Genomic DNA, 144,179 nt, shown 5'->3' with positions numbered 1-144,179 from the left:
AGGCCTAAATTGGCAGTTGGACATCCCCCGAGGAGTCCTGGATTGGAGAGTGTGCAGGCAGGGCTGAGGGAACCCCTCCCCATGCATGAATTTCATGCACTGGGCCTCTAGTTAAATAATATAATTTCATTGATGAATTCTTTTTCCATGTGAGCTGGTAAACTCAGGGGATGCACCTGTTCTTGATAGTGACTGTTAACATATATTTGCTTCTAGAATCACCAACCTCACCTGGCAACTGAGGTAAAAAAAAAGTTGCATTGACTTTTAGGAAGGTGCTTATTTGATTAGTTTCTGGGAATTAAAGCCATAAACCAAAATCCCAAGTATTTAGTTTTTAGTTATGAAAAATTGGGAGGCCTGAATTACTCACCAAAATAATGGCACAGGAATTATTTTCTTGACATTGTTAAGAATGATGGTTTAACACATTTGGTTATATGATGATCCCAGAATCTAGGGACTTAAAAAAAAATCACATGTCAATATCGCTGGAAAGGTTCTGTCTCAGGGGGTGTCCATGGTCCAGGGAATAAGATCCAAACACCTCCCTGTGGCCTGTGAGTCCTGGTGGACTGAGGTTCCTGTCGTCCCATCCCGCTGGTCTCAGCTCTCTCTTCCTCGCTCTCTGGCTATGCTCTGCTAGTGCTCATCTCCTCTTACTATTTCTCTTTTATTCTATTTTTTAAAAATACTCACCTGAGGATATTTTTTCCATTGATTTTTTTTTTTCTTTTAGAGAGAATGAAAGGGAAGGAGGAGAAGGAGAGAGAGAGAGAGAAACATCAGAAACATCTATGTGAGGGACACATCTATTGGGTACTTTCGCACGTGCCCCGACCATGACCGGGAATCAAATCCACAACCTTTTAAAATATATATCTACACTAATAAAAGAGAAAAATGGTAATTGGTGTACAACGATACCCTTTTCATTGGCTAATCAGGGCTATATGCAAATTAACTGCCAACTATGGTTGGCAGTTAACTGCCAACAAGATGGCGGCTAGTTTGCATATGTAGGCACAATGCAGGGAGGCGAAAGGGAAAGCAGGAAGAAGCCCCCTGCCACTGACAGTGATCGGAAACCCAGGGGGGAGCTAAGAGCTGGGGGCAGGGCAAAGGCGGCCCCAGCCCCCCAGCCATGATCGGAGAATCAGGTGCCTTTGCCGCCCTGGCCAGTGATAGCAGGAAGTAGGGGTGGAGCCAGTGATAGGAGCTGAGCACGGTCGAGGCTGGCAGTCCCGGGAGCTAGGGGTCCCTTGCCTGGGCCTAAAGTGAAGCCCACGATCGCGGGGCCGCTGCAGCTGTGGGTCCCCGCTGCCCAGGCCGGACGCCTAGACCAGAGGCATTAGGCCTGGGCAGGGGCGGAGCCTGCAACCGCGGGGAGCTGGGGGTCCCCTGCCCAGGCCTGACACCTCTGCCGGAGTCCTCAGGCCTGGTCAAGGGGCCGATCCGGTGATTGGTGATCGGAGGGTGATGAGGGTCAACTCCTCTGGCCAAGGCATCAGGCCTGGGTGGGGGGCGGAGCCGGGGATTGGGGGGATATGATGGTCCCGTTGCCCAGGCCTGAAGCCTGGGTCAGAGGCGTCAGGCTTGGGAGGGGGGTGGAGCAAGCGATCAGAGGGAGATGGGGGTCCCCTGCCCAGGCATGATTCCTGGGCCAGAGGCCTCAGGCCTGGGTGGGGACCAGAGCCAGTGATCGGGGAGAGATAGGGGTCCCCTGTCCAAGCCTGACACCTCTGGCGGAGGCGTCAGGCCTGGGCAAGGGGCCGATCAGGTGATCAGAGGGTGATGGGGGTCTACGCCTCTGGCCGAGGCGTCAGGCCTGGGCAAGGGGCCGATCCTGCGATTGGAGGGTGATGGGGGTCAATGCCTGAGGGCTCCCAGTATGTGAGAGGGGGCAGGCTGGGCTGAGGGACACTCCCCCCCACACACACACCCAGTGCACGAATTTCGTGCACCGGGCCCCTAGTATGTATATATATATATATATGTTGTTAGTTTCAGAGAGGTAGGGTGAGGAAGAGAGAGATAGAAACATCAATGATGAGAGAGAATCACTGATTGACTGCGTCCTGCACACCCCTCACTGGGGATTGAGCCCGCAACCCAGGCAAGTGCCCTGACTAGGAATCAAATGCATGACCTCCTGGTTCATGGGCTGATGCTCAACCATTGAGCCACACTGGCCTGGCCAAATCCACAACCACTGATCAAACCAGCCAGGGCTCCTCTTACTGTTTCTAATATTCTCAGTGTCTCTTTTGCCTTGGGTACCTCACATAAACCATTCCTTCTAGTGGAGAAGCTTCATCTGTTGTTTTCCCCATGGCTAGGTCATTCTTATTTTTCAAATTTCATTTCACATACTGCCTCTGGGAGACCTTTCCTCTTGGCCTTTCTTAATTAACTTATCTATGAAGGAAGGTTATCTCCTCCTTCTCACTCTCAGTATTCTCCATCATAGCATATAATCCTTTAATCACTTTTTAAAAAATTTTAATTACATATTTAGCACCTGGAACATGGCTAAATAAATAGGGAACAAATCTTTATTGAATGAATAAAATAGCCTCAAATCCTGGGAAAGCACAAAGGCAATGAAATAAAAAGTTGAATGAATGAATGGATATAAGACCAAAGGACTTCTTGATATAAAATATTGTCGATATCTATTTCACGTTATGAGTTATTTCAGAAATATCTTTTGGAGAGAAGGTCTCTATTAAAGGATTCACATCCCCAAAGAATAGTTGCCAGTTTATTGAAAGTTTTCATGGTTTATTATATTAATCTTATAACTGTGTATAGCCAATTTTTCCTGAATCTAATGAAGAAATAATGCTCTGTTGAAATACTGTCATTTTTCAACTTTTAATTAACTTTCTAAAAAATAAAATATGGGCTTAGAGGTCTATTTTTGTTTTCATTCTCAAAACAATGTTTTCAACCAATTGTAGTGTACAGATTTTTGATAGCAAAGATTATAATACTACAAATATGTAAATTTTTTTAAAAAAAATTATTAAGTGGAAATTGAGAAGTGTGAGCCAGTGCACTGGGTTCCTAGCAATAGATTTAAACTTGAGCTTCTGTATTGAGAGAGAATTTTGATTAATATTTTTTCCAAAATTACATTGACACATATTTTCTGCGATTAGAGAACAGTATAGCTGATAGATGGGGTTTTACTTACAGTCCAGATCAACACTATAAAATTTTCATTGCCTATTTAAGCCTTATTATAAGCATATGTAGTATGGGCCTATGATAGTGTGACCTATGAGATATTATGTATAAAGTTTTGACATTTAAAATATGCTTTAAATTGTTACTTTTCAGAAATATATTAATTCAAGCTCATTACTTAAGAAAAACTTAATTGTCAATTATATTCATTAGGTTTCTTTAATATCCCTTCAATATAGAAAGTATTGTGTGTTATAGCATTTGATTATAAAACCTGAGCCTCCATGAACCAATTTTAATGTAAAAAAGCCACATGTCAATCCTATTTGTTTGTCAAATGATGAAGAAAAATGAATAAATTAAGGAAATCGAGCTGGTGATTCTGGCCTTCCTTTATGGAAACCTACATCCTAGACACACTTGGACAGAGTGTGAAGGATGAGCCCTTTTCTGAATTTTTAGAATATTTATCTCTTATTTACAAGAACAGATGATGGAGTTGAATACAAAACTTAAAGAACATGTTAAATACCACATCAGGGATGCAAGTGGAAAAGCCATAGTTTTTAGGAACCCCCCGTGTGGCTTCAGAAACATTTAAGAACCATATGACAGTTAAAATAAAAATTAGTAAACATATAGACATCGATACCTAAGGGTTTTTTAGTTTGCTTACCTTTGTTTAAATGTTAAAGTGATGCTCCATCTTCCTTTTAAGGTTTGCCCCATGTACTTGAAATATCTTTCTGCTGTTCAAGTGATTGTATTGTAAGTGGTCCCAGCTAATCTCTACTCTTAAGTGGTTCTGTCTGTCCTAGTCCATCCGGTGTCATCTGAGTTGCTGTCAGAGGCTTGGTCTACCTATCTCTGACCTCCGCATTCCAAGTTCACTCTAAGTTCATTGGGGCTCTGAGTATGATTTATGCAAGTCATCTGCAAAGGGGTGCCTTCTCAGTTTAAAAAAATTTAGCCTGGACTGGCTGACTGGCTCGGTGGTTGAACATCAACCTATGCACCAGGAGGTCATGGTTCAATTCTTGGTCAGAGCACATGCCCTGGTTGTGGGCTTGATCCCCAGTTGGGGGGCATACAGGAGGCAGCTGATCAATGATTCTCTCTCATCATTGATGTTTCTATCTCTCTCTTTTTCCCTTCCTAGCTGAAATCAATAAAAATATATTTAAAAAAATAAAAATTAAACTAAAAATGCACCCAGCCAGGTAGATAAGAGAGAAGGAAAATAGAGTTCCATGCTCTCAGTGGTGGAGACCATTGAAAACAAGGAACCACAACTGAACAGGAGTAACATCAAGGCCATTCAAGGCCATTCAAGGCCATCAGAAATTGAGTTTTGGCGATGAAGGAGAATGTCTTCCAGACAGTAACGGTCTGTCTGCAGAGTTTGACGTGGGCTTCATTGTCTTGTACTTATATGTGCTGGAGACATGGTACCAAAGATGGCCCTTTTGGGTGAGAAACGTTGAGTCCCTTAGAACATATGGGAGTACATGGGCTGCATTTGAAGAAAGCTTATTCCTAGGAACTACTTCTTGTCACTAAAAAGGGAAGTTCAGTAACAATAGTTACAATAAAAGCATTACTGGATGGTGACAAGACCCATGTCCTCAGTTTTTCAGAAAGAATGAAATATTGAAACTAAATTTGGAATTATATTTTTCTAATACAGAAAACTTTCCCAAACTCCAAAAATAAAGATTATGACATATAGTATTTTGGATAATTTGCTAATTCTATGGCACTGGGACAAAGGGTGAATGAAAATGTTGCACAATAGATTTTTAAATAATATATATTTATATGAATGGTAATGTTTATTTTAGAAAATGAAAAATGAAGTTTAATGATAGATATATTATTCATAATCCCTGTTTTGAATATAAGCTATGCATGTTTTGATATATAACCTTTCATATATTTTTCTATGCATTCGAATAACAAATATATTTTTTAAACTATATCTGAGAGAATTGTAAATTGTTCTCTTTTTGAGAGATTCATTTACTATGTGTTTGTGGAAGTCAAGAGACTGTAAATTAAAATGCTTAAAACTGATGTGAATTTTTTTCATTTATAAAATAATTTATTTAACTACCATTCATATTGGTTTACAATGGTTTAGCTTGTGCTTTCAAATAATTCACAAATATAAAGATTATTTTAGATTTGATATTTAAAAAGAATTGAAATGATGCTTCTGTTATGTGTGAATAGACTACACAATGGACACACTTCCTTTGTTTACTGAACTGTTTTCTGCAAGAAAACCTAGAGGCAAAAACCTTAGTAATGTTGCAACAAGATAAGATTGATCAGAATAAAGTCATTTGTTGAGCAGTGAGAGGAAGGTGCCATTTGAAATAAGGATTTTATATGCTCATTTCAAGGTAGAATTTTTGGAGAGTGTAAAGTTTTCTTGAAATAGCAACATGGCTATATAATAATGTCTTGTTCACATTTGTGTCAACATAGAGAGAATCCTTCCTTGTAAGGTTTCATTGTTTAAAAAAAGAACAATCTGTTTTAAATGCCACTTTGACAGTACTCTTAATTTTTGGTTAGGCCCTCATTGCAAAAGCAGTTTAGGCCTGTTTGCTTTAAATGACCCATGTACACTAATTAGAAAGAAAACAATTCACCAGGAGCTATAGCAGACACAGCCCTGCAAATGGTATGAGCTTTTCCCAAGGATCCATATTGTCCTTGGACTTGGCTGTTGTATTATACTTTAAATGGAATTGATTGTATGGTTGTAATGAAAGTAACATATTGATTTTTATCCAGTGTTACAAAGAGTAAATAGAAAAATGTTCCTGTCTTGACCTGCATTCATAACCGATGGGATTTGCTGGCTTTAGACCCAATCCTTAATAAGAGATAAGATGCAAATGTAATATAGCTGGCTTGAAAGTTTAAGGATCTTTTCAATGCTCATCAAAGATGTTTCTTGATGCATTTAGATGCACTGTATTGATTAGATCACAGTCACCCAGGAAATCTTACCTTCTTCAAATGCTATTCATAATTTATCATATAATTAGCATTCATGTGTACCTTTATGAACATATTAAGATTATTGAAGTGGATGTTATGACATAGTAGTATACTTTTTAATTATCCTTACAATTGATTTGCCTTTTTCAGTTATTTAAGCAAGGGGTGATTGTTTAACTTCAGATTTATTTGACTGATTATTTTTAGCTAACAAACATTTTTGGATGTGGAGTAAATTTTTACATAGCAACATATTAGGAAATGTATAAATATTAGTATATTATTGCAGTAGTATATTGTAGCAATAGTTTTTTTTCTGAAAGGTTATTCCTGCTGAATAGTCATTTGTTATAGTCAATAGTCAATAGTTATGTTATTTATTAAGATATGAAATGCTTGCTTCCAATAGAAAACTCTTGGTCTTTTCCTACTTTTTTTTTGTTGTTGTTGATAATTTAGGTCATCAACCATGAGTATTATCATTACATTTTTATTCTAGTAATCAGCATTTTATGAACCTTTTCCCCCTATTCACCCTTTTGTAAATAAAACTCAGGCCCTATTCACCCTTCTGTAAATAAATCTCAATCCCACAAAGCAAGGAATTTAAAATATAAAGTACAGTTGGTAAATGCTATAAATGAAGGGATGCAAACACACACACAAACACACACACACACACACACACACACACACACACACACACCCAAAACTTAACAATTCACTTGTAAGCAACAGTTACTTCACACATTATGTGACTTTTTTGGGTTTGTTTTATGTTTTGGGTAAAACAGTTTTGTATAATGATGCCTAGATGAAGCAAAACAAAACAAAACAAATTTTTTTAAAAAAAACTAACACATTTGACTGCTGATGTTTCTCAGTTGTAGCTTCCAAGAGCTTCCCTATTCTTCCTAGCCCACTTGATACCCTGCAGGTTGTGGCAGACAATTCACAGGAAAAGCTTAGACATAGAGAGCTTGCATGCTTCTTGACTCCATTTTAAACCTTTTGTTCACACCAGGGTGGCATTTTTTCACACCACATGTGGCAGTTTTGACTCCTATCCAACATGTCTTATAAAATCAAAGTCTGTGATTTTTTTTACATTCACAGGGCTGCTTCCTGAACTGCTTCTGCAGTTGTGTCTTTCCTAGTGATTGGTGCAGAGTTTATAGCAAAATGTGTGTTAGGGAGGGGGAGTAAGAAGGGAGAAATCTGAAAATTTTTCTGGTTTGAAACACGGTGGATAAATTTTTATTAAAACAGAGGTAAATCTGTAAAGATCCTATATTAAAATCAAATATACTTACCTCTATTTTTTACAGCACTATCATGAGTTATAGAGGTTAATTTTTTAAGGTGTATATAATTATATCACGTTCAGATTACATAGTGTTATGTATTTAAAAGCTGTTATGTAATTGCAAAACAAAATCTCATCCTCAAATGAATAAAATTGTTTTCTCATAATTTGTATAATAGTCAATGGGTAATGCTGAATTATACTTGAAGGTATGATAATTCAACACATTCCATTTGACTTTAATTTCAACAATGGATGATGTAAAATCTATTATTTAAAATAGGTTCATTTATTACAGTTTTTATACTCTATGAATCACAATATTTAGGTAATTTTTGTATCAATCTCATCATTCATAAAGTTTTCTCCTTTCCCCTATTTTTAATTAAAAATGTCACTGTAGTCCTTATTCAATTCATTGATATTTTGTAATAATAAATTACAAAATATACTGAATAAATTACATAAAGTAATAACAAATAACAGCAGAAGTAGAAATTATTACTAAATGCAATATGTGTGTATCGTCATGTTTTCACTGAGTAATTATTAGAAAGGATTTGAACTACAAATAGCAAATCTCTGTAGATGATCTAACAATAATACATATGTACATATTTTCACACTTCAAAATTCTTATTTTGTTTAAAGATTATCTTTTATTTGCATTAACAAAACATATAAAATAACATTCTAAAAATGTTCCCTAGAAACATGATTCAATTCAGGATGTTTTTAATTCAATAGAGGAAGATTTCTACTTTAATCAACAGATAGATAATAAAGACATGATATCTTATACTTTCTGAAGTTATAGAATAGTTACATTCTTTTAAATTACTGTGTTTTGAACAATAACAATTCAATCACAGCACAAAGAGAAATGAAAAATCAGTTAATAGAAGCAAATCTTTAATGCAATGATAAGTATTCATTAGCAGTGTTAACATATTTTATGGTAGAAGAATCTTATTGCATATTTTATTAAATTTTTAGCTACAAAGCCAACTTAAGTGAAATCATTTTAGCTAATGTGAGTTATATACTCAATAGATAGAACAGAACCATATCATTATACTTTTAAAAAATATATAAAATAAGTACTTGTAGATTATAGTTTTTATGACTTCTTCTAGAGAATACAGCATAATTTTAGTGCATCTGAGTTATTTATTACAGAATATGAAGTGTATCCATTATATATATTGAGAAAGACCTCAATTTAGAATTTAGATTTTTTTTTTCACTTTCTGGAATAACAAAACATGATTAATAAGAACATAGTAGAGAAATGGCACTTTGTTATGAGTTCTTCTAGTAGACAGAATAACTGCTTACTTTTCTTTTTACATGTAAAAAGCCACTTCAACTACAACTTCTATAAGGTATTTGAAAATAAAGCCAAAAGAAAAACAATTTTAGGAATAACTAAATTCAAATGGTTAATGTGATGCAATGGAATTTGTGGTGTGGAATTTCCTTGTGATGCACATATTTTTATTAAGTACAATGATTTGCCTGTCTTTTTAATTAACTAAAAATCTGACCTTGTTAGAAAGAGAAATAAAAAAGTATGCATATTTAAATACAAAATTTTATAAAGATAAAATCCTTGTCATTAAAAATGAACAATTGAAATCAAGAAAATATCCCAATAAAAACACATCTAATTAATTTAAATTTAGTATTAAGCCCTCATGTAAAACTAAATGGCATCTGGAAACCTAATAATCCATTTGAAATTAACACTATCCAAAAGACAATACAATCATCATCTAAAGAAATATAAGTTAAGTTTATGAAATAAAATTTACCTGCTTTTGCAGCTCATACATTTGTTGAAAAATAGTATGACTTTATTTCATGTGCATACCAATTAATGTAGAAATATATGGAACTCATCGTTTTTCATTGGTATAGAAAACCCCCCAACTTTTACTGCTTTAAGTTTCCTATTTCCTACCCTTCCCACGTACTCCCTCCAATTCTTCAGAATCTCTTCGGTCCAGCTTCTCTTCTATTTGAGGTGAACAAAATAAGATTCCCAAACAGACACACACAAAATAACCACCACCCAGCTGAGGAGAAATAGGTTTTCTGCCTTTGGCCTGTCCTTATATGTTAATAAAATCAGCTCATACATTCTGCCACCAAATTCAAGTAATCCTCTGCTACTTAAGGCTGGATGAAAGGAGTACTCATTGTGAATTATGTTTCATCTGTCACAATAACCTTCTTTATTCTGTCATGGACCTCCCCTTTGCCTGTGGCAATTAGAGAAAGTAGGTATATGCCTTGAAATATGAGACAAAGGTTTCTTAAAACAAAGCAAAACTTGTGACACACAGTCAATGCTTGCTAAGCAATATACTGAAAATGAGCACATGAGACATTTTGAACTGATTCTGATTTTTTAAGGGCTCAGTAAAAGAATTCATTTTAGAATGAGCAGGTGGTATGGTTGCCATCGGTGATTGTGGACATCAGTTATTGATGACAAGCAGTGAATTGTAATTGTATTAAAATGAAATATAAGCAACCTACTTTCATATTGTATACTTTCTAGTTAAATCACGTCATAAGAATATTATAAATATATGGTATTTATTTAACATACAAAATCACAGTAAACCATTTATGTATTTAGGTATATTTCAAGACATCAGACTAACATTTTCACAAAATCTTAAAAAGGGAAAAAAAGCAGAGAAAAATCTTTCCAATAACCGAGCTTATCAAACATTTTGTTTAACTTAAAATCAATGTGAGTATTTGATCTACTTACTCTTACAAATCACTGAAATTACCTTGAAGCAGTTCAAGTTCACCTTTCTGGAATTAAATCTGTTAAATGACAAACACCATCTAATTGTCTTCTTAAAAAGATACCTCAGTTTTTTGGCTCTACAGGGTATAGTTACAGCACTTCTAGTTATAAATGGGTTACAAGACCTTTAAAAGCTACAAAAGGAACAAAACACACATAGTTGACAGAAAGGAAAATGTTCCTTCTAGGACCAAAAAAAAGTCACTGCTGACGAAGCAACACAAACGGTCATTGTAACAGTTGCATCTTTTAAACAGCATATACATAATTTAAGCTAACACAAAATTCATAAAGTCTGAAAGAAAAAATTCTCGAGACTAAAAGGAAAACCTTTTGGCCCACCGCACAGGTTGGGCACAAAAGTGCTTGCTAAGCTATCTATTTCACACATGCAACGACAGAAGGTTCGATATTCATTCGATCGATGAGTGAAAAGGCACAATGGCAGAATCAGACAGACTTCTTTTCAAATACAGATCTCCAATGTCCCCCAGTCTACAGACGCACGGCTGGTGGTGTGGCGCAGACGGAGCAAGGGTTACATCAAGGCTGTTCTCTGGACCGTGCAAACAGTAGAGCAATGACCTGCAGCATCATGCCCTTTGAAGAGGAGGCAAGTTCGGTCATGATGAAGAAAAATCAAGGCGTACCCCTTGTAACAATAGGGAGCGGCTCGAGGCTGCAAAGAGGTAAGCAGGGGTAAGAAGAAAAACGGCATCTGCTTCCATGGTTACAGGCCAACTATGAGAACCTTGCTTTTCAAGGGAGTCTGTTCTCAGGCTCCCTCACGGGGTATGTCATGCATTCTAAGCAAAGGCAGGTTGAGCTGAAATCCGCATAGTTATTTCAGAGTAAAATGATACGGAGCACATGGCTGGCAGAAAAAAAAAAAAGTCACATGACTGTTATGAACCAGACTTGGGCTATTTCAGAATAGAATTTTTTTTCTTTGTAGCAGTTTAAATAAAGATAATATATTTGTATAAAACAGACAGCGATGATAGGCATGCTTTTAATTTCTCAAGCTCTTATGTGAGCCGAGGTCAAGGGTCAAGATAATACTCCCACCCGCCCAAGGAAGGACCATACGACTATTGTTAATGTAACTTTATTACAGATACCATTTTAAAATATTTTCCTTTTTGCCGAACTATAACATTGAGTACCTGTCCTTTTGAATCTCTTTCTATGTATGTCTGGTTCTCTCTGATTTCCTGCCCTGCTTTTTCCCATGATTATGTTCATTAAGGAGGTTAGGTCTCATGGAAAAGAGGTAGAAAATTTGGGGAGAAACTTCTTTTGTGCGGTCTCTAAGAGGGCAGCGTTTTCTCTGCCTTTTGAAATATACTTGTAGTGAATTCAAATTTGTGTCAGAACCATTAGCCTCTGACAATAGTGCTGTTTTAGCATTTGTATTTTACTCATTGCTTGAAACATCAATGACTCTGTAGATTCAAATATAAGTGTTTTATTTTCCTTTTCTGTGAGATGTTTAGTTGTAAAGTTGCATCTTGTGTTATAATTTACTCTGTTATAAATACCTGATACTTTATGAATAAAAATTTGACCAATATAAAATGTGGTATATCTGTATTATTGAGGATAGGTCTACTATAATAGCTACTCAAAATGTAGACATAGGAGTAATTAAGATGGATAGATATTCCGCTAACAATGTAGTATAACTAAATATTAGAAGAGCTCGTGTTTGGTTGTCTTCCAAGGATGTACAATTAACTAGAGATGTTCTAGGTAATGTATCCTTTGAGCAAGTCTTGTTTGCAAGTGTATTGTTAAAATTAGGGAATGAAAGGAAAAGAATGCTCTGAACAACTTTCATTCAATTTATTTTTAGACACTTTGTATTTACTGTAAATGGGCACCATATGGCCTTATGGTATGTAGATATTTATTTCAAATACTTAGCTGAAGGAAAATTACCTTGTAGCTTTACAAAAGCAATTAAGTGCTGGTGACAGTGATGGTAAGAATTTTATGCTCTCAATCGAGAAATCAGAAAATAATTTTTTGGCGTGATCCTTCATACTGATGCTGTGTTTTAAACTCGGTCCATGGATAAATGCATGCATATGGTTTTGTTTCTTTCAGTGTGTTTAGATCCATTAATTTCTATGCTTGCATGGTAAGGAAAGTGTTTGTGGTAAAAAAAAGTAAACTATTTAAGTATCAATATGTTTAATATTATAATAATTCATACACAATGATAAGCAACAAACATGTCTTAAAGCTGTCATGCTCTACTTTCTTTAAAGAATCATGTACTGCTAAGATAATTAACATCAGAGTTACCTTGATGTAACAACAAATCATATTTGCCGCCAAAGGGCAAGTGCCAGTTACCTCTTCTGCGGAAAATCCACCTGTCAATTCTCCGAAGGAAAACAAAACAAAAGCAAATGTACTGAGGTTTACACGTTGTATGATCATTTGTGAGTTGTGGTTAAAAGAAAATGAGGCTATGGCATGAAATCAGCTGCAAAAAAGATAGTTGGATACTTGTGTGTGGGGGGGTTTCCTTCAGTGAACATTTAGCCATTAGTCTTGCTCTTCTGTTTTTCAAAGCATGCTCAGTTTTATAAATAGTTATGTGTGAACATAAGTTACAATAACTTCCAAAGGTGGATGTAAAGCACTTGGAGACATTCTCATAGTATCAAATTGGTAGTTATTCAATGCTATTGCTTTAACACATTAATATCCAGAGGGGACATTTACTGTTGAATACTTGGAGGGGAAAGTGACAGAAACATTCTTAGGAAGCATTCTCTATATTTGAGGTATTAAATAGCTGCATGTCGCTCTCCTCATGTAACAAGGTATGTTAGATGTAAGCATTTATTAGAATTAAGCTTCAGGGTAGTCTTTTTTCTCTCTTCCCTACAAAATAAAAATTAAAAAAGAAAAGAAAACAAAAACTGGCCTCTCCTAACGGAGCACATCCCCTTCTAAGTGAAGCGACACAACCGAAAACTTCCAGTGCCTAGTGTTTGGTAGTTCTTCAAATATAGTAGATGCTCAATAAATAGCTAAGAAGTGAGCAGACATATGATTGCACAAGTTAAACATTTTCTGAAAACAACACAGTCTCGTGGAAGACAGAACGGAATATTCTCTACTTACTGATGTATCCTTTTAAAAAGTCTTTTTCTTATGACCTTTCTACACAAATAAGTACTTTCTCTTGGTAATCTGGTTACACACAACCGGAGCCACATTTGACGTTATTATATGTTCTGAGACAAAACAAAATCTAGGAGTCAAAATATACGAAAGGTATACTATATTAAACAATGTTAAGTAGATTTTTTATATACAATACTTTTCAGGGCATTCAAACAACTAATGTATTTCGTGTATCCTCAAGAGAGGCATATATTATTAGACACTATTTTCTGAAGTTACTTAATCAAAGTTTTAAAAATTTACTCATTACATTATATATGTGTGTGTGTGTGTGTGTGTGTGTATTTAATCAACTACATTCATAAAATGTTTATTAGCTTAATATGACCTAATTTAAATGATGCTCTGAAGCTGGCTAACCCAGCGTGAAACAGCCAATTGTGCCTGTTCCTTCCTAAACTCCATTTTTAAGAGGCATCATTTTCTTTGCCTGATAGAGGCTATGGCAGAAGTATTTTCAGCATAGAAATCAGCAAATGCTGCAAATCAGGGCCTCTCTCTCTTTTTGAGAACCGGTTGGTAAGCATTGACCAGCACACCATTGCCTAATTTCCTCTCTCAATCCATCTTCGTGAGTACGTTCTAGCCACTAAGAGGTCAATAAGTTCAGAAGTTTTCTATTCATCAACCTGTCTAAAATACAAAACTATTGAAATCAATTATGGAGATTAAACATGAAAGAGAGGGATGGCCATGGAAAATATTAAGCACTCTAATTTTTCTTTAGAGGTTTAGCTTTTATATCAGGAAGTCATCCAGTTTATCTTTCTGACTTCTCTAATTTACCTGGATAAACACCCATGTTTGTTCCTCTCCTATCAAAACATTTATATGCTCTCATATGTAATTGTCTAATCATTTCTAAGTGAGTGTCTGAAAACAGGGTTCTGAAAATGGCCAGACATCCTTTAAATGTGTCTCTAAGCCAGACTCACTTCATTGTCATAGAATTTTTATAAAACAAAATGAGGTATCTTAAAGTAGTGAATGCTTTTGTTTTGCATATCATTTAATTTCAAGCATTTTTTCATATGTATTAACCCACTTGGCTTTTGGGTGAGGTTATTAGAAAGAAATAAAAATGGAAAATCTATTAATGGAGAAAATGAAATATGCATTTTTTATAGATAAGGTACTTTATTCCCAATTAAACTTTTATTGTGGGTAGATTATAGGTAAAATCTCTAGATTACAAGTGTAGATATCTGACTAAATAATAGATGACTTAGAATCATGAATGAATTCTTTTCTGGCCTTATTGCTTGAAGAATGAGTTATATGGTGTCATGTTTTGTAGGGTCTCTTGGATCTCCTTTGTGACAATACAGAGAGTTATTTATGTTATGGTTCTAATTTACCTTCCCAAACACAAACACCCAAACACTTCAGCTTATATGGCCCTCAAATTAGTTAATTAATCTGCACGTCTATTTTGGGGAGAAGTATTGTGCTATTCATTGGGAATTCAAACATGATTAATAGCTGGTCTCTGCTCTTGTGGAACCCACAGTCAAGTGTGAGGAGAAAGCAGGCTAAAGGTGCTGCTGTTCTGAGAGAGAGCCATGTGAATATAATGCTGTCTACTTTAAATCTAACATGCATCTATATTATGAATACCCAGAATTCTCCATGTTTAAGCACAGAATCGTATATGCTTTCTGGATTCTACTCTCATTATGTAATAGGTGCTGATGTATCACAAAGAGCTTCATATTCACAAATAAAATTACAAACCATACAGACTTGGTGGCAAGGATATGATTCTTAATACAGTCCTAAATCAAGAGTAAGCAGAGACAAGTTACAGAATCTAGCTGTACATCCTATTCATGAACACAAGGAAGAATTTCACATAAAGTCAAGATTCTCCAAGGCTACTTCACCATTATCCTAAGATAAACATAATTCTTTTCCCAATGTCAATTCTCACAGGCATTCAACTAGAGGATAGTGTGTGTGGGTGGTGGGGGGTGGGGGGATATGAAATACATGTTTGAATACTCATTGAATAAGATGTTTTTGTAGTTGAAAAAAAGCATTTTAACACAATAATATTATGCTTCTGTGACTTCTAAAGCCAATCAAAAGTTGCAAAAGGATTTTTACTTTGCCATTTATATCAACCACATTGGATATAATACCCAATTTTAGCAAATAATGTGGCACAGGAAAATTCTCTTCCCTAAGTCACATTATTTGAAATTCTTCTTTCTTTCAAACAGTATTTCACAATTCTTAAAATAGATCAATGTAAAAAATTTACATATGAAATATTTTCAAATTACTTATATCACGTTGAATATTTAATGAAAATATCTTTTATTTTATAATTTTAATAAGTATGATTTATAAATGATAAGCACTATTGTATTGAAATTTTAGAAATTGAAAAAAAAACATAGTCCTTTTAGATATTTTTTCAAAGAAACTCTTTCACGTTTTGATAACAGAAAATTGTTCGTTAAAAATTTTTATCCAGGAAATTTAGTTAATATTAATTAACCCAGTTCAATTTTCCCCCCTTCAATAAGTATTTCCATTCTCCTGGGATATCTTTACTTCCTACTTTTCCCCCTTTCTTATACCAAATACATCTCTTATACCAAATACCATCTCTTCCCTTCTGTTTCATTTATATTTTTATTAAGGTAAAAATAATAAAAGTAACTAGATGGCAATAGGAAAGTTTAAAATACATGCAGATATTTTCACACTGGAAAACTGTAGTAATTGGATATACAACTCAGCTCTGAGTTCTCAACCACCTTTTAAGAAATGCTTTTCCTTAACCTTACAAAAAGGTAAAATAAAAACATTCTCTCAACCTACTGAGAGGGAAAACGAACCTCCTACTCTTCTCCATTCTTTTGTCTGAAGCATGAGATGAACATGTGTTTATAATAAGTGATGTTGAGGCTCCATTGTTGCCTTGGTTTCCAAAAATTATTGTTTATTATTACTAACATAAGCTTACCAAAAGCTATTTCCCTTAATTGGCATGTCTCAACCATCATACTTTTTGAGCATCAAATCCATTCTACTTTACTAGTGTGTGTGTGTGTATGTGCGTGCGTGTATGTGGGTGTATAAAAGCTACTGTGTTGAAATAAGCCTTTGTTTTTATATATGGATGCCAACTATTGTGCTGTTATATTACTTTGCATTCCCTTTTGTATTGTTTCTCAAGGAGATGATTGAATCCTTAAAATACCCAACAAACTGCTCAGTGAAATTTGTTTTAATTAAAAAAAGGCTCATTCTTTTAAGCATTTTTTTCTTTAAGAGCCATATACATGGACCTAAGCAATGCTCCTTTCTTATTCATATTTATTTTTATATAACATATAAAATATGTATCAATACTTATTATTATTAAAAATGATAATGTCTCTATGGTGGTTCTCCTATTGATTTATATTTATATTTGTCATATGTCATGCTCAACCTGTCTATGAAGGCAGACAGATTTATAACCAGTTTTGTAGCAGATAAGCAGTTAACTTCCAGATTACTTCAGATCACTTCAGGATATTGTTAATATCCCGGTTCCAATTCAGGTGTCTAGGGTGAAGTCTGCAATTTTGCTTTTCTAAGGAGAATTCAGCAGGTGACAATGCTGCTGGTCTCGGGAGCACAGTTAGAAGAATGTCAAGGAGTGAGAGGGCTCTTCACAAGGAAGCTTAAGTTTTGACTATGCCCCTGATTCTGATCTTAACCTAGAGACTTACCCTCCTGGTCTTGTTTCTTCCCTTTAAAATGGATGGAAGCATGTTTCTCCTGCTTCTTTATGGAGTTGTTCTGTGGCTCAAATTAAATGAATTAGGAAATTGCCTTATAACAAAGGAGCATAAGATGAGGTGATACCAGCAGATATGTCCTCTTATTCTTTGAATAGCATATTTTATACTAATAACCTCATTCTGCTGGTGTCTGTCCATTTGGCTTGAAATGACAGACCCAGTTTTAAGGTTATCTTCCAACAGTTCTTTGTCCGTGCTTCCACTCCCTTTCCTGTCCATTCGTTCAGTTATTAATTCAGCAGGTATTTATTGAGTAGCTACTGTGCACCATGCATTGCGCCAGCCTCTGAAGATTCAACAGAGCCCTTACACTTTCACTTTTCTGCATTCTCTCAAATGAGTTCATTTATTGATTTTGTTCTATGCTTTATATCTCTCCTATCTTTCCTTATGCTTTCAACAGACTGTTGCAATTATTAATCTGAAGGTTATATTTTTTCTCTCTGAATAATTTTTTTTTACAACTCTAAATATACTTATTGATTTTCCACTACTTGGCAGATTATCTGCAAAAAAAAAGAATATAAAATTGAAGAAGTGACAGAAGGGATAGTCCTTTTGTCAAATTACTTGTATTCTGCTTGGGGAGTAGAATATTAACAATACCTCAAATTGTACGAGGTAGACTATGACTGTGGAATGTGATGGGTGTCATAAGACTTTGAAGAATCTCATATGAAAAAGAAAACATCACAGCTGATTTGAGAGGTTTTCAAAAGACTTACAGATGGCTAAATTGCAACAAAAAGAAATGGGGGAAAGAGGATAGATATCACAGGTGGATCAAATCATATATCCTGCTCTGTTTGCTTCTGTTCATGCTAGTGGCTTGGACAAATGATCTGGCATGGACAAAATGGTCATAAACCTCTTTTTAATGTATGTATGTGGTAATGCTGGGAATTCTCACTGGGGTCACATTGTGGTGGCCTTAAATGCTAGCTACAAGGGACGGTACTTCGTTTGGGGGTCATGAAGAAATCTTTGAAAGTCAATGCTGCTATTGGCCTTCCTGCCATCCATTCAAAACCAACCTTTAATTCAACTCTGTGGAATTTAAATGTGAGTCAACTGAGCAGATTGGCAAACTCCAGGTAATCTTTGGCCAGTTTTCATCAAGGTGGCATAGCATAATGAGCACAGTGTCATGGACTGTGTGAGGACACCTGGCTGCTAGGTATGCCTCCTTCACTAACTAGCCATTGATCTTAGAGAAGACATTCACCTCTGTAAGTCTTGGGTTCATCTTCTTAATGATGAAAGTAAATTATGCCTGTTTTCAAAAGTAATTGCAAGAGAGAAACATGGTGAATAAATTGGAGAATGTTAAATCTGAAAGTATAAAGGTCTGTGCCAATAGAAGGATTTCCCCTTGAAATTTTGTATCCCTCCCCATCCCTCTTTGGGGTGGGGCTTTGGAAGTGGTGATCCTTGCTCCCACCTTTTCCTTCTCCTTTAAATGAAAGGTCATCTTTTTATTCTGTCATTTTAGGACTCTGTGTGCACTTTATAAGAGCACCTGTGGCAATTGGTTGGTTTTACTTCTTTTTTATATATATAAACTATGAAAGCATCGACAAAGCTGCTCCTTCTCTTTTATCCTGTAATGAATTTTTATTCATGAGCAGACTGTACTAATTACATTGTCATCCTGACCTTAGCTTAGATATTATTTCTTGAGATACCCACCACCCACCCGCCACTGCTCCCCCAGGGATCACACACCACCCTCCTTTATTTGCTCTATGGCACTTTTCATTACCTGAAATCATGTCCTTTGTTTATTTGCTTGTATGCCATTTTAGTCAATAATATTTTATTAGTTCATTATGTGACAGACAGTGTCAAAGGAACTGAGCCAACATGTGCCCTGAAGGAGACAGACAGCAATAAATATTGATGCTAATAATATCTATCTATATATATAAATGTCAGGTGGTAAAAAGTGCTATGAAGAAAAATAAAGCAAGCTGCAGGATTAGAGAGGAAAGGTCATTATGCCATTTTATGTCAGATGTTCAGGGCAAGGCCCTCTGATTGTGCATGTGTTACATGCCATGGAGTCAGCTCCAACTCCTGGTGACCCTTCCAATGAGTGATGTCCACAGTGATCTGTCCTCAATAGCCCTGCTCAGCTCCTGTAGATTTATGCCTATGGCCTTTTATTTTGAGTCAATCCATCTCATATTTGGTCTTGTTTTTGTTTTTTTGTTTTTTCTGCTGCCTTCTATTTCTCCCAGGATTATTGTCTTTTCCAAAGAATCCTGCTTCCTCATGATGTGCCTGAAGTAAGGCAGATTCAGTTTTGTCATTTTTGCACTACTGATGTTTCAGGCTTATATTGCTCTAAGACACACTTGTTTGTCTTTCAGACAGCCCAGGGTATCCATACAGCTTTCCACCGTACTATATTTCAAATGGATCCATTTTTTCCCTATCAGCCTTCCTCGCTGTCCAAACTTCTCGTTCACAGGTATTAATTAAAAACACAAGGGTGTAGATGACTTAGCCTTGGTATCTAAAGACAGATCTTTGCTATTGTTGATCTTTCCTAATTATTTCATTGCTACCTTTCCTAGACTCAGCCTTCCCTTAAGTTCTTGGCTGATTAGGTACTATTTATTTAAAGGCCAGAAGGAAGTAAGGGAAGGACATATCTAGGGGAAAAAAATGGTTCTAAGCAGAAAGAACTGAAAGTGCAAAGGCCCGGAGGTAGAGGCATGGTTCGTATGTTCAAGATCAAGCTTGGAGCTAAAGGTGGCTGGAAGACAGCGAGCCAGGTGAGAGTGATAGGTGATGAGACTGCAGAGCACAGCTCTGGGTGCTATCATGCAGCCCTTCAAGATGCATTACAGCCTGAGATTCTATTCTGAGTGAAATGGGGAGCTGAGGAGTGATGTCACCAGAGTCAGGTCATTCTGGACGCTGTGCAGTGAAGAGGATATTAGCTGAGAAAGGAGAACACAAGGTGTGCTAGAACTCGCTCCTACCAGCTCCCAGCTCCTACCAATGTGCACATCATTTCCCAAATGTGTTATGTCTCTTGAAATTAGCCATGGTGGGAATGTTTATAGCATGGAAACCTGCAAAAGCTGTAAATCAGGGATTTCTTTTCTTTCTTTGTTTCTTTGTGTATATCTCTCTGTTGTCTTTTGCCCCCACTCTCCCTGTCATTTTCTCTTTCTTTCCTCTTTTTCTCCTTCTCTCCTTCCTTTCCCTGTCTTCCCTTCTTCTTCTTCCTCCCTCCCTCCCTCCTTACCTTCCTTCCTTCCTTCCTTCCTTCCTTCCTTCCTTCCTTCCTTCCTTCCTTCCTTCCTTCTTCTCCTTTTTCTCCTCTTTTTCTTTCTTTTATACCATTATAAAATTTATTTTTATAAATAAAGTGGTGGTACACATTTATCAGCACATCTCTGAGGATATCATTCAAAAGTTATTGCCACAGTACAAATGAGAGGTCATTGTGGCTTAGATTAGACAAGGGTAGCAGTGAAGAAATTGATAGGAAATAGACGCTGGAAGGCATTGTCAAAGGAAGCACTGAAAGGCTTTGTTGAAATTTTGAGAAAATGATTGAGGAAATGATGCAAGAACGGAAAGAATAGTTGATTGAGATGGAAATGACCATAAGATGAGTGATTTGGGGGTAAGTTTCAGAATCTGGATTTGAAAATATAAAGATATCAATGCCCATTAGGTTTATCCAAATGAAGATACCATGTAGAAAGTTGGATATTTGAGTCTGGTACTCAGGAAAGGAGTTTGAATTAGAGATACCAATTTGGGAATTCTCTAACAGTCTGTCCCTGTTCTTCATAATTTAAATGGGGACTAATTGCATATCAGTTTTTCAAAGTTTTCATTTCATACAGAGCAGAGAAGCAACTTTGTTGAAATGGCTGAGTCAGATGTTCTCTTGATACGTTTTTTTATAATACAATTTCAGCAACTACATAAAATTTGCCATGAATTGATTGAATCCCTACTTGGCCCAATTCAATTTCATACTTAAGCTTCTTGCTTCTTGAAACCAATCAACTACAGCCATCATATCTCAAAATCTGGTTCCAGGACCCAATTGTGCCTGTTTCAGAATTAAATGGGTGTATTTTAAATTGTAGAATTCTGCACTCAAATACCAGGCCTATTAAATTATAATATTAGTCCAGAGGCCCAGGAATCTGAATTGTAAAAAAAAAATACTCATCGTTAATAGTATACAGATGAAGATTTGGTCACTCCTGCTATCTATATAATAAAAGCCAAAGTGACCTTTAAGGCAGAACGACCAGAATGACCAGTCACTAGAATGCACAGTGATTAACAGAAGGCAGATGCTCAATGCAGGAGCTGCCCCCTGGTGATCAGTGCACTCCCACAGAGGGAATGCCACTCAGCCAGAAGACGAGTTCATGGCTGGAGAGCTAGCAGCAGTGGTGGGAGCCTCTCCCCCTCCACAGCAATGCTAAGGAGCAGCGAGCCCAGCGGTCAGGAGCAGTGAGCAGGTGGGCAGTAAGGAGAGAGGGGTCCCAGGCTGCAGAGGATCAGGCCTAAGCTGGCAGGCGAGGGGTCCTGGACTGCGAAGGGATTGGGCCTAAGCCGGCAGGTGGACATCCCTTGAGGGGTCCCGAACTGCAAAAGGGCTCAGGCTGGGCTGAGGGATCCCCCTCCTATGCATGAATTCCGTGCACTGGGCCTCTAGTAGTATATAAATAGAAAGTACTATATATATATAGAATCTCCCATTGCAAAAAAAAAATATGATTATTTACATTATTTAACTTGCCCACTCATATTCTAGGTTGCTTTGATTAGAATAGAATTGATTTAAGTCAGGAAAGTTTCCATCTATAGCAAAACCAAACCAAACTTAATTATCCCCCTTTTTGCAAAAAGTATAATTTTACAATGTACTGCAACTTTAGAATATACTGTTTAAACAGAAGAAAAAAAAAAACCACCCAGTTTTAATTGTAGAATTGCTGTGCTAATTTTAGAAGTTTGCTAAATATTTCTGATTCTCCTCAGTTCTGGGAATGTGATAGAACTGAATTGTTTTTCTTTGTACCTGGTGATTTATGTGGGGCCAGAAAAGGAGTGCAGGCCAGTGAGTATTGTACCCGAGGCCAGAACATTTGTCAATGTTCCTTCATCTTTCTCATATCTTTTCCTATAATTGAGGTGGAGGTTGCCCTGGTATCTTGCTTACCTGAGTTACTAGGATTAGCAGAGCTCCTCTGCCAACCTGTAATGCATAATTAGTGTGAGTGTAAAGTATGCCTTTGTAATTTTAAACCACTCAGATGGTGTTTGGTTGTTATTGCAGCAAAATCTTCTTTCTCTAGCAAAACTGAGTTACTTGGGCCTAAGTTATCTCCTATTTAGTAGGTCAATATTGTGAACTGATGGAAACTTCTTTCAATAATTGTCAGAGATTTTGTGTCAATGTTTTAATCACTGACAATAAGAAATAGATCAGAACTATATGTCTCTTACAACTTTTCTACCAGATAGTTTTGTGAAGGACAAACAAATAAAAAGCAAAAACAAACCCCCAAATAAGTTACTGACCAATTTCTGCAAATGTCCAAACTTTTACTAACAATCAGTTACAAAATCTATCAAACAGCCCGTTTCAAAAATCTGTGGGTAGCCTGCTGGCGTGGCTCAGTGGTTGAGCATTGACCTGTGAACCATGAGGTCAGGGCACGTGCCCTGGTTGTGGGCTAGATTTGTTTAAGAGGCAGCTAACCAATGATTCTTTGTCATCATTGATGTTTCTCTCTCTCTCTCTCTCTCTCTCTCTCTCTCTCTCTCTCTCTCTCTCCTTCTCCCTCCTCTCTGAAATTAATAAAAAATATATATATATTTTTAAAATCTTGGGGTAATCTTTGTTCTCTGTCCTTTGTGGCATGCCAGCCGGCACCTTGTAGGAAAGGATCACTGCTGAACAAATGGATCAGTATTCTGGCGGCAGGAGCAAGGGGCTGAGTTTTAAGTTGAGGATGGGGAACAAATTAAATAGAATTTTAGATCTACAGTGCTGAAGATGGTAGCCTTTGACCTTGTACTGGGATATTTATACTTTCTCACACAAGGGGAAGATGATTGCCCAGTATTTCTAGCCAATCACACATCTTGATGACCACTGTCTCAACCAATAAGAAATTGTCACAATCCGTTGTAAATTACTGAGCCCCCACGTACAGGTTCACAGAACAATATTTAGAAAATTGAAACATTTGTCACAGTTGCCCCTAGAGTGTAAACTATTGATTAGGAAAGTTCAAATCTTAACCAGCCTAGAAAGTGAAACCCCGACTAGAATTCTCCAAATGTTAACCATTTTTTTTTTCTAGTTTGTGAAATAAAGATAAACTAATGTATGTCATATTGTACCTACTGGAGTATTTTAAAGTAAATTACAGGTACTAACAGAACTAACTATGGGGTTTTGGTTATTTCTCTTCATGTTCGATTAGGAGTATAACACCATGAAAACTGACCAGAAGCTTACAGTATATTACTTAACAGATACAGGTGTATTAGTCCTTGGTTTTTATTAGCTTACTTTAGAATTTTTTCCTAATATATCTCTAGTTCACATTAGTAGTAAATAGATCAAGAACTATTCATAGTTAATTAACCAAAGATGTATATATATGTGTATTGAGCTATTTATATATAGTGCAGTGTTTGTTAAAATAAAAGAACTACATAGAGTTAAAATGAAAATCTTGAAACTGTGGGTAAAAAGATTAGATTCTGCTGTTCTCTTTCTGCATATTCATGGTCTGGAAAGGGGACCAGCCTTCCGTAATGTTTTAGTTTCCAAATGTTTTGCCAACTATGAATGAACTAGGTGAACGAAGGAAAACATTCATTTTACAGCCTACATGAATATTCTGCTGTTTGAAAAACTGGACTGGCCCAACAATCGTTTTGTTAACATTTGTAGATTCTCACAGAGTTGGAATATAACTTATAAAACCTCATCAGTAAGCATATGTTTTCCAAAATTTTCACCTCATTTCAAATTCTTTTCATAAATAATTTTGATGCCTGTGGCAGCTAATCAGATTGGTAAGGAAATTAATTGTAAATACAATATATAAAATGTTATTTTAAAGAAAACTATGAATAGCACTTTAAGAATTAAAAATTTAGACATTAGACATATTTTATAATGTATTTTAGTATTAACATTTTATTTTTTTAAAATATATTTTATTGATTTTTTACAGAGAGGAAGGGAGAGAGACAGAGAGTTAGAAACATCAATGAGAGCAAAACATTGATTAGCTGCCTCCTGCACACCTCCTACTGGGGATGTGCCCACAACCCAGGTACATGCCCTTGACCGGAATCAAACCTGGGACCCTTCAGTCCACAGGCCGATGCTCTATCCACTGAGCCAAACCGGTTAGGGCTTAGTATTAACATTTTAAAGTAAAGCAGTATTTAACAAGTAGTATTCCCTGAGATTCAAAAATTTTTTAATTAGAGATATTAAACAAATTAATTGGTGGTGATTTGTTCAACCATAGGACAATCTTTTATCTCTAAAATATTTATGGAATTTTATGATCAACTATAACAATAAAAATAGGAAGAGCTCATTTTGGCTCCAAATTCAATTTATGTAAACTAAATTTTGGCTGGGCTTGTTTTAATATTTTACTAATTTTGACTCTTGTTAATTTTTTATAAGTTGCTCTGGTGCGCATACTGATGCTCTAACCATATAGCACACAAATCAGGACTAAAGTGAATTACTTAAACTTTTAGATACCCCATTTTAATAAGAATATTTTGATTTTAAGATTTTTTGAATAAATTTAAACTAAACACTGTGTGCTAGTTATTAGGATTTTTTAATTTCAGCTTTATTAGGGTATAATCCTATCTGATAAAGAGGTAATATGCTAATTGACCCTCATGCCATCGCAAAGATGGCAGTGCCCACAGCCAATAAGGAGGGAATATGCTAATTGACTGCCCCACCCTCAAAGATGGCAGCTCCCACAGCCACAAGATGGCCGTGCCCAGTCCGTTCGGCCCCCCAGCCGCCCAGGGCCACCTGAGGCTCAGGTAACCAGGGTGGGCCGAGGCTTGCGCTGCCAGCAGTGGCAGCAGCAGAGGTGTGATGGGATGTCGCCTTCCCCTGATTGCCAGGTCACCTCCCACCCCTGAGGGCTCCTGGACTGTGAGAGGGGGCAGGCCGGGCTGAGGGACCCCCCTCCAGTGCATGAATTTTCATGCACCAGGCCTCTAGTTGATATAAAAATTGTATGATGCTTAAAGTGTACATCATGGTGAATTGTTATATGTATGGAGCGTGAAAGGATTCCCTCTATCTAGCTAATTACCATACCCATCACTTCACATATTTAGCTTTGTGTGTGTGTTTGTGTGTATATGTGAACTTTTAAGTTCTAATCTCTTAGTAAAGTTCATGGAAATTTTTAATGGTGACCATATCTTGATTTATTTCTTTTCCTCTCCCAGTAGATGTAGCTTTCTCTGCCAGGAAGCAGTCTAGAGCAGTGCTAACCAAAGGGCGGTCCATTGGCTGGGCCCTGCTGATACCAATCAGAAAACCAAAAGTATGAAAACGGAGAGTAAGCATTTAGAAAATTTTATAAAACTTCGACATAGTTATTTTGTGTCTGTTGACTCAAATAATAAAATATATATATGAAAATGTTCTTTAATTTGGTTTTTCTAGTTATTCACTTTTATTGTCCATGACTATTTGGGGAAAAGTCTGGCTCTTCAGCACAATTAGTGTGAGAAGCACTGTGCTGGGACTTTCACAGTGTTAACAAAATGGAGAAATATGTCCTGTATAGGACAATTATGATCAATAGTAAAATGTAGTGTATTTATGCATTATTTGAAACACCAAGAATACAATAGGATTGCATATATTCAAAAAGGAACTTATATTTTGATTAATAAATGTCTTCCTTCCTTTAAGACAATTATTAAATATTTATGTAAAAACATTCTAAATGCAAGAAGTCATATTTAAACACTAAATAGAATATCAACCGAACTGCATTTACAAACTCTTATTATCACTTTACTATAAACCAATTTTCTCCTCATGACTATTACTTAACTTCTATAGTCTGGTATTTGCATATAATGCTCTTTAAATATTTATTAGGAAAGAACTTAATAAAATATGAATTTATCAACCCAAGATGTAATTTCTCATAAAAATCTTAAATTTCTGCATTAAGATATTATACAGATCTAATATTTGATCTAGAAGAAAATATTTAACATTCCTCAAAAATGAACTAATAAAATTATTTGTTGACAGTTATATTATTTAGTATATTATTTAACAACCACCTATTGTCAAATTCTTACCAGTGAAATTATTCATCATTGCTGATTCTTACAGGTACAGGTAAGAGAAATGAAAACAAGACAGCCTTCAATCTTCTAAAGCAAGCAAAATGAAGTTTAAACATCGACACCAATAGAGAAATGTTTTCTCTAATTTGTTACTAAGTCATTAGTATTAATTAAATACTAGTATCAATTATACCCCAATAAAGCTGAAATTAAAAAATTCTAATAACCAGCACACAGTGTTTAGTTTAAATTTAGTCAAAAAAATCTTAAAATCAAAATATTCTTATTAAAATGGGGTGTCTAAAAGTTTAAGTAGTTCACTTTAGTCCTGACTGGTGTGGCTACATGGTTAGAGCATCAGTCTGCGCACCAGAGCAACTATATTAAAACCAGCAACATTCAAACCCTCACACACAAAGAGTCATTGTTTGCTGTGCATGAGGCAAGCTGGCAGTGGCTTTATAAATGCATTATTAAATTGCCATTACTGCCATCTAGTGGGAAGAAATAATCCATGTCACTATGAAGGAGATTGTATATAAAGCCCTAAAGTTCTAGGAGGAAAGGGAGAACCGCTGTGTACCTTAAGAGGTAAAAGAGCAAACTGAAAGACACGCTCTCATGGCTGTTGAAACATAACAGGTGATTATCCACTTAACAAGTTAAAAGGTTCAAGGGGAGCAAAGAGTAAGAGGGAATGCATACCTCTATCACATTCATTTTGTGCAGAACCAGATACATATAAAATATTATTTCTCACTGAACACAGTGAAGTTACCTGAACCGGGGTGTTCGTACATTTCTTTCTTTACCTATTGGCACGTAAATTAATTGTTTTGCATATGCTTTTCAACCCTTAAAAATCAAGAGAGCACAGTTCTTCTCAAACTCTAAGGTACCTGGGAATCACCTTCTAATGCAGATTCAGCCTCATTATCTCAATGCCAGAGATTATGCATTTCTAACAGACCTCAGGTGAGGCCCAGGTTGCTCTTTTTGTTCAGTCATACTTTGAATAATGATAACCTTTGAGTAGTTTATCAAAGGGAAGGGGTTCAAAACTGAAGTAAAACCCCCATAGATACATACATGTAACTGTATGTTACCTTGTTACAACATATTGAGTAGTTCATTCAATGGCCTGTATAGTCAAATTGCCAAATTCATCACTTGGCTTTGTGGCTTACTGTGCATGTGCCCTTGGGCAAGATGCTTACAGTGCACTATCTCTGTGACTCAGTTTCCTCTTCTGTCAATGAAAACAGCCATCCCATGGTTCTTACGAGGAATAAATGAGATTTTTAAAAATCTCATAGTGAACCATGTGAAATTACCCTTTTTATAGATTAAACACAAGCATTCACAATGATATATAATTAAAAATAAATGTGTAAATAGCATGTAGTTCCTTGTGGCCAATATGTGTATCACCAACACGTGTCACAGAGTCAATGAGGAGCCTATGAATCTACTCGCATTCTAAAAAGTTTCATTCAATGAAAAGATAATTTTGAAATTTCCATAGAAGAAGCCTGAAAAAATATGTGAAAGGTGTTTCCTTGGGGTTTTGATGGATAAAATAGAAATTCGTGAATTATTCTGTAAAGAAATCCAGTTTGGTGTGGAAAATAGAATTATACTAGATTAAGAAATATTGGGGTTATTTAGTTTTGCCTTTTGTATTACTGGGAACCAAGCCAAGAAGGGAAACGCATTCATTTTTAGAGCAGTTTTTTAGGTTCACAGAGAGTAAGGTAGGGAGATTTCCCATGTACTCCCAGCCCTCACACATGCATAGACACCCTCACTATCAATATCCTCCACTAGAGTGGTACATCTGTTACAATAGAACCTACAGTGCGTTGACATAGCGTAGTCACTCAAAGTCCATAGTTTACATTAGGGTCCGTTCTTGGTGCTGTACATTCTATGGGTCTAAACAAATGTATAATGGCATGCATCCAGTGTTAGAGTATCATACAGAGTAGTTTCACTGCCCTAAAAATCCTTGTGATCTGCCTATGCAATCCTCTCTCTCCCTTCATTACCGGCAGCCACTGATCTTTTTCCTGCCTTCGTAGTTTTGCCTTTTCCAAAGATGTCATACATTTGGAATCATACCGTATGTAGCCCTTCCTGATTGTCTCCTTTTACACAGTAATATACATTGAAGTTTCTTTCAAGTCTTTTTATGGCTTGATGGCTCATTTCATTTTAGCACTGAATAATTTCCCATTGTCTGAATGCACCACCATTTATGAAGCTGGGTAATGCGTTTGTATACAACATCAAATTCTTATCTTGCAGTAGCAGGTGTAAAGTGTGAGGACATAAGAGGGCAAAGATTCTGGATGCATTTCCTAATAGAGCATGTTGTGGATTGCTGTGTTAACTTAATATGCTGGAGAGCAATGGTTTAAAGACCACATTTATGGTGTAAAAGTTTATTTGGTTTTCATAGTTCTTTATAGAAATCTTTTTCATGTTGGTGTGTAGAGGGAATGTGATTTGTTTTGTTAATTGCTACATTCCACCTTAAAGTTTATTATTCCTCTAAAGGAAATGGCAGCTTTGTTTTTGAAAAACACTTAAGTAACACCCAAGTGATTTAACTTGTGTTTAGAGCACACTATTTTCTACATGAGATTTTCAACCTATGTGCCACAAGAATTTTTAAAACATGTAATACCTGACCATTTAGTCAGTGTCACTGACCTCTTTTCCCTTAGATTGTAAAAAAAAATAAATAAATAATTACAACATCCAACACAACAATAGCCATCCAGTGTGAATGAATCAAAATATACCTATTTCTGTCGGATTCACAAAATATATATTTAGTAATTAGCATATGTGTGGCATGAGATGAAAATGATTAAAAAATTGCCAGTCTAGATAGATAATGTAAACAACCACAACAAACAAACACATGTGTAGAGCAAAACTTGATATAGGTAACACTCTAGGGACCAGCAAAACCTGGCAACTAAGATGTACAGTTAATTAAAGATTGAACAAAAATTGTCCTTGAATTTTAGAATACGTTTAAAGCAGCCATATTAGATCATTAATGACTGTGTAGCTGATGCCAGAAAGGGGGAAAAAAAAGATTGAAAGATTAGGTTGAAAAATGGACTTTAGATTAAATCTTGAGGAATAAAACATACATGCAAAATTTAGGTCTTAAGATTACTTATGTAATATACTGTTAGATAGTTTGCTCATTCTGTGGTACTGGCACAATGCCAAGGGTGAATCAAAATGTTGCTCAATCAATTTTTAAATAATATATTTGTTATATTAATAGTAAATGTTTATTGCAAAAAATGAAAATAAGTAATAAAGAGAATTTATTCATAATCCCTGTTTTGAGTGTAAACTATGCACATTTTGGTATATAATCTTTCATTATATATATATATATATATATATACACACACACACACACACACACACACACACACACACACACACACACATACTAGAGGCCTGGCGCACGAATTTGTGCACAGGTGAGGTCCCTTGGCGTGACTGGCAATTGGGACCTATTGGGGCCATCCTGCCCAGTCCTGATCAGGGCATATCGGGTCCAGCCAGCCAGGGGGATGGACTGTTTGAGGTTGGCTGGCCATGGGAAGTTGGCTGTGGGAGTGCACTGACCACCAGCGGGTAGCTCCTTCTTTGAACATCTGCCCCTAGTGGTCAGTGTGTTTCATAGTGACCGGTTGTTCAGTCGTTTGGTCGCTTAGGCATATATATATATATATATATATATATATATATATATATATATAATCAATTGGTCCTTATTGTTTGCATTCTTTTATAATTTTAAACATATATTTAACATATTACAACTTTTCATATAGTTTTAAAGAATTTTGAGTATTATTTTTTAATTAAAAAAATGTACTTAACATGTAAGAGTTTAACTCCTCCCTGTTGATTTTCACAAAAAAAATTCTATTTGGAAATGGTAGGATACAACATTCCAACTTACTGTTGCTTAAAGGAACATATTGGGTTTTCCTTTTAAGAGAAGACACCTCTCAATCCAATATTGAGGTTGTGGCTTATCTTTTCTGTCTTAACTTGTCTGTTTCTTTAGATATTTAGGTTTATAGGTTCATTATGAGTGAGAGGCCAAGTTGTGGGATTTTGCTCCCTTTCAATCCCCATTCTCTCTATTCTTAACAACTTCCTGTCAGCATTTTGCGGTTGTCTCACCCAGTCTCTCTCCAGCATTTATTTTGTAAACCCATTATCCTAGAACCATTGGTAGCTTGGTTTAATTTCTGATTTAAAAAACTCTATGTTCATAAACTTCCATTAACGTAAGCCCTTGTCCTTCTGTGACCTCCGAAACAGCTCCGGCTGTGATTGTCTTGTTTGGTTGCTGTTTGTTATTTGCTCTTGTTCAACCTCTCACTCAAAAAAGGAGCTTTACTCTAATCCCTAGTTTCAGGCAAAGAGCATGGCCGTTTTCTGGTCCTCAGATCCATGTGGAAGATTTTTTTGTTCCCCCTTGTACCATCAGAGACTACCATTCTGGCCACCTCTGTTCACTTTCAAATTGTGGACCTACCCTTTCAGCCTCACTTGCTGATTTGTATTTCTCTTTTGGTTTTCATTCATTGATAGTTCATCCTGTTTTTGAGATTAGCTTTGTCTTCGGATTTTTCTTCTTTCTGCATTTCATCTACCTTGCTATGTCTTTGAAGTGATAGTAATACATCACATCATGAATGCTGTGCCATCTTTTTTTTCATTGATTTCAGAGAGGAAGGGAGAGGGAGAGAGAGATAGAAGCATCAATGATGAGAGAGAATCATAGATTAGCTGCATCCTGCCTGCCCCACACTGGAGATCGAGCCCGCAACCTGGCATGTGCTCTGACCAGGAATCGAACCATGACCTCCTCATTCATAGGTCGACACTCAACCACTGAGCCACCTTACTGGGCTGCTGGGCTTCCATCTTCACTGGGATTTTTTTTAATACTACGGAATCTTTTAATGTTTTCTTAAGAAACAGTATTTTATTGGGTCTCTTTAAATATAGTTTCTCCAACAAAGTTAAGTGGTACTTTTTCTGGTGAGGTAGAATTTTGAAAGAGGCTTTATATCTGAGAACCATGATATATGTGCCCACACATTCTAAAGAAATATTCTATACCCTCAGTTTGGACACTAGAGAAAGTAACCTTACTGTGTCATCTCAAAAGGAGTTGTCATTGACCACAAGAACTCACAAACATCCCATGAGAAATGTCACCAGCACAAGTTGCAACTGTGCTAATTAAGAAAGGTGCCTGCTGCACCCTAAGTTCTTCATTTCTCTTCTTTAATCAAGAGCCAACATAGTGAATGGGGAAAAGGAACTCAAGGTTTGAATTGTGGAAAGAAGTGACCATGTATACCATTTCCTCTCTCGACCATTGCAACTTCCGAGCCTGAATCTAGCCCAGTTAGAAGAAATAAAAGCATTAGACTGGACTGTATATTTTAAAGCAGTGATTTATCATCAAAAGCTATGGATTTTCCCAAGACTTATCTAAAAAGAAAACATGTAGATTCAGAGCAGAATGAATATAAGACAGTGGTAAACAAGCAAACAAACAAAAAACTTTGGTTTATTTTGGACTTTGGTTCTTACCAAGCCCAAAGTGTTCGGAAATTTTAGACCCTCTTTGTGCATTCTCCTTGCTATTACACTTAACGGTGCAATTTTGAAAATCTTAAAAGAAATGGATACAGGCTTTGAAATATTCATGTGTACACAGACTTTTTGATTAAAGCAAAAAAAAAAAGATTTAATGAAATCAAAACTTCCAGACTCTAAATTGCAATCCAATTCACATGAATACGAATGAGCTTAAAAATAATATGCATATGTATAAAAAAAGTCAAATAAGGAAATATAATTCAGCAGCTATATTTGTATCTGTTTAATTTTAAGCCCTGATAAAAGAATTGTTCTGCTGCGACTCATTAGCACACTACTAGAAAACAATTCATAACTTTTTTCCCCATTTTATGTAATGTTTTATTTTGCCTGATTATGTTATGTGTTCTCATAAAATAGACCTCTGTGACTTATATAAATGTTAAAAGAAATTATTTCTGGGAAATCTTATTGGCAATAAGAATTGGCTTTGGTAAACTATTTTAGAATTGCTAGGGGCTTATATGGAGATCAAATTTATCACTATGTAAATTCATAACATACATTTAATTTTATATCTTTGTTGTTATTGTTCTGAGGATTTTTTGCGTGTGCATATATCCTACTACATTCTTTGCTCACATTTTCCAATTTTCTGATTCCCTTCTCTTAACTCTTTCTAAGATTCAGATAAATTGAATTTTATTAGTGGTAGTGATTTAATTAGAATGTTTATATGAATCCATAAAACTTTACATTGCTAGAGTAAATTATTCACTATATGATGTATGCTAAAAAATTCCCTTCAATCCAAAATATTCTCTAGTCATAATAGTCTGTACAGAATTGAGTGATTTTTTTGAAATTTTTAAATATTAATTATAAATATAAGATTTGGAGTTGGCAACTAAATAATAATATGTGGTGATATTAAAGATCCATTTGCTTATTGTGAGATTAATCAGCATAGTTCTGTTGTCAAGTATTTGCCAACATATATAAAAATGTACATGGATTTGAGTATATAAATGCATAAAGATTAGCTTCAAGTTCCAGACTTGGTAAGAAAAAAGTAAATGCATGAATTAATTATATACTATATAAATTTTTTTATATTACCAATAAAGAATTGGGTACAGATGTGTAATTTGGTCTTTGTAGTGAATATTCTATTTTAATTTTATTTACATGCAATATTCTGGGCAAATTCTGAGAAGTTAATGTCTTCAAGTGAGGTAAAAGAAAGGAATTCAAAAGCAGATTTGAATAAATAATCCATATTTATCACTTTTGAGAGCTTCATGGTGAACTGCATAAAGCTTTGTCATCCAGAAAACTTATTACTAAAACTTGCCTAATAGCAATAGATTGACATTAACAGGGAGAAAATAAATATAATTCATTTCCCAAGACACTGAAATATGCTAAACAAGGTAAAAATGTAAAGTAATTTTGAAAATTTAAAGAGATAGTACAATGTTAAGTTAATTTTATTTTAGGCATGATCATCACTGTTATTGAAAAAAAGACAGATTTTATTCACCAGAATTACTTAGTTTAATTTAGATTAAAAGCTACTCCTGACATATAAATTGACCCTTGTATCTACTTTTTGAGATGTTATTGACTGAAACATGTTGATTAAATTTTGTAGTTAACTCAATTACAAGATTCATAACTGATAAATCCTTAATGTAGTTTACAACTTTATAATATGAACTGACATTTCTCTAGTGCTAGGCAGTTTCCAAAATGCTTTCATAAGCATTATCTTTTTTCTATACCTACAACAATCTTTGCAGTAGGAAATAGTACACGTCTTTTAAAGATTAAAAACATGTAAGTTTCAGTTATTACAGCACTCAACTAGTAGATGGATGAATTAGACCGCAATTCATGTCAAGCGAGGGAATATAGAGTCAAGATTAGGAATCTGGACACTTGAGTCAGTAGGTCTGAGTTCAAATTCAGAATTTTCCTTTTACCAGTTGTGTGCCCTTGGGCAATTACAAAATATCCCCATGCCAGTTTTCTTAATCATTCACATGGGGACAATAAAAGCATCAATATTATAAGGTTGTTGTGATGATTAAATAAATTGGCACCTGAGAAGTGCTTGAAATTTTATATATTTTTATTGGAGACCAATAAATATGTGTTGATTGTTGTTGATTACTACTTATTCAACCTAGAAGTTCTAAATTGCAGCTATTTGATGTATTTGTCAGAATTCTTTCAGCTTTAGAGAGAGATGTCTAAATTAAAATAGCTTAGACAAAAAGAGGTGAAATATTGGACCACTGAGTTGGGAAAGTTTCTATAGCGACTCATACATTCAAAGAAAGACCTGAGTGTCAAATTAGATGGCATTGGAGACAGTTCTTTCCCAATCCATATCACTATCCATTTCTCATTTCTGCTGTCCTCTCATGGGCTCACTCCATTCTCTCCTACAAAAGATTGCCTTTGTTTATGTCAATCACAAGGAAAGACTCTGATTGGCTCTGCTTAACATTTGTGCCCACCCTTTTTACTTCTGCCAGTATTGTTGGGGGAACTGGTTACATGCTCATCTCTGTCTAGGAGACTGGCTTATTACCTGAAGGAACTGAATGAAATATATACTGTTCAGAAAAAAAAACACAAAGAACACAAAATAAAATGATAGAAAACAATGCACTATATTTGACTTCTTAAAAATTGTAGAAAAAAATTCTTAAAATTTACATTACACACTAAATCTGCTCCCTACAGTTCGTGTAAGATCCCCTTTTCACCTGAGATGAATATCATGCCATGATACAATCATGCTAGCTGTCACTCTGAGCCTTGCCTGTAATCTGAGTGCAGTGGAGGATATCTGTTTGCACAATTCTGTACCAGCAGACAGACAGGCTATGATTGTCTAATTTCAGAAACAGATCAGCAGAGATTTGCAGCCACCTAACCATTGAAACATTTCTCTGACGTTCATATATTAAATTAAGGTGACAGCAGAAGCTTTACTTGATAATTGTACAAAATTAGTTAACAAATGTAAATACACCAGTTACTTTGTTGTTATTTTGTCAACCAAGGTAGCATGCCTGTGTCGCCTTGGAGTCAGCATTCATATTGCTAAAATATATTAAAGTCATTCAACGGTATCATTATCAAAGCGTGAAATTTGCATAAGATATTTGCCAAGTTCCTCTACACTTCGGTGGTTTCTGGCTTAAACTTTACTAACCATTGATCTGATCTATATAAATTTGGGGGAGATAGGATTATAGAACTGTCATATTAAGGAGTTGGTTTGGAGTAATTAAAATATCTTGGAGAAACTTTAGTACTTTTTTTTTGTAAGACTCTATTGTATCTTTAAGAAATAGAATACCTATGTAAATAAAGTTAATTAAAAATGTATTGAAAGCATGGCTGACATTACATTTGTTTTTAAGTATCAGGTAAGTTTTTATATCAATTAATAATAAGAGGACAGAGTCTATTACTTTAATATATAAAAATTATATAATTGGATAATTTTATTTAGAAACAAGGCAAAAATCCAGAAATTCATCTGAAATTGGTATTACTAGTGTTTCTCCTTGAGAGTTGATTTGAGTACAGGACAGGTGTTCTGTTTATCAAGCATGATGGACCACACTATTATTTAAGTTATCCAAGGCTGCGTTCCCCCCCCTGTGCCTCACCTTTATTTTGAGGTGGAAATATAGCCTAATGATAAATGTTAAACCTTCAATATTTTTTCTTTTGGTTTTGCTTTCTGATCTTTCCTATGTGCAACACACATGTAGCTGTAATACCCCTGAAACGGTGCTGCCCAACCAGAGTAAACGTGTATGTATGCGTACCTTCCTTCCCCACCCTCCTTAACTGCTGTGACCGCTCTTCAGTAATAGAACATATCGCTGGTGAAGTGATAAGCTATTCTACCACTGTAATTATCAAAGTAGAAAACACCATATATATTAGGGAGAATCTTTAGTTTCATAGTGTTTGGCTCTTAAATTTAGCCCATATTTTTTGTGTCTTACATGCTTTTTCCCCCTTCTGCATTATTCGATGTTAGGTGTAGAAGCCCAGGACTGAAAAATATGCCCATGATTACTTAGTTGGTTTGGAGCTATAATCTTATTTCTAGAGTGCTTTCACATATATTTCCTTACCAAATACTCCTAAAATCTTTGTGAGCAGGGCATATGCAGCTCCCACTTGTGCACTTTAGAAAACTGGGGCTCCAAGTGTTTTGGTCTTAGTTGAGGTATGATTCTGCATAATGAAATGAGAACAGGTCTGTAGCTACTAAATGTGTGTGTGTGTCAGTGTGTGTGTTGTGGACACACATACATGTACATTTGTGAAGGTGTATATATTTCAATATATATATATAACACACATATATATTGAGATATATATATATGTATATATATATACATATATATATTAAGATATACATACATATCCTCACAATAAAACAGATGGTAAAGTATAGTGAAACATGTCAAAGGGAAAATTATATACAGTATGTGCTTATATAAGAACAAAATTGGTGTGCAATTGTCTAGAAAGAAAGAAATTGACAGTGGTTTTTAATTAGTATTCAAATGATTTGAGATTTTGTTACATGATAAATTTTTAGATTTTAATAGCTTAACAGTTATTACTTTACATTCCTTTGAAATCATATCAGTAAGCATACCTATTAAGTAAATTCAAAATAATTAGAAGATGCAGAATTGATAAAATAACCAATTATAACCATTACTTTAAAGTACTTCCTTAAAGACCAAGATTTTACAGATACGTGTTAAAAAGTAATAGGTGATATTAATTGCAACTGTAAGCAAGCCCAGTCTTTATAGAGTTACCTATGAAATGTGGCTGTTCATTTGACAATACTCTGATAATCTCAAAATAATGTTCAACCTCAATTTAATTTTCATTCACATTGAGTAAAAGCTCCAAAATGTTCTACTTAACTCTGTGGTGTAAGTCTTCCTTTTTTAAAACTGGCACAAAGTTTGAGAGTTAATCGTGAGCATTCCACAATTCACTGACTTTTGAGACCAATTTTAGTTTCAGATGGGAAATAATAGTATTTTCTTTTAAAGCTTCTTTTATATTATGAATGTCCTTAAAGAATGGCAATTTCTTACATAGCTGCAAAAAAAAAAAAGACTAAAATCGACTCTACAAATTTAATCTAATGCTAATGAGATTTCTTAGCTTTGTGTAAATAGAACTACGTATGTAATTAGTGTTGAGCAGCATATGGAATCCATCAGGAATGTGTTTTTAAATGTGCATCTCAAGGACATCAGAGGAATTTTGTTTACAAATATATACTTTAATATAACTTGCTGCTACAGACTGTAGCATCTTAAAATATTTCACAGATGTCTCTTTCTTCATGTGCTTTAATAATATTTCTCCCCAAATATTGAATTTGATGTTTTGAACTGTTCTGGGCTGTCACTTGGCCTATGCCCTTATTAAGTATTTTTAAAATGTTTACTACCATTTTATTTCTTATATCTATGAGTGAACTTATGCTTATATAACTTAGCTTCATGCCTGACACTCCCTATGCATTCAATAGAAGTTTGCATACAGAAAGAGAAACTTAACTCTTTTAAAGTTTGAAAATTCTCCTGTAGAAACAACTTTATCTTCTGGATTCTTTTTGTTTTTTAATTTTTATTGAGGTATAGTTCACATGTGCCGTTATATTAGTTTCAGGTGTACAACATGATTAAATATTTCTCTATATTATGAAATGATCATCACAAAAGTCTAGTTCACATTTATCATATGCAGTTACAAATGTTTTTCCTATGTTGGATGAAAGTGGTGAAATTGGGTTCCTTTGTCTTGTTTTTGATCTCCAGGAAAACACTATTAGCTTTTACCCATTGAATATGATGTTAACTGTGGGTGTGATATATATGGGTTTTATTATGTTGGGGTATGTCCCTCTATTCCCACTTTGCTGAGAGTTTTTATCATAAATGTATACTGGGTTTTGTCAAGTACTTTTTCTGCATCTATTGGTATGATCATAAGATTTTTATTCTTCATTTTGTGTAGGTGGTATATCACTTTAATTGATTTAGGACTATTATACCAACCTTGTATCCCGGGAATAAATCCCACTTGATCTTGATGTATGATCTTGTTAATGTGTTGCTGAATTTACTTTGCTAATATTTTGTTGAGGATCTTTGCACCTACGTTGATTTGGGATAATGGCCTATAATTTTTTTGTTAAATGTCTTTGTCTGGTTTTTGAATCAGGATAATGCTGGCCTTCTAATATGGGCTTGGAAGGTTGCCTCCTCTTGAGTTTTATGTAAAAGTTTGAGAAGGATACGTGTTTGGCTGCCAAAGAGACACTGCTGGTGCCAGAATTGGATGGGGCAGGTTCTCGGAAACCATCAGGATGGGGAGAGTGGTGCGCCCCAAGCTAATGAGGATTCAGATTCAGCCTGTGTAGGAAGGGGTCAGCACAGGAAAGATGGAGCCCACCACCAACACACGGATTATGGCTGCTGTCTCTCCAGCTCTTGCCCCGAAGGCACACAACTCAGTTTCTCCCTGTGTGTCTCCGGCTCCCTGAAGCTTTTGCCTCTCCACCTGGGCCCAGGGCGAGTGCCTACAAGTGTGCCTGTGCAGGGGCCCTTTAAGAGGAACACCTGGCTTTCCAGCAGTCCTCAGTCTCACCGGGAGAGACTGGCGGAATCCCTGCTGATTTCTGCAGCCAGATGTTGTAGGGCTCCTCTTCCGGGCACTGGTGCTCTGGGCTGGGGAGCCGCTCTAAGGCAGGGACTCCTGCTCCTCAGGGGAACCTCTGCAGGTGAGTTATCCCTCCCATGGTCCACCACCCACACGAGGTGTGGGACCAGCCCATGTTAAGTCTCTGGCCCTCCTGCTGGTCTCCATCTACTGCTTTATAACCTTCGTTACAGGATTTCTGTTATAGGAAGCTACTCTGCAGATGGCTCTGCAGGTTGACTGTTCTTTAACATAATTGTAATTGTGATGTGGTCATGGGAGGAGGCGAGCACAGCATTTACCTACTGTGCCATCTTGACCAGAGCTCTGTCCCCTAGGTTTTCTTAAACCACCATTTGCTAATATCTTTACATAAAAAATAAGTTTAGGGAATTAATTACCCAATTAACACTGTAAACTAAAGGTGATAATAAGATTGATTCTAGCTAAGTCTTAGGCACTTAAATTTAGAGCTTTTGGAAAGAACTGTCAGGTGGCTGGAATAAATAAACAAAACGAGAGCAGTGTCAATTAGAGCATGGGAAAAAACAAAATTTCATCTTTTAATGATGTGTTTAATAGAGCAAGTCATATTACTGTAGCATATTTTAATGTCAAATGCTGAATATGTTTGATCATTTACAGTCGTCTTCTCTGCCATAATGTTATAAAATGTTTATGTTTGAAAGATTTGTTTTACCATACTCTTCTGTAAAATTTGAACCCCTGAATTAGGATAGCTACTTTAAATAATATCACCCCACCCCCCATTTACTGTTTTCTAGTCTATATCTACTTTACATTAATAATTAGGCCCAAACTCCAAAGTAAAATATTTAGAAAGATTGAGTTTTTAGAATCCAAATGTACATTTTTTTGAATCAAACTAAGTAATAATTTACAAATAACATTTTGAATATGTGAAAATTACAGGTTTAAAAGGTATTTTACTGTTTTCTAGGTCATATAAGCTTTTCTTCAATGTTTAATTTGAAAGAAAACTAAACAGAACATTATTCAATTTGTAATGATTGAAATATAAATTCAAAATATTTTACAATAAGCAATGAGTGCATGCACTTAAGATAATTTTGTAACTTTTATTTTGCATTCATAATTCTATAATTGCAAGAGTTTGAATATAAAATGTCATTATAATCCATAAATTATAATGTATAAAGCTATTATTTTTTAATGGAGGCTTACATTTAGAAAGTTTAGATACCTAGATAAAGATGTCCACATACTGAAAACAAACAAACAAAAAAATGAAATGCCTTATCTTAAATGAGAACTTCACATTAAATAAAAAAAGGTTGGTGTGTACAAGAGTTTAGTTTTTCCCCACTGTGAAAGAAATTAGATGACTGTCATTTGAAAAATAAGCTAAAGTGTAGGTATGGTATAGTATAATATGCCATACAATGCCAGAAAAATAAAGGACCTGTTTTATCCCACAAGTAGTATATTAATATAGTAACATAATTTCACTATAGTTTTATTATTCTCTTAATTGGAGTATCTAAAAGAAATTGAGGAACCTTTACTTACAAGAGAGTAGGATGATTGATTCTGGAAGGGCTTGTTCTCCTTATTGTATAGATTAAAGGAGAATTTTGACATTGAGAATAGTTCATTCTGATGGTCCCATGTGTTGAATATAAAACATCATTATTTTAAAAATTAAAAATTCTTCTAATTCAAATTATAAAATTAGCCATTGCTGCATCTTCAATTAAGAAATATAAAATTTTTATTCAGGTCTAAATTTTGACCATTCTGGTAACTTGTTTTTTATTAATACTTAGAGAAAAAATCCAAATTAATTTAAATTATACATTTCATTTCTGGTAGGAATAACTTAATAATATCCAAGAAAGGGAAAAGGACTGGGATACTCAGGTGTTCCTGACTACTTTTAGAACTGATAACAGGTAGGTTAGTGAATATGAAGGTAGAAATTATTTATTCATCAGAGTAAGCTTGGCATCAAAACGTAAAAAATACAACTTTATCAATTCACGACTCCAAATGCCCTCAGTTATAAAATGATAGTGTTGAACTTCACAATTATTCAGCCTCATTTCAGTTCTTTTATACTCACTCTGGGAAATGGTTACTTTGTTTAAAAAAATTATTGACATGTAACAGAAAACTTAAAATGAATTCCACAGAAGTTCCCAATTTAGCTCAAGGAAGGCATTGAGTGTACACATAAAATTCAAAGTCTGCTTCACATCTGGAGGCTGAAAACGTGTCGGTCCCAGAAGTGTGAACCCACAATTCATGGATTGTCAAATTTAGAACCAGAGTAATGGTTTCTACCAACTGGTAGCTGCAGAAGGGTCCCCTGTGGTCTCTGGATGTAAGAGGCAATTGCACAGTTGGGTCCTAATAGTCTTCTAAGACACTAATCAAGAAGCCCCATCAGCAAGACTGATGGTTGCCTTCTATATTATCTTTGGATTGAAAAAATAAATAAATAAGACCCTTGGGCCAGATTGTCAGCTTCTTCTCTCCCTCTCTCCACTTAAGGCTTCCCACTCTACAACTCCCAAAAGCCCAGAATACACCCCTCCTGCAGGGGAAGGGCTAGGGGAGCATTTGCAAGCTTCATACAGAAAAATATAAAAGCTGTGAAACCGTTGACTGGTCATAACTAAAGTATGAGGAACAGAGTGAAACTCTCCTCAACTAATCTGAGAAAACATATGCAAAAATTTATATACTGTTGAAGTAGCCTTTTTCATTCGTGATACATAAATTACAAATCTTTCAAGCAGAAAATTCAGTCAAGAGAGAGCTATTGGTAGTTTGAGTTCAAAGTCAGTGAGCAAATGGAAATCATTGCAGCATCTACTCTCATTTCCCTAGTGGACATTAGACCACTCAAAACATGTCCCATGATTTACAGTCCCTTGATAGTAATTGAATATCCACATTGAGAGTGCACTGGCCGGACACTTCAGAGGGACTGAGTGCAGGAGGACTTGCTTACGATACTTTTGGCTCTACCCACCTTTTGGCTTTTAATTTTTTTCTTGAGATTAGTTCAGTTTGATTCTTCTATCCTATCCAAACAAAAACTTTGGGAAAAGAGATTAATAGCAGCATCAAAGAAATTGTGATTTTTTTTTCTTACTTTCAGAGACATTGTAAAGATAGAAGAATGACAAAGTAGGAATAACAGAATCAAGCAATAAATGAGAAAGATGAATTTTGAGCCATTTCCTAAAAGTACAATTGGATTTTTTTGAAACGTAATATTTGTATTTTAGTATTTAATTGAGCCATTAATATTTGGGGCAATATAGTGTTGTGTATTTAAAAGCTTGAAATATCAATATTGTCATTTTTTAAACACTGATGTTTCAAAATCTCTGTATTTTTGTATTCCAAGAAATTTAAAATTTTTAGATACATATTTTATTGAAAGTCATTTTTTAAGTGTTTTGTTTTCTATGCAGCATGGAATCTAGTAACATTTAACATTTTAGAGGCTACAGATCATGTAGTAAGGATTTTAATTTGATTTTATAAAGACTTTGAAGTATCTCAAACATGTAATGGGAGCTGACAAAACAGCTATTTGAAAGGCAGTTAAACAGGTTTAGATTTTTTTTTTCTCTTCTCCTTGCCTCCTTTCCTTCTCCCCTTCTCTTTCTCATTTTCTTTTCTCTCCCTATGTTTCTCCTTCTATTTCTTTGTAATGTGTTTGCAATATCAACCAAATATTATCCTAGGACCTCTATTTTCTCATCATACACACACACACACACACACACACACACTGTTTTTATAGGGAGATATATACATATACATGTATATTTGTATTGTTTTTTTAATTTTTTTCTACTATTGCCTAGAATCAAACAATGTACCACTCACTGTGACAAATTAACTTTTTTCCTGGCCACAAAGTTTTATTTAATTTAATAAACTGCATTTTATTGAGATCGAGACAATGGAAAAAATGAAGTGGTTAATGAGAAAATGTCCATAAATTAATATTTTTATGCTGAAGATAAATGAGAGCATCTGCAAATGATTTAATTAACAAACCAACATTTATTTGAGTATTTGCAAAAGATACATTCTGTCTTAAGGTATTTGTAGGACTTTCAGTTCCTAGAATTCTACATACACAAAATACTTTTTTAAAGACACAATATCCCTTTTCTGCTAATTAGTGGGTAGATAATCACATATTCAAAGGTAATTTTTGCCTTTGGAGTTAAGATAAAATAAGGTGGAAATAGATCCTTAAGAGATTTCAAAAGCAATCTTGTTATTTTGTTTATCTGTTTACATTTGCTATTGTCTTGCTTGTTTACTTTCACATTACTCTTGTTTTATTCTCATCCTTGTACCCCTTATGTTTGAAATATTGCTTAATATTTTTCCTTCCAAATCAGTTTAATTTTCCTTCTTCTCAGATCTTTTGTGATACTTGTTAACCTTCTGTCTCAAAACCAAACTGTCTGTGAAAGTACAGGTGACATAGTATCATATTAAATAACTACAGATTGCTTTGCATTCCATAACATATTGGTGGTTTATGGTAGCTGGAAGGCATTATTTATGATGTTTGTGAGTTAGTAGATATTTTATTTTATTTTTTTAAATATATTTTATTGATTTTTTACAGAGAGGAAGGGAGAGGGATAGAGAGTTAAAAACATTGATGAAAGAGAAACATCGATCAGCTGCCTCCTGCACACCCCCTACTGGGGATAAGCCCGCAACCAAGGTACATGCCCTTGACCAGAATCGAACCTGGCACCCTTTACTCCGCAGGCCAATGCTCTATCCACTGAGCTAACCGGTTAGGGCATGAGTTAGTAGATATCTTAAGATTTTATGCATGCTTTTCATACAGAATTCATAATAACTAAAGACAGTAAAATTAGAAAAGTTCTCAGAAAATGTAATCTCCCTTGCCCTTTTTTAAACAAGGTCAAAATCTCTCCTTTTCAATTGTATTCATTTTGCCTTGATGAGAAATACCATCACACATAATGGGCTTTGATAACTAAAATATAAATGTATAATGCACACTATCCATTTGAAAAGTAGTCACACTTCATTTTCCCTTTTGTTTTTGGAAAAACTGCTATCTCATCTGTAGAGATTTGGAATAATAATGAAAAATGGCATAGATTTTAAACTAAGCCAACATTTCTAACTCTACTTCCTATTACTTACATCGGTTGAGTTGTCTCTTATCATAAAGCTGGGACTTCAAGTGGAGGAAATTATACAGATGTGGGTAATACAAGTTCTAAATATAAAACATCCTGAAGAAGAGAAAATGATGTTCAGATAAAGCAAAGGTAGACCATATTTTATTTTATCAACTTTTATGTTCAGAGAAAGGTAGAAAATAAAAATGAGAAAAAGTTATAGTTATTTTGAGCACACTGATAAAGTGCCTAAAGGCTACTGTCAGCCATGTCAACTTTGTTGACTGGAAAGCACTGAACTGACAAGTGACTCTGTTTCGGTGAAATCCTACTCTCCCCCAAGATGTGATGTCACTCTCACATTACATTAGATCTTTTTCTCTAACCGACTATGAAATATGGAAGGAACTAGGAGAGGCATGCTATCAAGCACATGAGATGAAAGGCACCGGCAGGCTTCCAGGCATTTTATGGAACAAAACTTCAGTGAACTCAAATCCAATCAGTTCAGAAATCTCCAACGTACAAAGGAACAATTTATACTAGATTTCTTCTAACAAGCCTCACCCCATACCTCATTGTTACATGCTTCGTGAAAATTAGAGTCATTGAAAATATGAAGCAGGATTCATGAAGGCGAACTACATGCAACAAGAGAAGCGAATACACAAATAAAAGGTAGAGCACGATAATGGTCATAACCATGGCAACACCTGGCTCTTAATGAGAAGTCAGTGACCATTAAGGTCTTTCTGAGAACCAAATGCTTTGGTTCTCTCATTCACCTGATCAATAAATATGTACTGAGTACACATCACTCTAGCATATGGGAACTAACTAGTCATGGTTCCATGCTCTCAGGGATATTATAGCCTTGCTATGGTAAATGTATTTGCAAAATAACAGAAGGAAATCACCCAAGGGCTACATTTTTCTTTTTGGTTATTAATTATTGTTTTTGTAGTACATGCTAAGTAAAGGAGATGATGCTATTATCATGTAGTATGATCTGTATTAAGGTTGTTAAAGGCAAGGAGTTTGATTTAATTCAAAGACGTGTGGATGAGAATAACTCACTCTCAACTGAGCAACATGATTATTTTTCACTTAAATACAACTTTTCCTGTAGTGGTAATCGGCAACAGTAGGAAGCACAGACAGTGCATTTCTCAGTTTTAATTTTGGCATGATTGTGCTACAGGGAATTAGGTGAACGTCAATTATAGCTGTAGAGTAACATTTGTATAAAGAATTGTGATATGTGTTAATGTGTTCTAAAATGTAACATTTCATAGATAAAGTGACTGAATACGAACCACATAGATTCCAATCAGCCTGAAATGTTTGGGATCTGAGTGTGTGGGAAGGGTGAGTGAACATACATCATCATTTACCTCCCCACCCATGTTGCTGCTGATTGGCAATTTGCTCTTCTATGCAGCACTATTAGGGGGCAGAGACAGGATTTCTTTGGTCTACTACCCGTTTGTCCATGCTTCTCATTCCTATTAGCATACACGTGGCCTTTTCTGAGAGCACTGAGGTTCATTAAGAAAAACTCGGGTCTCTGAGATTGCAAATAAGGGACATACTGAAAAGAAATGAAGTAAAGGATTGTGTTATGGATAGAGACCCCTGGAATTTGAGGGAGTAGTTTTGATTTTTAAGCAATAACCTTCACGACACTGAGTCGCATATGCATGTGTGGGCATACCATACACACACAGAGACACACCCAAGTTACATAAAGGTAAGTGTTTACACTAGAAATAACAGTAGTAGTGAAATGATAGTGATGTCAGAAAACTCAAAACTAAGTAAATATTTTCACTGTGATGTTTCAGGCACTGCTTTTGGCGTTTTACATATATTAACTAACTTTATCTTCACAACAACCCTATATTACAGTGGTTCTCCACCTGTGGGTCGCGACCCCTTTGGCAGTCAAACGACCCTTTCACAGGGGTCGCCTAAGACCATCCTGCATATCAGATATTTACATTACGATTCAGAACAGTAGCAACATTACAGTTATGAAGTAGGAACAAAAATAATTTTATGGTTGGGTCACAACATGAGGCACTGTATTTAAAGGGCCAGAAGGTTGAGAACCACTGCTATATTAGGTAATAGTGTCACCTTCATTCTGCAAATGAAGAAACTGAGACACAGAGAGATTCAGTAATGTGTCCAAAGATGCATAGCTAGTAATGGAAGAGCCAGAATTTGAACCAGAATAAACTGACTCCAAAGTATTTGTGCTTAATCACCACTCCGGACTATCTCTTAATAATTTAGCCTCATACTAAAATTGGAGTTTTTATAATAAATAAATACTCTGCTCACATTATTTATTTACCAGTTAGAGGAACATTGAATATCATTTGAATATCTATAAAATCTCGTGGATTTAACTATAAGATTCAAGATCTGAATAAGAGTACCAAATAAAATAAATAATATATTTAAGAAATAATATTCTATTAAAATTGGACTAGAAAAGAAGGAAACAATTTGGAAAAATTGAGCAGGAGGGAAAGCTATTTCAACTTCATCACATAAGCAATTCTCTATCTCAAGAACAAATTATATCAGTGCACATGAAGGACCCAAAAAGTAACAAGATAGTGAATTGACTACAGTCGCAGACCTGAAAGTCAAATGCAAAAGCCACAAAGAGTGGAAGCTGACCCAGACCCGAAGGAAAAAAAAAAATAGCACATGAGAAAGACTTGGCAAAAAGCGGGGTGAGAAAGAAGATGCAACATGACTAATCCCTAGTCATAGCAAATACATACACACCAAAAACAACAACAACAAAAAAACAACACACCTTAAAACAACAATAACAAAGTATCTAGCTGCTAAAATTACAACCAAGCAATTTCAGCAGCTAGATATTTAACAGCCTCAATTGTTTACTTCCCAACTTAGGAATTATCATATTTGCAAAAAGTTTGCATTGAACACTTTTACTTAGCAAAACTTTTTTTGACATAAGAACAAAAAACAACGTAAACATTTAAGAAGAAAATTTCTCTAAACATTTTAGGAAATTTGTTTAAGAATTAACAGTTGGTTTGCAAACAGTAAATTAGAGATTCTGAATGAACTACTTAATTAACAAATTCTCATTTGTTAAACTGAAGTCCAGTCATAAACTTAATGAAAATTGCAACTATATTGGAGGGAGGGGGGAGTTCTGTACTTAGCCTTTTCACTTAATCAGACAGAGCCTAATCAATAAATATTTGTGGCATATTGCTATACAGGCTTGATTATGTGCTTCTGGGTTTTGCTAAAATGCAAAACATTTTATTCACATCTTATACTTTAACAATTGAATAGCAAGACTGGTTGTCCATTATTCAAATGTAATTGCCTTTAAATCCTAATCTCTAAATAGTCTCTGTTAAATAGAATGCTATTGATTCAGTGATCTATAGTTAAATCAGTGGCATACAATCAATATCAGAATTTAAGGTTTTAACCAAGAGTTCTCCAAATAGTTCATGTCAAGTGTAACTCTTAAAAATTCACTTTTTGAATACTTTTAAATTATCCTAAGATCTTGAATTTGAAACCTTTGAGATTCTTCAGGTCTGAGGCATGGGAATTTGCCTGGGTGTGGGAGCAGTGACGCATAAATCTGGGTGAATACATAATGTTATGTTCTGGGTTTGTTTCTTCTCAGCAAACATTTATCTCTTTGGCATGATGAAGGGCAGATCAACATTGATTATAAAAACAAACACGATTAGCACTAAAGCAGCATATGTTAACACTGCTGCAGCCTGATGATGGATGAGCTGTAAGTGATGCCAACACCTGTTCTTGATGATGGTGGGTGACACCCAATCCCCCGTGGAGTAATGAGTGCTCAGACACATTGGTGCACATCTCACCAATTACCGGGGTTTATGGAGAAGTTCTGGTAACATTCTCACTCTCAATCTCTTCTGTGATTACTTCCATATTTGTTCATTCATTCATAGCTTCACAGATGGCTTTGAGTTATGTATATTCAGATGTAAATGATCTATCATGTGGCCATGTCTTAGACACATGGGACAATATCAAATTACCCTAAATCCTAGGTGATAGCAAGTGTGCTTCTATACCTGAATAGTCCCTTTGAAAATGCCATTGTTAAGTTATTTTACTCGGCTCTGACATTGATTGAAATTATCAGCCATCTCAACTAGACTGACTTTATCTGGCAGTGGCTGAAAGGTCCCTGAGTTGCAGTGTTTTAGAAAGTCTATGAAAACAAAATGATAATAGCTGACTATATGTGATGGTGTGTACTATAATTAATATGCAAAATACTTAACATTAGTATGAATATTTCTATAAAACATGACAAATTATAAGCAACATAGTTCTGATCTTATTCCAGTATTGTTTCAGCAAGGAATAAATGACATAGGCGGATGGATGTTTCTTAAGTTATGGATGGATCCATGTCCCATAAAATACTTCTATTAATATAGCCATATAATGTGAAATCCTTTTTCTATCTTTAATTTTCACCTCATTTTATTTCTGGTCCACCCTCATTGCTCTTTATTTCAAAACCTACTTGACAAAATTTTCTTTCAAATCCTATATAATAAAACCCTAATATGCAAATCGACTGAATGGCAGAACGACTGGTCGCTATGACATGCACTGACCACCAGGGGGCAGATGCTCAATGCAGGAGCTGCCTTCTGATGGTCAGTGTGCTCCCACAGGGGAAGCGCCACTCAGCCAGAAGCCAGGCTCATGGCTGACATGCACAGCAGCAGTAGCGGGAACCTCTCCCGCCTCTGCTGCAGCTGGGCAGTAAGGAGCGAGGGGTCCCAGATTGCAAGAGCCCCGCACTGTGAGAGGGATGTTTGACTGCCTGCTTAGGCCAGGCCTAAACCGACAGGAGGACATCCCCTAAGGTGTCCCGGACTGTGAGAGGGCACAGGCCCAGCTGAGGGACCCTGCCCCCCTCCCATGTACTAATTTCATGCATCAGGCCTCTAGTTCTAAATATAATTGGTTTACCTAAAGTTAGATCATCCCTACCTAGAGGGCCCTCTATGTATATTATTTATTGCTATTTTAAAACTTTTTATTTTTCCTCTCCAAATGACACTTTTGTACTGTCTCCAAATTTATTCAGAGCCTTCTATTTTTTTAAAAAAAAAAAAATATATATATATATATATATATATATATATATATATATGTATATATATTGGCTTTCTTTTTTTATTTTTTTATTGCTTAAAGTATTACAAAGAGTATTACATATGTGTCCTTTTATTTTCCCCCGCTCTTGACAATCCCCTGGCCTCCCCTACCCCCCAGTGTCTTATGTCCATTGGTTATGCTTATATGCATGCATACAAGTCCTTCTGTTGATCTCTTACCCCCCTCCTTCCTGCCCCCCAACCCTCCCTGGCCTTCCCGCTGCAGTTTGACAATCAGTTTGAGGCAGCTCTGCCTCAGCATCTATTATTGTTCATAAGTTTATAATTTTATTGATTATTTACAGAGAGGAAGGGAGAGGGATAGAGAGTTAGAAACATCAATGAGAGAGAAACATCGATCAGCTGCCTCCTGCATACCCCCTACTGGGGATGTGCCCACAACCAAGGCACATGCCCTTGACCGGAATCGAACCTGGAACCCTTCAGTCCACAGGCTGACATTCTATCCACTGAGCCAAAACAGTTAGGGCTAGAGCCTTCTATTCTTAAAGAAAATTTTGTTTCCATTTCTTCCTCCAATTTCATGACATTCTTCTTTTAAATTCTCAACTAAATAGCCAAATCCATTGCTCTTATATCCTCATATCTTTTTGAAATTATTAAGGGGATGCCAATATTTCATGATACCAAACAATTTTCTCTTGCAAAATTCATTACCATTGGCTATTACCATATTTTTTATAATTTTGCTTAATATTTATCTTAATGAACAAATAATAGATTCCATTAAAATAGTGACATTGTGTGTTTTATTTTACAAAGAACTTTTATGGAATAGATAAGAGTATAGCTCTGGAGTTAGACTCCCTAGATCCCAAACTCTGTATTTCCATGTACTGGGTGAATGACCATGCAGAAGTCTCTAACTTCTCTGTTCCATTAATCTCATTTATAAAATGTCAAATAATAACATATAGTTCATTGAGCTAGTGTGTGAAAAATGAGTCAATATGTGTGAATATCTCTGCTCAAAATATTATCCTTACCTATGAAACAGAATCCATTTCCAACTCTTCTATGTTAGTGGAAAAAAATTCTAGAAGTTACATCCAGGGAAAAGTGAAGATATGTAGGAGTGACTGCAAATGGAGTTACTACAGCAGTGGCCTCCTCCAAATTTCTATTTTTATAACAATGAAATCCATTATCTTCGCAGTAGCCAAAATAATCATTAAAAAATATGTCAGAGCATGACACCATCTGCTGAAAATAATTCTGTAGCTTCCTAATACACGAAGAAAAATCCAAATTCCACGTGGTCTACCCAAAAAGACCCTGATTAACCTGGTCCTGCCTATTTCTCTGAGCTCATCTGCAGCCATATGTCTTACCCAGCGCATTTGTGCTTTTGACATTATTCCTTCTTGCAATGTTCTTCTCTTGATGTCTCACTTGGCTACATCTTCTTATTCTTTAGTCTTTGTTGAAAGATCCCTTTCTCAAAGCATGTTTCTTGATCCACCCTCTCCTCTTAGTTGTATTATATATTTCAGCTACATTTTCTTCATATCACTATCTGAAGTTATTTCTCCAATATATGTGTTTACTTGCATATTATCATTTATCTTTTTCACTAGAATGCAAGTTCCATGATGACAGAGATATGGCCTGTCTGATTCATCATTTTGATTCGTTGTCTGGTATATTAAAATTGGTATTAATTATCAATATACATGTGTTCATAAATGAGGCCAGGGCAGGAGCCATATAACAAAGAGCCTTGTATGTCATATTGTATTTGACATGACATGGAATTGTATGTCATGTTGTATTTGACATGACATGGAATTGTATCCCAAAGGCAACCAAAACCATTGAGAGATAATATAAGTAGATTGGCATATCTCCTTAAGAAAACTTTACAGAGGAAGAAGTATCTGAGTTAGCACTTGAAGTATAGGTGAAATTTGCAAGAAGGGAGAGGTACATTCCAATGAGAGGCCTTGCATAGGATAGCCAATGATGCCATAGTGAGGATGTGTATTCAGGGTATAGTGACTGAGTAGATGAGTTTATCTATTGCTGAAGTTTCCTTTAAGATAGTAATAGTAGAAATGCTGAAATGTTGAAGAAGAATCTCAATGTGCTTGCTTAATAAGTGGTGTTCTTTCAATAGTGGAGATCAACATGAAGAAAATCATAAGGAAAAATTATCTTTGACATATCAAAATTTTTCTGATTCTTTAGAGCCCAAGTGTAAGGATCATATCCTAATTATGGACCTCCTTGATGAGAGTAATAGAATGATATCCTAGAGACAGTCCAGTCCAACCCCTTCAATGTACATGATGAATTCAGATCTAAAGAATTAGCGATATCCTTGAGATCACAGATAATTAATTTAGAGTTAAGACCTGTAACATATATTCAGAGGATACTATTCTTAAACTGAACTCCCCCAATTTTAGCCAGTATTCAAATATATTTTAAATGATTCCATTTCCCATCTAAAATTTCTCAGAAAGAGGTAGAACAGTAGTTTCAAAATGGCTTCACTGGATTATTTTGAATTATCATATACCAGGTATTCTTTTTTTGATAAACCTAATGAGCTATCTTATTCCTACTGGAGATATAGGGATACTAACATTGATTCAGGCATGTATGTCAAAACTAAAGTATTTTTGTCTTCCTAAAATGTTTGTGGGGGATGATAAAAAGTTCTTCTGATAAATATTGCTATGGAAAGTTGTTAGGAACTACCACACTATGTAAAGAAATACTAAAAAACCCCTGCATCAATGTTCATATTTACAATTAAAAGAAAAAACAACTATTGGAACACCTGTGGAATATAAAGTAACAAAAGACTCAAAATAGAGCATTCCTCCATTTCATTTAAGGGAGAAAAATGGGCACATACAAAGCTCTATTACAAGAGAAAGGGGTTTTGTGTATATTATGTGTAAAGAAATTTCTTGTCAATGGATGTCCATGTATCTGCTAACAAGCAATATAACTTTATGCTATCTACAACATTTGTTCTAATGCTCAATGTACATTCTCATACAAAAGAGCTAAGTGGATTAATTGGAGAGACTGAAAAATCGCATAAGTTTAAAACAAACAAGGACCACAAATTACTTAAAATCTTCCTTTTCAACTATCATTTTAATTACAGATTTTAAAAAAAATAACTTTTTGTTTTTATGGTTTACTCTGCTGCACCCATTTGTTATTTGGTCCTTCACTTTGTTTACCCAAGAGAATATAGCTATGACTTTAAATTTAATTTGGAACTCTGAGTTTCTTTCCTACATTAATACAGTACTTACAGACATGTGATGATCATTATGCAAAGGTTGGAACTCTTTTGAAAAGATTTAAAATCTCTTCATTAAAATTTGTTTTGGAGAATAAAGTGATTATGCCAGTTTTAGTAACATGCATTAAGTGAATGTCTTTTCTTTCTTCTGCTTAGTGAACGCCTCCTTTTCTTCGGGCCCATATGTAGTTAAGTGCAAAAACAGTACAACTAACTGCCTTCGTTCAGGCTGCTGTACAAAAAATACCAAAGCATGGGTGGCTTAAACAACAGCCAATTATTTCTCACCTTCTGGAGTCTGGAGAGTTCATGGTCAAGGTGCTGGCAGATTCAGAGTCTGGGGAGGCCCTCTTACTGTTTTGCAGACAGCTGCCTTGCCCTTGGATCCTCACATCACAAGAGAGGGCACATCTTTTAATCACATCCTCAGAGGCTTCAACCTCCTGACCTCATCTAAGCCTAATTAGCTCAGACAGGCCCCGCCTCCAAATGTAACCATAGTGTGTATATGAGTGGGAAGGGATAGGGAGAAAAACATTCAGCCCATAGCAAGAACTAAGCACCTATTTTAAGTTTTCTAAGTGTTTTAGAGCTTTCATACTCTTCGACCTTGATGTGAGAAATAGTGCAAAATTTTGTCCCCAGGAGCCCGAGGGTCCTGCCCCTGAGTGACATAGTGACTGCAAAGGGGTGAGGGCATACATACTTAGCAGACTTTGGGCCTAATTCCAATGGATAACTTTAGATTTTGTCTGTTTTCATATTGGAATTTCTAGCAAGAAGTATTTTAAGCAAAGAGTTCTACTATTTAAGTAAAATTAAACAAACATTTGAAAACCACTGGAATAGCAGGAAAAGAGCTAGGCCATAGGGCCTCATCTATGATCTGATCCTGCTGGATGCAGAAGTCAAAGAGAGGCAGCGAATTTTCTGCTTTGGAATGTTAGGGTCTGCAAAGTGTGATCACTGCGTTCTGGATTTTACAAACTATAAGAAAAACAAGGAAATTACAATGATAATGATGGTTAGTCTGATTAAGAAGACAGGGCACTTATAAGTATTATATCCTGCCTTCTATCAAGGTGTAGGGGACAAAATTATAAAGGGGAATGGGTATAGGGTGAGGAATGTAGCTACGTGCAGGCCTGGGGGTATGCAGACGTCAGCTATTGTAATTAGTCATCAGGTGATGAGATGATATTGATGAGATGATATTTTGACTTTAGGTAGGTCGGTCTGACCCTGCTTATCTGTTCTGCTTGCTGGATTCACAGCTGAATTAGCTCTTTAATCGTTTCGCACGGACCTTAAAAATAAACTTTATGAAAAACTTAACTTCCTATTCACATATAAGAAACTTAATCCCTTATTCACATAAGTATGTGTGTTATAAGATTTAAAATAATATGATTACTTTTCAGATTAATTCAGTTTCTCTATTAGGTTATAGAACCCACTGTCATTCTCCCCTCTGATTAGTTAGATTGATTGATATCCATCAACCTTGTACTATAGTATTAAATTCCTTTTAACATTTCTCTTTACAACCCTTCTATAACTTTTAAAATATTCTTACAACTTTCACAATTACTCTTTAGTACTCCTACTCCAATATCCTTTTATTCCTGTTATATCCCTTTCTTTATATCCCTTCTCACCTTTTTTTACTTCCTCAACTCTAATTCTTCTTTATCTTGCACATACCTTCTGTAACTTGCACATATCTTCTATAAATTACATAGACTTTTCAGTTTGTCTACTTTACTTTCTTTTTCCTTTATCTTTATACCTTTTATTACATTAAAACTATGAATTCTTTCTAATTAGTTAATGGAATAATTCTATATATTATTAATAGGTGTCCTAACTCCTACTAAGCAAACTGTAAAGGTCAGTTCTATACAGGTTCCTCTATTGCTAGCTTCAGAGAAGTTGGAGTGGTGAGAAGTGTCTCAGAGACTTATCTATTTATCCTCTAGTTGGCCTATCATCCTTGCTCTGCTCATGTCTGTCTAACTACCTACTGCATCCCCCTCAAGCAACTTAGCTCTTAATTCTTTCAGGGAAAAGGAATGCCTCCTAGGCAAATACAGGAAAAACTTTTTTTCCCCTTACTTTTAGAAATAGGCTAATTTTTCCAATGGAAAATATACTCACATTCTTAAGGAGCATAACAGATAGTAAATTCCTTAGCTGAGTAACAATCCCCTTGAACTTGGAAATCCCCATCATGCTCTAATGACTTATTGTGCATTTACTTTCATTTTCGAGGTTTCCTCCACGTCTCATTGTGTTCCTCCTCACATGGGGCATCACTAGCTGGGGTTGACCAGCAGACCCTGAGCAATGGATGAATGATTACTCTGACACATGTTTCTGTGAAAGAGAGGGCTAAGGGACTGCCTGGCTAGAGAAACCAAACAGCCCTGTTTGCCTGTCTCCTTAGGCTTTTATTGTAATAGCAGCTTGAACTAAAATGAACTATTAGGTACTATCAATAGGGTAAGTATCCTTGAGAAGACACATGTGTCTACAGTGTCCTTTAAGCAAGGACATTTAAAGACTAAACATAAAGATTCCAGTAAACACCGGGGGGGTTGAGTTTTGGCAGTGGGCAGGAGAAACTATTGGGGGAAATGGCACTTGAACACAGCCCTTCCAGAGCTATTGGGAAGGGGCCGTTCTTCGACTGATGAAATATGAAAGAGCAGCTACTTGGATAAATCAGGACAATGGTAAGATATGTGGATATACAGGTTATGGCAAAAATAAGTTTACAGTTGTTCATGTGGAAAGTAAAACAATGATGCATAAACAATTTTATATATATATATATATCTCCTATCTAATAATAGACAAACATGGTAATTGACCGTACCTTTGCTATGCCTCCCATTGGCTAATCAGTGAGATATGCAAATTAACCACCAACAAAGATGGCGTTTAATTTGCATATGTAGTCACGAAGCGGTAGAGCAAAGGCTTGAAGGTGGCTCCGGCTGGAGCGAAGGTCTGGGTCCCGGGTGCTGGAGGAAAACCAGTGTCAGCAGCAATGAATCTTTTAGTGCAATATGGCTAAGTTTCTGTCTGACTGGTGGCTATGATGTGCACTTACCACCAGGGGGCAGACACTCAACACGGGAGCTGCTGAGCTGCAGTGACTTGGCAGTGGTGGTTCTCTGGTGACGCACCCCGAAACCAGAGAAGAGGGAGCCTGATTCCTCACGGGGCTGCGCGATTCCACCTCCGGCTGTGGGTTATGTTGTTGCTGGGGCACTGTCGGACCGAATCTGGTTACTGCACACTTGCATTTGTGTCCCACAACCTGTATGACAGCAACTTTGAAGAGTGCCCTCTCACACTCTGGGACCCCTCAGGGGATGTTGGAAAGCTGGTTTCAGCCTGATCCCCACAGGCCAGGCTGAGGGGCCCCACCTCCCATTCACTCCGCATACACCCTTTGAGCCACGGTGCTGCTCCAGGTGCGGCTGGCCAGGGAGGGATCACAGGAGGTTGGCTCCAGGGCGTATAGGGCCTGTCTCGCCCAGTCCCACCCCACTGGCCACCTTCTAATTAATTTCCTTTCCATGTGCACGAATCCGTGCACCAGGTCACTAGTATAAGAATAAACCCTGTTTTGCATATTCACAACTGTAAACCTACTTTTGCCCCACCCTGTATCTGAAAAACATCTTAGACTCTTCAGTGTGCATCAAGGGAGTCTGCCTTCTGACCGATCACTTTTACTGCCCAATATAGTTTAAGGCACACAGAGGAGACTTGTCTGTCTTTGGAGAGCCAGTTGAGTGGGTCATCACCCTGGGAGCACTCAAAGCTTCTTCATTGGTGGTCATTTGCTTTCTGGCCCTTCCCTGGTGGTGGAAGCACCTCCAAATGCTGGCTTTTGTTCTCTGTCCTCATTGGGTGTTCTGCCTCCCTTGTAACCAAGAGAGGAAGCATTTCCCAGAAACCCCAGCCTCTGATTTCAGCATGCGGTCTGATGAATCCCTTCACTTCTTTGTAGGTTGTATTGATTCCATACTTCAGGCAGCCATACCAGTCATAAACTAAGTCCTTTCCATAACACGACATCAACAAAAATAGAGGTTTGAGACCTTGTTTATTTTTAAATATCTAAAATAGACAGGAAGCTTGAACCTATAGCCTTTGCCATATTCACCTTCTTAAAACTTTTATCAGCAATGGTACACACTCTGCCCGACATTGCTAAGTCATACCTGTCGTGGCTTACACGCTACCTCTGCTTAGTGCTGCAATCGAAATTATCTTTCACTCCTCTCCTTTTCCAAGTACATATAACTTTTTGGGAGTTAAACGCATGATTCCCTGAGCATTCCAAACACTCTTACCAGGATAAAAGTCTCCCTCAAAACAACAGCATAAATCATATTTTATCTTTACCTTTGCATGTTTTCCTTGAAGTCTTCTAACAGCCATTGGTATTGATCATCATCATTGTCCACATTTTACAGATGACACAAAGGCCATCTAAGAATTAGATGAGGTCCCGTATTCTACTGATAACAAATATTTGCTATGGAAAGTTATTAGGGACCACCTACACTATATAACCATATAAAACCAGGATCGCAGTTTATATTAAGGTTCTAAAACTTTATTTTAGTGGAACATCTGTAGACCATCAGTAATAATCAAAATAGAATGTAACAAAGTGAAGGCAAGAAGACTGTTCTTGGTTCTAAAGCAGTGGTTCTCAACTTTCCTAATGCCTCGACCCTTTAATACAGTTCCTCATGTTGTGGTGACCCCCAATTTCATTGTTACAAATTGAACATAATTAAAGCATAGTGATTAATCACAAAAACAATATGTAATTATAGATGTGTTTTCCGATGGTCTTAGGTGACCCCTGTGAAAGGGTCGTTCGACCCCCAAAGGGGTCGCGACCCACAGGTTGAGAACCACTGTTCTAAAGACTCTTCCCATGTCCTGTCTTCTTACTCTCAAGCAACCTCTCTCTGATAACTGCCCAGCTCACCCTCACTACCACAGAGCCAGCTCTGACAGCCAAAGGAAAAAGATCGGTCAGTATATTTTTCTTCACTGACCACCTGTCTTTTTCCACATTTAGACATAATTTGTGCTGCTAAATAAGGTTGACCCCAGCCACTCAGACTAAATTCTACATTTCACACTGATACTTTGTTTATAACTGCCGTAAGTCATTAGCTGTTAAGATGAAAGGCCGGTTATTTTAAGCACACAACTTTGGTAAACAGGCCAGAGAGAACTTGTCCCTCTTTATTTAACCCCCGTGGGTGAAACCTCAGGATGTTGCCATTTGAATTACCCCGCCATCCTGTCCCAGCCTTCACCTGATGAGCCTGCTGTGCTCACTTGCAGATGAAGGTGGGTGCTCTGAGGCTGTGACCTGGCGGCCGCGGGTGGCGGACTGCCAGCACCACATCAGAGGAGCCCAGACTTTGCAGGACCCGCCTGCTTTCTATTCCTGCTCTTTATGGGTTTCCTCCTTCACCACCTCTGAAAAAACCACAGTGTCCAAAGGAGGAAGCCGTCCAGCATCAACAGTCAGGGACCTCTGCAGCCTCTCACCCTCAATCTAACTCAGAATTTAAAAAAAAAAAAAAATCTTCCACTAGAGTTCCAGTGGTTCTCAACCTTCTGGCTCTTTAAATACAGTGCCTCATGGTGTGACCCAACCATAAAATTATTTTCGTTGCTACTTCATAACTGTAATGTCGCTACTGTTATGAATTGTCATGTAAATATCTGATATGCGGGTTGGTCTTAGGCGACCCCTGTGAAAGGGTCATTCGACCGCCAAAGGGGTCGCAACCCACAGGTTGAGAACCGCTGAGTCTAGCCCAAGCCCTGCCTATGCTTCTGACTTTTCTACAGCTGTTAAATTTGTAGAGAAAATATTTCCTGGTCACATCCTCTTCATACCCTGCTTTGAGATTTATTTGTGTTGTCCTCCCAAAGGGTGACCCAACACTGTGTACTGTGTATTAACCCAAGACTTCCTCTTCTCCACCATTGTCTCATGTTAAAGAAAGAAAACTACTCATTAACCTAAAATACCCATTGATTAATGAGCATTGTTACTTTTTATACAATTGTTATTGATTAATGAGCATTGTGACTTTTTATACAAATATGCCTGATATGTATGTGTGTACATGTAGATACAGACACAAGAATATGGAGGCAGAAAGCATATGTGTTTGTGTGTATTTACAGGTATGTATTCATCTTTGGTTTTGTTAGGTTATCAGCTACTTTTAGCCTCCCTTTGCCAAGGCTGAATTTTGGGGACATTTTTGGTTCAGTGGCAGAATTATAACGGCTTGCCATTTAGTTCTGTATCATTCCAGTTTTTAAGAGAATGGCTGTGGCGACTTGAATTTTTAAACATAACTATGCTACACTGTTTTACTTTGCTTGTTTTATATCACTTCAGAACTAGACATTGAAAAGCTTAAAAGGCTAAGAGACAATGGAGAGAAAATGTGATCATTTCTGGGTGCATGAATATGTTAATCCCAAGTATAGAAAGAGTGAAACATGGAACCAGGAAAGTGTGCGTAGAAATAAGTGAGTAGAGTTTCAAGGGAAAGTTTGGGTTCCTTTACCTATTAGGAAAAGTTCAGGAAGTAAAAGGCCCTTGAACATGTCTATTCTACATAATTCAGATGAAGCCTAAAATAGTGTCCTAAGTACGATAACAGGACATAATCCTAAAACAAATTTAAGAAGAGACTAAGTAAATGGTATAGGTCTTTGTTGAACAAACACTTAGAAATTTTTGAGTGAATACTATATTCTAGGTACTGTTATTAAGCTTGAGAAATACCACATTGACTGAAATAGTGTCCTAACCCCAAGGAAGCCCACATTCCAGTTTAGGAGAAATAGAAATAAATTTTACAATCCAGACATATGACCCAGATTCTTGAAAATATTGAACATGAGCCATAACTCTCTTGGGAAAGTTGCAGGATTCTTTCCAGAAAGTAGTTATATTTAACCTTCCTGGAAGGATGTGTGAACAGAGGGGCTAGGACAGCACCCTGGAGAAGATGTTACTCCCCCAGCCTCCAGCATGGCATGTGCCTCTGACCACTCTCTCCTTAGGAATGCAGCTCACAGCAGCCGTGTCTGCCCCTGCCTCCCACTCCTGACTGCTGCTAATTCTAAATACTTTTCCTAGAACATCCTTGTTCTCTCAACTCCTACTTCTTCATTGTTTTCTCTTGCTTTCTATCCCATTCTCTTTTGTTTACCCACTATAGGCACAGGTGATAGCTCATCTAATCATTTGTTTTCTCAACACACTTGTCAAAGAGTTTAATACTTCTGTACATGTTTTCTCTAATCTTAGTTACAGTATCTATATATTTCCAGGGTGATTCCATTATTTGAGTTATTAATCATGTGTATACCAAAGAATATATTCTTTTACCCTCCCCCCCCAACTCTTATAATAATAAAAACTGCTTTTGGTTATATTGTTTGATAAAGACCATCATGACATACTTTTGCTGAAGTATTGTTGAGTTAGAAATTTAGTGCAACATTTGGCATATCTACCCAGGAATAACATCAGTTCCATCAGCATCTGAAAGAGGATATATATATATATATATATTTTACTTTGAACATTCTTTTTATTTTTTTAAATATATTTTTATTGATTTCAGAGAGGAAAAGAGAAGGAGAGATAGAAACATCAATGATGGGAGAGAATCATTGATCAGCTGCCTCCTGCACACCCCCCACTGGGGATTGAGCCAGCAACCCTGACATGTGCTATGACCAGGATTCGAACCGTGACCTTCTGGTTCATAGGTTGATGTTCAACCACTGAGCAACACTGGCCGGGCTGTCTGGACATTTTGAACCCCAGTTCAGAGAACGTTCTTGTGGTGTTTGTACAAACAGCAGAAAAATTAGTTTAGGAAAATAACACTCTAGACTAAGTAATATATAATATTCTAAATAGTTCTACATAAGCATATATAAACATATATAAAATGGGTTAGCTACAATTAATTTAAAGCTACATAATCACTGTGTGGTCCTGCTGTTTACTACTAGTTTCTCCATTTAGGGTATTGATAAAACATCTAGCCAGGAGCTACTAAGAGAGACAAACAAGCAAACAAAAAATGGTGTTTTATATTCACCTGAAATCTTGTTTTATTTTCTTGTTTCTGTGGCCTCAGTTGGTCCAGTCTTTGTCCTGTGGTAATTTCCATGGAACTAGTCACATTTGCTCACATAAAAGCTGATGTAGTTGATATATTAGTTGCAGAACATTCTCTCTGAGTGCAATTTCTTAAAGCACATCAACTGCATCTTGTGTTTGTTTGCTGTCTTTGATACTTACTAGCTACTGGGAAAAATAAACTTATGTGCAATTTAAAGTGGATCGTCTCTCTTTCAGAGCTTTCTATCTAACTCTTTATAGCACTGGAGGAGTCACCAGGCAGAAGTGATAATAGGCATGGAAGGCCATATTTTATGCACTTACTTGAAAATTGAAGGAAAAACACCTTCATGTTCTAATTGAAAAATTTTCCCACATAACTGAGAAGATATAATTAGAGAGTAAATGATTTCTACGTCTGTATAATTCGGTCTACGTAAACATCGTTCAACCAGTTCTTTTGAAAATCTAACACGAGTACAGATTTTGCCTTTTGAACTTTATTGAAATCCCCTCAATCAGCTATTACCTGTCATAAAAACAATAGCTGAAAATATACCAGGCACTGTTTTGAATATTTTCTAACCAAGAACATAGTACAGAGCCTAGATGATACCTAAAGAACTGCATAGAAGCTGATGTATTTGATATATTAGTTGCTCATTGACTTAAAATTATGTCAATTAACTCTAGTTTCTAAGCTGAAGTCTGTGTCAGTCCAGAGGATATGGTTAACGTTTGTAGTTGGATTTTTCTATTCCAAAATCATGTGCAGTTCAGTAACTAAAGACTCCCCCCTTTTTTTCAAAAAAACAATTACTGCAAGATGGGGTGTTTAAAGTGCACTCCGGTGCTTTGTTCCTGATTGTCGCCATGCCTTACCCAAGCGGAATTAAAAGAAACAAATGCCAGGTGGTCTCATGAAGACATTTTGACTTATGCTTTCCAACCTTTGGCACCCGCACAACAAAAACTTGTTCTTTCAAGTTGCAAAAGTCTGCAAATTTATTGTTTACAAATGCTAACCTCTCCCCCAAATAACCATTTTCCTTAATTATAAAGAATAGTTTTTACATGGAAATAATCCTCTTCTTATATATTACAAATTAAAATATAACATGTTTTGAGGATGATACCTCTAAATAGGTTCACACTGGAGCATTGAAAGGTTGAAAGGTTCCTTTTTTTATTTTTATTTTTTTTGGCTGGACCTCTCCCCCCCACCCCCACCCCCACCGCCACTATCCTGAATCAAGATCTTGGCTACATAGAATTTAGAATTCATGGTTAGGGAAAGGTTAATAATAGTAATGTGTACTCATACCATGCTCATAAAGTACCTTCAAAGGTACGTTTATAATTGATATTTACTAAATGGATTTGTTTTGAGAAATAGTGTTTCCGCACAGGTTTTAATGCTGATTATTAGAAATATATTTATGCAAGAATCAGAAGGTATTTTTATTAATCCATATTAAAACAATCTTTGTAAAATAGTTTTAAAATTATTCCTTTAAGGAATAAACATTGTGAGTTGGTCTCTAGTGACAGTTTTAAGTAAAAACAAATTGTAAGTGATTTTTTTAAAACATTTTTATTTATTTCAGAGATGAAGGGAGAGAGAGAGATAGAAACAGCAATGTGGAGAATCATGGATTGGCTGCCTCCTGCATGCCCCCTACTGGGGATCGAGCCTACAACCCGACCTGACCTGGAATCGAACCATGGCTTCCTGGCTCACAGGTCAATACTCAACCACTGAGTCATGCCAGGCTGGGAAAATTGTGATTTTTGATGGTTGGCCTAGGTAAATAAGTGTATAGCAACTAAAACTTTAAATAAAGATATGCATATATAAATATTTAAATAAATAACTTTATCATAAAAGATGTCAAGTGGTAGATAATTTGCTTTTAAGGTTCTTCCCTCCCTTCAAAATAAATGGATTCACATATACCAAAGGAAACCATCTCCTCTTTGTTATAAATATTTGTTATATAGCTCAATGTTGTTTTATTGAGTTTATTTTTAAATGTGAGATTACAAAGGCTGCCTATTTGATTAGGACAAGAACAGGGACTTTTGGTATCAAAACAAGTTTCTCTAAATTGTGTTCTACCTAGAATTAGAACAGATTTTTCTAGGACAGATGTATTATTTTCTCTAGGATATAAACATATGATCTCAGATTTGACAGTGTCCATTTTAACTTTTCCTTTCTCTTGTAAAATACCAGCTCTCCTGTTCACGACACAAGTAGCTTCCAAGATTATTTATCCATGAGGATTTCACAAAGTGCCTTACTATTTTACCATTAAGTATATACACATTAAATCTATTTTATAATTTATGGGTGGGTACACTTTTAATAATATATATTAGTTTTACATGAAGGTATTTTAATCATTAAAAAAAAAATTTCCCCTCCCACCCTTCATCTTTTTTTTTTCCTTATCTTTTCATGTTTTAAATTTACTTTTCAAGTATCATCCCAAGGAATTTTACTACTGTGAATTTATTCTGGCTTTTCATTGTGCTTGGTTTTTCAATATTTTAGATATACTAATATTCTTGCTGTTTGACTTTAATTTTTATTTATTGAAAGTTAAAGCAAGTATGATTTATTAAAGATATAAAGTTAAACTTACATAAATGATATTGTATATAGATATTATATTTTAAATGCTTTAAAACTTAATAGTAAAGCTTCATTAATTCTACTGTTAGCCTTTAAAAATGCATTCCTTAATTTAAATAAACCTTTTAACATACTAGTACTAGTTAAAATATTGAGCATCTTAAAATCTCTTCTTTTAATTTCATTTTTCAATTACAGCTTACATTCATGAGTTTGCTTACTATAGTTGAGAAGGAAGATTAACTAAATTGTTGATAAAAGTTCTAATAGCAATGTTGAGAGACTTGGGGTGACATTAGGTGCATTCTTGTTAGGAACAAGAACAATGAAGTTCAGCATTCGCCGCAAAGGCTCAGAGAGTCCCAAAACTCTCTAGATAGAGGGGGCTATCCCGATTAGGTAAATTATTGTCTGTGTGGGATGACGTGGTTATAGAACTGTTAGAAAAAGACTGTTTTTCCTTAATATTTCTAAATCCCCCAAATAAAAAGTTGTGTTAAAACGTACCTTATGCTTTTTTTTGAAGGATATATGGTGTCTGCCATATGTTTGGAAATTCTGATCATATACGTGAGAAAGGATAATCTTACTTTTGCTTAAGTGTGGCTGCAAACCAAAAATAATTATGAATATGTAAATTGCCTATTGAATGTGCCAAAAAGCCTTAGTTAACATATGTATGATTAAGAAATATAACGGCAGATATGATAAATAACTCTAACCTATTACAATTACAAAATATATATTTCTATCTCAATTATAAAATGTATATTTAGAATTATATTACATCTACAAAATACATTTTTCTCTGTAAAAAAATCTGATGAGTGCCTTGCTGGCATGACTCAGTGGCTGAGCATCAACCTATGACCCAAGAGATCCCAGTTTGAGTACCAGTCGGGGCACGTGCACCTGGGTCACAGACTCGATCCCATGCAGGAGGCAGCCGATCAATGATTCTCTCTCATCATTCTATCTCTCTGTCCTTCTCCCTTCCTCTCTGAAATCAATAAAAATATATTTTAAAGAAAACAATCTGATGAGTATACATGGCCATTGTGAAATGAAGTTTGACATAGTAATATCCAATTCCTTTCTGCTGACCAACCCTCAGTGCTTGACATTCCCATGGTTTCACTGCTCAAGCTATAGCACCAAATATGACCTGATAGAAATCACCCCTTCAGATCCCAACACCTGAAAATATGAACCAATTCCAAAGTATAGGCATTATATAGACACATTTCATGGATCTCCCACAATGGTTGGCTTGTAGTTGGACCTATAGAGATCAGTGAAGTACACAGATATTTTCAAACTGCTACTCCATTTCTTAGACCTTAATATCTTTGAAATTTATGTCGTTTTCCTCATTTTCCATTGCAGTGTTCTATTATAGTGTCAACATCATCATTTAAGTGATCTTTTTAGGGACTTGAACATGTGATAAGATGAATAAAATTCAGGTGTCCCAATAACAAAATAGCTTTCCCCTCAGAGAAGTTATCAGCCATATCTGCTCATAGATTTTAACTTTAAAAGAAGAGTAAGTTTCCTAAGGAGAGAACATTTTCAACTTTAAAAGCAGAGAAAGTTTCCTGAGGAGAAAACATTTTCAACTTTAAAAGCAGAGAAAGTTTCCTAAGGAGAGAACATTTTCTGATAGCACTGAATGAAAGAAAAGAAAAAAGGAATTATAGCACCTAGGGTCAAATCAAATTGTTTTGGAGACATCCCTCTTTCCTCACAGACATTTGCTTAAGACATTCCACTAATAGGTGATAGACTTAAAATAAGGTGAAGCTGAGATGTATCTTAGGTACAGGTTTCAAATGTATGTTCTTTGGGATGCTTGCATCACCAGGCTTCTACCGGGTTTGTGAAACAATGGAAATTATCTTCCTTCCTTGTTAAATTCTACAATTCTCATTATGTTTTCAAGGCTCTGATAACTCCTGCAGCAAAGGAATCTGATTGTCATTCCTTAATACAATGTTTACCAAACTAATTTGCTAAGGGAATATTTTTTTTTTATTTGCATCACATTAAGTAACATGTTCTGAACTAGTGTTTCCTGGAGTAAAATGCTACTAAAATATCTTAGCAGTTGCTGCTAGAATGAAATCCGTATCCAATTAACAAAGATGTTTTTCCGTTTTGCAAAACCTCGGTGGACAGCTTAATGCTGAAAGATCCTGTAAGGCAGCAATTTTCATCGTTTTCATCTCATGGCACACATAAACTAATAACTAAAATTCCGCGGCACACCAAAAAATGCTATATTTTTTTGCTGCTTTGACAAAAAAAATTGGGTATAATTTTGATTCATTCACACAGGATGGCTATTGTTGTGTTGGCTGTTGTCATTTTTTTTTTATTTGACAATCTAAGGGAAAAGAGGTCAATGCCCTTGACTAAATAGTGAGGTATTGCATGTTTTTAACATTTTTGTGGCACACCAGTTGGAAATTTTGGATCTTTTAGAAGTGGGCAGTGAATAGTCATTGGCTACTTACAAACAATACACTTAGAACATATTTTAAGATCCAGCATCTTTGGAATTTGTCAGTATCACGTTGGAGCAGGCGATTCAATGCATATTTTATACTTTGGGTTCAATGAAAATATACTGAATTTGTGGATAGAGATGTATTTAATAGAATTGGCCTTAAATGTGAGAGGGGTTAGTATCTACTTGCAACATGTAATTTTCTTGGAGCCCCAAGGCTCTTGAAAACCCAAACTGTCTTATCCATATCCTATCACTCACGGAAATTCCAACCCTCCAGCTCTTCCACCTCTCATTCAACTTAATCAAAACAGTTCTGCCAATTTCTATCCCGTAATATTGCTTAGGCTTTTCCTCTTCCCAAATGGCCTTTCTTCTTTATGCCTCAATCACTACCTATCAGAATCCTTCCCTGCCTTCAAATGATTCTGCTACTACCTAATACCTTCTCATTTTCTCCATGGTGGGCAAATGTTTGCCCAAGTCTCTGCAAGGTAATCCAAGTCATTCTTCCTTTCTTTGTGTCTCAATAGGACTTTGCCTCTTTGTTTTAAGGAATTCTATAAGGTACTATTATTGAGAAGCACATATAAATAGTCCACAGACATCAATGAGGCACTTCATAATCACAGACCACATTTCTCTTATGATAATGTCTTTTTGAGTAGGTACTTTTTTGAGTAGGTACTTATTTTGAATGACATAATAACTTCAAAATTGGACTTTATCTTTTTTTTTTTACATTGGGAAAGTCACATGAAGAAGATTGCAAATCACTTCCTGGGTTTCTTTTTATTAGAAATACAACACAGACTACTTTACATGTAAACAAGGGGTGTCTTTTTTAGAAACAGGCATGTTTGATGTATTTTCTTATATATTACATATTCTGTATTGTTATGTGGTCCTGGCCCCTTCTCAGGCGGTTGAATTTTTTTTTAATTTAAAAAGCAATATGATGCATACAATTACCTAGTCAAATTTTGGCTTCTTACTGCTTTCAGATATGATTCGTCACCCTTTTGTTTTTGTAGTTAGAAATGTTTCATTTTTAACTCTCTACTTTTAAATAATTTCACACGTATGAAACATTTGAAAAATACTGCAGAAATTCCTTATGGCTTTGAACCAGCTTCTCCAAATGTTAACATCTTATGTAACTAGGATACACTTTTAAAAGCCAGAAAATTAACAGTGAAGCAATTCAATTAACTAGTCTATTGACTAGTCAGGTTTCCTTTATTGTCTCCTTTTAAAATATATATATTGATTTCAGAGAGGAAGGGACAGGGAAAGAGAGATAGACATATCAATGATGAGAGAGAATCGTTGATTGGCTGCCTCCAGCACACCCCACACTGGGGATCGAGCCTGCAACCTGTACTTGTGTCCTGACCAGAAATGGAATCCATGCTCAGCCACTGAGCCACGCTGGCCAGGTGACTAAAGTCCCCTTTTCTTGGTTCATTTTTCTTGGTTCAGGATCCAATCCCCAAATCACCTCAGTTTCCTCCAAGTTGATGTCTCAGCCTTTCTTTGCCTGTCATGATGTGACAATTATAAAGAGAACTAGCCAATTATTTTGTAGAATGTCAGCTTTCGGCTGTCTAATGTGTAAGCATGATCATATCCTTTGAGAAATATATTCAAAGTCTTAGGAATATTTATCAGGACTGTTTGGGTGGAAAACATTTGTTTCCCCAAATGCTTTGTTGAATTGTAGCCTTACTTTCCATGTGGTAAGAAGATATAATGTAGAGGGCTTTTTTAAAAAACTTAGGAAATGTCTTATATGTCTTCTTTGCAGGTGTTTTGTTTTGTATTGTTAATTTGAAAAGTTTATAGTGAGAGTGTGTTTCAAAGCTCAGCAAAGTCTCTATTGCCATGAATATGCATCTTTTATAAAAAATATTTTTAATATGAAAGTTTTTTAAATTTATCTTTATTGTTAAAAGTATTAACTTTTTCTTTTCCCATTGACCCCTTCCATCCCGCACAGGCCCCTCCCAGACCTTCACTACACTATTGTTTGTGTCCCTGGGCTATGCAAATATGTTCCTGGGTTGATCACTCCATATCCCCTACCTCCATACCCACCTTCCTTCTGAGATTCGTCAGTCTGTTCCATGCTTCCATGTCCCTGGAAGTATTTCTTAAATTGCACACATTGCATGTTTTGCACCCCTTGATAATCAGTAGTAGTATCAGGCCACTCAACATGCCAAAATTTAACTGCTGAAGTGCGCTGTACATTGCCCTGGCTGGAAAATCTGAGGCTTGATTGTTGCACCCTCTTCCATGAATATCACAGAGAAACCACATTTAAAACATGCTACTTTTAAATTAAGATTATGAAAGATGTTTTTGGTGTTATTTGTCTTTTTCCTCTCTATTTTCTAATGAGCTTTTCTCTCTGGAAAACTTTCCCCACCCTGCTTTTCCCCTTACTTCTCCACTCATTTTCACCATTTTCTGCATTGACCAGTTGACTACACCCAAATTGCAGTCTGATTTTTCTCACCACCACTTCATGTAAACTGCCCTCAATAGTGCAAATGACTCTCTAATAGCTAATCTGCTACTTGTGGGAGCCTCAAATTTGGGATCAGAATTTCTCCTAGGTACTTCAAACTCAATTAGCCATCAAACTGAAATGATCAAATCCCCCTTGAACATGAACTTCTTATTTCTCCTGCCCCCACTAATGGAATTGGGATGAGGTTAAATCCATTAATTAGGTTTGCCTGTCACACACTTTGTCCCTGCCTATACTATTCTCTTAATCTGGATTGTTCTCCCTCTCTCTTTTCATGTTTGTACATGATGAGTTTTCATTTAGGTACAGTTCAAATAAAACCTCCATGATGTCTACCCTGATCAACTAAAAAACAATTAAAGGACTCTCATGTTTGTAATTAATTTTGTTTCATAATTTATTATTAGTTGTAGACATGTCTCTTTTGCTTTCCTCAATGGAGTATAAATCCCCCGAGTGATCAGTGTGGCCCTCTTAACACAGCCAAGTGCCATACTGCATACTGATTTGTTGAAATGACTTCATTGGATCACCCCTGATTTGTCCTTGTTGTCATAGCTGTTTTGTTTCATTTCGTTTAGTCAGCCCTGCAAACAGTATGCTCCTCCCAAGGATGATAATGCTAACTATAACACAGAGGTCAATGGCATTTCTTATTCATTCATTCATTCATTCATTCACTCACTCATTATTCATTCATTCATTATTCATTCACAATATTAGAATGAAAGTAAAATTAGAATGAAAGTAGCTGGGAATCTCTTGAAAATAATGCATTTCCTCTCTGTCACTCAGAGTGATATCTTGGGCCGTAACCAAAGTAAAACAGTTTTTAATCAAGCCCAAAATGCTAAGGCAGGAAAGATAATCACACTATTTGCCATATATTATTATTGCTCCCTTAGGGATCCTGATATCAAAAATGTTTCTATTCTGACACTTCATTTCTGAAACTCAGTGCTGTGTTTGTTTAATTTATCTAGTGAGGACCTCTTTAGCACCTCAAATGGGTGCTTTATAAAACAACAACACCCAGCAGTTAGCCTAGGGACAAAAGAATAAATGCAAATCTAATGCTTTTCAAAGGTGAATCTGCACATGTTGATGTCTCAACAGCATTCAGTAAAAATCAAGTGTTCTTAGAGACAATCTACTAATCTGCTAATTGTTTCTAGACCTCAATCTCTTCATAAGTATTGAAAGTTTTAAAAAATTGACCATTATTTGGGGACATATCTGTATGAAAATGCATAAGTGCAAACTTTTATAATATAAAAATACTTTTCAGGACCTTGTTACTGCTTCTGAGATAAAGAAAACCCCTGATGCCAAGATTTGAACAGAGAAGAGAATGAAATTCACAATATGGTAAGTGACTTGCAAATAGACAAGTGCGGCCAAGTCTCTAATGCTCTGCTGTGTAGTTATCATCTGTAAGTTGCATGCAGCTAAAGTGATTACTTAAAGTAGTCATTATTGCAAGCACTTGTAAAATGTGACCACAGTTGAATCAAGTTCTGTCCACTCTATAAACTTATTTTGATAAACTTAATGTGAAAGACACTTGGCTATCACTCATGACAAGTCATTTTAACTCCGATTTTAATCAAAGAGAATTCAAGATTTTGTATATGACCAGGACACATATTTGTGCCCTATAACCATAGAGTTTCTCCAAATGGCATGAAGGATCACAATACTAGTTTATAAAGTAGAAAGCAAAGACTTTTAAGTTTCTTAAAATGAGGTTTCTACTTCAAGTTATTTAAACACTATGCTTAAAGGATTTTTTTTATTAGTCTACTAAACTAGTTCATTTACCTAGTTTATAAGAATCTCTAGTGTCTGAGGCTCTCTTTTCTCTGTGTTTTCTATAATGGGAATTAAAAACATAGTGGGTTTGTTTTTCTCTTCTCATTCTATTCAGACAACCCTCTGTAGTTGCTTCTTAGAAAATGAGTGACAGAAGGTGGAAAGAGCACAGAAAAGATAAGAGAATTCCAGACTCATTTCTGGAGCACAAGCAGAGACAGGCTGCTGGCTCTGTACTCTGCCCACCCCTACCACCATCCCACCCCACCCAGTGCCTAAGAAAATGCTGTATATGTTCCCAGTAACATGGTGGCAAGAACCAGACTTTTCTTCTACTAGTCAAATTTCAGAAACATTAGTAGATCCCATTTTATTTAGCTAGGGCCATGCTTTTAGACTAGAACTCCTTAAATTGGGATCAAAGAGTTAAGTTTTATATAAGATAATCATTCTGAAATTATATGCAGTGTATTATGTATACTAGTACATGCCTTTTTTCTGTGGAGGTCATCAAGGGAGTTTATCAGTTATTCAAGAATTTTGGTGACATAAAAAAATTTTTCATCTAATATGGTTCTAATTTAGAACAGATGTGATTAAAATGAAAATTATGAAGGAAGTGTGGAATATATATATTAACATTTCAGGCTGTTTTGATATAAAATGTATACCCTTGTGACTCCTTTTTAATTATAAATGTTTTTAGAGAAATAAACACTGTTCAACATAGTTTTGTTGATACGTCCCCTTTCATCATTCTTTAAAACATGAACCAAATTTAAAGTTATTTTTCCAAATAAAAAAATACATAAAAATCCATTAATGTTTATTTTATAGTCATGTTACAAATCCTTGCATAAGCTGTTAGTTATCCTATGACTAAATGTATATTTTAAAAACACATCCATATAAATTCTGCTGATATTGGACCCGGTTGTATAAATATTGATCTCTATTACCACAAGGATTTGTTTTGTATTTGTTTGGCTTTGCTCACAGTTATAAATAGAAAATCAGTTCTGACCTATTCATAATTTGTCCTTATTTTAGCTGAAAACTCTGGAAATATTCTGCCATCTGCCTAATATTCTTTTCCCTGCTAATGTGGATACTGTCTCCCACTTGCACTTATACTCATGGAGATATTTACTCTTTGGTATCCCAATGACCTACTTTATTGTCACTCAACACTATTAACAAACCTTCTTAGTTTACCTGTGTCTCTACCAATTGATAACTAATTTTAAAAATATATTGTCATTGATTTTAGAGAGGGAGAGAGAGATAGAAACATCAATAATGAGAGAAAATCATTGATTGGATGCCTCCTGCATGTCCCCCACTGGGGATAGTACCCACAACCCTGGCATGTGCCCTGACTGGGAATTGAATTGTGACCTCCTGGTTCATAGGTAGACACTCAATCGCTAAGCCATGACAGCTGGGCAATTGATAATTGTATCTTTTTTTATTAATTATACCAGTTATAAAGAAATAGTCCAGATATTTTGGTAATTTCTTTGTTGGGGGGAGAGGGGAAGTTACCCTGGTTTCTGATGAGCCTAAGAAGGCTCATGTCTGCATTGGATGGTAACATGTTCTGCACCTAGAAGATATCTGAAGGCTATTCGCTTTAGTCATTGTGTCCGAAGTACTTTTTGTAATATTTTTTTCTTCTTTTACTGAATCTCTTTTCCAGAAGAAAATGTTGAAATGTAATAAGATCAATGTGGAAGGCCAATGGAGAGGCCAAAAGTTGCTCTGAGTTATGGTGTTATTTCTCAGCCAGATGCTTGTCTCTTCTGCCCAGCTGCAAAGTTTCTCCGTACGGCAGGGCTCTTAGTGCCAAACGGGATATATAGCCGCTGTTCCGCGGATGACCCCACTCACACTGACTTCTTCAGCGAGTTTTCCTTAGAATCCTCAGAGGAATGCTTTCCCTAACCACCTACCCCAGCATTCAGGATTTACTTTTAAGATGGTCAGCTAATATTTCTGGAACATAAACTTTTGGCCAGAGTCACTGGAATTTTGAGTGTATTAAACTTTTACATACTTAACTGTGGTCCACAGGGTATTTTAAACTCAGCCATTTGGCTTCAGATCTACTTTCTTACCCCCAAAAACATACAGTGTGAAATGTATGAGAAGTAATTGGATAAAGTACCTTTTACAAGTCCTCAGTATCTTATTTCTGCTAGACAATAGAGAAAAAATATACAGTATTCCCATGATTGAACACTGTTTGAGTTGGAACTTAGGTCTCTAAGTACATAAGGTAATATGGTAATATGTATATATAAATGTGTGAAAATCTAGCTTGGGAAAAAGACAAAAAATATTATGGGATAGTTAAATGACTTATGAGACACCATACTATGGAATATTAAGTAACTTTTTAAGAAATCTATGGTAGGATTTTATGTTCTGACTTGCAAAGTTTCCCATGTTATATTTTTAAAGAAAATGAATTAAGTCAAATTATAGTATAATGTGCTATCAGATACCTTATAGAAAAAAAGTACTTTAATTTTACATTGCAGCTATATCTACATATATACAGAAATATAATTTAGGTCCATTTGTTTTACAAAAACAGGACTAATTAGTATATATTCTTGTGGTGAAACTGTCTTGAAAACACACTTAGGTTACTAGTTATATCAAGGAACACAATGATAAAAAAGGAAAGAAAGGTATTTTTATATGTTATACATAATTCTGTATTATTATATTTTTAACATTAAGAAGGTATTACTATTATAATTTAAAATAATCAGCTATGATATTTATTAAATTATGATCCAAATGTTTCCCTCACACAGCCTGCTACTTGGTGTTATTCAGCTTAGAAATATTTATTGAAAAGTCCCAACCAATTTATCAATAGAAATAAATGAAATAATATTGAGTTGGGTCTATATTCTTATATTGAATAAAGCTGTATTTCTTAAGAATCTATTGCATTTTTCTCTTCCTATTTTATAATGATTAGGAATTACTCATTTTCTCTCCCATCTGGTTAGGATTTCTGGAGACATTACTTCCCATCTGTCTTTATCTTGTTGGTTCACCATTTTCCCACCAGAGGTGTTATTTGTGAACTTGCCAAAGCCTGACTTGAGTGCCCCTACTCTTACGCTGGGCCATCCCTTAGAGGAAGTGATCTGAACAAAACACTACTTCTTCTTGCTTTTCCTGACTACAATGTCTCTTCCGCCAGAATTCTTCCAGGTCTATCTAAGATACCTTCAAAAATTGATATGTTTTCCATGTAAGACAATATTTCTATTTCCCACTCATTGGTCCCATGCCTTTCATTGGGGACTAAACTTGAAATTGTATTAATATTACTATATGATTTATTTTGTAAAAAGGAACATGAATGTGTATATATCCTGGAGGAGTAGTTGACCCATGCCCTTCTATGTAGTCATGCAGTGATTTTTAAAAACCGCTTACTTACTGTATGATCCTGAGCAAGTTCCTGAAATACTCTAAGACTCAGTGCTCCATAGAAAAGTGTACAGCCCATAATATTGTTTGGAGGATTAAATCAACCATTATATGTGAAACAGAATAGCATCTGGCACAGAAAAGCATGAAAACATGTAAATTGTTTCGATTGTAGAAATATCTTAACCATGGTGCTTCTTATTAATGCTATTTTGAGGAAATAATTAGTAATAATAAGTATATGATGTATGTTGGTGTGCTCTGATTGATGACCTGATGCAAATATCTATAAATTCTTATAAAAGATGCCTAACATGTCTGGGAAAGGCAGTTTGATCAATAGTAGCTATTTGTGACAGTTTAAGTATTTGGATAACAAAAAATAATAATAAAAGAAGTAGCTCGTTGTGATGCTTCCAAATGCAATATTCACATTTTAAATTACTATCTTTAGTAATTTAAAGTGGAAAATATAATCCTGAATCTTAATTGAATATTTATTTTTTCTCATCCCAGATCTAAAACGTCACCAGTGAAGAATATTAAGAGTATAGGTATTGCCAACATTGGTGAATGAGGAAGTTGCATTTGCCTTGGGAAAGACAGTGATTGCCTTAGTTTAATTCCTATCTAGAAGCCAATTTATGGATATCTAACCTTACCAAAAGGGGGTGTCCCATTGTGGAGAGGGAGAAGGAGAGGGAGAGGGAGAGGGAGTGGGGAGAGAAAGGAATGAAAGGTAAGAAGGGCAGAGGGAAGGAGGGAAGGAAGGAAGGAAGGAAGGAAGGAAGGAAGGAAGGAAGGAAGGAAGGAAGGAAGGAAGGAAGGAAGGAAGGAAGGCAAGGAAGCAAGGGAAGAAAATTGAGTATAAACAAAGGGCACTCATAAATTTTACAGTTCAATACCTCTCCCTTGGATATTCTACAAATGAAATTGTCAAGAACTAAGCTTCCCTCAGAAAGTTAGCCATTTACAATTTACTTTGAATTAATTGAATCAAATGATCAGATTTGAGTTTAGCTAAGAGCCTGCCAAAATCAACCAGCCAGAGGAAACTGGAGTTTTGATTGAAAAGTGGAACTGCCATGAACATAAGGGTGCTAAATACATTTTTTAAAAAAGTAGAACTGATAGGAAGTGTGATTTTGAGGTGCAGGCTTGCATTTCCAGGAGGAGGGGCTGTGGGCGTTCAGTGGGCAAGGAGACCCAGGACAGCCAGAGGGCAGCGTGAGGACCTGGATGCCTGAGGGCTGACGAGGAGAGTTTACCAAGAGGTGAGAAGTTTCCCAAGACAAACAGCCTACTTTTTTGCACGTTAGCTAAGGTCCCCAGTGGCCGTGCACATTCGTGATATCTGCTCTCGGTTACATTTAATCACAGGAATACCATGTGTGAGATTACAGGTCCCACATTCTCTGAGAGGACAGCTAAAGTTTATAAGTTTAGACCGGCATTATCTGTCCAGTTCAATGTCCTGCTGGTTTTGCTTATAAACAAAAACCTATTGTATTTTAAACCTTTACTGCAAAAGGCTAAGGCGGTATGAATCGTGTTTGCAGCAGACTTGAGATTTTAACCCTAGAACCTCATCAGCATTCCATACGTTACGTTTCATCTGGGCCTGGTGAAGTATGGAATGCATACATCAGAACCATCACAGGCTTTTCTCTCCCTCTCCTGAACACCCCAGACTTCTGAAGGTTCTGAACCTGAAATGTAATATGTTTTGTGGTGTGGGGAATGCCATGCTGAAAGGTCTGGCCAGATGAAAGGGCAAGTCTGTTTGCCACCAATGCCTTTTTTTCCCAGAGATCTACATTCCATTTCAGTAAATGTTATCTCTCCCTTCATGTTTTCACAAAAGAAGTTCTTCTTAGAATATATATATATATATATATATATATATATATATATATATATATATATATATATATAAAATGCAACAGGATATCAAATTCAGTTCATATGACCAGGATTACTTTGTTTTGGATGCCAACGCATAAACATTTCAGAAGTTAAAGTTCCACGAACTCAAAGCAGGTGCTTTAGAATGAAAGTGGGGAGGCCATGATAAAATTGGGTTTCTATTCAAGAACTTAAAAACTCGTATTAATTTCCCAGGGCTGCCACAATAACATATGGCAATGTGGGTGGCTTTAAACAACGGGAATTTTTGCTCACAGGGATCTGAGGCTAGAAGTCTGATCAAGGTGTCTGCAGGCTATGCGCCCTCTGAACGTTGCCCCATGCCTTTCTGTTGGCTTCTGGTGGCTGCCGGCAATCCTTCATGTTCCTCAGTGTGTAGAGGCATCACTCCAATCGCTGCCTCCGTTGTCACCTGGTGCTCTCCCTGTGTGTTGGGGTCTTTGTATGGCTGCCATCTCTCTGAGTGTCCGACTCTAAGTCGCTTCTCTTCGTATAGGGACACTAATCATACTGCTTTAAGGACCCAACTTATTCCAGTCTGACCTGATTTTAATTAAATCTGCAGTGACCCTAATTCCAAATCAGGTCACATTCATAGGTACCAGGGGTTATAACCTGAATAAGTCATCTTGGAGATACAATTCAACCCACACAAAAACTTAACATAGGGATAAGTCAGATGACAAGCATATACTTAAGCTGTGATAAAGAAACAAATATTCCAAATAAGAAAATCACTTAAATGGAGAGTTAAATTATTCATTTATCCCATTATCTTCAAGTCTGTTAATGAGAGTATGTAATGACTCATAAACATTGTTTTCTAGAATTTAGTTTCTTCTTGTACTCGAATTTGTATTTATTCCATAAACTTCAAATTAGTTATTTTAAATGGATCTATAAATGTTGATATTTTTTGTAACTCAAGACTACTTCTGTATTTAAAATTAACTAATCCCATCAAAATTTTTCTTGTTAAGTAATTCATATCACTTAACAGTGCTTATTCAGCCTCAAGGACTATGTAGATTAACTGAGGATAAGAAAAAGGAAGTCCAATGTTCATAAAGTCTTGGGAAATGGAGAAATGCAAATTACAGTATATTTTTATGTTATTTAAAAGCATGTATTGCACTATGGCAAGGCATAGAAAAAATGCTAAACTAGACTTTGATCAGGAAACAGTCCAGAAAGCCTTTCTACAAAGGTTGAAACCCATGCTATCTCCAAATGGAAGATAGCCAAGGAAAGTGCTGGAAGGAAAGGTGTGCCCAAACCGGGGAGAGGAAACACGAGAGTAAGCCTAGTTGCATGCATTGATGGCACAATGTGGATAATTTACAATATATGTTATTAGAGAGATAGGTAATAATTATACCACAATGAACATTGATAGAATACATGCCCATTATATAAGGCGTGATCAATGAATATTACCCAGTGATTAGGAGCATAGGACCTGGTGTCAGATAGTTCGAATTTAATCCTTTGATTCCATGACTTTACCTTTCTAAACCTCAGTTCTTCCTCTATTTAAAAGAGTCAATAATAGCCGAAACCGGTTTGGCTCAGTGGATAGAGTGTCGGCCTGCGGACTGAAAGGTCCCGGGTTCGATTCCGGTCAAGGGCATGTACCTGGGTTGCGGGCACATCCCCAGTGGGAGATGTGCAGGAGGCAGCTGATCGATGTTTCTCACTCATCAATGTTTCTAACTCTCTCTCTCTCCCTTCCTCTCTGTAAAAAATCAATAAAATGTATTAAAAAAAAAGAGTCAATAATAATATGTTAGATTGCTAGGGCTACCATAAAAAATTACTAAAAATTAGAAATATTCTCCCTCAGTTCTAATGTCCAGAAATCAAAAATCAAATGGTCGCAGCTTTGGTTCCTTCTGGAGGGTCTAGTGGAGAAACTGTTTCGTGACTTTCTCTTGGCTATAATACACGGTGGGGCAAAAGTAGATTTACAGTTGTGAATACAAGAAACAGTTTGATTGTTTTAGTATTATTTATTAATTATTGTATTGCTTTCCATATGAACAAAAGTAAACCTACTTTTGCCTCACCCTGTACTTTCCATTTTCTGTAAAATAAAAATGAACTCAATGTGGCTTAAACAGTAAGGAAATGTACTGGTTCACATAACTGAAACCAGTCATAGGCAGGGTAAGATTAAATCAACCAAAGGACTTGTATGAATGCATATAAGTATAAGTGATGGATGTGGACAACAGGGGGTGAGGGTGAGGGCAGGATTGGGAGGATGAGGGGACATTGGGGGGATAAGGACACATTTGTAATATCTTATTCAATAAAAGAAAAATAAAATAAAATAAAATAAAATAAATCTGTGTTTTAAAAATCTCAACAAGGTGCTAGTTAACTTCTTTCTCTTCTTTGTCTTCTGTGATACAGTTTCATAGCCAAAGCTTTGTGCTGTCATAGTTACAGAAAGGTGTCCACCATCTATACATGCCTCATTTATAAATGAGAGACTAGATCAATTAAGGTCATGTGGTCCAGACTATTCTAAACCAGTATCTGTGGTTTAAGTAATGAAGTGCATTGATTAGCTTATGCCGGATTTTCACCTAATTCTATTGGTTTAAGGCAATCATATTTCATCTGGGATCTCTATGATTGGACCTAAATCTTTTTATTTAAAAACTAATTTACCCCAGTGTTATATAGATATTGTTATTGTTTCATATTGTAAGAAATAATGTGACTGCTCATTTTTATTCCTATGTGGATAAACCCTCTCTCTCCTTTTAAATAGTCCTATGAATTGATTTGTTCTTTAAAATTGTAATTATAACTTTTTCTTTGCTGGAGTGATCTAGGTCTGCATTTTCCCCCATCAGTTTTTCCAAGCACATGGTAAATAATTTAATTTGGCATTAAGCTTGAGAAATTTCTCTTCTGTTATATCTTTGTTATCCTTGATTTTTTGTTATGTCAGGAACTTGGTGAATTATCTTTTCACTTATATGTTTTTCTATTGATCAATTTCTCTTTCATGGTTTTTTCTTTGTCTTTTCTGTACCAATATAAATCTATTTTATCTGCCCACTAAAGTCTTACTTTTTTTTTTTTTCCTGTTGTTGACAACATTTTTCTTCAATTACGTCTTTGTATTTCATGTTTTTCTACTTGTACCAGTGTTTTACTTGGAAATCACTGGAATATCTGGAGATCTCTTCTGACTCCAGTGATCTGGCATGCAAGATTGGTTGGTCAGTGGCTAGTAGGGGCAGGTTAGAGGAAAAGTAATACATTTAAGTTTAGGAATGAAGATGGGGTGACTATGGGCATTTAAAAAGTGGGATCTCGAACACTCTAGAGGTATCTGTGCTGAAGATTTAGAAGTTATCAACTTTTTTACAAAACTCAATTACATTTCTGATTAGAGTGCAAAAGGAAAGGAAAGAAGCTAAGGAGGAGATCTTGAGTATCACCTACATTTAAAGATTGAAAAAAATATTAGATATAATTTTAGAATAAAAATTAAAAGAAAACAATCTAGGGGTATTAGTGTCATGGAAACCAAGGAGTAGTTTTATTACTTCAATACATATTTTTTACAGGAAGTGCTTTCAGAACATTACTTCTACACTTAAGAAAATATTGAGTAACATACCCATGAAATGTTTGACCCTTTTTTAATTTAAAATATTTTTGTAGTGCTTATTTTCATAAACTAATTTTATAACAAGTTTATATTTACAGAATTATTGCAAAGATGGTACAAAGATTTTTCTGTGTGCCTTATACCCAGTTCCTCATTAGTATGATATATAGGTTGGGTAAGAAGTGGGTTTACAGTTGTGGGTATGAGTTTTTGTAGTATTATTTATTTATTTCATTATTTTTCATACAAACAATTGTAAATCTACTTTTGCCCCACCCTGTATTTGTCACAATTAGTCAAACACATTCAATACATCATTACAAAATAAAATCCATACTTTACTCAGATTTTCTTAGTGTTTCCCTCTAATATCTTTTGTTGTTGTTCCATGAAACCACCCAGGATTCAACATTTTATTAATAGTCATGTCTCCTTAGGATATTCTTGATTGTGACAGTTTCTTGGACTTACTTTTTTTCTTCTAATGACCTTGACAATTTTGAGGTTTCCTGGTCAATCTTTTTGTTAGAATATTTCTCAATAGGAATTTGTCTGATGCTTTTACTATGCTTAGATTTGGAATAATGCATTTTTAGGAAGAAGGCCACACAAGTAAATTGCCATTTCTACCACATAATATCAAAGTTGAACACCACCGAAACAACTTATCAATGCTGATGTTAACCTTGATCACCTGTCTTGTGAAAATGTTTGTGAGCTCTCTCCACTCTAAATTTATTCTTTTTTTTAATGTCTTAAAATTGTGCTCTTTGGAAGGAAGTCACTATGCTCAGCTCACACCTAGGGAGTGAACAGATATGCTTTACTTCCTTCAGAATGGAATATATAGATTTGGAAAAATGTTGAATTGTTCTGCATGGAATATTTGTCTATTCTCGCCACATTGCTTAAATCATTAATTCATATCAGTATATACTATTAAATATTTGTTTTGTACTTTGAGTTATAGTCCAATATGACTTGGTTCATTTTGCTGTTCTAATTGTTCCAGCTTTGGCCATAAGTTATTTTGGTGGTTTTCAACTTTGATATTATTATTGTATATATTTTGTTAAATTTATACCTAAGTATTTGATCTCTGGATACTATTGTGTGATATTTAAAAATTTCAAATTTTAATTTTGTAATTTCTGATAGACAGGAAAGCAATTGGATTTTTTTTAAAAAATGTTTTAATATTAGTGCTACTGTGATATGTTGACATAACGTTGTGTAAATTTGATGTGTCCAGTTGGTTAGTTTGATGTACTTATATATTGCAATATAATTATCACTGTAGTGTTAGCTAACACCTCCATCACATCACATCATTATCATTTTTGTGTGGGGAGAAGAGTTAAAATCTACTCTGCTTGCAATTTTCATGTGTACAATACAGCAGTGTTTCCTATAATCACAATGCAGTGCACTAGGAACCCAGAACATATACATCTCCTAACTGGGAATTGGCATTCATAAAACCTTGCTGTAGTTGCTTTAAAAAAATTCTTTGGGATTTTTTTGTATAGATGATCCTATCATTTATGAAAAGAAATAGTTTTACATTTTCTTTTTCTAAAATTTATACTTTTATATTCATTTCTTGTCTTGTGATACTAGCTAGACTTTCTGTCTGATGTTGAATAGGAGTGGTAATTAGAAACATCCTTGCCTTGTTTGTTTTCCTTGGGGGAAAGCATCTCATTACTCATCACTGAATATGTTAACTGTAGGTTTGAATAGACATTCTTCATCAACTTGGAAAAGTTCTCCACCCTTCCTAGTTTCCTTACTTTAAGTACTGGGATAGGTGATGACTCTCAATATTGTCATAACATTCTACTACATTTACAAAACCACCAGAAGCACCACTCAGCTCTCCGAAGCGTTCAGCAAACACAGTGCCAATTCTCTAGAATTGGCTAGTTGGCTTTTAGTGTGCTTACTGGACTCTCAGAAACATGAAATCAGGGGCTCTATTTTCATTTCTGTTTGTTTTATCCCACACAACACATAATCCAGGTCCCTACATAAAATCCACCTTTCATATAATTTTTGAGAGGGTGGGTGAATAAAAGATGAATGAATTCTTATATCCGCATGTCAGTTGGTGGGCGTTGTTGCTAGGTAAAACAATATCTCATTGCAGTGGTAATTTCAATACCTTTTGCTTACCTCTTTTGTTCAGGTGTATCACCATACTTTACTATTGGCTTCTTCCTCTTCCCTCTAGTAAATTTATATGGAGAGCTCACCAACTCTTACATATAGATTGATAATTTAATCAACAGAACTACCTTTTCATATTCACAGCATCCTCCCAATTTCTTCTTGAAGTATGTATTCAAGTGTACACCAGAGTGGGAGTCTTGGGGCCATCTTTGCTGCTGTGGTACCACCCCAACAGCAAAGGCATTCCAACTTTAATCTATTTCCTTCCATTATCTTGCTGCCTCCAACTTCATGTAAGTGAAGTGTCCATCCCTTAATTATCTGGGTAAATATGGTTTATCTTAGGGATATTCTAATTAATACTTTGACTTGCTTTATCTTTGATTACCTTCAGTCTCATTTTACTTACATTAGACTTTCTTGAAAGATACATTTTTTTCCTTCTTCTTTTAGAGTCCCTTCCTTTTGTAAATATTATTTGATCTCTCCCCTTACAACGATTTAACTTTCTGTTTCCAACTTTTGATATAAAATTTTATCTAGTGCCAGAACTTGATTGTAAATTGTCCATGCATCAAACTATCTTGCAAAATCAAGAATTTACATACCATTTTTAAATGAATTTTATTTTTTATTGACTTTTGAAAGAGAGAGGAAGGGAGAGAGAAACATCAACTTGTTATTCTACTTATTTATGTGTTCATTTGGTTGTACCCTAACCAGGGATCAAACCACATCCTTAGTGCATCAGGATGACTCTCTAACCAACTGAGCAACTTGTCCAGGACCATACCATTTTTTTTTTTGTCCTAAAGGAAAAGCTAGACACCTATTTATTTCATAATTTTTTTCAAATATATGCACATTAATTGTGCACATACAATTTTATTATATGTTATACGATGATGTAAATACAGTATTCCTGCTCACAGTATGAAAATAAGTAGTACCATGGAAGAGTGGTAACTGTGTTATATTTTCCCTCATTTTTAACACCTTGTATGATTTTTATGTAAAAATCTGTCATACATAGAGTTTTTATTTTTTCTGGAAAATGTGAATAACATATACTTCATCAATTACATGCTTTCTTAGAGAAAATAAAAACCTGAGTGTAGAAACAAATTGTATTCCAAAATAAGATAATTATTCACTCTTTTGTACTTAGACATTGTATTAATTTGCTTAGGATGCCATGACATACCACAAACTGGATGGCTTAAAAATCAGAAATGTCTGGCAGTTAAATGTTCAAGAACAAGGTGGGGGCAAGGTCGGTTTCTTCTGAACGTCTCTCCCTGGCCATTTATGGTCTTCTTCTCCCCTGTGTCCTCTTATGATCTTCGGTCTGTGTGTATCTCTAGCCTGATCTCTTTGTAAGGGCACTAGCCAGACTGGATTAGGCCCTGCGCTCACCACCTCATTTAACAAACTTATCTCTTTAAGGTCTGTCTCCATTTACTGACGTAATCTGAGATACTTGGAGTTAGAGACTCAAAATATGGATTTGAGGGAAGGAAAACACAAGTCAGCACATAAACACTCATGATGTGAACTAACTGCTTTGCACATGCTGTCTAAGGAGAAGGGAGGGATGCAGAATGCAGTGGGAGAGATGGAATTACTGAGATGAAGCTATGGGACTATGGGACCGCCATTTTGTAGCTACTGCAGGTGTAGAAGTAGTAGTGTGACCATGGGTGATGCTTTGATTGTTAGATTGTAATAGATCATTCAGAGAAACGTGCTGAATATTTTCTTGGGTTGAAAGTGAAGGGCTCAGCCCTGACTGGCTTGGCTCAGTGGATAGAGCGTCGGCCTGCAGACTGAAGGGTCCCAGGTTCGATTCCAGTCAGGGGCATGTATCTTGGTTGGGGGCACATCCCCAGTGGGGAGTGTGCAAGAGGCAGCTGATCGATGTTTCTCTCTCATCGATGTTTCTAACTTTCTATCCCTCTCCCTTCTTTTATGTAAAAAATCAATAAAATATATTTTAAAAAAAAGAAAAAAAGAAAGTGAAGGTCTCAAAAGAAACCATTTCCCAGCATTTGGCTTCCTTAAAGTTTTGAACATGTAACCCTACTCTATCTACTAGGTAGGAAGCCAGATCCAATGAGAAGCCTTTGGGTTTATACAAGTATTACTTTCAGAATAAGGGTAATAACTCACCTGTCAAACAATATTATCTTGGCATGATTTTTTTTTTTCATGAATTGTGTCTTTCAGTTTATGGGCACCCATTAAATCTAATGGTCAACCTCTCTATAATCATCTTTGTCACTACCTATTTAAGGAAATAAAATTTTATTATAAAATTACAACTTTTCTAATTTAGGTCCCTAGTTTCTGAGATAAGTAAACAGACATATAATTGTTGGAGGGTGGGGTGAACAGGAATAAAAAAAAAAATGTAAACTCTCTCCTTAAAGCAGAAGAAATAACTTTTGGAAAAAAATTCCTGGATATACTTTTCTAGTATTTCAGAAACTTTTTTTCCTCATCTTGTAACTATAGTGTGAACCAAATTAGTTATGTTAAAAAAAAAAAAAAAGTCTCACTGGCCATTTGCACTAAATGAAGAAGCTTCTTTCTTTAAAATATATATATATATATATATCTGTATATATATATATATATATATATCTGTATATATATATATATATATATATATTATTGATTTTTTACAGAGAGGAAGGGAAAGGGATAGAAAGTTAGAAACATCGATGAGAGAGAAACATCAATCAGCTGCCACCTGCACACCCCCCACTAGGGATGTGCCCGCAGCCAAGGTACATGCCCTTGACCAGACTTGAACCTGGGACCCCTCAGTCCGCAGGCCGACGCTCTATCCACTGAGCCAAACCGGTCAGAGCAAGAAGCATCTTTCTACCCGAGTGGAACAACAGGAACTAAAACCTGTAAATGAAAAGATGCCATCTCCTCTCACCATCACCCTCTCTGTCCATAAGTAGGACTTCGGTCAGAAGTAAGAATAACTTGTTTATAGTTATAGTTATTCCATGTTATCATAGTTCTCTGGAATTCTTTCTTTCATCCACATGTTGAATGACTGACTGATTTATTTTCTCCACATGTGCAGTATTTGGCTCTGATCTGGTGTGCAGTAGGTCTTAGTTACCGGATCCTTCTCTCTGCTACATCAGATAAATTTGATTATTATTTAAATTGTACTACTTCCCCTGACTAATTTCTCTTTGGTTTCCTTTCTATTTGAGACTATCAATGGGCAAAATTTAATGTTTTACAATTCAGGGTATGATTTTTGTACTCAGCTTAGTAGCTTAATGAGCTAAACATTTAAGAAAGGTAAATTGGGCCACTTGGTACGTTTTCATATAAGCAAAACAAACTACTTGTGTGCTTAGGTGTGGCTTCTGGAGGAACTTTCTAGAGCATTAAGCAGTCGGTTCTACCTTTTACAATGCTATGAGTCTCTCTAGTCCTGTGATGCCAACTTTCCAACTTGCTAGGGTTGAAGGAGCTTCGGTTGGGGTGAAGTTGAGGTACCAACTTTGTTCTTCCAAGTGTATGGTAGGGGCTTTGCAGTTGCTACATACAAGGGTTAATTTAGTGTTCATTTGAACACATCAGAAGAGTTCAGGTTAGAATTTCAAAGGATATATACATCCTTGTTACCTTCCAATCTCAATTCTCCTCCCATGACATAAAACATCACTCTTCTTTAAAAGGATCATAAATGTATCCCAAATTAGCAGAACTAAATGCAGAACAACAAACAGCCCATATTTACCACAAGGAATAGGGTTAAAATCTATTCTCCAGTGACAAATCCCCACCCGGAGCAAATTTCAGCCAGGCAGCTAGCAGAGCTCGCGGGCTGAACTGCACAGGCCATGGTGGGTGCAGAGCTCAGAGCCGGAAAGCAAACAGCTGCTGTAGCCTGATTTGAGTTAAAATAGTGTGAGTGTTTAGTCTGGCGCAGGCTTCAGGGGAGATTGGCAGCTGGGTCAAACAAAGTCCTTCCATTGGCTCTCTTCCCAGGCAGCTTCTGCTAGTATTTAGGTACTAGTGCAGTGTAAGGGCCCTTTTCTCAGGCAAAAACCTAACATCTGACCACACCCTCTTTTGCTTGCTTTTTCCAAAAAAGAAAGAAAGAAAGAAACCTTTTCTTCTTCTTCTTTCCTTACGATATTCTCCAATAGACAACCTCTCCCACTGATTGTGTGTTAGCAATGTATTTTATCTCGAGAGCTGACGCACCGGGCTCTCAACGTGGTGTGGAAAGCTGCCTGTTACAGTGTTGGATTCATAAAAGGGCCTTTATGGTTCGTGAAAGAATATCTGTGTGCTTAGGCAGGAAACTTTTTGATCTGCAGAAAAGCCAGAAGACTTCTAGGTAAGGCTACCTATCAAATCTACTTTTTCGGGGGGAAAGCGGGGAGCGAGCATGATTCCTCACAACCTACATGAGTTTGGAGCGTGCGTCTTCACTTTTGTAGAAGTTTAAAAGGTACTGACTGTTGTTTGCTTATTTTTTGTTTGTTTGTTTGTTTAAATCTGAAGAGAATCCCTGTAGTCTGCATTTTTGCAATTTTCTTTTCTGCTGTTGAATGCATTGCAGTAGATATAGAGTTTTATTATATAGCAAAATCTTTGTAAACTGCCACAGAAGAAAAGTGTATTTAGAAGGGAAATTGACAAGTTTTAAAGAGTAATTGTACAATCATTTGAGGAGAGAGGAACACTGCATTAGACTAACAAGGGTTTAATTACCAAAAAAAGTTTAATGTTGCTTTGGAAGGAATATTAAGTAAGTTGTCTTTGTCTCTTACTTTTTAATTTTAGTCACTGATTTAGCCTGTTGGGTCACATTTTTTGTTAGTGCTGAAGGCTGCCATGAATCCCTAATGAGGCCCCTTTGCACATGATTTTGGCACTTGGCCAAAATCAACTTCCCAGCGGCAAGCTTTCTTTAAAGAACCTGGAGCAATTTTTTTTTTTTTTTATTAGAAATCATGTCTGAAAACTGCCACAACCAGTTGTGTAGGCATGTCAAAATGACTTTATACAGTAAATATGAAACAAGAATTTTTTTAAAAATGTTCCTGGTACTGTAGCTTTTGTTATTATGAATTCCTGCTTGTGGTCACCTAAAGTACGTCAGAGCAAGAACAACCTTAAAGAAGAAGATTTACTGATTTTTTTGTTTTTCTCAGCAGAACAGAGTAGGGATGGTTATCTCATTGAGATATATACAGTACGAAAGGGTTATTTAAAAACACTTCAGGATAAATAACAGAGGAATTCTTAAAACTGTTAATCTCTGTAAGTAATACCCTCTGAACAGTAAGTAATGAAGTTTTCTAGAACTTTTGTTGTGCGAACAATCAAACTTAACATTTTTCATTTGGGATTTTTGTATATTTCAAATATGGTGTTTGGGATTCTAAAAATGTTAATATTTACTATGTAATTATAAAAATGTATTAACACTTTGATGTTATTTCTAACAAATGTTTTAATAGACATGTTTGCTATATTGACGTTTAAATAGTTGTATGTAATTGCTGTTTTGCCAAGAAAAGATGATTTTTCATGAAAGAAATTCTGAAGCTCAAAGGCACTTACATGTAATTTTAAAGCTCTTAATTTTACTCTAACTGAATTTTGTCATGCAAGTTGATATGTTATTTTATACTTCAGTTTTTTAAGAGTTAAATTCACATGTTGCCATGAAATGCTATAGTAACCAGATATTAACAACCTCAGATTTTATATACCATTTTCAGTAGTATGTTTAGACATTAAAAAATAGAGTGCGGTATATTTAAAAGCAGAAAAATAGGATCTCAGTTACTCTGTTGTTATTTTAAGAAATCTTATTACCACTATTCTAAACACTACCTTGCTTTATATGTTTGTCAATGTTAATCTAGACTGAAACTTTATTTTTTACTTTAAAATAATCATATTTATCTTTAAAATATTGATGAACACCTGATTTATTCTCTTTTAAGGAAGGATGAATTAAAGCTGTCTTCGTAGGTATATTTACATATATTTCTCACTGTTTATCTTCCCTCTACTATTATACAAAGTAAAATGTTGCTAACTTGGGTCATAAAGAAATGTGAAAATTAACTTTAAGCAAATTTTAGCATTAGAGAATATATCTTGATTTCCTTCAGATAAATTTAGGTATATATATAATTTATGTGTATACAAAATATTTTTGGTATTGCTGTGAACTGAATTGATACTGTCTATACCTTGCTTGAGTTTGAAATTATCATATCAGTCAACATTAAAATACATTGATGTTATAAAATGGGAAAAAGCAAATAAATATATATCTGCTCCTTACCGAAATGCACCTGGATAAGTTTTATACATACATCTATGTGAGTGCACAGTTGAATTCTCTTTTAATATACTACTTGGTATTTTTTTAAAAATGAGTTAACGTATAAGGTAGATATTTAAAAATTTGGATAAAAATGGAAACATTTTATCATTTGTTGTTATCAAACAGGTGCAGGAAAAATAAGGTAGCGTGTCTTATTCAGCATTATTCTTGCTTACGAAATTATTTTTTCATTCTATTTTTATTTTAATCTTAGTTCCCATATGCATATTTTCATCTGTTTTCACTTTTTAAATTATTTTTATCAAATATTTTACTTATTTTAAGGTCGGCTATCTCCCTAAAATACACTGAGAGATGATGTTTCACTGAAATTTTTCTTTTTTGGTCAATTAGAGACTATAGCATAGTAAATGTCAGGACATTTAGAACTTTCAGAGTAAACAGAAATGTTAGTTTGTGAGTTCAGAAGAAACTTAATTGTTCACAATTCCTGACAAATAGTTTTGAGTTGAGGTAGAAACAAGTAAGTATTGAGGATAATGTACATTATACTCTTTACTGAAAAAGGTAAGAAATTTACTTTCTATTGTTACAGCTATGAATTATAATTGAGTATTTCAATAGTGTAGGCTTTTGGAAGAATTATTAGCTAATTTTCCCTGGGACCATAAATGTAAAGCACTGAAAACATTTTCTTCATTGAGTTGGCATTTTAAAAACAATATTCTGAATAAAATTACTTAAAAAAATCAATATGTTTGTTAAATGTATTCCATTTGTGAGGAATAGCTTGAAGAATTTACTTCATTCATCATATTCACACCCTTCTGTAAATATTAAAACCTATTCCATTTTACAGTGTGGAAACTTTTTCACTCTTCAGAAAAAGTGGAATTCCTTTGTAGTTGTCAATTTAGATTATGGGCCTTTACCATTTTAAATGTGACAGGGTTTTTGTTTGTTTCAATTATGCAACAGGCACATAAAATGCTTTCTTTTCCCTAATTAAAAGAGACTTTAAATAATTAAGTATCTACTTTAATTTTGTATTGAAAAGAAAGCTTTATAACTGTAGTATTTTATTCACAATTTTAGAAATGTGAGAAATGTTTACAATGGGGCATTTTTGATGAGCGTTTAATCACTGAAATGAAATGCTTTGTTGGAAAGGGTTTAAATTCCAGCAATGAGATAAATGTATGGCAACATTAGAATGAACATAATTATTGAATTTTGGCACAACTTCAGTGACCTCTGCCATAAAAGATTAGCCTGTGTGGGATGATCATGGATTTGAAGTAACAGAAGTAGATAAGACAAGCATGTGGGACACCAACCTTTGTTGTTTGGGGGAAAGTATGTGCTAAAATAAAAGGAGATGCGTTTCATGTAAACTGCTGATAATAGTAATTTTTCATTTCATTAATACAACAAATCTTGAACATTAAAAATTAATTACAATTTTTAATGCATTTGTAAGATGTTTCCCATGGAATTAACTGCAGTGCTTTGTTCTTTTATGAGATAACTGTCATATTTCCAAGCAGCTAACATGTAGCTATAAATTAAATACCAAGTAATTTTTAAGTGTTGTGCTTTGATTTAAATACAATTATTATTGAATAAATGATTAATGTCCTCTGATTTTAAGTCTTTTTCATATTTGATTTGCACTTGTTGCATTCTTTTACTTAATATTGGTTTAATTTTCAAATTATCGTAAAGCAAATATTGCTATTTGATATAGTTTTTAAACATAGTAGGGTTTATTTTATAAGCAATCTGACCTATTGTATATTTAAACAATGGTTATGTCTAGCTGTATATGCTCTCAAAATCAAGATCAGCAAAAGGCCTTCTTTTTCAGTGTCCAAAATTTTTCTAAAAAAAACTGAATTATCTCTTGTTTATGTATGTGTTCAGGTATCTGCCTACCTCCTGAGATATCTGGCTTGTGAGCTATAGGCTGGAAGGCATAGTAGCAGGATCTAAGTTTATTTTTCTTCTGTATTATTCTAAATAAATAAAAATTTTGAGTTTCCCATTGAAAGCTAGTCTATGTATGAATCATTATAGATGATTATATCAAATTTGATGGTTTGGATAATTTAAAGCACTGAATATTCAGTATAAGTTAGTGGTCATTTACATGCTTGTGTAGTTATTATAAATATTTAATTATTATTGGTTTTAAAGATATGCTAGTTTATAGAAAATCTGGAATGCCATTATTTTACTTTAAAAACTATTAATATTTACCAAGTTCATAATTGCCTCCACTTTGCTATTATTGAAATGTTACATAATAGCTCTCTTTAAAAATACCATGAGCCTTACTTTCCTTTTCTCCCATTAACGTAAGAGATCAACATGTGTTGGGGAGGAAGTGCTTTAAAATATTTCAAAATTTTGTTCTCCTGTGATGAACAGCTACTTTACTATTTTCTAAGATTCCTGAAGGAGCAAATGCATTTCTTGAAAGTTTATATGAAAGTGAGGAATAGATGGGCTTGCTCTGGACTTCAGTGAAAAAACTAAAATAGAAAATAAGATTGAGATTAATGACATGGTGCATTTTTATAGCAACTAATTGCAACTTGCTATTCATACATAAACAACAGTCTGGAAAGATAGACAACAGCTCTGAGAGCAGCCTTCATTTACTCTTCACTTAAGAACTGCTGAGAAAGTGGTGGCAAAAGATGGTTTGGGACCAGTCTGTATGGTCTATGGTGTTTTAGGCCCATGCTCTCATTTCCATATTTAAACCTTCTAGGCATACTTCAGAGCGCCATACCTAACTTCAGAAAATGTTACAGCTTGCAGCAGAACATACCCATTCTTGTTGCTCACTGGAGGGTATGAGATTGGGGTTTCTTTGGTGAGGAAGTGTTCTCTGTTTAGTGATTTTTTTTTTTAAAATCACTCTTTGGGTAGGTCAGCTCAATCAGTTGGCCAAATCATTTTAGTAACCAAGCTTACTCAGCCTTAGCGAGGATAATTAGTTTCCACTCTTCCCTAAACCTGGGCACTTCCATGAAGAAAGTAAAGTAGGCAGTTGGGCATGAAAGGTTGAGTTGTTAAAAACTGTAGAACATGAATATTCTACTTGGATTCAAAATAGTATATATCAATATACATGTGTATCCTAAATATTTAAACAATGATAGAATCAAATAGTCCTGAATTAAACTTGTGGGATTAATTTTATCATCATTCTATTTGAGATGTTATCTGCAAATTACTTTTTAAAAGCATTTCTTTTACAATTTTTGTATTATATTCCTCATGAGGCATAGTGATTTAGATGTCAATTTTCTGCTAGTGGAGCAATTTTTGAAAAATATATGTATATTGCCATTGCTGTTCTGTAGGATTTTAACCTGATCACATGTTCTATACTCTCCATTCCCAGAGTCCATTCATAAATATTCTCTGAAGACTCTTTTTTTTTTTTTTGTCTAAAGCCAATTTTAGGTACATTTACGTAGCTTGGCATTAGAGAAAATTGATGCACAGAACTTTCCTACTCAAGTGTGACTTAGCTATTTCTAAAACTTTTTCAATTCTCAGGAAATAAAACAATAAGGATATAGAAACAGAGAATGACTTGTAATTTTGGCAGCTGAAACAGAACAATAATTCATTCAGAATATTTGTAGGATGATAACATTTTTCTACTGACATATTTGATGGCAACAAATTTAATTTGGAAATTGCTTTTGTTACTAAATGGTAGTAATCGACTCTAGTAATCTGTAGTTCAAAATGCCTGATGTAAGACAAAGAGCTGATCTATTGAATGAATAAGTCTTAAATCAAATATAAGCTGTTAGACTTCCTCAAATTTGGAATTTATTTTCATTTACAATACCCAAATTATTAAATATGATTGTAATAATTTTTGCATATTTTTCAGAATTATCCATGTCTACCTATGAAATTTGTTCTATTTTCCAATTTAATAATAGAGGAATATGCAAATTTGCCTGTTACAGCATCACATCATGACCTTATCAGCAGGCTGCATCCCCGCCCTCTGCTCAGGCAGCAGCAAGGCACAGGGTAGGATAGGATACAATAGGAGGGGAAGGAAACTGCACATGGAAGGGGGTGGTGACGGTGGGGAGGGAGGGGGCAGAGCAGGTGCGCCCAGCGAGGGGCGGGGTGCAGGAGGTGCAGAGCGAGGAGCCCTGCCCAGAAGTGGGAGGAGGGCAGTGGTGCCATTGGCTGGGAGGAGCCCACCGGTCCAGGAAGGAGTGGAGGACGGTCGGAGGCCTTCTGGGAGGAGGCGCTCCTGCTTTGCGGCAGCAGTGCCCAGGCCACATGGGCCTCGGCCACCCTTGATGGGCTGGGCATCCCAGGCAGGGAATGGGAGCAGGATAACAGTGGGGAGTCTGGGAAAGGGGGTGAGCGGCAAACACCGGGCCGAGGCTGAGCCCTGGGCTGGGGGTTAACGTCTCCCCACCCCCAACGGAAGCTTTAAGAAGGGAAGGAGGGAAGAACTTTATACAGGAGTCAATAGAAAGCAGAGTTAAAGAAGGAAAGAGGATGTGTGAGTGAACTGTAGGAGCTATCATGAAAATCAAGTATAATTGTGTACTGGGGACAGATTTTAAATGTAGGAGTCAGAATAGAAAAAAAGATAAATGATAGTGAATAATTAGGCAGGTAGGTAGATAGGTATTAAAACAGTGGAAGTAGAGAAGAATGAGAGAGAAAGAGGGAGGGAAGAAAAGTTTTCAAGGGAGCCGGTAGGTAGAGCTTAAAAGGAGAATGGGAAGAAGGAAGAAATGGGGCAGGGAGCAAAGAAGGTCCGAGGGGGAAAGTGAAGAAAAGAATTAAGGTGGGAAGGAAGGAAAAGGGGAGGGAGGGAAGGGGTAAAGATAAAGGAAAGAAGAAATGTGGGGAGGGGAGGGTAGGAGAAAGATGGGAAGAAGGATGATGGAACAGAAGTAGGAAATAAGGAGGAAAGGAAAGTTTATAAATGATGAGTCAGTAGAAAAAAGTGTTACATAAAGGAGAGATAAAAATTGTGTGACAGGGAGAAGCCAATAAGGAAGTCAAATACAACTGTGTGTGAAGGGGATAAGATTTAAAAAAAAAAGTTAATAGGGGCAACCAGGTCAGCACGGGAGGGCAGTTAGGGGTGACCAGACCAGCAGGGAAGGGCAGTTAGGGGGATCAGGCTGGCAGGGTAGGGCAGTCAGGGGGAATCAGGCAGGCAGGCAGAGTGGTTAGGGCAGTCAGGCAGGTGAGTGGTTAGGAGCCAGAGGTTCCAGATTGTGAGAGGGATGGAGGGATGTTCAACAGCCAGTTTAGGCCCGATCCCTGTTGGACATCCCCCGAAGGCTCCCAGATTGGAGAGGGTGCAGGTCGGGCTGAGGGAAACACCCCCCCCCCGGGTGCACGAATTTCATGCACAGCGCCTCTAGTTTATATATATAAAAGCCTAAGTGACCAGCCAACCAGCCGACTGTTCGACTGGCTGACCAATAGCTATGATGCACACTGACCACCAGGGGCAGATGCTCAACATAAGGGTGGAAACCACAGGCATGGAAACGTGGAACAGACTGATGAATCTCAGAGGGAAGCAGGGAGGGGGAAGGGCGGGAAGAGATTAACCAAAGATCTTATATGAATACTAGAGGCCCAGTGCACGGATTTGTGCACTGGTGGGGTCCCTTGTCCTGGCCTGCACCCTCTCGCAACACAGGATCCCTCAGGGGATGTCAGAGAGCCAGTTTCGGCCCATTCCCCACAGGCCAGGCCAAGGGACCCCACCAATGCACGAATCCATGCACCGGGCCTCTAGTCTTATATAAGTATATAACTTATTAGTAATCAAATGTCTTACAGTATCCGTTTCATCTTAAAGCCCACTCAAGATAAAAACTTACAGTAGTCAGTTGCTCAAAATTCTGGATTAATAGCAAGGTAAAATTATGTAACCCAAAATGAAATTATATCTTAAGCACAGGTGTTTATTAGCATTTGTGCGGTCAGATATACAAATTGCATTGCAGATAGAGTTTCTCCTTTCTCACTTGAGAAAAGTGCAATTAAATGTAATTTACAGATGTGCAAATGAACAGCTGCTTTCTTCCAACTAAATATAACAGAAATGAGCTAAATTATAATGGGTTTAAAAGCCACTACCTTTTAATGATTTTTAAATTGGATTGGAAGCATCATCACTAGGTGTACTAGATAAAGGGAGTTAATAGTTATGCGTACTTGGGACAATTTCTGTTTAGGTGACAGCAGGACCATTAAGGTATTAGAAATTACAACCACACCAAAATTGATAGCAGGTTTGTAAAAGTGGATTTTTAATTGTATAGCTACTCTATGCACTTGTATATGTATGTACACACTCACAAGATGGGGTGTGTATGTGTTGTTTCTGTGTTTGTGTGTAAGAGATTTTCATGTTGTCTTTTCCTAATGGTAAGGTAAATATTAAGTGTAAGATATAGATACATTATTATATTGGTAAAAATAAGGAATACTGGTACACTACTTTTGTGTATTTGGTTATAAAAAATTACCATGAACCTATTCTTCTAGAAAATCAGCTTTTTTAAAAAAAAAATCCATGCATTTTACTTAGAGATACTTATATATTCAATAATGATAAGTTATAGTCATTAATATTTTCCCATTACGTAAAGACCTGTTCTTGACCAAGTTTTCTTGAATATACTTTTCTTTGCAGCTAATAATAGCCAAGTTTTTTGTTGCTTTTTTTAAAAAACTCCTTCAGAAAGGTGTGTTGATGGTTAAAGGAAGAAGTTGAAGATGATGGATTGCATTGGCCAAGGAATTAAAGAGCTTTTACCCTGTGTAAGCTCAGAGATTTAGTATAATCAATCCATTAGTATTTCAACAAGAATTTGCTTTTCCAAGAGTATTACTAAAAAATTCCAAAAATTTGACCCTGGAAGCAATTTAAAAAATGACTCATTGGTTATGAGAATGCTGCTAGAGCCCTTCACTTGTCCTGCCTACAGCACATTTTCAAGGGATTGACTCCCTCCCTTGAGTGTTATACATGGCCAGTCATTGGCACAATGGTTCGGAGCCTGTGAAGAGTGCTTCATATATCTCATCTTAATCCTTTAAATTACCATCAAAGGTGGTGATAATTACCCCCATTGTACATATGGAAGGCTCAGTGTGCTTAAGTAATTTTCCCAGAGTTCTAGGGCTAATCGTGTTGATGTCATTAGCCCATGTTGTTATCTGTTATGCTACATATTTAATAGTCTTGAACTTGAATGTTAAATACAACCCTCTGACTTAAATGCTCTTTTGTTTTACTAACAATTGAAGAAACAGAATGCTAAAAATATTAAAGTCAGCCACCAATGCATAGCAGTGGGAGATACAACTCTTTTTTATAATAGGTACTTTTAATATTTGAAATGCGTACTTTTAATAAGCTCTAAGTTGAGCAATAGCCAGTGACTAATAAAACAGTTTTGGTCATAAGTAAGCAGTTTCCCCCAGAAAAAAAATGATAACATATGAACAATTGCATTTCTAATGTGAGAGCTGAGGAATAACATGTAGGGGAAAAAAACATCTGTCAATCAGGAAATTTCACAAGCTTTTTTGTGAATACATACATTATTATAACCAAAAAGGTGCAAGAATTAGAGAAGCACGGTGATTTTTCATTGTGGCCACTGATAACCATTCAGTGCTCCCAAACAGTGCTATGTTGTGGCATTCCACAGAAGCAAGTAACTCAGAATCCTCCTCAAAGTGCTTCCCTGTTCAGAAGTAGGTGCTTCACACTAGATGAGGGTGTCTCTTTACTTTAAAATTCACAATTTGGCCCTATCTGGTTTGGCTCAGTTAACAGAGCATTTGCCTGCGGACTGAAGCGTCCTAGGTTTGATTCCGGTCAAGGGCATGTACCGTGTTTGTAGACACATCCCCAGTAGGAAGTGTGCAGGAGACAGCTGAATTGATGTTTCTAACTCTCTATCCCTCTCCCTTTCTCTCCTCCCTGTAAAAAATAAATAAAATACATTTTTTAAAAAATTCAAAATTAGTTAATAGCATATGCTTATGTAAGAAAAAGTTAAAATATATTATAGACCAATTGTTGGTAACTATTTCAAAATTTAGATTTTGAACATCTGTTGGTAGCACTAAGACTTTAAATAAATGAGGATCTATGCATAAAAATATATTTTATAATTTTTTAAATTTCAATTAAGTTGTATGTAATGCTGAATATTATGATTCAAAATATCTTAAACACTGAAAAACCTTATTCAAAATCCTTTTCAACACTCAGATATTTGATTAATTGGCTTTTAGAGCTATGATCGTTGAATGTTATTTCTTTAACTCTTATATTTATGCATAATAAAATGATGACGTGGGGAAATGACCTTTTTGCTCATGGTAGTAACACTGGTGCCTGGAGAGATGGCTTTGAATACAGATTTTCCTTCCAATCTTGTATCCCTTTATTTGCTTGATTCTTATGCATACACCTCACCTATTGAGTTATTTGTGGAGTTGAGTGCATCCCCCAAGTGCTAATGAATGTATTTATTACATGGTGTATATTGATAGTCTTGGATTATCATCTGGGTATTACTTATACTTGCTAATAAGCAACTGCTTTATTTTTTTTTCATCACAAAACTTTTAAATTTTCATTAAACTCCTCCAGCAAGATAACATTATTTTTAATTTCTTTATTGATTAAGGTATTACATATGTGTCCTCATTCCCCCTTTACCACCCCCCCCCCCGACCTCCCCACTCATGCCCTTACACCCCTGTTGCCTGTGTGCATTGGTTAGGCTTATATGCATGCATACAAGTCCTTTGGTTGATCTCTCCCCCTTACCCACACTCTCCCCTACCTTCCCTCTGAGGTTTGATGGTCTGATTGATGCTTCTCTTTCTCTGGATCTGTTTTTGTTCATCGGTTTATGTTGTTCATTATATTCCACAAATGAGTGAGATCATGTGATATTTATCTTTCTCTGACTGACTTATTTCACTTAGAATAATGATCTCCAGGTCCATCCATGCTGTTGCAAGTGGTAAGAATTCCTTGTTTTTTACCACAGCGAAGTATTCCATTGTGTAGATGTACCACAGGTTTTTAATCCACTCATCTGCTGATGGGCACTTAGGCTGTTTCCAAATCTTAACTATGGTGAATTGTGCTGATATGAACATAGGGGTGCATATATCCTTTCTGATTGGTGTTTCTAGTTTCTTGGGATATATTCCTAGAAGTGGAAACTGCTTTAAATAAAATAAATACTGTTAATATGCTAAGTAGTTTAAGTGCTCTGTCACATATACACATATTAATTCTGGAAGGAAGGGTATAGCACACTCTTCCACCCCAAAAACTGAAATAATTAGTATCCTATAGCTAGTAAAGACTGAGCTATGACCTGTACTGGGATTTATTTCCTGCTTTAAATCTGTCTTTTATTACAACAAACTACATCTCTAGAAAGGATGAAAGCCCATATAAGAGTTCTTGGATGAAAAGTGACTTAGTACCATTTTCTAAAATATTTTTTTAAAGAAAACAGATCATTTTATATTTATTGCACTAGGAAATTCCCTTATAATCTGGACATGTATCAATAATAAATAATAAGGAATTTGTTTTTAAAGGTTTCCTTGGGTTTATCATTTGAAACCATTGTAGACCCTAAACACAGTAATACCCCTTCCTATTATTATTTGTGTTTGAATAACTCGTTCAAATTTGGTCAAGGTCAGTGATGCTTGTTATTATTTTTGACAGCTGTACAATGCCCGATAATGATTCCATTTCTGACACCAGCTGGCAATAAGGTTCCCTCTCAGATGAATTCATACATGGCCTGTTCACAATTCAAACATGTAATGGACACTACAAATTCCCGCTGCTGTGCTTCTGCTTAATTAGACATATTTGCATCTAACAGGAAGAGCAAGACAAGTTTCTACGATGCTTCACAACCCCCACCCCCCATAATTTAATCCTAGGTATTAAATACATTTTTGAAGATGTGCAATGCCTGAAGGCCTCCAGGCATAAATGAACTCATATGGATTTTTGAAAAATACCAGTTTGTCATTCTGGCATGCTGTATGTCTTTGTGAAAAATATGGTTGACATCCAAGGGCTGTCCTCTTTAACTCGGGATGCCACCTTGCAGCAATTGGCCTTTCCGTGACCCGTGAAAATGGATGGAGTTATTTTGATCTCACTATGGGGAAGGTCAGGTTCACACTTGGAGTTGAGAGCAGCAGAAGGAATCATCTTAGAGGAAGAAGCTGATTTTAAATAGCAAATGTTTATTTCCATTGAGTTCATCAGAAATAGGTAGAGGCCAGGAAGGAAACAAAGGCAGAATTACTTCAGGATATTTTTAAAGTGCCTCCACTTAGGTATCTTTGTCTAAATATGTTAACTTTACAGTCATTTCCTCATGAAGAATGCACTGAAATTTTCACTAGAATCACTTTTTTTTTTTTTTTTTACTTCTCAGTTAACACCTATTTTCTTGCTGTAATATTTAAGCAGTTTTATCTTAAAGATCTCAAAGTACTTAGTTATCTATCGGTCCTTATTTCTCTTTTTTTTGCAATTCTGTTTGTTTTCTTTAATAAAGCTGCTATTAATTGTGAAGGGATAAAGTACAACATTTCTAACCATGATAGCATGTATTAAATGCACACAATGTACTGTCAATAATAGCAGTTTCTCTGTAATCATAGTTATAAGTATAATTTATCAATAATTTTTCTTTTGAAGGCAGGGAATAGATCTATTAGTTCCTTAATGTTTCCTTGTCTTGTTTAGAATAAATGTTAGCTTATACAAAACTAAATGGCAATTCTGGCCAATATGAGCCACAGTGACTACCAACCCACTAAGAAAAGTGCCATGTGTGGAAGTTTGTTCTTCTGCCCCGTCAGAACTATTTATTCCTTACTCATTGTAGGCCCTAGTGCCCCCTGATAGAAAATTATAGTCAGTCCTGATGCATGACTAATTTGTCATTTGAGTTGTGTTAAAACATTAAATAAAATTCAAGCCATAAGAGATTAAAGGAATATAGCTTATACCATTCTCTATTCTTTTGATTACAAAATAATATTTTTTTAAAATATATTTTATTGGTTTTTTACAGAGAGGAAGGGAGAGAGATAGAGAGTTAGAAACATTGATGAGAGAGAAACATCGATCAGCTGCCTCCTGCACATCTCCCACTGGGGATATGCCTGCAACCCAGGTACATGCCCTTGACCAGAATCGAACCTGGGACCCTTCAGTCCGCAGGCCAACGCTCTATCCACTGAGCCAAACCAGTTTCGGCTACAAAATAATATTCTTAAAAATGTTTCAAAATTAGCTGATATACCTTTTTCTTTTAAAAAATATATTCTTATTGATTTCAGAGAGGAAAGGAGAGCCTAGATAGAAACATCGATGATGAGAGAGAATCACTGATCAGCTGCCTCCTGCACGCCCCACACTGAGGATGGAGACTGCAACCCCAGTATGTGCCCCTGATGTGGAATGAAACCTTGACTTCCTGGTTCATAGGTTGATGCACAACCACTGAGCCATGCTGGCAGGACCTAACAAATATACCTTTTATCCTATGTTGTTCTTCTAGTCTCTGATGGTAGTTAGCTATTAGATAAGTGATTCAAGAAAGGAAAAGATGAAGAAAGGTCATGGTATATCTATAAACCTACCTATAGTAATACCTACCTTCTTTCTGGAATAATAAAAATCAGTCTGCAATTAGTCAGCTAACTACCTTCCATTAATGAATTCACATTTTGTACCCTTATTAAGAGCACATTTGTGAGTATTTATGTCCTAATGAAAAGTAGGTTAACCAGCTGGGAGTGTGCTTGTTTGTTTGTTTGTTTGTTTAGTGTGAGTTTATTTTGTGTCTTATTTAAATGAAAAAAAAATCACATTCAAGCTAGCAAAAATATCTTTGAACAACTTTTTATGATAAAGACACTTCTTAAATCCCATATGAGCCTGTTGGAAAGGTAACTGAATTCAGTATAACCGCTAATTGATATTCTGTGTAAAAGCTACCCTCAGAATACATCTGGTACGTATTCCTATTTCTGTTGGAGAATAAGAACTGACATAATAATAGATGCTCAACAAATATATGTTGAATGAATAAATGAATTAATGATCCTAATAAGTTAAACATTTATATCACTTACTGGGTTTTTCCTTCTCAACATGGCTCATTTTCTTAAATACTGAAAGACACTTTGGCACTCTTATCTTTCAAAGATTTAGTTATTTTGCAAAGGAATAGATTTGGTTAAAACTAAAGTATTTGGAGAAATCACTTCGACTCTCATTTTGTAATATTATCTGCCAAAGAAATTGACAATTTCTGAGGATCGATGTGTGTGGGAACTTGTAATGACTATGTCTATATCTAGTCCAGGAAAGAATGGGGATTGTACCAAGGATTTAATAATTTAGTTTATACTGCAATTTAAAAACAAATTAGTAACTGAGATATAAAAAACACACCCAGTCTACTTTAGCCTCCTTGCATCAGATCATAGTTAATGCAAGTTATTTTGTTTTTCAAAGGTAATTTTGTAGTATAAATGTAGTTATTTCTTGGGGCATTTTTGGACATTGTACATGCAAATTATATATTCCTAAAAAGGAAAACTTGTATTTTTGTCATTTATGAAGTTGAATGAATATATATGTGAATCTTTTACATTCAATTACTAGAGGCCCAGTGCATAAAATTCATGCACAGGTAGGGTCCCTAGCAGCTGCTGGCTGCTGGCTGCTGGCCTCCCTTCCCCCAGCTGCCATGTTCTGCACTGCCCCCTGGTGGTTAGAGCATGTCTAACTCCTGGTCGGTGGAACTCCCACCTGTGTGGACAATTTGCATTATCACTTTTTATTATATAGGATTAAGAAATGTTGCCAAAACCGGTTTGGCTCAGTGGATAGAGCGTCGGCCTGCGGACTCAAGGGTCCCGGGTTCGATTCCGGTCAAGGGTCCCGGGTTCGATTCCGGTCAAGGGCATGTACCTGGGTTGCGGGCACATCCCCAGTGGGAGATGTGCAGGAGGCAGCTGATCGATGTTTCTCTCTCATCGATGTTTCTAACTCTCTATCTCTCTCCCTTCCTCTCTGTAAAAAATCAATAAAATATATTAAAAAAAAAAGAAATGTTGTTTAAACAGGATGCATACAAAAATATGATAATTCATAATGAACTGGTATATCACCTATGTTGTAACACCTTTTAATTAGTGTAGTAAATTAAGCAAATTTCAATCCCTAGAAGTATTTTTCCTCTTGATTTAATAACTTCTAAATCCTTCAGTTCATAAGTATCATGATTTCCATTCATGGATGCTGCCTGTGGCTCTCCATATGCCAACTTATCACCAGGAAATTTCTTAACTAATCACCAGGAAGATTTAATCAAAATCAATTAGTTCAGTTACCAGCAAATATACACTTATGGGTATGGGAGAAGCCGAGTGTATATTAATTGAATTATTTCATTTTATAGTACTAATACAGACTTAAAATTCATGACCTTTCCACTCTCCAAAATAAGAAATAAATTGACAATAGTTGGAGCAAACAGATCTTAAAAACAAAAATCTTTTAAAAAATATTATTAGCAGCTACTGCTCCTATACTTCTCTAAGACTGCTGGGCTTCCCCTCCATTATTAGAGTTTTGTTGAAAGAAAAGGGACTTGAGTCAGATTGCCCTAATTCAATCCCACCTCTGCCACTTACTAGTTATCAAATTTTGGAATAATTACTTTGCTTGCCTTTCTTTTTTCATCAGTAAATTGGTGGTAATAACAGAACTGATTTAATAATAGTTGTTAAATTAAAAAGTTAGTAACACCTCTTCCAATTAAATGAAGATGCATTGAAGTTAATCTGGACGTGGGAGTGAATGTGAATAAAATGGCAAAGGAAGCATTTTTTGAGGATGTTACTCTTAATTTAAAGTCATTAGAACATGCTTCCAAGTTTCCAATGTCTTGCCACAACGGAGGTCAAAACAGAGAACAAAGTGGCAAGTTTCTGAGAATATTTGAAAATAGAGAATGTTTTCTGCTTCATTTTTCAATCAATATTAACTGGATGGTATGCGAGTCTTATCTTTCACTTATATTTTCTTTTGAAACATTTCTTCAAGGAACCATAAGCACATTAATTAAACCAGGGTAAAACTTCAAAGGGCACACTTCACTTTTCATGCTGTAAATTCGTATAAGAAAGAGCAATTAGTTTAAAATCCAAGTTTCAAATATTCCCAGCTTTTCATTGGGAGATGATGAAATAAACCATCTCAACTCTCCGGTTTCTTTCTGTCATCAATGGTGGCCTTCTCTTGGTTTTCTTCTCTGAAGTGGTTATTTTGATTACCATCAAAAGGCTGAATGGTGTTCATAATTATCTTATATCTCCTTGTGATGCTAATTCTATTGTCTAGTAAATTAAGGGAGAACACCAGATGAAACCTGGTATGATTGTTAAAGTTTGGAGAGGAAACCAGTGTTTAGCTTAATTATTGTCTTTTTGTACAGGTCTGAATATTTACATTTCAAACAACCGTTGAGCTTAATTCAGATGTTTAGACATGAGTTCCAAGGGAAGTTTACAGATTTTTTTATTAAGATATATTAGTGTCAGTGTATCTTGCCCTGCTTAAAATACCTTTTTATACTTATGTTTTGGTCTATTTAACTTTTTCAAAAATTAATAAGTTTCCAGTGTGGAAAATCTTACTGCTTCTAACATAATTTCTTTATACCAGGTCCAACATGCCCATTTAAAGAGCAGAAGAGATGTTCTTCAGATGAGGAGCTGTAATGAGGAGCGCAGTAGTTTATCTATGCTCATTCTAAACCTCCGAATTTTTTCCATTGTGGGATCTCTTGCATTGCAGATACGCAAAACATCAATTAGTCAATTCTCAGTTTTCACAAAAATATTAGCCCTGGTGGTGTGATATTATTTTCTTTTTGCATTCAAGATCTAACTGGAGACATAAATCAGAAACAAATTAACTGAGAGGAATGTTTAAAGGCAAAGAAAAATAATGGATGCTTTGGGAAAGGAAATGATTTGGTGGTGGAGGGGTAGATTAGATTAACGCAGCCAGGTTTCAGAGACTAGAGGTTCGAAGTGCAACAAAGGGTGCCCAGAATTCTTGAGGGCAGTAAAACTAACAAACATATAGCGGAGGGCCTTGCACCGAGTCTGGGTGTTGCTTGATTTTTAAAATAAATGGATGATGTAATATAGTCTTCTTTTGACCCAGTGGTTTCTCAGGACATCTGTATGCTATCTTTCCATCGAATGTAATAAGGAATCAAAATAATCTGTCACTACCTAGCGCCACTTCATTCTTATAACAGCTCTCTAACTATGTCTCGTCAGGAAACTAACGTTCTATTCACACAGGTTTAAGGTTATTCCCCAAACAGACTTCCACTGTGCTAGTTCATCCTGCGTGTTGCAGCAGTTTTCCAACTGATCTTTAATTTTTTATCCCCTCAGTTGGGTTATATACTCTTTCCTTCTTGCCTGAACTTTCTTTCAAAGATTAAGATTAGAGCCTGGCCTGCATGGCTCAGTGGTTGAGCATCGACCTAGGAGGAACTCGGTATCCACTGAGCCAAACCGGCTAGGGCGCGCCTTTCGCTTCTGGTTCCCTGCAAGGTTAAGGCTTCTCTTATGGGATAAATCTGGGGTTTGTGGTTTGTGTTGTAGTTGTTTGTTTTGGGGTTTGGTTTTGTTTTCTTGGTATCACGGACAAAGAACAAGCAAGCAAGAAAGAGAGCAATGATAAGTTGGAGTCCTCAAACTTTTTAAACAGAAGGCCTGTTCACTGTCCCTCAGACCATTGGAGGGCCAGACTATAGTTTAAAAAAAAAAAACTATGAACAAATTCCTCTGCACACTGCACATATCTTATTTTGAAGTAAAAAAACAAAACGGGAGCAGATACAATATTTGTATTTGCATGTGGCCCGCGGGCCGTAGTTTGAGGACCCCTGAGTTAGATAATCGACACATTCTTCAGCCCTTTCCATTGGAGCTTGTGTTGAAGGCCTTTGTCACTGTTCTTTAGCATATGATTCAGTTGGCATGAAACTCTCACTGGTTTTTCATAGTTCTATATATTTGCACATACTATTCTACATCATGAAAAATCATTCCCTTCTGTGCTACTGAAAAATGTCTGCTGGGTCTCCAGTACTCTGACATGTCCTTTGAAAAATCTCCCCTTACTCCCCAAGGCAAAGTTGATTGTTCCTCTCTGGAATGGTACATCTCTCTCTCACAATGCTTTTCACATTGACTTACAAATATTCATTTACATACATGTCTGCTCTCAGGCTAAAGTGTCAGCTCCTTACAGTGGGGACTATTTCTTATTCATTTCTGTATTCCCACCACCTTCTATTATGCCTTTCATAGTTGGCATTCTCTGAAAGGCCGATTGATATTTTGAAGCTTTAGTCCAGTCTTTTTGAACAATAATATATTTACAATAAAATGATATATGATCCCAAATAGTAGTTTAGACTCTTTGTTGTCTAGTTTCCCCAAAAAAAGTAAATAGTAAAGAAAAAAGGAACATCAAATTTAAGAATAAAACTAGATTTCCTTGAAAATTTTTAATTTTATTAACTTGAATAAAATATCCAGAATAATATGAATATAATTTTAAAAATTATAAGATTATGCATAATTTTCCCACACTGTTTCTCAGTTTTTCCTAGACAATAGAATTTTAAAGTAGAAAAATCATTAGTGTGGTTTTAGATTAATAACATAACTAGGTTTATTTGTTACTTTTATAAGTAACCTCATAGTTGGGTTATTTTGATTTTTAAATTATTTTTAATTTTTATTTTTATTAATCTTGGGGGGATTGTGAAAATCTGTATCATTCTACTAAGGGAAACTATTTTTTAAAAAGTTGCCCTACCCGATTGGCTCAGTGGATAGAGCTTTAGCCTGCGGACCAAGGGGTCCTGGGTTCAATTCCAGTCAAGGGCACCAGGCCCTGGTCAGGGCTCATGCAGGAAGCAACAAATCGATGTGTTTCTCTCACATCGATGTTTCTCTGTCTTTCCCTCTCTCTTCCAGTCTCCCTAAAAATCAATGGAAAAAATATCCTTGAGCAAGGATTAACAAAAAATAAACAAAAAAAGTTATTGCTTCCTCTACATCCTTAATACTGGATTCATATTTCCCCCTCATCCTCTCTTGTCTCTTCCAGCCCCTGTATGTAGCCACTTTCATTAGCTTCTGGTTTACCCTTTCTGTATTTTTTTTTTCCGCTAATGAGCAGATACATTTTTACTTCCTCATATCCCCTTGTTTTTGACAAGAAAGGTAACTACTATAGATACTCTTAACAGTTTGCCTTCCTCATTTAACAAAATTTCCTGGAATCCACACTAACTCAGTCTTCATAGTGAAATTCCTTATTCTTTTTTCACACCTGTATGTAGTAGTAGTCTGTTTTGTTGCTATAAGACTAGGGTTACTGTTAAAGTTAAGTGTAGGATTAGGGTTAAATGTAGGCCTTTGAGCTAAGGCTAGAGCTAAGGATAGCTTAGACTTAGGGTTAGCATTTGCGTAGGGTGAGGGCTAGGGCTAGCATTATGTTTAGGATTAGGGTACAGCTTAGTGTTATGATGTATCAATAGCTTTCCTATATGAACATTAGGTTACTTCCAATATTTTACCACTAAAATCACTACTGTGACAGATAACCATGTGCATATGTATTTTTTAATTGTTCAGGATATTTTTTGTTTTGTTTTGCTTTAAATTAATCGCTATTGTTGAAAGTATTACAGATGTCCCCTTTGTTTTTGTTTTTTCCCATTGACCCCTCCCCACCGTCCCATATCCAGCCCTCCTAAGCCTTCACCACACCACTGTCTGTGTCCATGGGCTATGAATATATTTATATACATTCTCTAGTTAATCTCTCCCCCTGACCCTCCCACCCCCGCCTTCCCTCTGAAATTCATCAGTGTGTTCCCTGGTTCTATATCTCTGGATCTATTTTGTTCATCAGTTTATTTTGTTCATTAGATTCCACATATGAGTGAGATCATGTGATACTTATCTTTCTCTGACTGGCTTATTGCGCTTAGCATAATATTCAAGGTACTATCAGGGTGGAGTTCTAGAAGTTGGATTGCTGGATTTGTAGGTAATTGAATATGTAGTTTTAGTAAGCATTGCCCAAGTTATTTCCAGAAAAGTTGAACCAATCTTTATTCCAACCAGTAGTAAATGCGAGGACCTATTTCCCTATAGCCCCATAAACAAAATATGATATTAATATTTGCCAGTGTGAAAGTTAAATGGTTTCTCGGTGTTTTATTTTGGATTTCACTGATTATGACGGGATTAGAATATTTTCATATATTTGGAGAGTTACTTTTATATTTTTTGTTAAAATTGTCAGTGCAAGTATTTTTCAAATCTTTGTTTTAGGAAGTGTTTTTTTCCCCCTCAATCTTTAAGAGTTATTGATGTATTGTGGCTATTAGTCCTTTTTTGGTATCTGTTGTGAATATTTTCTCCCAGTTTTTCAGTAGTCTCCTGCAGAGTTTTAGATGTTTTGAAACGTACTCAAGTATATCAATCTTCTCTTTTATTGCTTTTGGATTTGGATTCATATTTAGAAAGCCTTTTTCTAATACACAAAGAGGTATTCATGCATTCTTCTAGGTACTTATGATGTGATTTCATTTTAACCTTTAGATTCTGAATTCATTTGGAGTTTATTTTGTTGAATACGATGAAATATGCACCTATTTTTTTTTCAAATAGCTACTTAGTTTTTCCAGCACCATTTATTAAGAGGCGATCTTTACTGCAATTATTTGAGATGGTACTTTTAACATGTGCCGAATTTCAGACTATTTTGGACAAGTACTCCATTTTCTGGATTATTTGTATGCTTATGTGACAGTACTACACATTTTAACTGTAGAGGCTTTATGGTATATTTTAATGTCTGATAGAGCTAGCCTCAATTGTAGATTTTCTTTTTTCGTGTTTTTCTGGCTATTCTTTTATGTTTTGTTTTAAAATGAACTTTAGTATCAAAATGCTTAACCCCATAAAATAGCTTGCTGGTATTTCTATTGGGATCTCATTAGGTTGACAAATTAACTTAGGGAGAGCCCACATCTTTATAATGTTCAGTTGTCTTAGTCAAGAATATAATGTGTTTCTTTTTATTCAAGCCTACTTTTATGACTTGGAGTATTTTTAAATATTTTAAATGTACTATATTTCTCATTTAATTAATTCCTCAGTATTTAATCTTCCTTATTGTAATTGTTAATAGGTTTTCGGCATCATTGTCTTAATTTATTGGTATATTAAGACTCTTTGTTTTTTCATATTAATGTTACATAACGCTATTTGCCGAATTATTTATTTGTTTGAGTTAGCTTTATTATTGACTCTCTCAGGTTCTTTTCTGCTATACTATCATATCATCTGCAAAAGAGATAGTATCACTTCTTTTACTGTTCTTATACCACTAATTAATTGTATTGGCTAATATCTCAAGTTCATTGTTAAATATGGTATAAATAGTGGGTATGATTAACTTTTCCCCAATTTTAGTGGAGATGCTTTTAATGTTTTCTCATTAAATAAGATATTTAATATTGGCTTCTGGAATATATATATATATATATATATATATATATATTCCTAATTTTTCTCCTAAGATCTATGATAGTATGATAGTAATATATTTCTAAATATTGAAGTGATTTCCCAATCCTGGAATAAAGCCTATTTGGTTATGTCCCAGTGTTTTCTTACCATGATAATGGATTCTGTTTGTTACTATTTTGTTTAGTGATCTTGAATTAATTATGAGTGATATTCATCTTTTGTTCTTTTTCTTTGTATTATGTTAGATATCATTGTTATGCTTAGTTCATAAAAGGCATTATGAATGTTTGTATCCTTTACAATGTACTGGAATAATTTCTAGAGTCTTTACACTATATTATCATTGAAAGTAGGTAAAGGCCCCCTATGAAATCATAAGGGCCTGTTGCTCTTTGTGGTCTGTTTTAAGATTTACAATTTAGCCCTAACCGGTTTGGCTCAGTGGATGGAGCATCGGCCTGTGGACTGAAAGGTCCCAGGTTCGATTCCAGTCAAGGGCATGTACCTTGGTTGCAGGCACATCCTCAGTGGGAGGTGTGTAGGAGGCAGCTGATCGATGTTTCTCTGTCATTGATGTTTCTAACTCTCTACCCCTCTCCCTTCCTCTCTATAAAAAATAAAATATATTAAAAAAAAGATTTACAATTCGCATGGAGTCAATTTCGTAATATGTACCTCCCCAGAAAAACTATCTAGTTCTTCAAAGTTATTTTAACAGAGCACTTCAAAACAGATCTATCTGTGTGTGTCTGTGTGTGCATGCATGACTATACATGCTTTTTCATGATCAGATAGCTAGTGCTTTTCCTTTCATTAATTTTCTCTAAAACAAGATTTTAATTTATTAATTAGATCTATTGTTTTTTATTATTTTATTATCTGAAAAATTTCTTCATTTATTTCTATTATTTCCATTTTTGTTTTATAAATACATATAATTTCTTATTTTATTGCCTTATAATTATGAAGTATTGTATATCATGTTTTTACTTATGGAAGTTATTAATATTTTCTATTAATTTAATATGGAATCAATTTTTGTGAGCATGTCGTGAGTACCTGAGAAGAATGTGTATTCTCTATTCTTAGGGGATAGAGTTCAATATATGTCCATAAGATCTACCCTGCTGGTTATGTTGGTTGCATCATCTATCTCCTTTCTTACTTTTTGTCTACTTGTTCTGACTTGTACTGAGAGTGGCATATTAAAGTGTGTAGTATTAGTGTTTTCTCTTCTTGCATCTCTTGTAGATATTGTTTCATAGATGCAGGATGTCATTTCATTAGAACTTTTCTATCTCCATGGATGATTTATAAATGTTTCTCATTTAAAGAATAGCAGAATGCATTGGAATTAACTTCCTGCTGTACATAAAAATAAGGTTCTACGGATTCTTCAAAATAAAATTCCCTGGAGAGACTTCAAAACAGATCTATCCTACCTCAAAAAAATTTCTATACAATTTTATACCAGGAAATACTATGATAATTGTGCATATTATTATGAAACATTTTGTTTTAAAACTAGATTATTATTTTAATATTGAATGTTGAATACTTTAGCCCAATAAAATACTGACTTTTCATAAAATTTAGCTCAGTGCATCATCTTAAAAGCTCATATTGAAAATGCATAGGCTCTACCATCTGAATGTGTCCTGAAAATCATAAGCAGATAATGTGGAACTGCACTGGAAACCATTGCTGTAGTCCACTGATTTTGCAAGTATTCCTCTTAAGCAAGTTTTTATTCCTCACACAATCTACAATTCAGATTCATTCAAACCTATTATGGTACTTTGCTGATAAATGTTCCCCTTCTGGACCTTTTGAATTTTGACTTGATTATGATATATATTCAACAATTTAAAACATACTTAGGTTGAAAATAGGCAATATTATGGCTTTATTCTGAATAAAATATGATTTCCCTAAGTACATCATGCTTATCATCCCAGACAAAATAAGTCAGATGAGCTGAACTAGCATCTTAACTAACACCTATAAATAAAACTGAATGATGTGATTACTCAACAAATTCATTCATCATTATCATCATCGTCATAAAACTTTGTATACCATAAGTATCTTGCCACTGAGTAAAGACTGTGAGTGATAAATAAAGTACAAAGAACAACCATGAACGGAGATTATTTGAAAATCATGCAATAAAACTATAACCACTTAACTCATTCAAACAACAGAAATATTAGTTTGAAGCCCAGCCTTATTCGTTTGGGATTTCTGTAGACTCCAGAACTAAAATCACCTCATGTCAGGTAGGGCTATATTCCAAAAAGTCTTTGTTCTCAGTTTTCGTTGTTTTGCTAAAGTTTTGCAGCTAAAGCCTCAGGCACAGTTTCAACTGAGCCTGGGTTACAAAATCGTTAGACTGAAGTCTCATTCCAAATGACAAATGAAAGCATCCTATCCCTGTAATTCTCCACAAAATACAAAAGAAAATAACAGGTAATATTACTGTCTGTATGGCATGTGTCTGGTAGTTTCTCTGGGAAGCTGGTAGGTGAATTACTCATCATTTCCTGTAGTTGCAAAATAGATGCAGCGGTAAGGTTGATACCGTGCGTTTGCACATTGCACACTGACAGTAATTTTCACAGAATAATTCTGGTATAACTCTGGCAGATGCCTGAAAATGCTGGCCTTATTTTCTCAGTGGTGACATAGAGGCAAGGGAGTTGGGGAATGCTCTGCCTCGGGCTATCAGTGTGAATCCCTGAGATGACTAAAGGCTGGGGAAGAAGTTCAAATCTGTCTTCATTTACCAGGCAAAGATGTCTCTAAAAAACTAATTTTCAATTTAGATATAAATGTCACCTTTGATTTCCCTCCATAATGTGTATAAACATAGAGCCTCCTTTGTCCGTATTTCAGAGTTCCTCACCTCCTGCTATTGGAGGTGAAGCAAAAGTCAGGAGAATTACACTCATTTGAAAAATGACCAAATTATTATTGCCCTGGAGCAGGGCACAGTGGGAGTTTATCAGTGAGTCCTTTTATGGCCTTTGATAATGTTTCTATCTCCTGAATCCATCCTCTGCTAATATTCCTATAATTTCTAAAGCAACTCTATGGAAAAATTATCAGTAAAATTGTTCTTCTCCAACAGAAATAGCTTACTTCACAAAAGGTAAAGTAAATTTTGTTTGTTTTTATCTCAGTTCAGAAGATAAATGTATGAAAGTCATATATAACAGACGTCACTATTAGACAAAGGAAAAACTCAAGATATTTCCGTTTTTGAAATAAAATGAAAAGTCCAACCACTATTTTATTCCAGTTCTTTCTTATAAATAAGACTAAAGGAGAATTAATAAAACCGTTTCATTTACGGGATAATCATGCATCTTCATAAATATTTAAATATTAATTTAAATACAGATGTTTTGCTATTCAACAGATGCCTTACAGTGACATATGCAAACCAAAAAGTTGCATTTATTTCAGTTTTGAATGTGTCAAAAATGCCCTGGTATATTACTCAAGAGCTACCACTAGTAAATAATTCATTGCACAAATACTGATTTGAGATAATGTCATTGTCATCAGATCCTGCTTCTAAGAAAGAAGATACAGTAGTTATAATAATATTACACATATTATTAACTGTATTTAGGGAGCAATTATTTAAAACAGTATACTTGGTGCAAAGACCCATGAGATAGTAACTTTTCTACCCCATCAGTTCTTTTTGAAACAAACAGCATGGGAAGGAAGATATTAAATATGCTTTTATGCAACTTGAAACTAAAATTTGCAGTAATTATTTTTGAAGCATGAGTTTGGTTAATAAATGTTTCACATTTATAATAAATAGTGACTATTAGAGGGATAGTTTCAGGGGTTTTTATTTTACCAGAAGGGGAAAGTAAAATTCTTGTGAGTCTACGATCTACTGTGATCACACTTAAGTTGTGTGATTGTAATAATAAAGCTAGGAATAGGAATGTAGCAGTTATGCATTTAGTACATATGTACTTTGAACAAGACATGTTGATATATACACTTCACATTAATCTGATAGTTAAAAATCATAGCTAGTATTTCGCATTTTACATGCACAGAAGCCGGTCTCAGAAAAACTAGATGACTTATCCAAAGTTAATCCTCTGCATAACTTACATTCTTTTCTACAAATGCCTTCTCCCCTTGGTTAAGCTAAATCTTTGAAAAAGCGCCTTAATCATGCAATGTAATCATGATATAATGAGAAAAGAGTAGTGCCAACTGTTTGGGGTTCTTTGGGTAATAGCAAGGAAATTATACTTTCTTACAGGATATCATTTGGCCCTGAGTATAATGGTCCAGTGTAATTGTCAGCCACTTTGTAATGGGCTTTCATTGTATCTGGTTTTCTACTTTACTGCAATAAATAGGACTGCGCATTTAATGAGAATCACAGCTATAAATGTGGTATTATGGATGATGTCATATGCAACACATGAGACAATTATCTAATGAACAGTGCCTATGAGCATTCTACATTGCTTTTTATTTACATGTTTACAAGAAAAACTCTTTTGTAACCCATGAGGTGATGATGGAGGAATTATACAGTATTTTTTAATGGAAAAATTATGAAATAGTCACACTATCTGAAACCTAAAACGATGACAATATACAAATCAGTAGAGATGACACCTACTCCACATTTCCATACATACAACTATTCTCTCCAATATTATCTTTTTTGTCTGATTAAACTACAGGTAAGTCTGAACATTTAGTGAGTTAAGTAAATGTTAATACATTGTATGCGGGAAACGTATTTATACGTTTTACGTTGACTGGTAGTAGAGCGTGGGACATGTATTAATACGTTTTTCATAGACTAGCAGTAGAATGCGGGTAACGTATAAATACATTTATTTTTATACTTTTTTATTGCTCTAAAGGGATGCTAACATGCAGATATACGAATTCCAAAGGACAAAATTTGGGTCTCTAACACATACAATGGTGAATTATGTATGTACTTCCAGGTATAAGAGTAATCAATCTATTCAACTGCAAAATGGCCCACGCCACCTGTTAGCGCATGATAAAAACTACCCGCAAACAATGTGTTAATGTGGTTCCTTGTTTCTAATTTTTATTTTAACTCAAGCTATTCTGAACAAATTATGATTTTAAAAACTTTCTCTCAAAACTTTAATTTTAAATCAACTTTAAGAAACATTTATATGCCCCAAATTTATTGAGTACCAACTCTGGGCCAATACCTTATTTGAGACTTGTGGACTAAAATAAATGATTTAGTCTATTGGTTGAAATATGCAGGTTAGCCCTGACCGGTTTAGCTCAGTGGATAGAGTCGGCCTGTGGACTGAAGGGTCCCAGGTTCGATTCCAGTCAAGGGCATATACATTGGTTGCGGGCACATCACCAGTAGGGGGTGTGCAGGAGGCAGCTGATCGATGTTTCTCTCTCATCGATGTTTCTAACTCTCTATCCTTTTCCCTTTCTCTCTGTAAAAAAATCAATAAAATATATTTTAAAAAAGAAACATGCAGGTTAATAAATAATTATCCAGGGTTCTTTTAATGAAGTTCATGGTTTCCATATTAGTCTATGAATTAGTCTCAGGGAGTCCTGAAATTCTAAAATTATATGTAAATCTCTGTGGGTTTATAGATATGAACATTTTTGCTATGGAAGCTATTCATGGATTTCATCAGATTCTCCAAAGATTGACAATTAGTAGTACAAAGTTAGTAATTAGGAGCCCTCTTCTTACTTAGCAATAGAAATAAACTAGTTTTAGTGGTACATTTTTTAATATGTAAAGAATTTTGGGTTAAAAGTACTGTAACTTGCTCAGGTAGCTCAATGAGGTAGAGCATTACTTTAATATGCCCAGGTTGCAGGTTTGATCCCTGGTCAGGGCACATACAAAAATCAACCAATAATTGCATAAATAAATGGAGCAACAAATCTCTCTCTCTCTCTCTCTCAATTTATAAATAAAATTTAAAATAAAAGTATCATGACTTGCCTAATGTCAACTAACTTTATAATAATAATAACTTGTCTTTTGACATTGGCCAGAGTTGTTTCCCACCATATATTTATCTCATTGATATTATCTCAGTTTTTGTTCATACTCTAAGATGTTGGCTAACTATTTAGCCTGAAGCATTTTTCCTACATTCTCTTCATCTGTTAAGTGGAAACAAGGGCTTTCATATGCCTCCATGTTTAATAGGGAAAAATTCCAACCCAGCATTAGACATCCAAACTATATATATATATATATATATTGATTTCAGAGAGGAAGAGAAAGAGGGAGAGAGAGAGAAACATCAATGATGATAGAGAATCTTTGATTGGCTGCCTCCTGAACATCCCCCTCTGGGGATCGAGCCAGTAACCCGGGCATGTACCCTGACTGGGAATTGAATCATGACTTCCTAGTTCATAGGTCAATGCCCCACCATTGAGCCACACTGGCCAGGCTCTGCTAAGTTTTTTAAAGAAGCACGTGACAACCAGAATTTTAAAATTTCAGTTTCCTGTGGGAGACCTAATCTCAGAGCATTCTTCATCTAAGTCACCATATCTTTGCGGTCTAATGATCTTCAATCATCATAAATATAAGTTACAAAATAGAGATTCCATTGTATTTCCTCTATTCTCTGCCAACTAGGACAAAGGCATAAACAAACATAAATTTAGGTATTTCGACAAGCTTGGGCAAGATGTTCTTGTTAGGCCCGTAAACCAGATAAGGTAGTCAATCTGAGGAGGCCCATCTCCATGCATTCTAGTACAAGTCATAAATGGTTTGGTTGCCTATTTTCTTGTTTGTTTCCTTAACATTGAGGTTTGGTTTCTCGGTCAGGAAAATGAAGTTTTTCATTTATCAGTTTAAATGATAGCAACTTAGTGCTTTCTCATATGACCTCAGAAATTGTCACGTATCAGTGCATGTATATACACCTCTAAGAAGAATGTTTAGCTTATTTATAATCCTTACCAGAGGCCCAGTGCACGATTAAATCGTGTGCATGTAGGGTCCCCTAGGCCTAGCCTGCCATGAGGACCACGTCCACCACCCTGCAACACTCCGCGGACGCTGCTGGTGCCGGGTTGGAGGTGAGGGTTGGGGGGAGGGCTCGAGAGGTGCTCCATGCACCTCCTGGTGACTGGTCGTTTGGTTGGTCAAGCGTTATGGCGTTACGACTACTGGCCTTTTATAATAAAGATATGAGAACTGTATTAAAGATTGTATTTATTTTTAATTGAAAATTGGAAGGCATGAACTTTCCCCAAAAGGTAATGTGCCTTTCCTATTTTATTATAAAGAGTAAAGTTCATGTTATATTTCACATATTTGTCTAACATTTTACTGCTGTAAGGCTAAAAAATAGGAGGAAATTAAGTCAGTGTTAGCCTTTATAAAAGGCATTTTTACTCTGGCACACCACTGGGTGGAGTACATTGCTAGCCCAGAATCTAATATTACTGTATTCGAAGGTGTTTCTGTACTAGAAGAGAGAAACTCCTAATCAATTTTGAGGTTGGGTGTATTGTTTTAAAAAGCTGGGCATGTTTAATAGAGGCCAAATGACTAAGATAGAATACCAACATCGAATATGCTCTGGCATTATAACTTTCAAGAATGGATCCCATTCCTAGACCCATGGGAGATAAGGGTTGACACCCTGCCTAGAAAACTCGGAGAGATTTATTTGGAAGAAAGCCATTTTTATGTTCTGGTCAAAAGAACAGCTGCAATTTGGGCTGGATTCGTGTTTTAACTCTACGTGGAAAAGCATAAAGCTTATTTTTTTTTTTATAATGGAATCAAACTGTACCCAGATATTGAATTTGACTTTTCATTTGATGTTGCTTCAATACAGCTTATATTGGAGCTGAGTCTTAATATTACAATAAAATGAACCCTGTCAGATGCTCTCTGGGACTATTGTTGTTGCTAGCATGTATCTGAATTTGGCCTTCAGAATATTATGACTGAGGATAATTTTTTATGTGCATTAGTGCTCTGTAGTTTTCAATTTTCCCCGTTCCTTTCTTGTCTCTTTGTTTCTCTTTAAATTCTGGGGAAATGAAATTTACCTATCAAGTCTAAAAATCTGCAATCTTACAAATTTATTAGACCTCAAAATGCTGCAGTTTAATAAAATTGTGGCATTTTATGAAACTATTTAGAATCTATGCTTCTAAATGTATACTTTCTATATCTCAAGTAAAGATATTTGTGTTCTTTGAAAGACAGGACTCTCAGTTTGACAATACCCTTCTCTTTGTTTCCTCTCTCCCTTTAATTCACTTTCCTACTCACAGTATACCTCTTGGCTTCTCTAAGCTTGCAGCTCTCAAACCTCGCCCTACAGCTTTCCTGTTTCTGAACCACCCCTCCTGCTCCATTTCTATTCCAAAATGAATTCTCTTTCATCTGTGTATTCTTAACAGCCTCATATTTTCACTTCAGTAATTTTTTTTTCCTAATGCTATTACGGATTCTTTATTTCTCTCCCCTACCCCTGCCCCCCACCTACTCATCCTCTCTCCCCCACCCCCAGGTATAATATCTCATCTATTTCTCTATATTGAACCCGTGGTTTACCCACGGGAGGGACTTTCTCATACACACAGCTCAATGCTATGATGATTTCAATGGTGCCAGCATATTTTAACCACATCATTATCATGTAGTCCCAAAGCCTTGCTCACTGAAAACACCATCTTTAAAAGGATTTTGTTTCCATTAATCAATTTTAGAACTTGAGATTCAAGCACATAAGGCATTTATTAGAACGCTGCCTACTTGTTCCCACATTCATGTCCTTCTCTTGACTATCTAAGGAAAAGGAATTGTGCAAGAGTCTTTTCTCCTTCCATGCTTACCTCTCCTTTCTATATCCCATGGAGCCCCCCCCCCCTCCCCCCGGCAACGTCTATTCTTCCATACAGTAGTTAAATCAGAGCATGCGGCAGGACGGCATTGTGTGAACTGGTGGCCACACAAGTACTTTGTATTCACTGGAGGTTTAGAAGTACAGCAGCTGCATATAAATATGCATAGTTGAGAGATTCATGATGGTGCCACCTCATTCGAGTGCTGGTTGGCTGCAGTGCAGGCACTACAAATCAATGAACATTTTCCCCATCCATCAGCTGCTCCCTTGCAAGCAGACAAAACACTTACAATGCCAGAAACCCACAGAGAGCTCCTTAGTGAACGAAACCTCACTGTCACAAGATTTAAAATAGCCTTCTTCCTCCCACTCTGAACCTCCACAGCTCTCGACCTCAAATGTCTTTTTCTTATCCAATGTGGATCGCAAGCACTTAAAAAATAACACCGGGAAAGAAAGAGGAGGAAAAAGGAGCAGTAATAAATCAGGGTTTTGAGGGTCCTCACATTACACTTGTCAAAAACAAAAGATTCTTTGAGCATTAACCCTTTTGGAGAATAAAAACCCATCATAAAGATGAATTCGTTTATGTTGACTATACTGCTTTATTCTTGTAGGGTTAAAGTTTTGAGCCATTTAAGTATGCAAAGTATTGTGCCATGCTGTTGCAGATACTTGTAATTTACTGGTAGTTATTCAATGGGTTTGAGCTTAAAGAAGTTATGATATTCTGATACAAGAAAAAGAAATTATAGACATATTGAATAGCAGAAATCATGTTGTCTTCCATTGATTAATTTTTGTAGAGTGCTCAGATAAATGCATATTGCAAATCATTCACTCCATGTAGAAATTTTAATAAAAGTTTAATTTTATTTAATGAAATTCTATATGCAATATATTAATGAATCCAATATATATTTCTTGGAAAAAATATAAATTAATTACTTCTAGAGAACAAGTCTTTTTGTTTTTAGATAGATTATCATTAAGAATAAAAATAGTTCATTCTTATATAGAATGAGTACTTAGTCACTTAACAGCTTTTAACCTTCTCTGACAACTGGCCAATCAAATTTCTAGTAAAGGTAATAATTAGTTCAATCTCATTTATTTATTTATTTATTCCTCTTTTTCATGTGTCAAATACCTACTGTAGCATCATGGGACATAAAATATGTGATAACATCTATAGCTCCTGTTTTAAAAATGTGAATATTCTGGTTGGGGAGTTAGAAAATATAGATAGAAATTATCATGTGACTTTCAAATGTTGAAAAAATCTAGTTCAGGTTTTGGCATGTTGAAGATACTTAGTAAATATTTAACAAATGTATGTGACATATTGATTTAAAACTGATCTAACTGATTAATATGCTTGGTTACCATATTGCAGGAAGGGTAATACCAAATATAGTGAAAGTAGTTATAATGAGCCATAACTACAGCTCAGAGAAGCTGACTGACATGCATACCGTTTATTTGCTTATGAGCCACAAAACCATACTCTGAACCCTTATCTGCTGAACTGCAGAGTCTATCCATTCTCTTTCACAAAGCCATGTTGAATTACAAGGCCGAATGTGATAATTACTCGAGTGGATCAGAGGACTTAAAGATCACTTCCAGCTGGGATGGCCACAGAAGACATCATTATGAAGGAGTGGCATTTGAGCAAGCCTTTGAAGAATGGGCGCAGGAACAAAGCAAACACTACAGACAGGGGTGAGCAATGGTGAAACCTCATGACTCTAGAAAACAAGTTGCCAGGAAGACGAAGCCCATTGCTTTCAGGGAAATGGATGCTGCAAATAACACCACTATTTAAAGAATTGCCAAACAGGCTCCTCGCTTATTAGAAATGGAATCCACAAATGGATTTATATTTCAGGTTTAAAATGAAAGTCAGTTAAGCTGTCTGGATCCCAGTTTCTTCATTTCCAAAGTAAGGGCTTGAGCCAAACAACCAATTGAAGACACCTCTAAGGAGGTCTCTTTTGCAATGCTTTCATTTTCTTCCCGCCCCCCCCCCCCGAAAATGCTAGAAGTAACTGATTCAATGTATAACAGTTATGTAAACTATTTACATGTAATTGTTCTCAGAACATGAAGCATATCTAGATATTTATATATCTATATCCATATCTATCTATCTGTATATCTATATCTATATATCTGTGTATAAACCAGTTATTTGCATTTAACTGGCTAATCTAAGCTATAAATTTAATTTCAAGAGAGCTTTTGTTTTGCCCCATATGTTTTACCACTTTGCTTTCCATTAGTGTTTTAATACTAATTCTTATACCAATTTATTCAACATATAAGGAGAAAGTAAATATATATTAAACATATGATAAATACAAGTCTTGAGGATTATGCACTCTTGTATCTGATTCCATATTTCAACTATTGAAGAAGATATAGAGATTGGAATATTAGATATTAAGTCAACAATAAAATGGCATTTTGGGGGTATTTGAATGCTTTTGATTAAATTTACATGTTTTCCACCTTTCTAGCCTTACTATAACTCAGATAGTATTAAAAGCAAGATTTTGGAAATACATAGAATTATATATAAGTATAATATGTATAATGAATGTATAGTATGTGTGTGCACATGCTTGTATGTGTGTAAACAAGTTAATGGAACATGTGAACCTAAAAGAATAGCACAATACCTATTTTTTCCTGATTTCAAAGCTTTTTTATTTCTGTTAACATTTCTCCCCTAATTTTCCTCCCAAACAAGAAAAGAGAACAAAGGGAGTGAAGTGTTTTGTTTGAATTTAGGGTGAGAAGAAAATCAAACATGATTTTTCTCATAATTTTTGCAAAGGCTACAGAAGGAATATGAGTGGGGCACTCTTCCTTGAATAGAATTGCCCTGGATGGAATTCCATCCTGCCATTGTTGCTGCCAGGCACGTTCAGGGGGAAATGGATGTCGTGGGAGTTCCAGACTCTTTCATTTTCCATCTCACACTCTCTCTTATGTCCTAAAATAATATGTTTTGGTAAACACTTATTTAGAGTCCAGTCTATTTGGAACTGAGCTGAATTTATTTAGTTTTAATGATTTGAATAAAACTGAACCTCATTTCTAGCAAACAGTATAATGCTTTGATCATTTCAATTCTGATATTAGGTGGCAATATTTTAAAGCTTATTTTGGTTAATCAGTTTATGATCAAATTAGCTAACCTTCTTACCAAATATGTATTGAGCACCAACTACATTCATTAGTGCTGAGTCTACTTAAGATGAAATATTAACAAGGTTTCTGATATTGATAGGGCTTATATTTTCTGTTGAAAAATAAAATTCAATCCTTAAAAAGTTAACCAATTTAAGGTCTTACATAGTAAATGCTAAATGAGTAAAAGGTGTACAAAGGCCTTTGGAAGTTCAGAGACCAGGAATTGACACAAATTCTGCCTTTCTAACTAGATAGTATCAGCACCACTTTGTAATGGGAGAAATGTCTCAAGATGAATTTGCTTTTGGGTACAATCTCAGCAGATGCAATTTGAAAACCACTGCTCCAGGCAATGAAAAGAAATGAAAAATTTGAGCTGATAATTACTTAACAAAAAGAAGATGAACTGGAGCAATGGGTAGATTGCAGCAAATTTTACTATCATAACAGGAAAAAAAATTCTTTCCTGTAGAATATCCACGTACTATTTTGTAAGTATGATCTTGAATTAAAAGAATTTTAGTTTTTTAAAGGCATTTCTGATGAGAGGTCTGAGTTACTTTTAAGGTCATTTATTTTTGTGAAAATTATCAAACATATACCATGTAAAAATTAAGAATAAATGTTCTTTAGTAATTTCAAAAAAAGGAGGGATTCTTAATTTGCTGTTGCCTAACTCACTCCCTGATTCTCATAGACAAAGCCAGGAAATGTCCATCTCTTTAGTCAAACTTCGAAAGTTCAGATTCTAACTGCACCATGTCATGCCTGGGGCATGCTGCTTAATATCAAAATTTCAGGCTTCTGCTCCACAAATTTCTTGTAAAGATGACATGTGTTATGTATAACACTAATGAACTAGCCTGGTGCCTGCCCTGTGTTGAAAGCTTAGTAATTATTAGTGTTGCTATCCATTCATTTATTCATTAGGTATTTATCTGTCAGGTACTGTGCTGGGAAGTGAGAAGATGAGGATGGATCAGACACATTCTCTGCCCTTAAGGAATGTTCAGTATGGTAGATGACAGAGAGATGAGACAGACCAAAGAGCAGGCACTTATACTGCAATATAATGAGTATGCCAAGGAAAAGTAGAAAGAATAAATGGAGGACATAAAAATATATAACTGGTTTGGGAACAGAAAGAAGTTTGCCCATTGGTTTAATCTTTCAGTCACTTAATAAGTATTTATTTAGTGCCTGTTATATACCAGTTATGGTCCTGGAGGCTGCAAATATTATGGTGAGAATAAAAATAGATACTGTGGGGTTTTTTTTTCTAGGGGGACGGGTATTATCTTATGGGAGAAGATAGTATTCAAATAACTACTACAATCAATATAAAACTTACAACTATAGTAGTTGCTACTAAGTAACCCAGTGCCTCTCAACTGGGGATGATTTTGCTCCTCTCAGGGGACAATTGACAATGTCTAGAGATATTTTGTGTGGTTACATCTCGATGAGTGTTATTGGAATCTAATTGGTAGAGGCTAGGGTACTGCTTTACATCCTGCATGCACAGAATAGGTCCCCTGACAGAATTACATGGGCCCAAATGCCCACAGGACCTGAGTTGAGAAATCTTGAAGTCATCTCATCACTCCTTAGTGAATATAAAACCATGATGACAGGGGTACCCCTCTTTTCTCCATAACAGATTCTCAATGTATAGAAATGTGCCTGTCACATAATAGATACTCTGTAAATATCTGTAGGGTGAATGAATTGGTTGTGATTACAAAAAAAAAAATACTTAAAGGTCTGGTCTTAGAGGAAGTAAGTTGTTAAGGAACTGAAAGAAGGCTAGTGAGTCTGGAATCAAAGCAAGCACAAGAGGATGTGTCTATTGAGAAAACCAATGAAAATGGGCTTGTAGATATTCTGAATCTATTTGCAAGTCTCAACCACTTTATAGGTAAAACCTAAATTGTTCCTCCTGAAATTTTGTACAGCATCTTTTTTAAATTTAATCGCATTGGAGAACCCATTATACATGTTTAAGTAAATTCAATTATTTTCCTTTTTTGGTCAAAGAAGTCTAAAATGAACTCAGCCTATATTTTTGCCTTGGCTGATTTCTTTTTTCCAAGTTCTCTGAATCATGGTCTAGATCAAGAGCACCCGTGGAGAATCATTTTAATAACTTACACAAATTTATATGTAAGAACAGACACTCCTGGGAGGGACTGGATTCCTTAGAGCAGCGGTTCTTGAGGGAGTGTTTGTCGAGTGGGTGGGGTGCTGGAGCAGAAACAGATGGCTATTTCAAAAAAGCTGCATAGACATCTATTTCTGCCATTTGAATCCAACAGAAAAGTAGAACATTACTTTCCAAGATAACCTGCTCTGACTCTCTAGACTCAGCCATTTTTCCCTTTACCCTCTCAGCTCCCTGTCTATCATTTCTCAGTGATGCCTACATTATAAATATCTTCTATTCTCCTTTACCAATGGGGAAAGGATTCAACAGCATGATAAAAAATGGTAAAAACAATTATGATGATTACATTTGTGAAAATTTTAATATATATTATGGATGAGCAAAATCAGCAATACATTAGAAGTTCTATCTATCATCCATCTATCCATCTATCCATCTATCTATCTATCTATCTATCTATCTATCATCTATCTATCTGTTAAATAGTTATACTCTAAGCAGTTCACCTTATCTGTGATTACTGGAAATGCAATTCTCTTCATCAGGAAGGATTTATGCCCCATTGCATACATATATGCATGGGTGCGCACACACACACACACACACAAATATTTTGGCAATAGCTTCTCCCAGGAGTACTGTAGTAACTGGCAACATTTAACAGCAAAAAGTAGGAGGGTGAGGGCATGTGCTGTGGGGTGGGAGCTGCTGGGGAGAGGTCAATGGGGGGGAAAAGAGACATATGTAATACTTTAAACAATGAAGAATTTAAATTAAAAAATTAATCTTAGAAAAAATACAAGCAAAGAGAAGTCTAACATTACATGGGGAATGTGGAAGTGAGGAAGTAAGGGGAGGGAAGAGAGGGCATGCAGCCCAATGTTTATATCTATTCATCTCAGGATCCATTCTATTATTAGAAAAAGGAAGTGTTCGGCTAAGAAACAAGCATAACTAATACACCATTTAAGTATTTTGGCCATTTTAAATCAAGACATTTGTATGTTATTCAATATTCTTATTTTTGAAATGTTATAATATATTTGTATAGTATACATAATTGTATTAAAAATTGGATATCATTTATCTAGATCTAATTTAAGTTCAGTTTCTAAAACTGTGTGATTTGTTTGTGCTTTTTGTCTTGTTTTTCTGAGTACTACCACCCTTCTTTCTAAACCTGGTTTAACTGGAAAACCTAGATTTTACAAACTGAAATTTTAGCAAAAGTAGCTGAAACCGCCCTGCTGGCATGGCTCAGTGGTTGTGCACCAACCTATGAACCAGGGGATCACAGTTCAATTCCCAGTCAGGGCACATGCCTGGGTTGCAGGCTTGACCCCAGGGTAGGGTGTGCAGGAGGCAGCTAATCAGTGATTCTCTTTTATCATTGATTCTCTCTCTCTCTCTCTCTCTCTCTCTCTCTCTCTCTCTCTCTTTCTCTCTCTCTCTCTCTCTCTCTCTCTCTCATCAATGAAAATATATATATTTTTGGAAAGCAACTGAAACCTAGCAAAGGCACTCCTAGAATCTTATTCCATTTTCTAATGCAGAAGTAGAAATCTATTTCAAACTCTTGTCTACCTTGTAACTTCTCTGGTTCAGGTGAAAAGGGTTATCCTGCTGGTTGGTGAAGGGACTTCGGGAGTAATTCTGTCTGCATCACACCTTTTTATTAAAGTACACTATGTCAAGAATGGGCTCCCTGATCTGTAGTTTGAATAATCCTCACTCCCATGTAGGACCATGATTCTTTTTTTTTTTTAAATATATTTTATTGATTTTTTACAGAGAGGAAGGGAGAGAGATAGAGAGCTAGAAACATCGATGAGAGAGAAACATTGATCAGCTGCCTCCTGCACATCCCCCACTGGGGAAGTGCCTGCAACCCAGGTACATGCCCTTGACCGGAATCGAACCTGGGACCTTTCAGTCTGCAGGCTGACGCTCTATCCGCTGAGCCAAACCGGCTTTGGCAGGACCATGACTCTTATCTCCATAAGAACATCAGAGTCACTTCAGGAGCCTTTTCATAATGCACATGGGTTGGCCCATCCCTGGATATGCTGCTTTAATGGGTCCAGAGGGGGGCCTTGTCATGTGTATTTTGAAAAGACCTCTGGGTATACCCAGTGTGCTGTTGGCTTAGAAATTGCTGATCCAAGGTTTCCTTCTTATAGTCATGCTATAAAAACACCTAACGTTTGGAGAGTTCACTATTTGACAGAATGTAGAGACTACATTCTTTAAAACAATGACCTGCCACCCTATGAATTTTGGATGGAGACAAACTTAACATGACCTGCTTTTTTTTCCCCCACTTTTTTTTTTTTTCAATCCTCACCTGAGGATATTTTCCATTGATTTTTTTTTGTGTGTGTGTGTTTTGTTTGTTTGTTTTTCTAGTTTTGTTTGGTGGTTGTTGTTGTTTTTTGTGGGTGGGGGGGGTTAGAGAGAGTAGAAGTAAGAAGGAAAGACAGAGAGAAATATCGATGTGAAAGAATCGCATCGGTTGGTTGCCTCCTGCACACGCCCTGACCAGGGCCAGGACCGGGAGGAACCTGTAACCTAAATACAAACCCTTGATCAGAATTGACCCAGAACCCTTCCATCCACAGGCCGATGTTCTATCTACTAAGCCAAACTGGCTAGGGCTCTTCCCACATTTTTACCTCTGACTCATACCTTATTCAAAATCAAAGTCCTAAATTGTTTTCCCATGTATAAATAATATTTTAAAGATAATTTTTATAGTATAAAATATGGCCAACTACTAACTTACTTTAAAGATTCTTTTTTTATGGAGGTATAATTGACATGTAACATTATATTAGTTGCAGGTGTACAACATAATGGTCAATATTTTTATACACTATAAAACAATCATAGTAAGTCTAGTTACCATCCGTCACCAGACATAGTTACAAAAGTTATTTTTTTACTATGAGAATTTTAAAGATTTATTCTCTTAGCAATTTTCAAATATTCCACACAACATTATTAACAGTAATCATTGTGCTGTAAATTACCTCCCCATTATTTAGTTATTTTGTAACTTGGAGTTTGAATCTATTGATCATCTTCAACTATTTCTCCCTCCCCACAACCACCCTCCTTTGGAAACCAACAATCTGTAATCTATATTAATAAGCCTGTTTTTTTGTTTGTTTTATTTGTCCATTGATGAAGAATATATATATATATATATATATATATATATATATATATATATATGATTTAAACCAATATATCCTGCGTGCTTCTTTGAGAAATAATATGTTAAAGAAATATTTGTAAGTGATGATGAAATAAATTATCCCTTGTAGAGCACCTTTAAATCTAGTATCTAACTCGCTAAGTGTGAGTTAGAATATATGTACCTTGAAGCTCAAACATATTTTTATTAAAACATTATTCATCTTTTTATATATTTAAAATACTATACAAATGGCCAATTTTAAAATTAATATTTTTGTGCTTTATATGTACAAGGAAGAAAGTTTAGCCTTGCTTTTATTTATTCAACAGATAGAAGAAAAACTTTATCAGTAATGTTGAAATATAATTTCTGCTCTTCTTATGCTAGTGAAAGTACCCTATTACCTTTTGACCACTTAATCAACTCTTCATTGCCAAGTTCAAGGGGTATGTGTGGTCCTTACTTTATTGGAGTTTCCTGATGCATTTGACTTGGTCAACCATCCTGTTTGAAATTTTGTTGACTTTTGTCATTGTCTCCACTGTTATCATTCTAAACTTTCATTATTCCTCTTCCTTGTTTACTTAGGGGTTCCTTTTTTCTGGGAAAAATACCATTTATCAGTTTTGGATTTCTTCTTCTTGTATTGTAAACACTGTTTCTGGGTGAACAGATTGATTCCCATAATTTAAACTTGCACTAGTATGCTGGTAGTTCCCTCAATTTTTATCTCCAACGAAATGACTTCTTACCTGAGCTACCAGTATGTGTTCACTGCCTCCTACGTGGCTCCATCAGTACCTTATATTTCAAAGCCATATCTCAGTATTTGCCTCTTCAAATTATTCTTGTTTTTATACCTTCTGCCCTAAGTGGTGGTATTAGAATGAACCAGTTTTTCAACCTGAAGTTTGAGAGTCATCTGCGACTCTTCCTTCAACATCATCACCTGTATCTGACTCCTTCCCCTATACCTTCAAAATATTTCTTGAAACTTTCCTTCCTCATTCTGTGTATTCCCCTTACCCAGGTTGAGGACTGTCATCAAATCTCTTCTGAACTACTGCAAAACCCTCTTCATTTATTTCTCCATTCCAAATCTTGCCTGGTTAGTCTGCAATTAAGGAAAAATCTTAAAATATTACCCCACACATATACTTGAAAGACATCAGCTATATATAACAGGAATTGCGATTATAACATCAAAGCCATCCAGAGACAGAGAAGCATGAATCAGACCATCAAACCTCAGAGGGAAGATAGTAGGGGAGGGTGGGTAAGGGGAGAGATCAGCCAAAGGACTTGTATGCATGCATATAAACCTAACCAGTGGACACAGACACCAGGGCGTGAGGGCATGAGTGGGGTGGGGGGCAGTGGGAAGATAAAGACACGTATATAATACCTTAATCAATAAAGAAAAAAGGCATAAGCCCCTATTCTTGCATCTGTGTAAAATTTAGTAATCAAGTAAAATATGCTATTTAAATAAGTCCAAATATTCCCTCAGAATCCTTCTCAAAACAGAAACCTAATCACCAGTTACCATATAAGATTTGGCAAACAAGAGTAAATTCATTTGTTATAGTCATTATGATAAACCCCTTAGGAAAACATAGGATTGTCCATAATCTGACTTTTCGTCAATGTCTCCAGCTTCATTCCCAGCCATTCCCCTGCCTCCTGTTCTCTGTAACACTTCAGGGATCATTTCCTTCTCACATTATGCTATTTCTTGTCTCTGGGTGTTGATTACACTGTTTCCTTTGTCTGGAGGCTTTCTCTTCACACTCCCAAATGTTTGCCAGTTCTAATTCCAGTTCATTCTTATCTGACCTTGTAGAGTCCACTGAGTTCTCACCCTCTTCCCAATTCCAGTCAGATGATGACTCAAATTCATGTTCCTGTAACCCCCTGCACATTTCTCCATCAATATCTATCACTACTCTTACTACAGTCAGCTATTTTTTTTTCCAATTAGGTGTTTCTCTAACCCACTAGATGAGCTGTTTTCAAGCGGTGTGCCACGGCAGGCACTCTGGTTGCCTCAAAAATGTTTAAAACATGCAATACCTCACTATTTAGTCATTGGCACTGACCTCTTTTTCCCTTAGATTTTCCAATTTAAAAAGAAATGACAACAGCCAACACAATACCTATCCAGTGTGAATGAGTCAAAATTATACCTACGTTTTTTCATCAGCTTGGCAGAAAATATGATATATATTTCAGGTATGCTACAGAATTTTAGTAACTATCTTATGTGTGCCATCAGATGAAAACGATTGAAAATCACTGCACTAGCTGGATGATAGGCACCTTGAAACAGAAACATGATTTTATTATTCTTGGCAATTTGAGGACAACTTAAACACATAAAAAAGTAACCTGTATGTTAAATTTATTAATTTTAAAAGTATTTCTGCATGTAGGAAAACATAGGTACATGTAGGAGAGGTTTTTAATCTTTCTTTAAAGCAAAAGTCACAAACTCTTGATATGTACTCTCCATCCCAATGCAGTTTACTTTGGTCCATGTCCTTAACTGACAGTGTCAGTTTGCTATAGGAATTTGAATTTTAGACAGCTGTGTAAAGCACAAAGCACTAAATATGTTTGGTGAAAAAAAAATTTTTTTAAATAATGAGTGCAGAGAAAAACTTATTTTTGGAAATTGCTCCTAAATATCTAAATTCTGTTTCTTTTGTCATGAATTATTATTATGCATCATACATAAAAGTTATATATATATTATATTTATTTGTCCTTGCTCATGTTTAAAAGAAGACACATTGACTTGATTATTTGTGCAATATAAATACTATTTATTCACCCCAGAGACGTGCTTTGCTTTTATGTGGTTATGGAATATCTAATAAAAGTCTTTCAAGATATTTTATTACCTAATTTATCCTGCTTTTCTGGTTTCTTAGTCATAAACTGAAGACATAACTTTGCAGATGGAAACGTAGATACATGAGCTCTCTATGGCCTTGAGAAACATTCTATTAAAGTCCATTCTTATATATCAATATATTTATTAGAGCTTTCAGTTAAAAAAATTTAAGTTTCCTTGAACTTTTACTTGTCTAGTTTTTTAAAAAACTAAACAGAAATGATTATATGGTTATGCAGGTATTTTCACATTGTCTAAATCTCAATTCTTGATCAAGGTGTGTGTGCGTGTGTGATTGTGTTTGCGTGCATTGTTTGAGAAAAAATGTGAGAGAGAGGACAGAGGAAAAAGGGCTCATTTTCAAAATACAGATGCTGTGTAACTTGATCCAATAATACATGAGCTTTTGAGAAGGAACTTAGGTGAACTGGATCTCATATTTTACATGGAATGTTTTTGAGAATCATGAGACAACAATTTGAAATATTTCTACTTGACTCACTGAAACAGTAAATAGCACAGAATAGTTTTCTCTTTGGTGCCTGAATGCAGTTTGGTGACTCCTAGAATTGGAATGTGTTGAAATAGAATTGTTTGTCTTAAAATGTGAAACAGTATGTGCACCAGATCCATAGAGATGAATGAAAGGCTCTCTGGATATAATATAAAAAATTGTGGGGAGGGAATCTCTGTGTGAAAAATAGAAATAATACCCTGTTATCCTTGTTTCATGTTAGCTGGGCAAGCTAACACCATTGAAAGGAAAAGCTGACCAAGGCAATGATTGGTTCCTGGCCTTAGTAAGCCTGTACCTTCATGTGTGAGAGTACAGATTGGAATCCTTTCCTCTAAATTAAGGTGCAGCTCAACTCATTCATTCCCTAGTGTTTCCTGAGCACTGACAGCGTGTCAGGAATGATAAGCAAACAGAATTGACCCTGCCGTCATGGAGCTTACAGTCTGATGGACAAGAGAGACAGATTTATTCAATACTCGCACACCAGAGTAAATATTGGTGGTCGCAACTGCCAAAGAGAAGGAGCGGAGAGGAATGAGCACGGTAGTCAGGGACGGTCTATCTGAGAAAGTGAAACATTAGTTGAAGTTTAGAGAATGTGTAGACATTAACCAGGCACAAAGAAAGGGATGAGAGCTGTGCAGTGTCCTTGTTATGAAGACCCATTCTTAGGAAAGGTAAAAACCACACACAGAAAGCACACATGCAGACTTCAGACAGTTATTGGTGTCTGGGTGGGTGAAGGGGAAATGGATTGGGTTGGGTGGAACTTTGGATAATAAAGAATGAGAATGCAGCCCTAGCTGGTTTGGCTCAGTGGATAGAGCGTTGGCCTGCGGACCGAAAGGGTCCCAGGTTCGATTCCAGTCAAGAACGCATACCTTTGTTGCAGGCTCCTTCCTAGCCTGGGCCCTGGTCAGGGTTCCTGCAGGAGGCAACCAATAGATGTGTTTGTCCCACATCAATGTTTCTCTCTGTCTTTCCCTCTCTCTTCCACTCTCCCTAAAAAAAAATTAATGGAACTGATCATTTAACCATTCTGCCTTCACTTTCCTGAATAAAACCTTCTTCAGAACTTTTGTGTCAGTAAGTAGAGATCATTCTATGAAGAATTTTAAGATATGGCAGAAACATATATTATTATAGTTACAGTCATGCACCTTATAACGATGGGGATGTATTCTGAGAAATGTGTAATTAGGCAAGTTTGTTGTGCAAACATCGTAGAGTGTACTTCCACAATCCTAGGTGACGTAGTCTACAACTATCATTTTATGTTCTATACGTTTATGGGCATAGCAGTAGGCTTGTTTGCACCAGCAGCACATCAGACACATGAGTGTAGTGTACTCTGACATACCTACAACTACAATAGAAGTTTTTCACCTCCATTATAACCTTATGGAGCCACAATGGTAAACATGGTCCATCCTTGGCTGCAATGTTGTTGTGCAGCGCATGACTCTATTATACTAGATATTAAGCATTGAAAGAATGGACATGATGATGGACTAAACCTTCTATTTTAGTCTTCAGAGGGTCAGTAAGGCGGGACTTCAGGAACTGGGCTTTGGAGTGACAGGGACCCAGACCAAATCTCTGCCTTTGTCCCTTATAGTCTATGTGATGTTAGGAAGTTACTCAATCCTCTTAAATGTCAGTTTCCTTATCTATAAAATGGAAATAATCATTATGAGTTTTAATTAATATGTATAAGTGTCCTAGGACAGTGGTCGGCAAACTGCGGCTCGCGAGCCACATGCAGCTCTTTGGCCCCTCGAGTGTGGCTTTTCCTAAGCCTTAGGAGTACCCTAATTAAGTCAATAACAATGTACCTACCTATATAGTTTAAGTTTAAAAAATTTGGCTCTCAAAAGAAATTTCAATCGTTGTACTGTTGATATTTGGCTCTGTTGACTAATGAGTTTGCCGACCACTGTCCTAAGATGATGTCCAAAGCTAACTGTTCTTCCTTTCAGATATTTGCTTGCAGTACTTTTGTAGTCAATTATGCGTTACAAAAATTTGCAAAGTGTGTGTTGTTATCCCATTTTACAGAAAGATCACATGGTGACATGAAGGGGAATCTCAGTCTCAAACTTCTACATTAGCAGAACCAAGGTGATAGCTAATCACCTCCAGATGCAGTGTGACTGTTTATTTTCCCTCCTGATTCATCTAACCTTCCCCCCTTAACTGACAACGTAACACTGACTCATGTCCCTTTTTCCCTGCTTTATTTCTCTTGGTAAGACTTCCCACTATATGTCATATTACATATTCACTTATAAATTAGTTTCTTACTTTTGGAAGTATACTGGGCCTCTACTTCCAAAGTCATCCCAATGGGCATGCTCCAACTGTCACTTGGATAAAAAGGATCACTTGACATGAATTTCTACGCTAGATCTTTTGGCCGAAAACCAGTCATATCATATTCAATAGAGGCTTTGTGAGCAAAAAGGCCTTATCAAATTCTTTGGATATGAAGCTACTGTTGGAACTATAGTAGTCCCCTGTTATCTACAGGGGATAAGTTCCAAGACCCCCAGTGGATGCCTGGAATGCAGATGTACTGCTAAAACTTAGTCAACTTCTTCAACTCTGCTGGAAATTGTGGCAGCAGCTTCATCAGCAGGCTCAACTTCTCCATAATTTTATGTTTTTCAGTCTAAAATCTATTCTTAAATTTGTGTAACCATCTCTTACTGGCAGCGAATGTCTTGGTGTCACTCATTTCAGCACACCCCTTGCTGGTTTCTTCATAGAGACTCACTGCTCTCTGGTGCAACATGTTGAGGTCAGTGGGAACTCATTTTCTGTTCAGGTCTGTCACCCCCACATTTAGTACCTTTTCCATCTTAAATAAGCACTTACCACACATTGTGGCGATAGCTTTTGCAGTTTGAAGTGCAACAGTGAAACTAGCACAAATTTCATATCCCTTCTTTATAATTTCATGGCTAGAAGATACATTCTTACTATAGATCTTAGCAACCTCAGCTTATTATTTTTCCTTTCTTTATTAAGTCAAGAACTTTTATATTTTTTTACTTAAAGAAGGTATGTTAGGTCTTCTCCTTGGCACATTCTAATTTCCAGCATCACTACTCTTGCACTTTGGGGCCATTGCTAATTAAAAGAAGAGTTACTTGAACACAAGCACTATATGCCATGATAGTCGATCTGATAACCAAGACAGCTACTGAGTGACTAATGGGTGGACAGTGTATGCAGTGTGGAAACGCTGGACAAAGGGGATGATTCATGTTCTGAGTGGGATGGAGAGAAAGGGTCTGAGATTTCATCACACAACTCAAAACGGCATGCAATTTAAATGTTATGAATTATCTATTTCTGTACTTTATCATTTAATATTTTTGGATCATAGTTGACTGCAGAAAGTGAAAGCAGGAATAAATAGGGTGGGGGGTGGTGGATTACTGTATTCTCAAGTCATAATATTCTGAGGTCAGGAATATGAAGCTTTGGAAAGGTCAGGAGTGGCCTTATAATAACTCATACCATCCTATGGTTGTTAGTTAAGAAGTGAAGATGGTTATCCTATATAATAAAAGGCTAATATGCAAATTGACCAAACAGTGGAACAACCAGAACAACCGAACAACCAAACAACCAGTCACTATGACATGCACTGACCACCAGGGGGCATGTGCAAAACATGCTGGGCATTGGCCGTAATGGGATGGTAGAGCAGGTGAGCAGGGGTGCCAGACCAAGGTAGGGCACTGATTGCTATCATCGGGGTGAGCCTCTGATGGTTAATGAAAATTCTTTGCTCTGCCGCAGTGCTGCCTCACACTCACACCTGCTCTCAGTGCCAGCCCCGCTCACACCCATTGCCTGTGCTGGAGCCGCTCGCACCCGCAGCCGCCGCTGGAGCCACCACTTGCACCTGCTGCCAGTACCCGGCGCCAGTCCCGATTACCCAGCGCCAGTCCCGATCACTCGGCTGCAGGCCCGATTGCCCCTGAGGGCTTCTCCACCTCCCCCTGCTCCTGAGGAGTGATCAGGGCAGCAGCTGCTGCTCACACCCACTGACAGCCCTGGCCCTGCTCACACCTGCTGCTGGCGCCAGCCCCTATTGCTCTGCGCTGTCAGCAGGTTCGAGCGGGGCTGGCACTATTAGCACATGGGAGGGGCGGGAGCGGGGCTGCTGGCAGACAGGGGGCAGGAGGGGCTGGTGGGGGGATGAGGAGGATGGGCCAAGACCCACTTCTGTGCCTACGGCAGCCTCGCAGCCCACAGTTCCTTTTAAGGTGCACAAATTTGTGCAGTGGGCCTCTAGAAAACTATGAAAACTTTGGGCCTTAAACACATTTTTTAAAAGAATCTGTGTGGCATTAACTAAACCACAACTTCCTGTCATACTTATTAAAGAAACCAAGACCAAGAGACTATCAATAACCCTTACTCTGCACTATGGTTCAAAGTATGGAATTGGGTTCTTCAAATTGCAGAATATAGAAGAGAAAATTGACTGTGGCTAAGCCTCGGGAGAAACAATACATTTATTTATTATGAACAAAAGTCTCTACTTTGCTAATAATGTCAGAAAATTTAATAATTTAAATTAAGCTTTATTTTTAATTTTGTGTTTATTCCTTGTGTGGATCAAATAGAAGAATATAGGTTTTCTAGTACAAATATACTACTAGTAGACATTATTGACTTGAATCCTAAAGAGGAACTGGAAGTAAACCTCACAGCTAAAAATGCGAAGGTTTTAATGGCCATTATTTCTAAATTGCAATACTAAGATTAGTGGAAAATCAAAAGAAAACGTATACTATGATAATAAAATTAGGCTTTACTCATAAATATTGTTATACATCTTATTCACTCATATATCTGTAAAATAAGAGGACTTATCTAGACAATCAAAAAGTGTTTAACCCAGTTGGCTTACATATAATACTATACTTTTAAATTCTATTTTAGTAAATACATGAAGTGTAATGTTCTATTTGTGCATTATAAAAAGCATGCTTACTTTTGTTAGGGTTGTATCATGTAGACATCATAAAGTTAGCTGTTCTTGTGTAGAAATGCTAAGGTCTAATTTTCCTTCTATTCAAATGTGTTGAGCAATTTGCTTTCTTTGTAGAATATACATTTGTTGTGACCTCTTATTTTGACCAAAGAATTAAAGCCTTTAGGAATGAAAGCTTGAAAATATGTGTACAATATTTTAAATTCCCTGGATTGCTCAACATCATTTTTTGTGAAAGAGGAAACATTTTAAGTGTTTTGGTAGCATCCCAATGACCAATAATAGTCACCTCCTTGAAGGAGAAGGAGAGCGTAGAACAAGGAGAGTTTCTAATTCATTTTGTATTAAATATAGTAACTTGACATTTGCTTCTTTGTCCTTCTCCACTGTCTACAAAGTCTTGCCTTCCACATTATGGTAATCTTCCCTTCCATTGGCAGTCAGCTGTACCATGTATCACTCTGACTTGTAGAAGTGTTTATTTGCCATAACTCTGATTTTGGAGATATATAAAATGCCAAAACTCTAATAAAGGATATTTGAGAATAAAATGCACAGTGGATTAGAAGTATGTATTTAAGCGTTTAACCATATTTGCTTGTTTACAACATAATTGTGTCCACCCAAAATGGTGTGGATGTGTGTGTGTTTATATTTCTATGTCTTCAAATAAGACTGCTGAACTATAATCATATGGCTTTTTTTTAGAAAAATGTAGATATACTTTACAGATAACTGAAATTTTAACAAGTATATTTCTTTGTAATTAATTCTGTAACTTCATTTCTCCTTTTTAATATATTTTTATTTATTTCAGAGAGGAAGGGAGAGGCAGAGAGAGATAGAAAGATCAATGATGAGAGAGAATCATTGACAGGTTGCCTCCTGCATGCCCCCCACTGGCGATCGAGCCTGCAACCCAGGCATGTGCCATTAACTGGAATTGAACCCAGGACCCTTTATTCCACAGGCCGATGCTCTATCCACTGGGCCAAACCAGCTAGGGCATGTCTTCATTTCTCTTAAGTAGAATTGGGTTAAGTATGTTGCTTAAACTTTGGCACACAGAAAATTGTCTCAGCATTCTTTCTTCATGATTTAAGCAGAGTTGAAAACTTGGAGTAATAAAATCCAACAAATACATTTTATTACTAAATAATGCTTTATCTTCTTAAAGATACTAGCTACTTTAGCTAGACACACTCCAAACTCACATTATTTAAATTTCACGCTTTGGAAACCCTTTTTATCTTTTTTATATATGATATAAGTTAAATTTATAAAACTCGTTCTTTGATATTCTGCAAAGGAAACATGAATTATTCTTTGACTTTGTCCAGGGAGGGGAGCGGCACCTCTTTAATACTGTTAGCTTCTAGTGTGACCACACAAGCTGTTTCTGAGATTACAGCAGAAGAAAACATTCCACAGCTATTGTATTTGCTTGCTCTGTTCCCAGTCTCTTAAAATTCTAGGCCTTGATAGCACAGAGTTAGGTTCCTTGCTTACATAATGTTGATTCTGTTATTTCACTTTCTGAAAACAAGAGGTTACTGTTAACTGCCAAACAAACTGGGCCAGGGGTTATTCTCTATCTTTTGAAAGCATTTACAAGAAATCGCTTACTAAACCATTTTTGTTTGTACAAAAAATTACATTTTATTCGTTAAGGATCACAAATGACCATATTTTCTTGTTTTGTTTTTTTAAAGACGTCTAAGCAGAGCGCAAAATAGTACAGATCCATTTAGAAAGTTGGGGGCAGGGACATTTGTTAAGGAACAATGGTAGATTCTCTTTGAAGGCTGTCCAGGAAACAGATTTGATGTGAAGTACTATTGGACGGCTTCCCTCATATCCAGCTAGTAGTGTTATTGACTGGTTTGTCAGCTTTTTTCCTTTATTTTATTTTTCTGCTTTCTGTCATTGATTTGTAAGCAGTTTAAGATTAGAATCCTGTCATCTAATTCGTTGGTATCTCCCTCCACCAAGAAAAGGAGTTTTGAATGAGGTAGATGCAATAAATGTTGATGACATAGGTTATTTATTCAGGCAGGAGTATGAACCTTCATTAAATAGATGCAACTAATCAAAAGAAGAAAATACAATCCAGGCCCTTTCTTTCTTTTCAATCCTGGAAGTTACAAAGATTTAAGTAATTTAATGCTGTGGCATGACTATGAGGCTGGGAGATGGAAATTCTACCCTTAGTTCCAGGAGCTAGCTATGCGACCTTGCTTTGCTTTGAAAAGTCAAATCTCAGAGGAAAGGCAGAGGAGGGTAGGAGGGGGAGGCAAGAGATCAACCAAAGGACTTGCAGGCATCATATAAGCATGAGCTGGGGGGTGGGAGTGGCCACGGAGAGGTCAAGGAGAGAAAAGGGAGACATATGTAATACTTTAAAGAACTTAAATTTTTAAAAAAGAAAAGTAAGGGTATTGTACCCATTGATTTTTAATTTACCCTCTAGTTCTAAGACTAATTCTGTTCTAATGAAGGGCACTAGAATTTTCTTACAGTAGTTGCCTATGCCAGGTATATTTCTCTTAAATCTCTATAACTTAGGACAAGATCCACTGGCAACATAGACTGAAATCTTAGTACCTATACATTTTAATTCCACACAAAGGTGAAATTAAATCCAGAAGTTTGGGTTCATAATTGTTGTTGCTTATTAAGGTTTTGCTTCATTTTTACAACATAATATGATTTTACTTTTTATTTCCACCGTTACCAACTGTCAATAGTAAGATTACCAAATTGGCTAATAGTTATAAACAATAGTCTTAATTTCTATACCCATGCAGCAAAAAAACTCAATCCATATATGATGCTCATGTGCCCTATGTCACCTTCAGTGTTGTCAGAATCATGCAGATTTCTGGGTGAAATAGCCAGTAAATTGCCACAATAAACAGACCCCTCCCTCCACCCCCGCAACAAACAGATTGCTAACACTCACTGTTAATTATAATGTGAAAACAATGTCATCTAGTTTCTATTTCTTTTGCAGGGTATCCTTGAAGATTAATTAGAAAATGTCCATGTGCCTATAAAGGTAGGAAAAAAATCTTTCCTGATTATAAACTATGTTGTGTTTGTTTTATCCAAGTTTCAATAATTTACTCCTCTTGTTAGATGTAGATAGAATTGATGTTGTTTATTTTGAACAACTGAAAAGTGTACTAGATCTACTCACTTGCTAAACTTGAAATCATCCAACACATAGTGTTGAATCTTCAGTTTGAATTTTTCTCCATACTATTACATATTATATATTACTAGAGGCCCAGTGCAAGAAATTTGTGCACGTAAGAAGGGGGGGGGGCCCTCAGCCTGGCCTGTGCCCCCTCGCAGTCTGGGAGCCCTCGGGGGATGTCTGACTGACTCCCTAAGCTCTGCTGCAGAGGTGGGAGAGGCTCCCGCCACCACTGCTGTGCTCACCAGCCATGAGCCTGGCTTCTGGCTGAGCAGCACTCACCCTGTGGGAGCACACTGACCACCAGGGGGCAGCTCTTGTGTTGAGTGGGATTGGGCTGAAACTAGCTCTCTGACATCCTCCCAGGAGTCCCGGATTGCAAGAGGGTGCAGACCAGGCCAAGGGACCCCACTGGTACACAGTCAGAGCCAGGGAGGGACTCGGGAGGTTAGCCAGCTGGGGGGGGGACTGTGGGAGGGCTCCAGGGTGAGTCTGGCCTGTCTTGCTCAGTCCAGATTGGCTGGACCCCAGCTGCAAGCTAACCTACCAGTCAGAACGTCTGCCCCCTGGTGGTCAGTGCACATCATAGCAAGTGGTTGAGCAATCTCAGCATATCATTAGCATATTACACTTTGATTGGTTTAATTGACCACTGGACGACCAGACACTAAGCATATTAGGCTTTTATTATATAGAAAGGTAATTTATGTTTTACTGTCGCAAAATTTATTCTTGCTTTAACATTTCTGTATTATCATTTCCACAATTTTAGGGTAGTTTGACATTAGTGTATGTGATTTCCATATATCAGAAAGGCAATTTTATAATACATACATTAACATATATTAATATATGTAATATATTGTTACAAACTGAGATTCTCTCGTCCACAATAATTTTACTTTTTTGTTTGCTATTGTAAACCCATAATTTCTTAAGGGACAGGCAAAGTAACCATAAGTATAATTAGCCATCATTGATTTAATAATATAAATGCATTTACTTTTAATTTACTTTTAATAAAAGTGTCAGAAAAATGTGTCTCTTCTCTTGGCTACAACTTATGTGCAAATAAATTTAGAATTTCTAGTCTAGTAAATACTTTCTCTGATAATAGCTTAATTGTAGCTATTTCAGACCAAATTGTTTAATTATGGTGAATCACATGCAAATTGTTCAGATGTAGGTCAGCTTCCCACTCCTACATTCTAGCACCTCTTTGCTAATTCAGGACCAATTGCTCGATGCCTAAAAAAGGCAAAAGAGTCGATTAAAGACAAGACAAAAACCAGAACTACAATGCCATAAAAACCAACAGTGGTCCAGGAGTCAGCATGTTCTCATAAAAATGTCAGGGCAGGTTGCATTTATTTAGGCCTTTGTTGATGATCTCTTATGTTTGCTGTGTGTTTGTACACAGTGGTGTGCTCATTGCTCGTGAGTTTGTGGCTGGCAAAGCATGGTGCTTCTGAGATGAAAATTCCCTCATATGCAAAATAATATCATTCTTGTTCACTTACTGAACATCCAGTAAAACAAGAAATGTTAATGGAATAGTGACTCATCAAATCTGATAGGGAAAGAGCATATTATTTTTCGTGATCTGGTTGAGTGACAAAAGAGTAGGTCTCACTAGTGAGAGAGAATACCTTACCTTGCATGTAGCTCTGGGTGCGGCCAGCTGAGCCATACTGCAGCAGTCGGAGCTAAGGAAATCCTTTGCTTTCCTGTTACATTATAGCTCTAATCTATAGTTGCCTGTGGTGATGGAGCATTGTACCCCTTTCGGCTGAATGGCTGAGGTTTCATGATACTATTTCATCTTTATATGTTGTCTCCTATACTTTCAAAGACAAAAATTTATTTCTGGTTATGAAAACATTGAAAAGTGATAAAGCAGATTGATGAATTTGTTGAATTTTCTGCCTTTTATTTTTTGGTGATTATTTCTGCTGTTTTTGATATATTGACAGAAAAATGTGAGCCTTGCTGGTTAATTATTTTGACACTAAACCTAATGAAATTAGAATTCTGCCTTAATATAGACATAGTTTGTTTTTTAAATTATAATTCTTCTCTGGAATTTGATTGTTCAATAAAATTGAATTTGTATTTTCATATAATTTGATTTTTAACGTTTTCATAAAATTTATTTTGAATCAAGTTATTCATTCTTGAAGAAATATTGTAGAATTGTTGAATTAAGTTACTGAATTAAAAAGTGGCAGCAGTTTTTCTAATTCTTAGAATGGGGGAAATAGATGGTGACTACTTTGTACTTCTTTCAATATAAATATTTTTGTTTGAATTATTTAAAATATAAAATAGAGATTTATATTAAATAGAAAGTAACATCTTTCTCAAAGTTAGCTACTGTTAAAATTATGGTATTTATTCTTCCAAATTCTTTCTAAATATACACAAACATCAGTATCAATATGTGCACACAATGCTTCCATACCATATGCATGATTCTGTGTTTTTAACATTTTAATTATGAGCATCCTTCTAAGTCAATGTGTATTATCTATTTCATCTTTTTTAATGGATGCATATTAGGCAACTTTTTTTGATGTCGCATGATTTATTTAATAGGCTCTCTAAACAGTTTTTTAAAATAGAACTCTGAAATAGAATGAAAGATGGCCTTCCTTAATTACACTTTTGGCAGGCATACAAAAGAATAATTTCCATTTGAACAATAAATCAGGAAATTAAGGAGTGAAGAAAAAGTGTTACAGTAAAGAGGCACAAAAATATTTTTAGGTAAGTGCCCATAAATGGTCAGGGGAAACAAAGGCTAATAATATAGATCATGCCACTGTGTTGGATCTATATAAAATTAAATTCTAATTTTCTCAAGGTTCACTCAAAATGACACCTCCTTCCATAAACATTCAGAGATTCTTCTCTTCCTTCTCATTCTCACCAATTGTCTCACATCTCCATAACACTAGGGGAAAAGTAGATATCATTTTATGTCACATACAAAAATTCATCTGGCATGTATCTTTTTGTCCCAAATGGACTGTTAAGCCCTAGAGGGTGATGAGTGTGTGTTATTCATCTTGGAGTCTAGCAGATGCTGAATAAATCGTCATTCAGTTCAATTGGGTTGAAGTGTGAGAAAGGGGAGAGATCAGGTGGAAATGTTTCGTCTTACCGGAATTTTATAAGGTGTCACTATCTGCCTCTGTATTTTAAATTACAGAGTGAATGCTAATAAATTCTTGTGGTGAATGAGATACATACAAAAAAAAACAGTTTTGATATAATCATGTTCAAAATCATACTTACAAGTCTAGTATCTCAGAAAAATATTTATAATTTATGAAAAAAAATATTTGGATGGTGCTGAACTTATTTATATACTAGAGGCCCAGTGCACGAATTCGTGCACCAGTGTTGTCCCTCACCCTTGCCTGTGGGATCAGCCAAAACCAGCTCTCCGACATCCCCTGAGGGGTCCCAGATTGCGAGAGGGTGCAGGCCAGGACAAGGGACCCCCACTGGTGCACGATCAGGGCCAGGGAGGGACAAGGGAGGTTGGCCAGCCAGGAAGGGACCATGGGAGGGCTCCAAGGCATGTCCAGCCCATCTTGCTCAGTCCTGATCAGCCAGACCCCAGCAGCAAGTTATCCTACCAGTTGGAGCGTCTGCCCCCTAGTGGTCAGTGCACGTCATAGAGACTGGTCAACTGATTGACTATCTGCCCCGTGGTGGTCAGTGCATGTCACATAGCGAGTGGTTGAGCGGCCTTAGCATATCATTAGCATATTACACTTTGGTTGAATGGGCAACCGGATGACCAGGCACTAGCATATTAGGTTTTTATTATATAAGATTACCTCACATGGATCTAAAAGCACTTAGTTTGAAAGCATTATATGCATGTAAGAATTATTATTATTATTATTATTATTATTATTATTATTATTTTAAATGCTATTTTTATTGATTTCAGAGAGGAAGGGAGAGAGAGATGGAAACATCAACGATGAGAGAGAATCATTGCTTGGCTGCCTCCTGCTCACCCCCTAATGGTGACCAAGCCCACAGCCTGGGCATGTGCCCTTCACCAGAATCAAACCCGGGACTCTTCAGTCCATTCTATCCACTGAGCCAAACCAGCTAGGGCAAGACATTATTATTATTAATTATTATCATTATTATTATTATTTATTATTATTATAGTTAAGACAGTAATAAAGTTGGCTCTATGGATTAAAATATAGATGGTTATTTACAAAATAGAGATAATACATAAAAGAAACAATTCTTTAGATGAATTCTGTTACAAGAAAGAGAGCATTGTTTTCAGTACTTCATAAAATGCTAGTTGTTACTCATACCATTAAATGAATCTTGGACATTGTCTCAACCAGCAAAAGTAGTTATTATAGTTTGAATTATGCTTGAGGGGCTCTATAATTCCATATGAGTCTGAATTCAATGGCAATGTAAATTTAAAATAGCTGAACAGATGTACCAAGTTCATTTTCCTTTACAGAATTAGGAATTAGTTGATATAAAAGTTTCTTTTGAAACTGAATGTAATACTTAGTGCATCATAGGTTTTTTTTTTGTCCCCCCCTCCCCTTCTGATTTGCAGAAGCCACTTTTCCCAGCTCTGGTTTTACATGTTTTTTTCCTGGTCAAGTAGGTAAGGAGAAAAGGATCTTGGTCAGTCTATTCTAAGAAAAATACTAAGCTTTTTGATAACCTTTACTTGATGAGAATGTGAAACTTAGCATTTGAAATGCATACTTTGTCCTCAAAGAAGTCGGTGTCTTGTTCTCAAAGAAACCAATGTCTTCCCACTATTTGGCCAGGGTTGCAAATGTAAATACCTTCAGGACCCGTGGATACAATAAAAGTGAGTGTAGGAGACCAATGTTATACAGTAGGGAGTGGTGTAGACTGATTAACATATAAGGGTTACTTCTACTCATTCCAGTCGAATTTTTTAGCAAATTGTATCTTCCAGTAATGATAACTTCTAAAGCTACAAGGAATTAAATATTGGGTTTTTTATGTGAAATCTCATGGTTTCTAATATTGCCCCAAATATTTTAAATTGAAAAAAAAAAAGAAAACCATGTACAGCACTCAAGACAGGCCATAGGTGTGCAATGTGCAACCCTTGCATAAATACTGTGTACATACTTGTTCAATTAATGAGTGAATCATGGACCTCTATGGAAAACAGGGAAATTATAGAGCACTCTAACCTTTGCTCCCTCAAAAAATCATATAAACCTTTTAGGAAGACCATAATCATAACAACAAGTATGGAGACCAACCAGATAAACCTTTTCAACTATCTCTGGAGGCCACAAAAGGGAAAGCAAGAGTAGACTAAGTATGGTAAGAAAGTGTTGTTAAAATGTATTATGATAGAGAAAAGAATGCTGGCAAATAAATATAATTTTAGACACATTTTATCTGATCCCCAACTGACCTTATGCTACTAATTCATGATCTGCAAATCTTTTGTCTTTTATTAATCTTAAGAGAGAGTGGTGAATGAAGATAGTGGATGAAAGGAAAGTCAAATACATGGGAAAAAATAAAAATCAAACATGCAAATTTTGTTACATAATCATTAATCAATAAACATGGATCCAATAACCCTTGATTTGTTTTCCATTCTGACCTGTTTAAGATGCTTCCTCTTTGAGTTCTTTCCTGCTTTCCTTGTGCACAGACTCACCCTTCCCTCCTATTTCAATTCATTGTTATGCTACCACACACATCACTGCACTTAATCGTATTCAATTACAGTTGCTCACATATCCCATATCCCAAGAATTAAAATCTTAAGACCAGAAACAGCATCTTTACAACTTTTTTGAAAAAAATCATAAAAATTTGCAAGTATAGCACAGAGAATCATTTGAAAGCAAATTCAACCTCATACCTCATTACCCTCAACTACTTTTACATGTTTCCATAGAAACAAGGGCATTTTTCCACATAACCAAAAAATAAAACTATCAATGCTGTGTGCTAAGGTCTGGATTGTGTCCCACCCACCAAACTCATATGCCAAGGTCCTAACCTTCAATGTAATGGTATTTGAAGAAGGGGCCTTTGAGAGCTAAGCAGGTTTAGATGATGTCATAATGGGCCCTTATAAGAAGAGGCACCAGAGGGTTCGTTCTCTCTCTCTCTCTCCCTCTCTCCCTCCCTCTCTCCCTCTCTCCCTCCCTCTCTCCCTCCCTCTCTCCCTCTCCCTCTCCCTCTCCCTCTCCTCCCTTTCCCTCTCCTCTCTCTCTCTCTCTCTCTCTCTCTCTCTCTCTCTCTCTCTCTCTCTCTCTGCCATATGAAGGCACAAACAAGAAATAGAGTTCTTACCAAGGCATGAAATTGACTAGCACCTTGATCTTGGACTTCACAGCCTCCAAATTAGTGAGGAATAAATTTCCGTTGCTGACAGCGCCCAGTCTATGATATTTTGTTATGGCAGCTGGAGCTGACTAATATCCCAGGAAATTAATATCAATATATTACTACCACCTAATCCTCAGATCCCATTTAAGTTTTATCAGTTGTCCAAATAAATTCCAATAACTGTCTTTTAAAGTGAAATAATTTGTTTCCAGATGATGTGTCTTGTTTGGTAAGCATATTTTATTAGTTTCCATGAATGTAGGAAAGTTCCACAGGCTTTCCTTGACTGTCATGACCCTGATATTTTTGAAGATTACATTCCAGTTGTTTTGCAGTGACCCTATTTCATGCAAATTTAGATCCTAACACCTAGGACAGTGTTCGGCATATAGTTTATGTTCAATAAATGCTAGTTGAGAAATAAATTCATGATTGCAAATCTCTGCTGGGAAACTCTGACTCTGAATTACTTGAGCAATTCTAATAGCAACTATTTCAAAATTTTAAAAGAAAGATGTAAAATATGTACAAAATAGGAAATAAAATACTCTGAAGTCTTCCCATGCTGCTACTGATGTGTGTTTGCTAATTTGTTTGGTGAGTATGCATATACTGGCCCCAGTTAATGTTAATTTTTTTAGAGTTCTGTTTCTTTAAGCCTAGTTTGTGGACTGCTTCCAGTTCACACACTATTTCTGACTCATGATGACATAAATAACAAAATTGGGGAATAAGCATTTAGAAACTGTTTAGCATTTTGACAAATTGATTCTACTTTTGCTGAATCTAATAACTCTAAAGTTACATATTAAACATATTTTTATGCATTTTCTTCTTTATTCCACTTATGTA

The sequence above is a fragment of the Myotis nattereri genome, assembly GCF_964212035.1.
Source record: "Myotis nattereri genome assembly, chromosome: 3".
In the NCBI taxonomy this organism is placed as follows: domain Eukaryota; kingdom Metazoa; phylum Chordata; class Mammalia; order Chiroptera; family Vespertilionidae; genus Myotis; species Myotis nattereri.
The sequence above is the reverse complement of the archived record's forward strand: the minus strand, read 5'-3'. Positions refer to the sequence as shown.